A 130359-nucleotide genomic window follows, 5' to 3' on the forward strand; every position below is an offset into this window, starting at 1 on the left:
AAAGATTTGATAATGCTCATCACATTAACGTTGAGGACTGATTGAGATTCTCTTCCAGCCCAGGAATACCAACTACAGTACAGCTACTTATCAGCCTCCTATCAGTCTCCTTAGTCCTCAGTACTGTTTATAAAATAGTTCCACCTTTAGACTCTGAACATTTACTAAAATAATGTTACAAGAGTGAATAGACTTTATTCATTCATAGTTGTTTTCATGGAATTGATGAACCAACCTGAGTCAGAATGTATAGCCATCTTTTCTACCAAAGGTTAGTCATTCCTCCCTGAAGAGGTGGGTGTCCATTTTTCTAAAAAATCTATAAACCAAAAAAAAAAAAAAATCCACTTTATGTTCAGGTTGTGGTCAGAATAATAGAAATTCTTTATAAAATATGAAATCCTATTCAGCATCACTATAAACAACAGCCTCAAAAACTCCCATAGTATTGGCTTTACCCAGACGGTGTGTTGCGAGGTAATTGGACTGCATTTGATTGTTACTGTTACTGTATCCACCTCTTTGTAAATCATCTCTGCTCTGCTTGAGGTTTATGCCATAAATCAGCCCCTCACAGTTTGTACCAAGCTGTAACCTGGAACAAGTAGAATTACAGATGAGTTGCAACACAGCTTTAGTTAGTGCACAACATTAGACCACAAGGCTTATTTTTCTGCCAGGATAAGGATCAAAATTTATTTTTCAGAGAGAGACAGAGATTAATAAAAAATCAACACATTGGGACAAGATTTAGAAGCTGGAGTAATATTGACGGTTACTGTGGATTTGACCCATATGGCTTCAGAGGACTTTGTTTAATAGTCTCACCAGGTCTGACAGATGAAAAACTGCAGGGTGTAAACTTGTTGAACTCTAGTCTGTATGTTCAGAATGAAGTGCAGATAATGATTACCTCTCTGTCTGGACACCAACTGAAGCAGCACAGCCACTGAATTGGAAAAGGAGTAGCAAATGACACTGAATTTGAATGATCAAGGACTTTTTTTAAGTATTTTCTTTTAGAAAAATGGACACCCACCTCTTCAGGGAGGAAAGATGGCTATACATGTTGACTCAGGCCGGTTTATCACTGACATGGAAGACAACTATAAATGAATAAAGTAACATAATTTGAGTAAATGTTGAGTCTGAAGAAGGAGCTATTTCACGAGCAGCGTTGAGGTCAATGGAGACTGAAGTTCCTCCCCTGTCTGTGAGCGGCTGCAGCTCCATGCATGTTTACCTCCATGTTGCTCCTGTCAGCCCCGTCTTTAACCTCTGAGTTTGCCTTCAATAATGGCGATCAATAATATAATTTTTGATTTCATTTCATTCTCTAAAAAAGTGAAAAGTGTTACCGGAGAGCAGTCATGTGAGTTTTGTTTACCCTTGATCAGAGCAAGAGACAGTGAGAGCACCAGAAAACTAATGTTCCCACTTGACATGATATAATCATAGCCCACATTGGGTTTCTGCTTTGACTATATAGTACACATGTACACACGTTTTTTAATAACATGCAATTGCTAAAATTGTTAGAATTTGAACAGAATCTTTTCATATTTTTTGGTCAGTCCCAAATTTTTATATTTTCTAATCTGGATAATTTTCCTCCCAGATGAACATAGTGGTTGAATTCATAACTAGCCTTGTTCACCTTGATATAATAATAGAATTAAACCACAACAGAATTAGCGCCTGGTGGTTTGCGTGAACAGGATGGCCGCGGAGTCACATCACCGGCCTGAATTATCGTTTCAGTCCATCCCTCTTTTTTTGTATTTAAGTTGTTCAGGTTCAGATTTATTGTCATTTCCACATTTGACAAACTGTATATACAAGGAAATAAAATGTCTCTTCTTGGACCTCACTGCTGCAGTAAAGCAGACATACAAACACCAGTGAACAGTCTTACATTAGCAGCATCAAATTGGATTGAAACAGGGTCCAGTGTTTATTCACCTCTTGTAGAAGTTGAATGCATTTGAGTAATTGACGTCGCCAGTGACGATGAAAACTCTGCTGTTTGTTGATCACGGATTTTGCTGTAAAGCTCTAACAGGTAGACTGCTACAATAACAGCAGCGCTTAGCTCCCTTGGTAGATAATATGGCCAACACAGAACAATGTGGGACACAACCACAGCATTCCTGCAGGTCTTACTTACACACACAGTCCACTGCCACGAGTCCCACCAGACTGAAATGATCCCTTTACATTTCAGTAGCGACTTAGTTTGTCCAGCTCGACGGCCGGGTCTGGAAAGTTGCTGTATGGCCACGATTCCATGAAAACAAAGATGCACCAGATCTTCATTTCAAGCTGGATAGTCCATCGTACTCCCTCTGCCAATCTCCTGAAGGTCTCAGCTGCTGTCGCTGAGTTTTGCTGCATAAATGTTGCTCTTAAGAGTTAAAACGTCATAAAACGAAAAAATAAATATTTGGTCCATGAGAGGCAGCTGTATCCACCGTCAACATGGCAACCATTGCCATTCAGATTTCAGGTGATAGAATTAAGATAAAAAATAAAGACTTTATATAACTTTCCACTGCTTACTGGAAAAACTGAGTGACAGTCTATCACAACATGTATTCATCTCAGGTCCCATTCCAACTCTGGGGAAGAGACTCAAATCTTTTAGTAGATCTGACGTGGGCTTGCTTCACCCATGGGATACAGTTTATTGACAATTTCAATATCTTTTGGAACAGTAAAGACCACTTCAAACCTGATTGGGTTCATCCAAGCATCACTGGATCCAGATGACTCAGTGCCAACCTATGTCATGCCCTTGGGACATCATACCCAAACAAGAATGTGTGGATAAGCGTGAAGGACAGCGCACACAGGCAGACAGTCTGTATCTCTCCCCCCTCACCTGACCCTCTGCTCCACATCACCTGAGGCATTCAGAGGATGTCTCTGTCCAAATCAGGGACCCAACGACCCCCCCTCACCCCTCCACCACACTCACCAATCACGGAGTTAGTTAAAGCTGCCACGCTGAAGCTCAGTCAAATTGATGAACTGTTTAACAGCAAAAACCACAGGTGTGGTTATTACCAGGTCACTCAGGTGTCTACCAGAGATTAAAAGACCACATGCTGCTTCCTTAAACATCCCAGTGATCTTAAACAAGTGGTGGTGTGGTCAAACACAACAAAGTTCACAGCTTCTTTATCTAACTGAGTGCTGTGCTCCAGCCACAGACTGTGTCAGACAATGCTTGTAGTAAATTAAACTTAGCTGTATTAAATATCAGGCCTCTGGGAAGTCACTATTAATTAATGATTTTATTATCTAGAAAAACCTTGATTTTATGTTTTAACTGAAACTTGGTTCAATTAAAGCAGTACTGCAGCAGCCCTTATTTAATCAGCTCCACCAACCTATAATTTTATCAGTCACCCTAGAACACGTAGGACAGGGGTGGGGGGTGGAGTAGCCACTTTATTTAATAATGTCCGCTAATGCAAACAGTTGTCATTTTGAAACTTTGGCCATTTCTGATCATCACTGTGTTTTCTTTTAAAATGACCGTTGCTGCTGACACCAGCAGGACTAAAACAGAGGTAATCAGAAAGTGCTATATCAACGAAAACACCTGCACATTATTCACTCAGGCTTTTACGCCCACACCAGCTCTGCCTCCAGTTCCTCTCAGTGATCTTTTAGACAGTTTCAGTTCTAAAGTTATTGATGTTATTGATGTCATTGCCCCAATGAAGATCATAGCTGTCTCTGGTTAGAAAAAAGCTCCAGGGAGGAAAGCAACACTGGTAAAGCTCAAAAAGAGAGTGTAGACAGCTAGCGGAAAACCAAACTCCTGGTTCATTATGACATCTGTAAAGAAACTTTGCATCTATAACTTGGATCTAAAAAGGGCAAGGCAGAACTTTTTCTCTAAGATTAATAGAAATTATAAAAATGCACACACCTTATTCTGTCGTTGACAGACTGACAGACGCCTCAGCATCAGCATCAGCATCGGTCCCTCCTGAACTTTTCTACACCAAGTCATACAATGTATTTGCATCCTTTTTCACAGATAAAATGCTGAGGATAAGACAAACATTTTGTAACTCAATCTCAGCCAAAACGGTTGTGTTGCCTGTGCCTCCACCCTAGACTCCTCTAGTCAGTTTTGCACATTTTCACTCCCTAGATTATGCAGTCTTGACAGAAATTGTTCAACACCTTAGGCTTGCTACCTGCTGCCTTGACACTCTGCCTACGAGCTTCTTTAAAGATGTTTTTAACTGCACATGTAAAACAGAAAGTCAATAGTACTTCACTCAAGGATTTTTCCAAGGGCCCTGAATACTGCAGATATTAAACCTTTAAAAAAAAAAGTGTAATTTGAATGGCTCACTAATAAATAACTATCGGTCCATATTAACCAGGAAATATCATTGCAAAAGTTGTTCAGAAACTTCTTGGCACAAAACAATTTCATGTTTTTCCAGCTGGATTTTGACCACATCATGGGCATTGAGACTACAGTTAAAGCTTTGCATGATATTTATCTGAGCAGTGATGCATCAACAATTTCAGTTTCACTATTACTGAATTTCATAGCTGCATTCGACACTGTAGACTTTAAGATACTGCTCGACAGACTGGAAAAGTACTTTGGACTTTCTGGGACTAAATAGGTTCAAATCAGATTTACAAGAAAAGGAACGTTTTTTTTTCAGATGGTAATTATGAATCTGAGCGAACAAGAAACGTGGAGTTCCTCAAGGGTCCGTTCTCAGGCCTCTTCTATTCAACAACTACTGGCTCCCCCTTGCTGAGATGATTGAATATTGTAACATCTCTTACAATAATTATGCAGATGACACATAAGTCTTCAAAAGTCATAAGTCACCACATGACTATATTCCCTTACATTAACTGAATAAGTCCATTGAACAAATCAATCAGTGGATGTGAATTTTCAACAAATGAATGCAGAAAAAAGTGAAATAGTTGTTTTCTGTCCCAAAGAAAAAAAGATGAAAAGTCGGTGCTCACCTTGAATCCATAAAACCAACAAATGAAGCCAGACATATTGATGTAGTTATGGACAACCACACAAACACAGTCAGCCACCAGCCGTCTTAAAAACATAGCAAGAATAAAAGGACTATTGTGACTGTGTCTTCACAGATCTTAGTAAAAAATTAACCAGACAGCTGCACCTCATCCAGAAAGCTGCTGCCAGTCCTCGCACCAAGAAAGTGGAGCACATCACACCAGTCCTTAAACCACTGTATCGGTTTCCTGTGTGTCAAAGGATAGAATTTTTAATCCTACTCCTTGTCTATAAAGCACTAAATGGTCTACTACTACTAACTACTGCACGTCACAAAGCATCCAGTTTTACTCCATGTTCTGAGAATCAAAACCAAGCCAGGTGAAGCAGCTTTTAGTTTTACTGCTCCTCACCTGTGGAACAAGTTTCCTGAACACCTGAGATCTGTTGAAACAAAAAAAAAGTAAAGGTGTTAACTGTTAACCGACTCTTTTTATTGTCTTTTAAATGCATTCTTCTTAATGTCTTATTTTTAATGTTTTTTTTTATTAATCTATGCTTGTGTCAAGCACTTTGAATGGCCTTGTTTTTATTGTTTTTTAAATACATTTTAATGTCATCTTAATGTCTTACTTTTCAGTGTATTTCTGTGCCTCTGTGAAGCACTTTAAATTACCTTGTGTCTGAACGGTGCTATATAAATAAACCTCCCTTGCCTTACTGTCTGTGGGTGTGATATACTCCCATTGTGCTGTAGTTTGGATGATTAATTAGCTACAGGTTGACTGAATGTGTTGAATGTTATTGCCTATGGTATACAGAAAATATGCTTCATATGTTTGATTAACTAGTTCTCATCTACAAATTATTTGTTTTAAGTAAAAACTAAAAGAGATACAAATATAAAACCAAACGATCTAGTTCAAACTTACCGTCTGTTTCAGGACTGTGCAGGGCTCCAGAATAACTTCACATTGGTTGCACTGGTGCACCAGCACATGATTCTTCACCGTGACTTTTGGTGCTGCAATAATAAATTTAAACGTTACCTTTTCTTTGACGCTTGATCGTATCTGAGCCAGGGAAAATGGAGAAGCCATTCTTTGTCAAAGGTGGATATTTTGGGCTTTTTGTATGTTGTAGGCTCCGACTCTGACTCTGACTCAGAATAAGATGAAGCCTTCTCTGCCGAAGATGTTCTGTCAGGATTAAGCATCTTAGCGGGGGCAGCGAAGAGACAGGTGGTGTAGCGGTTACCCTGAGCTGGTCCTGACCTCCCTGGGGCCCTAAGCAAAATTCTATTAAGTGGCCTTCCTGCCTGACCCATGAGCCATGTAAACCATTTGCCATTACCACACATTCACACCTGACATCCCAGTGCTCCCACTACAGTCCTCTATCCTTTGCTCCATCTGTTGGTCTAAGAGTAGTTTTATCTATATGCAACAGAATCAAGTATTTGTACCAAATATTAACTGAATAATTTTCTGTCGAATCTTAAGAGAAGTGAATATTCTCATTAACAAAAGACCAGTTGTAATGGGCACCGCAGAATTTTTCTTGATGAAAAAACAATCAACACTTCTCTTCCTCTTGAATTACATTTGTTTTAAGGTTTTGATGTCGCCCCCCTGTATTCAGCAAAGAAGAATATCAGGGTCAGAGCCAATCGGAGGCAGAGTAGGGGCGGGTCTTTGCAAAATGTGTGTGGGGTAAAATAAATGAGGCGACACACATACACACAGAGACAGACCTGCTAAATGTCAGATGCATCAGTGTGATCAATAAAGATGTGTTGAGTGTGTTTTGGGTCACTTATTAGTTTTACCTTCATGAACTACATTGTTAGCAACACAAAGAAAGAAAGAAAGAAAGAAAGAGAGTTTAATGATAAAGACACTAATAATAGCAATCATCAGATAATTTATTCACACTTCAGCCAATATCTACAGCTAGCTAAGGCAATTAGTGGATGTAGTAATTATAAAAACACTGAACCAAATGAACGAGTCAACTCTGTCATAGGCAGTGAGGTCTATAGGAAACACTTTGTCTACTACTCTTTTACTGCATGCAACAGGATTTGGGTGACTGACAGTGATGCACACACACTGTGTTGTTGTTGTTGTTCTGTATCCAAATGGAAAAAACATATTATTGTTATTATCTCGTGTTTTATAAGTATTGTGTTCATTAAGTTGACTTTAATAATTTGAAAATGATAAACAGAAATTGATTTCCTGTTTTAGCCCTTGCCAAAATTTCTTTAGAGGGCTGAATCTGATTTTGAACATTATTAAAGTCATGGAAATGAGATCCCATTTTACCAAAATCTAATAATAAAAAATAACAACACAGCTAATATGGAGGCATTTTCATATGTCCTCTGAAGTCTCTCTCTGTGACGCCCATATATTCCACAGATTTTTAAAGTTTTATATGGAATAATATATCGCACTACATGGAACTTCCACTGTTATTTTGGATCTGGTGTCAAGACATGTCAAAATAGTTCATATTAAAAGCAGATCATTCAGGATAATAAATCTAAAATGAAAATGTAAGAAGGATAAAGATGTGCCATGGGACTTATGTAGTTAGCTCAAACACAGGAGCTGTTTGAAGCGACTGGGCTAAAACTGAACTTAAACGTGACCAAGCTAGATTACAAGGGAACTTACAGGCGTCAATAGCAAGCAGGTCTAATGATTAACTGTGTAACTCAGCTTCTACTAAACACGGGTAAATCCAGTGTCACTTCATGCCACTTAGTCTATATCCTAATACACTGGACACATACTAATCTAGTGAATGATTGGTCCAAAATATATCACTAAATCAAAAAAAAAGGGAGAAGATGAATCCCAATCTACTTTGTATTACTTTATGAGTGCTACCAAGCTGTTGTCTATTACTCTCATTTGGGTTGGACACGTATGAGCAAATATACACTGCTATCTGTTTTTCCCCATGATATACACTTTAAACTCTGTTTTTCATCCAGCCATTTTTTAGGCTCTGAAGATGTTCCCCAGTGAGAAATTAGCCAAGTGAATGATACTGTGCCCATATTAAAGCTCATAGCTAAGAGCTTAGAGAACTCTGTTATTTTCCTGCAATTACATCAACTAGAGCATAAAACTCCTGAAACCTTCCCACTGCTATTAGAGTGAGTTTGTAATCAGCTGAATGGTTTGGCACAATATGCAGTAAATAAAAAAATACTAGTTTGGAAAATGAGACAAAATAATTTGATCCACAATTCAATTAGTGGAGCCCCTGACTCAGGCTGCAAACCTAGATGAATGCTACCACTTGCTAACCCCTTCAAATCTATAGCATTTATTTAAGACTTTGTACATAATTTAATCTTTTTAAAAAGCACGACCAAAATGCTAAGTAGCTTAATTTGCTTCTCTCTCTCTTTCTCTCTCTCTCTCTGTCTCTTTCTCTCTCTCTCGCTCTCTCTCTCTGTCTCTTTCTCTCTCTCTCTTTTTCTTTTTCTCACTCACTCACTCACTCACCCTTCTTTATTTTTCTTTAGAGGGGGTAGGGTTAGCAGTTGAGCTGTGCAGCAGATGACTGCAGGAGTGTTCAAAGCCCACTGTTTCACTATCAGAAATGTTCTTGTTGCTGCTGTTTCATGCCTAACTGTCAGGATCATGTGAATATAATCCCAGCCCAGTGGCAAACATAAACAATGTGCAGGGAAAGTGAATGCAAACTACTGTAGCTTCTGGCATGGTTAAACACACTGCAACCCCACCAACACCCGACCTCACCCCACCCCCAACCCCTATAAGAGAAAAACCGACATCCAGCACTGCTACATAGAAGCTGAATAATGCACTGAATAAGATAAGGGGAGTATAAGACAGAGACGTGTTTACATGACAGTAACAGGATTACTCGCCCCTTCAGTGCAGTATACTCATCGCACACATTATTTATTTTAAAACTGTATTCACAGGCTTCTTGTTTGAAGTCCAGATTTGTGAACATGCAGGAACTGTTTCCAAAGCACCTTGTTTTCCCAAATTCAGATATTGCATTTCTACAGGAGGGAGGAGTGGAGCGGATCCTCCCACCTCTTAATACTCTCTGCTTGATAGAGAGCCCATTCTGTTAATTAAGCAAACCACATGGGGCCAAACATAAGTCCAAATGCTCTCTCTTGTTTTGATTTAAGTTCACTGTATATTCTCCCTGTGAGTAAGAGCTGGCGGCAGAGGCTGTTCATGAAATTTATATAGGCATACCTGTATGTGTGATGCTGTAAGGGGAGCTGGGGGTCAGACCTCACACAGGAGGAATTAATGTGCCAGTATAAGTATACACCATACCATAACATATGACCATTACCACCCATCTCCTCCTAATCATACTGGCATTGTCATATTATTGGTGATCTTATTCCTTTTTTTCATACATCAGTGCCTGTCTTACTGCTAAGCTCCCCACCTGTTTCACATACGATGTTGTTTGGAAAAGATGAATGAGTGTGTGTGGAGTGCAGTCGTAACTGAATTGACAGCTGCTGGTGAAAATATTAGCAGGTAAATTGTCCAACCTTTGTAACTGCCAATCAGAAACACTCGTACACCCACCAACACACAACACACACAGGGATGATGGTGAGCTGTTCATGTGCTGCTGACAGCTCTATAAACACACCTCTTAAATCTCTTCAAATGCCAGCGTGCCATTAGGAAATCAGTTGTCCATTAACACATTTCAGTCATTAGACTACAGCAGCCTTCAGACAACAATGGCTTGCCGTTTCTTTCATTATGTATTTCTTATTGACGTGAAAATCAACTGAACTGATCTGTGATATCATATGCAGAATTAATTTCCATCTACCTGACAACAAATTAAATAAAATGCGAGCACATGGAAGTAGAGGTGGGTGTTAGTTCAGGTGTGTGAGTCCATGCAGCTTGTATTATATTGGCATTAAGACTTCTACACTCATATATCAACATGTTCATTAAAAAGTGTTACAAATCTGAACCTGCTTTACTCCAATTATACTGTCCTCACCAGGCAGGGTTTAAAGTTTTATAAAGAATTGATGATACCAAAATAAAAATGTCTTATTTTGATTTCATGAAAGTATTTGTTCAGCTGAGGAAAAGATGGGACCATGTACAATTACATTATTAGGAAGTTCCATAAATTGTGCACCAGAATATGAAACAACAGCAGAAATTAGTCATGTAGGAAATTTTCCTAAAATTGTGCAGAGTAATAGGAGAGAGTTGCTTTTATGATTGAACTGTTACAGCTGATAGAATCTCAAGAAGTACTAATTAAATCTAGGAATTAAGACTGAGGAAGATGAATGGGTGTGAACCTCCCATTACTGAAGCGATGCCAACTAAAATCCTCACTTAAGTAGTGATGAAAACATTTTGTAAATCAGGTTAAAATCAGTATATTGAATTTTTTTCCTAAACTGATGACTCTGTACTGCTGGGCTTTGACTTGGTGCTGAACAGTTCAAGTATCATGAAGTTTCCTTTTCGCATCACTGCTCCTTCAATCCCTCGGTTGACCCGTCTGTAACTGCTCCTGCTCCACAAGTGGATGTGCTACAAATCTGAATGCAACATATTCTTTAAGTCAGTGTCTACCCAAGGAGAGAAAAGAAAATGTGAGGATGTTTCTCTCTGTAGCCGAGGATGAAATATCCCAGACTATTTTTATTGGTTTGACATTTAAAGAGTAAATCCACACCAAATCACATATGGCAGACGACTGCTGCTGCACTGATGCCTGCGGGCTTCAGTGTTGTTGCAAGTCTGGCCACAACCTATGATGTGACAGGAGGTGTTTTCAATCACCTGTCAAAGGCAAAAACATCTGCTGTGACATCACTGACTGGGGTGTGACCAGAGGAGCAGCATCCTTCAACATTTGTACCTCTGGAACAGTGCAGCACCAGACTTTAGCCTTTCTCCTTCAGTGTGGATTTATGTGTGTAGCTCCATTTGCATTATATACATGTATATGCGTGTGTGTATCTTTGCATCTGTCTGTTGTAGCGTCTGTGTTTGTCTTTTCCCTATATATACCTACTGTGAAAGTGCGTGTGTCTGTGTGTGTGTGTGTGTGTGTGTGGGGGGGTTGCTCCAGGTGTGGTATGTGATAAGAGAATAGATGTAAATGTATACAGATCACATTCACACGCTGTGTCGCCGTGTGCTGCAATAGTAAACAAACCGTGAGTTGTCTGACTGCAGAGTGTTCAAGCTGAGCTTCAAAGTTTTCAGCATCACTTGACGTAAACGACAGATTGGTCTCAAAAATTCATTTCTGGAGAAAAACTTGCCAAACGCTTAATTAATGAACGTTGAATGTGACTGAATCAGATTCGAACAAACTGAGACAGAGCATCAGAGTGAGGCTGCAATATTCAGGGAGGGGTCGCAGAAGGTTTGCTGGCCGGGTTCTACTGTACATGGTGGGCAGACTCATCTGGGGAATTTGGGAGAATTTGTTTCTGATGCACTGATTACCCTTGCCTTGTCCTTGTTTTACCTCTCTCATATTCAAATATGGCCACCAGGAACAGGTGAGTCAGAATCAAAAAGGCCTGCACTCTTTCAACTAACAAATAAAGACATCAAATGACGGAGTATTTCAGCCCACACTCAGTTACACCTGAAATGGACAATACCACTGTCTGTCTGTGTGTCTCTGTGGTTTGGTTTAAGAAATGCATGACTTTGGCACATGTACCCAGGTTAATTGTAATTATCTTGATACACTGATTTAAATTCCTGTTTTCCTTTTATGTGGTTAGTTACAAAAATAAAAAATATTCAGTTAAACTATGAAAGATCATCAAACTTCATTTCTTTTCACTGTCAGGATTATGAATTGAAATTGTTTGCAAACACATAATGCCTTATTCTAAATGAGCCTGTGAAACATTTGAAATGAAAAGTAATTATTCGACTCAGATGGCTGGTCACTCTCCACTGGAACACTGACTCACTCAGTTAGTTTCTTAATTATATAATTTTCTCTTTTATTGGTTCACACACGAGTCTTAACTGATGTTGCTGTAGCATTTTTCTACCTGCTCTCTCAGACAACTCATGGGCCACCTGTGAAAATACTTAAATGTTATTAGTATGGCTGCTGAAGAGCAGCATAGCATAGCAGTGCGTGGGCGGGAGCTCTAATATGATTGGCTCAGGGACACTGTGAGCCTGAGTGGCAGCCCTTAATGGGAGCCCTGGAGAGGTAACCCAACAGCTGTGTGTTTGCAGCTAATGAGAGATGGGGGAGGAGTAAAAGGATCACAGACTGGAAACACTCTGATAAACTCTTGCTTCAGAAAGGCTGGGGAAGATAGGAAATCAAGTTTTCTCCAGAGGACATTGCTTAAGGCTTTCCTTTGTGACAAAACCCGCATTTGACTCATTGTCCCCGGTCCATTGCTTATGCTTATGCAGTTATGATCACTGGCATCAGTGTTTGGGAAGAAAGGGAGAGAGTAACTGCGGTGTGGGATGAATTTCACTCCCCGCTGAGCCATGCTGATTTATAGCCCAGAGCAAAAGCATTGTTTTGTTTTTTTTGTTTTTTTAATTACACTGCTGCAGTTTTAATAGGAGATGTCAGACATAAGTAGTTTATTCCAATGTACACTAACAGCTTTGCCTTTTTTCCTGTGTAACTGATAGTCACTGTCTTCACTGGCAAGAAACTAACATTATACTGTGCATTACTCCAACATCAAGCAACGTTAACATTCAATTCCCCTAATTTCCTCAGCTAATGTGGAGGACTGTATCACTTCCCTTCTTTATTCTAACCGCCTGAGGGTGGCGCCAAATGAATAAATAGTGGCCAACCAGCTTCCATTTTAGGCCACTCATTTTGCTACATGGAATGCATATCAACAAGTAAACTGTCAGTGCAGCCTACCTGTTACATCAAATAGAGACAAGTGGGACCATCAGTGCGTTTCATATGAAGGGAAGCACCGATGGTTTGCACAGGAGTAAAAAGGAGGCCACAGTGACGGCGGGACACGCTTATTTAATGAGGTGAATTCTCCTGTTTGGGGTCTGACCCAGTTTGATTTGATCTTTTTAAACTGTAGGAATCGCACAATTTCCTGGTAGGCAGCCCGGGTATAATGTGATGTGGAGTGTGAAGTTGCTGTGTGCTGCGGTGGATGGGAGCCCCACCTCCTCCCACGCTCTGATGAGTAGAGAGAGAGAAAGAGAGAGCGAGAGAGGGGAGCAACTAACCTACCCACAGTATCTCGCCACTTGCTCTCTGGAAATGCTTCAGATGGGCTTCTCGTTCAGGAGCCGTTAGCTATCCCACGTTTCACGTTGCAAAAATGACATTTGCGTTGCCGCCGTTGAGACATCCAGTGCATCCTCCGAGTGCGCTCTAGGCGACTTACACCAGGGAAGAGCTGGAGAAACTTGGGACCAGAGGGATGCGCCAACGAGTGCATATCTCGGCAGGGATCAGTTATTGAGGATTGGAAATGGCACAGAGTGGGTTATCCTCATGGAGGAAGACTCTTCATTTTGCAGCTCTGTCATAAAATCTCACAAGACAAACCGCTCATAACTTCTAATAACCTCACGGACAGAAACCTACATCCCCCGCTCTACAAAGACCACCGGACGACGGACGCAGGATCCTGAATTTTGATGCGGAAAGTTGTGAATGCTGTGAATGGATTTCGCGGCTGTTGAAGTTATTTTGATGTGGGCGCTGTGACGGAGGTTTGAGGGTTAGACACCTGCCTCTGGGAGCACCGGTGGACACATCAGCCGCGGACGGAATTGGCAACGCGACAAGCGCTCACAGAGAAGTCTCCGGCTCAGGTAGCTGCAGGAATCACTGCGGAATGACACACAGAAAGTTGCTTTTATTGATATTGGTGTGGTTGAAGATGTGTGTTGCGATATGAGTGAAGTTTTATTTTGAAAAAAAAATATTTCTGACTTGTCCGAAGTGATGTGACAGGCCGGGGTCTAAATACACTGTTAATACAACAAGTTGTCCGCGGTGCACTTTATAATAGAGACGCCGATACGGCAGCTGCTCGGTGTTACAGGTTGATGAAGGATGCGGTGATAGAAAGGCAACAGTCGAAATATGTCACCCACAATGATGACGCGCTGCATGACTGATAAGACGATCCGCTGGAATTAAAACACATCCGAACAGACTTGAGCTCGAGCCTCCTCGAGTAATGGCATTAAGTCATTAAGTCTGCATATCATCGCACTTCAGCTACAATATGAGTCCGTGCACTTCCATCTGATCTGTACCGGCGATCGGCTAATTGCATTTTATTAAACCATTATGATTCTGTGAAGCAGAAAATGTGATCCATTTGTATCATCCGTCTCCTGCCATTTCTTTTCTACTGGCTGCAAACATCATACTAATTACCACTATCAGTGACTCTTTATTTGGAGCTGTTTACTCACGAGAAACCATATCTGCGCAAATAATTTGACGTATAGCCTGCCGTGTTAATAATTAATCGGCAGTTTTCCTACGGAGAGATTCCTGCTCAGGCCTGTAATTGGAGAGAAAAAAGAAATCTTTGATCAGCGCATCCGCACGGGTAATGGGCTCTGCTCTCCAGCAAGAGTCTGGGGTGTTGTTTCTCGCCACTCCACCGACCACCAGACACGTTTGAATAGTCTGCTCTACATAGTGATGTCGGAAGTTCGCACACATACTGTAGGCTACAAGGCCGTCAAAACAGAGCAGATCAAAACAGGCCTGTAACCCAGCTGTACCCCGTTTCTGACAGACCGTCTGTGAGACGGAACCCTGATGAAAGTGATGACCCAAGTCAGTCCATTATGCAGCAGTTGCGTGATGATGGGAGTTTGACACATTTCCCCTGGTCTCCACAGAATACTGTACAATAACATGCGACGTGTCCTGTAATGGAGTTGCTGAAGGAAGGCTAACTGTTTGCCATTTGGTAAATATCAAATCACAGTAAGTGCTGGAATGGGTTTTCTGACATGACTGCTCCAACAGACACTTGACAGAGTGAACCTTTTCAAAATAATACAAACACAGTGAAATATCCTGTCAGGAAACTCTGCTTCCAGTCACACACACAGACCAACAATGAATAGAAAGTGTATGACCTGTCATTATGTTCATATCTCCCTTTACACACTCTGGTAATGTCTGAATGCAGCCTCTTTGATCTCACTGTATTTAATGGGATTTTTGTGGTAGGAGTCACTCTCCATCAATGTTTTTGTGTGGAGCAGCCTACATGAATAGCTAAATTAAATACTCATGCCCCTAACAAGTGTTTCCAACCAAAGGCCACTGCTTTCTCACTACCAGTGTCCAGGGTTTACACTCACTAGAAGTGTGTAGGCTAACATTTAGCAGTAAATTCTAATGGTTGATCAGCTGTGAGGAGACCCATAGCTCTGATACTACCCGTCATAAATCATGCTGGTGGGAGGGTAATGGCTTTTACCTGTTATACTAGCTAAAGGCGCAGAGTCAGCCAATACATCAAATCACATCAGTTGAGAAAATCATTAAATCATTCGTTATCTCCCCACAACGTAGCAAAGCAGAGCAGAGAACATCCCACACTAGAGATTCATGAGCTTCATCTGTACCAGGTAACAGGTGAAAATCCTGTTTCTGCAGGGGAAGACGTCGCCTGATAGAGCGGCTGAATCATAATCCTCCCCGCAGTTACCACAGAAAACAAGTCATCTGTAGGAAATAAGCAATTCTATTCCTATACATGATTTTTTTTTTTTCTAGACCCAAACCCTAACCCTTTGACATATTAGTAATTTCACAATTACGCCTCAGCTTATTCTTTGCTTGACTCATCTCTGCTGGACCTGTGAAGCGAACAACTTAAAGAGCAAATGTCATCCAGTCAGTCACTGAGTTTACTCAGTCAGTAGATAGTCTGTCTCTATGGTAACCAGGGCAGGGGCACATGCTCAGCAGCACAATTATATTGTTCATTTTTTAAATACCTGATTTCTTTATGTATTATGACAGCAGTCACACGTGTGCAGATTCACATTCTTTCAAGTTTTCCTAATTCCTCTACTTTAAGCCGAAAGCTGCTACATCTTACACAAAAAATAACGATTTCTAAACTCCTTTAATACCTTTTAAGATAATTAACTGCAATTTCTTTTCCTTTACAAATAAAATGTAAAAAGTCCATGTACACACAGGAAATACACGATGATGATAGATGGATGATATTATTCACTCTGGTGATACATAACTGATGAAATACTTTGCTGTTTAGACTACCAATGTGTTTCTTTGGAAATCCCACAGCTACTATATTAAAAATCAATTAATATGGATGCTGTGTGCCCAATGATTTGTCCTCAAAATAAAAATCATGACTCTCTATTAAAAAGCACCAGTTAACCTTATATTTTTCATTCCTCCCATTTATAAAATGTCAACATTCCTGAAAACTGAAAACAGTTTGACAAATGCCTGTGGTGCAAAAGGCACATGCCGAAACACTCAGGGAGCAGTTCTAGGAGTCAGACTGAACGAACAGGGTCCTAATATCAGAGCCAAGGTGTCACAGAGATGTCTGCGTTGTGTGACTGGGCTCCACGCCCCTGGCATCATAAAAGCAGAGAATTGTATCTCTCTTGTGAATGAGGTCAATTGTGCACAGTTTGACACAAGATGGGACGTTGATTGTAGACATGTAAAAGTTAAAATGTTCTTGAACAATGGGGTCAGCTGGGTGGTGCACAGTGTGAGGGCTCCAGGAGAGACTCAATCAGACCTTGCAGTATGACTGATGTTTAGCTGCCACTGAAGTTTTTCACAGGCACAAGGTGGAATTTGGGAGTTCAGTCACTCAAAATGGTCTCAGAGGAAATGTGTAGATTAGTGAAGTAAGGGAGAGACCAGCCACAATGTGAGGATACATCTATCTATCTATCTATCTATCTATAGTAGAGCATAGAATAGTCATGTATTAATCAACACACTGCATCTCAGTGACAACACACTACTCGGTGACACATTGGGCAGGTGTGAGAACCTCTCTCTCTCTCTCTCTCTCTCTCTCTCTCTCTCAAAGCCACTCTTATCTATAGAGGTCATTGACAGGTGAAGGGGTATGCTTGGGTGAGCTTCTCCTGCAGCTTGTGAAGTCTGTGGACTGATGGCCATGCTGAGCTGGAGTCACGAAACACAGAGCCTCTGGTCCAGTCTTGCTCTTGTTGCTGCAGTTCTCCTCTCTGATGTTCTCAGAGTCTTTAACTCCATTGCCGAACAGTTTTGCCTTGTTGCGAAGTTAAACATTTTCACAGGAGGTGAAGCAAACAGTAGACCCATCAGGCAGTTTGAGACGGTCTTTGAAGGTCCACGTCCATACTGCGGTACAGGCTGCCTTCGGTTTTTCTCTGTGTTGGAACCATCTGGACCATTGCATGATCACAGCATGAGCCCATGTGCTGAATGCTGCTTCACTGGTAGAGTTTAAGTTCTCTCCTCAGTCTGACCGTAGATGCTTTGATTCTATTTGGAAACATATTTCTTATGAATATTTTTGCTGCAGAGCACCTCCATAAGTGTTTTGTGCTTGTTGTTTTTGTCTATTTGAGCAGGATGTTTTTTGCAGCATACAGTGCATGAGGGGTTTATAGTATGAGCTCTTTAGGCCGTGTAGAACCCCAACAGCTCCATTTAAAGGAAGTACAGTGTGTACTACACTCATACAACTTGTGGTACAGTAGGGGTCAGTCAAGAATTACCCAGGGCTAAGTTGTCCTGAGGTGTGGCTACCACAAAGTACAGTAGCAGCTCGAGTTAGTTATAGTAGCTCTAGTTATAAAGGGTAGACAGTGCACAAAGGTTTTTCAGTGATTCTCTCTGTTAAACACCACAGTGCTGCCACAGCACTTGGGTGTTATCAGGGTGAATTTTAATAGCCAAAAGGATTTCACTGTCTTACACTTCCTGAAGATTTGTGTTACGATTCTTGAACCTGTTGTAATATATGCCCTATTTGTTGCCATTCTCATTGTAGAATTCTGTGCTCACAGAAGCCAAAGCCTTAATCCTGGAAACGACAAAATAAACCATTTGATTTTAAACTGGTTGAGCAGGACTCTAATGTGACACAGCACTGAAAAACGTACCTCTTGTTCCTCCGTTTGATTTTATGCTGAGTTATCTATCGCAATCTCCCTGAATTAGCAGGTAGTCTTGTGGGTCCACCACACCATCTGGGATAGCAGATGATAACCAAGTTTTTCGGAGAAAAAGCGCTGAGATGCAGGAAATGTCACTCCTAGTTGTGTTCAGCAGTTCTAATTTATCCATTTTGCTGCTCAGGTAGTGAACTTGAGTGAGACGTGTAGCAGTCCAACAAGCCTCACATCCTCCAGTCGAGAAAAATCTCAGCACTAGTTCCCCTTCGTGACCACCTCAGAGTGCTTTGAGATGAGTGAAAAAAATGTACACTGTCAAGCTTTTGATAAAATATTTGTGAGATAGCTGAGAAATGTGAGATAAAAACCCAAAGGCCTGGTGTCAATAATATTCAGCTGATAAGAGATTCTCACTGAGTGATGGCAAAACCCATATTTCACGAACAACATGAATTTTAATGTAAACGTAAACAAAGAAAAAAGAACACCAATTCGCTGTGGCTGCCAGGCACAGAGCCATCTGGAAGACAGGCATTAGGCCAACTGGAAGACATTAAGTCATGAGTGTCATCAACCATAACAATCATGTCACTATCAAAGCATTCCTATTCATTCTAGAAGTGGCTCTAATGGCAGGGGGACATTTATAGCTAAAATAAAATTGAAAACTCAAACAGTGAATATTGTATATTGGTATAAGAAATGTGTCTCTGTGTTTATCCTCTGATCACCTTTTACTCCCCCCCCCCACCCCCCCTTGCACACATGAACACACACTCACCGTTCATGCCACAATGACTAGAGGCTCCCCTGCAAATGTAGAGAGGGACACATCAATAACTGAGCAATTAGTACATCAATAACCTGCACTTCCAATTTTAATGTATTCAAAAGGAATTGGATTTCTCATTGGATTTCTGTATATTTGTCTTTTTCTGTCTAGCTTAATACACATTTGCTTTGCTTCTCTCTGGAACATTGTTTTCATGTGAAGATAAGCAGAATGTTCTGATTTGAGCTCAAAATAACCCTGTCTGCTCGTCCTCATGTACATTTCTATCTTTCGCACAAACTAAGGATGCGCTGATCCCACTTGTGACCGATATTAGATCCAGCTCCTGTACTCTTCTTTATTTTTCAATGTAAATCTGTGTGGAGTTGATTGGAACCATTTTTCTATATGTAATGTGACATGATGCTCCAATTAAACATTTATATTAAACTGTGGCGTCGTACCACATTAATGTTATTTAAAAGCTTGTGCAAATTTTTCTTATGTGATTCAGGAAAGTTTAGAAAATACTATTGTCCCAGTTAAGACAGTGACTAAGAAACAGTATTTATTCTGGACGGGTCCAGTCTGGGCAGCAGTGAAAACATGCATAGGAATGAACACATCGATATTAGTGAGAAGACACTCACACAAAATGTTGCCACCACTAAGTTTTCCAGAGCACTGGACCCTGATACTTAACCTCAGTGTCTGCTCCCATTTCAATTACCAATAGAACACACACACACACACACACACACACACACACACACACACACACACACACACACAGGAAATAATTATAGTCTAAAATCATTGCAGCATGAAAAAAAGGCAGAATTCTTTAGCTGGAGGGAATACAGATCAAAGAAGACACTAAAATAATGGCTCGTAATTACAGAGTTGAAAGGTTCAGAATCAAACAATGATTGCAGTGTTTGAGCTAGCCAGTAGCAATGGAGTATGGGTGGAAATTTCTGCATTGTGCATTGTTGTAAGCTGCAGGAGATGATAATGACCAAGTTGCATAATCTGCATCAGAAGAAATGGACTCACTGCTTTATGACCCTTAGTATGAAAGCCCTTCGTCTCTGGTAATGAAATAGATCAAACATTTTAGCTCTGTCAATACACAACATCTTTGCAGGTTCGTAAAGATTTATTTTTGAGGATATCTTTATACTGTATGTTACTTTTGAGCTACTTTGCTTCACCACTCAATGTCTAGTAGCGTAATACTGAAATAATGAGTCTCTTAGGCTGTGTTGAATCTCAGAGATTTTGTATTTCATTCTTATTTGATTACACAGCTGAAGCAATCCACACTGGCCCTCAAGTTTGTTTTGTGTGTAAGCTCACAAGATATAGTTTCTTGTTCCAACATTAATTTCTACATGACATTTGTAAAGTTGAGGCATTTATTGAAGCTATTAAAGCTCTTGGACAGAAAAGAAACCATGCTGGGATATACTTATGATTATGAAAAAAAAATCCTTTGTTGTTGCTGTTGTCTCATTATTATATTGTGCTTGCAGGCCTGTTATAGGTGTTGGAACAACTTATTGAAAAAAATAACAGAACAAAGAATACTATACAATAATAACAATGCAATGTGTTTTCCCCCCCTACTGACTATAAGTGTGTCACCATGGTCATTATGAGTTGATCATATGGGTTCTGTGGTATTCTTGTCAAATTAAACTTAAGTTATTGCCTATATATCTTGTTTTATACCTAAATCTTCATATATGATTTCTAAGACGATATGTTGACACAGATTCTCTGTCATTTACAGGCAGATCTTCTGATGACCTAATGGAACTGAACTTACTTGTAGTGCTGTTTTGGGTCCTGGTGCTGCGCTGTGGCTCTGCTGAAGGCAGTATCCTGTACCGGGTCCAGGAGGAGCAGCCCCCCAACACTCTGATTGGTAGCCTGGCAGCAGACCAGGGACTGCCAGACTCGGGTCACCTCTACAAGCTGGAGGTGGGTGCCCCTTACCTCCGTGTCGATGGAAAGACGGGAGACATTTTCACAACGGAGATTCCCATAGACAGAGAGACCCTGAGGGACTGTCGATCCCTGGCTAAGGGTAAGCCCTGCTACCTGGAGTTTGAAGTGTCAGTGACAGATCTGATACAAAATCAGAGCCCACGTCTTATCGAAGGACGCATTGAGGTGCAGGACATCAATGACAACACCCCACAGTTTCCCTCTTCTGTGCTCACCATCTCTGTCCCAGAGAACACGATCATGGGGGCGCTATTCTCCATACCTTTAGCTACAGACAGGGACTCGGACAGGAATGGAGTTGCTGACTATGCACTGACCGCAGGCCCAGAAGCAGCAACCCTGTTTGGTTTACAAGTGGCTGATGACAGGGGTGGGAAACTCCCACAGCTGATTGTCCTAGGCAACCTAGATCGTGAGTTAAAGGATTCCTATGACCTCACCATCAAGGCAGTGGATGGAGGAAACCCTCAGCGCTACAGCAGTGCTTTGCTTAGAGTCGTAGTCACCGACGCCAATGATAACTCTCCCAAATTTGAAAAGTCCACGTACGAGGCCGAAGTTTCGGAAAATAGTCCAGTGGGCCACTCTGTGTTGCAGGTAAGATTGTAGTACTATTCTTCTGTTAAATTGTCTTTTTATTTTAAATCAAATTCCCATCTGCACCAATTGCAACCAAAATTGTTCTTTGCAGGTCGATATACTGTTTGGAATTTTATGTTCGGCAGCTAAGAAACACAGAAAGTATATTTATAAAGATGATTTAGAATAAAATATCTATATAAATATAAATATCTTGTGTGTATTCCCTAAATTCAGTCTTAATGTGTGAAACCAAATCAAAGATAGATATTTTTACTCTGGTTTTTCAGCTTTAAAATATTAAACATAGTGTTACAACTCTGAATGTTCAAAATTTAACCTAATACAGAATTCTTGGGGAACCAAGGCCAAGTTAGTTCATGTTGAATCACATATCTTCTCACATGTAAGATTTATTTACCCCTATTGCTCTAATGTGCATTTTTAAGTAATACTAGAAGTATTGAGCATGAGCACATTATGCTTGTACAGGTAATTAAGCTGCTTATTGCTTTTGTTGTGCTATTATACTTGCAGAAATAGAGTTAGAGATACACAATGCCGGAGTGTAGGAGTAAGATGCTCTGTGTAGGATTTTTTCCGCATACTGCTGTGAAATTGCACATGAGTGCCATGAAAGAAATAGCAGCCCTAATATTTTACCATATGTTTTCATGTGAATATTTTCTATAGCCTATTTTCTGGAATAAAAGAAGGGGGGGGGGGGGGGGGGATACAAGGGACACAACCATCGAAAGCAGAGAGAGGAAGGCAATCAGCAAATATGCCTAAATAAAGCCGTTCAGATGCTGTGCTTTTAAGTGATCGGACATCCATTGATTTAATTTATTCATTCATTCACTGACTAATGATTAGTAGAGAAACTCTTTGACTTGCTTCCTTTAATTCTAATACTAATTCATGCCTTTAACCATTTAATTTTTTTAATTGTAGGTCAAAGCAAATGACTCTGACATGGGCCCTAATGGAGAAATTGAGTACACCCTTCACCAAGCAGTGGACCCTGTGCCGAAACTCTTACGAATTGACCGGTCTACTGGTATTATCTATGTCAAAGGATCCCTGGACAGGGAGGAAATCAGCAGCCTGTCCTTCTATGTGATGGCAAAAGATAAAGGTCCTCAGCCTAAAAGCTCTAAGACATTTGTAACCATTGAGGTGACTGACCAAAATGACAATGCTCCAGCTGTGGAGATTCGTGGGATCGGTCTCGTGACACACAGTGAGGGAGTGGCTAACATTTCAGAGGACATGCCAGTGGGAACAGCTGTAGCTTTGGTGCAAGTGTCTGACAAGGATGAGGGAGAGAATGCTGTGGTGACCTGTGTGGTTGCAGGAGATGTGCCCTTCCAGCTACGCCCTGCCAGCGACTCATCCAGTGACAACAAGAGGAAGTATTTTCTACAGACCACCACTCCTCTCGACTACGAAAGGGTTAAGGAGTACCGAGTGGAGATTGTGGCTGTGGATTCTGGAAATCCAGCACTCTCTAGTACAAATTCATTGAAGGTTCAGGTGACTGATGTGAATGACAATTCTCCGATATTCTCCCCAACCTTGTTTGAGGTAGATTTTGCCGAAGAAAACCAACCAGGGGAGAAGGTTTTGGATGTTACAGCTTCGGATGCTGACAGTGGCACTAACGCAGAACTCCTTTATAGCATTGTGGCAGACTCATCTATCAAAGGTCTGTTTGAGATTGACCCAAATACAGGTGAAGTAAGAGCCCGAAGCCCGCTTGATCGTGAGCATAAAGAGCGTTATGAGTTCCGGGTCACAGCGGCAGATAAAGGGTCACCTGTTCATAAAGGAACAGCAACCGTTGTAGTAAAAGTCCTTGACCGCAATGACAATGACCCCAAGTTCATGCTTAGTGGCTACAGCTTTTCAGTGTTGGAAAACATGCCTCCCCTCAGTCCAGTTGGTATGGTAACAGTCCTTGATGTAGACAAAGGTGAGAATGCTCGTGTTCACCTCTCTGTCGAGCCTGATGGAGGGAAGTTTGTTGTTCAAAATGGAACGGGCACCATCCTCTCAAGCATCTCATTTGACAGGGAGAAAGAAAGCAGCTACACTTTCCGTCTGAAAGCAGTGGATAGAGGAGAGCCACCAAGGTCTTCATATGTGGGTGTTACTATCAATGTACTGGATGAAAATGACAATGACCCTGTGGTCACCAAGCCCTCCAATTCCTCCTTCAGGCACCTGTCACCTCTGGCTTCCCCAGACAGCCATGTGGAGGTAGTGGAAGCTGAAGATTTGGACAGTGGGCCTAATGCAGAGCTGGTCTTCAGTATTGCTGGTGGGAACCCTTACCAGTTATTTCGCATCTCCCCTTCCAGTGGGGAGATCACTTTAGCTAAGGAGATGACCCGAAAACACGGTGGACTACATCGCCTAGTGGTGCGAGTGAGTGATAGGGGTAAGCCTGCACGTCATGCCACTGCCCTGGTCCACATCTATGTCAATGAAACCATTTCAAATGTCAGCTTAGTGGAAGCCCTAGTTGGACACAGTCTTTACACTCCATTGGACAGAGACATTGCTGGTGATCCTGACAATGGTTTTGCTGCACAGCGTAGTAACATTTTGTTTGGAAGCCTTGCCGGTGTGGCAGGTGTCGTCATGTTAATCTTGGTGGTGGTATTCATTCGACACCGCATCCAGAGAGAAACTAAGAGTGGTTATCAGGCCGGCAAAAAGGAGACAAAGGACTTATACGCACCCAAACAGGCACCAAAGAATGCCAAAGGCAAACGAGGAAGGAAAGGCAAACCCCAGAAGTCCCCCAAACCCCTCGGGGAAGAGGAAGAGGTCAGCCTTCAAAAGAGTCTCAAATTCAACCTCGATGGAGTCAATGATAGCCCCAGGATACACCTGCCCTTAACCTATTCACCAGGAAGCCCTGATATAGGCAGGCACTACCGCTCCAACTCCCCCCTACCCTCCATCCAGCTGCAGGCTCAATCCCCTTCCGCCTCACAGAAGCATCAAGCCGTCCAGGACCTGCCTGCTGCCAACACCTTTGTAGGAACAGGAGGAGACGACAACTCTACCGGCTCAGACCAGTACTCAGATTACAGCTACAAGACTAGCCAACCGAAGTACAACAACAAACAGGTAAAGTCATGCCCTACAATATGTAACTACTGTCTACATGGTCTGTTAGAGGAGTGGATGGTTGGTGTGTCACATTTGAAGAGGGACAGTTCAATTTTAGAACTCATACTGAATATATTACTCGTATAACAGCTTTAAAACATCTTATAGAGTGAAAAGCTCTGGTGTAGCCAGCTACGCTAATATGTCACAATCTATTGAAAAGACAGTAACATGACACTAAATTTGAATAATTTGAATGGCTTTTGTTATCGTTGTGTCGTCAGTCTGGATTGTAAAAATGTAAAATGATACTTAAACATTTATTGCAGATATGTTACTGACACTTCTCTATTCACAATTCCATTCTCTGCTGAATGGCACATAATTTGTGATATGACAGATTAAAAAAGAGACAAAACGTTGACTCCCATTTGAAAGCCTACAACATGTTTAAACTGAATTCAAATTGTTTTCTCTTCATTTCTAGTTGCCACTAAAATTTTCTGTAGGTACAAGGACCACATTTATATGCTTTGGGAATAATGTAATTATGAAAACTAGAGTTTTCTGGACTCTAGTTATAGATATAATATAGTATCAGTTATTTCTCTTAATATTAACTGCAGTGACATGCTGTCTCACCATTTGTTTTGCTCCCATGTAACTTCTCTGGAGGGTGAAATTGGATACACAAAGAAAGATGCTGCAAAAATGATTAACTCCAAGTATGTGTTGATGTGTTGCACTACTAGAAAACTTGGATGGCCCTTCATATTTTGTTTCCTCACCTGTTTGGCCGTGGAGTCGAGCAGGGAAAGTCCATTTCTCAGCGACTTATTTTTGCTTTCTCCCTGACCTCTAGTGCTCTGATCTCTGCAGGTCACTTGCTCTTATCTTCCTGCTCCTTATGCTCTTATCTCCTCTTATCTCTACAACATTTGGCAAGGTTTGAATCGCCATGGAAACAGAAATATTAATAGACTCAGAGGGGATTACGAACAGAAAAATTGTAAAGTCTAGGGACAGGAAGCTAGTGTGTCTCTAGGTTTCTGTGTCATCTGCAAGTGTGTGAATGTGCGTCTTGGACTAAATAAGTGTCGATGTGTATTTGTGTCTGTGTGCAAGCGGATAAGACAGACTAACATAATCCTTGAATAGTCTAACATTCTGTATAGTACTGCAAAATGTCCAGATGTCATGATCCCAACACTTTATTAAGACAGATATACACAGGCTATTGTAATGCATCTCTTCTCTCTTTTCCAAATGCAGTAATTACTGCACTCAACTCTCATTCAGCATGAGAAAAAATACAAGGTATCAGTAGGAGGTAAAGACAGTATTACATAACTTCAAAGTACCTCCAAATCCAAAGACTGCCTGCTCCAGGGGCATTCCCTCTCAAACAAACGCAGTGCATCCACGATCAGCAACCTCACATGACTAATACCACTGAACTGTGACGGATATTTGTTAACCAAACAAATCATAACCAGCTCTCTGAATGCAATATCCGTGTTACTACAGTGACATTGAAAAGGTGGCTATTATTTTAATCAATGAAACTAAATGGTATACATTGACAGTAATGTATAAAAATGTATCTTCACTCAAGACGCGTTGACATGAGCTTTCAAGGAGCTTCCATATATTACATTGCAGTGTCATACATAGAAAGGAGTTTGACATTCTCCAAGGCTTTGCAGATAAGGTTTGCCACATTAAAATTAGCAAAAATAGAAGTGGAAAATATGCTGCTGAGTTCTGAACATGTGTAGGTGACACATTTTCTGTGGAGATATCTTCAGAGCCAGTCTCGCAGTTGGCTGGTCGGTACTTTCAGCAGATGCTAGCTGACAGCTTAGGTGATCACAAGCCTTTGTGGGTGGAGTCAGTTTAGAGAACAGTCACCACTGTCTCCTTGATGGACAACATAAGGGACCAAAATGACTGCAAGCCACGGGGTGTGTCTGGGTATTTGTGTGTAGTGCCAATCTCTGTGTATGTGTGTAGATTTGCTGCTTATTATAAGAGTGTTAATTGTAACTCGGGCACAGATGTAGACGCTCAGCTCTTGACAGTGTTTGTGGTTTCTCAATATGATAACATAGATGTGTATGAGACATGACTCCAGTGATTGACAGGCTTTGTAAAAACATGGACAGATGTTGAAGCTCATGTGACATACCTCAGCAGATGTTGTCTCATGTATGGCATCCCCTCTCACATCAGGAAGAACAGATTGACCAAAATATATAATTAAAGTAACTGCCAAGTGATGTGACAGATGTAGAGTGGTGCCCTTGCTTTAATTAACTGTGCTACTCTCAACAATGGCTTTTCAATGGGAATGTGGTCAGGTGTAGTGTTGGCACACGGATACTGGAAAGGTATCACAGTCCCCTGCTGTTAAAACAGTTCTAGACCCCACTTTATTGGTTCTGCTGCTTCAAGAATGACAGTGTTTTAACAAGTATTTCCAGTGAGTTGCGTCGATGTGCAACAGTGGGGCAGTGTGTGTGTGTGTCTGTGTGTGTGTGTGTGTGTGTGTGTGTGTGTGTGTCTGTGTGAGTGTGTGTGTGCGTGCATGTGTGTGTGTGTGTGTGTGTGTGTGTGTGTGTGTGTGTGTGCAGTGCTCTGCCTCCACTCCCTGCAGGAACGGTGGGCACGCCAAGCTTTTTTTTTTCTCATATTCACACTGCAGCTTTCATGGAGACAAAACAAGAGGCATGGCTGCAAATACAAGTGCTCTTGCTGGCCATCCACTGCTTGTCAACAAAGCACAAAGCGAAATATGGCATTATTTCACTAACATAGCCATCACTGAGGCCAAACACCACAAAGCCTGTCCGTCAAAGATGTTTTGAAACCTACGCAGAATAACGGGAGCCAACTTGGCAAAGCATCTCGTCGACAGACATGGCGACCTGTTCGAAGAATTCAGAGAGCGACAGGTTAGTGAATGTGATAGATAACATCATTACATCATGCTCATGCCCTCAAATAGAAGTCAAACGAGCATGATTTATTTTGTGACAAGTGAACTTTTTTCATCATTTTACAAGGCAGTTATAACAGTTTAATTTGGATTCATCTTTTTAGCTAACTTACCAATGTGACAAACGCAACGTTGTGTAACATTAACTCAACTACAACCTGCAAGCTGCTAAAAATCAGGCGTTCACATGTATGCAGATCAACAAACTAGTTATAAATGATCAATTTAAACTCAATCACTATTGGTAGTGATAATCATTGCATGTACATTTTTGTCAATAGTAATTTCTATTACTAGCTCAGTAGAGTGCAGACCTTTGACAAGGCTGGATCTCATTAGACACTTTAATAAATGGTGTCTGGTTGCAAAGAAATCACATAAACTCAAGTATGGCTGGAGTCAGATTACTGCACACCATGTAAAAGCTTTATTAACACTATGACCTTTATCACAATCATCCTGTTATTTAAATATTCTGATTCATTGTCAAAAACAAAAGGAAACAATCCACAGTACAAGTTTATTTGAGTATGAAGATAATAAATAACATTAACTGTAAGGCACTGGCACTTCATGGTGATGAAGCTCAAACTCACTATTATTAGCTTGCACACTAAAGTAGACTGAACACGAATGACTCAGTACACCTCCCTGCACTCTACTCAACGCATGTTCCAGTTTTCTGTTCAGTCAAATTCGATTTAAAAATGTAAGTGAATGAGAACAGGTTTGTGGTATCTACTGAGTGTCTGTATCAAGATATTTAGTCCAGAATCGTATCAAAGTCATACTGTTAGTATCGTGACATCACCGGTCAGGTGTTGAGGTTCGTACTACACTTCTTAATATTATGTCTGAAAGTTGCAGCTTCTGTGTAAATGGATAGTGAGCACATCAAATGTAATAAGCTTTTTTTTTTTTGTTGAAAAATTAAAATCAGATTTTTAAAAATTATGTTACAAACAGAATTTAGCTGTGTAACTGTCTCTAGCATTATCACTCCCTCGGGCTTGGATTAAAGGCAGGTCACTTATTAAAACAAATCTATTATTGGGTGAAGTCTGAGTCAGTACTTAACAAAGTAAAGCAGTGTGACGTGGAAACTGGAAAATGTACGTGTCTGTGCTCTTGACAAGTTTGAAAGTACCTTTATAACTGTCACAGACAGTTACAAAGGTAGTGGTAAGTTAGTTATGTATACAGATATTACTTTAACACAAATGTACATAGACTAATAATTGAGACGAGTGCTAGATATACGGTATTGTGTGTGTGTCCCACTGCCCAATTTTCCATAATTAAAATACAGTTTAAAGCTTTAATTTTACATGAGATTTTCCATATTTTTTCGGCTTTTTAATGTTTAATAAAGAATATTTACCCGGATAAAAACAATGAAATTACCTATAAATAAGGTCTAACATTGTCATAATACAAATAATAAGGCTTAAAATTGCAGAAAGGTACTGTTATTAATTGGTTTTTATTACATAATTTTACATAAAAAACTTCTATATTAATTCATATTTGATGTAATAAAATGATATACCACACATAAAAACATTTGATTTCTCTTTCAAAAAATGTCAAAAGCTGTTGAAAACCTCGGTAGGGGGTTTAAAATTGCAACAATCAACTGTTCATTTTTGGTTTTTACATGTAATTTTATATAGATTTCTTGTATATTTAACATACCTTTCATGTTAAAAAAGGATTTTATTACATTATATTATCTACCAACACCAACGCTGAGGTGAACTTTGTAGCTATTAAATGGGCCAAGCTCAATTTCCTAACACGTGAAAAAAGAAAAGTTTTAAACATTTATTTATTTATTCACAATGTAATCATCATTTACTTTTTCTAGAGTTGTATATCTTACCTAGAAAAGTAATAATGTCAAGGATTCAGCTGAGGACCACTCAACTTCAGGACTTCAGGACCACTGGACATATTTGGCTCAGCCTGCTGGACAGCACAACATAGGCATTTACTGACTGAACAGATGTTCCACAAAACATTATAATCATCAACAAACGAACAGTATAACTTAACTAATTTAACTATGACACTTTGGCCTGAAAAACAGTATGTCCTGACATGCAAAATCAGGCACCGCGTTTTTCTCAAAACACTCAACAGCCACTTCACAGGCGATGTCACTTCAAAGAGGAGAAAAAAGCGGGAGTCTGTAATAGCCGCAAGCATAACACTGACTTCCACGGCAAATTTCAACCTCTGCAGCAACTGTGGCCGCCAAATGTTGGAGAAAAAAAGATTGTCCACAGACCGGCTGATAATGTTACAGTCTATGAACCTAACAACGACAGAACCAGCTTTAAGTTACCTTGAGCTAACGTTAGCCTAACGGTAACGTATCTGGACACAGCTAAAATGCTTATCAATTTGCCCTTCACTGGCAACGTTAGCTAGTAGCAATTGAAAACACATAATCTACATAATTTCACATAAACAACATCATCTAAATAATTCCACTCATAAAAAATGTTTACCTTGTTAAACTTGATTCCACCTTTCCCTGGCAGCCGAAGACAGAAAGTTCTGGAGGAGCAAGTTAGCCCACTGACTTTTGGAGGAGAGCAGAGACCGTAGCGTAGCTCACACACACACAACTGTCCCGGAGCTCGAGGAGGCGGAGCCGAGTGCAATGCTCTGATTGGACGGCAAAGATTCAAACCTAATATTTGAATAAGGCTCCTTTCTGTCCAGGGTGTGTACTCAAATTTAAAATGCATATATTTATTACAACCCGTTTTCCAAACATTGATTTTACCTTAAAAGTATAATGGGGAAAAAATCTGAAACTATAATTATATTAACTATATTTTGACAGTTTTCCACTGCTTATACATGTTATACATTGACAAAAACACATTTATTCAACATTTTTATTGTGAAAACTTACGTAATTACACAAGATTTTTGTAAATTAACAAACAAATCTCAATAAAATTACAGAACAAATACTTCTTTTACTGTTAATTGTCATTAATTTTATCATTTTATAATCTTTTTATAGTATTAAACTTGAATTTAACAGTTTAATCTCTTAAATAACAAAGAAATACTTGTGAAATTACTATACACTTGCAAATATATTTTCACAGTATTTTTATGTGAAAAAAACGTAATTTTCTTTTAAAAAAATTGAAATTTTATGGTTATTCACAGATACGTTGTTTTCATGTTATTTAACATTTGACATGTAAAATCACAGTCTATTTTTGTAATTTTATTAATATTTTCATGTATTTTAAAAATACAGGAAAAGTCCGTAAAATATACAGTAAAAATTCTGTTAAATTACAGATTTTTTTTTTTTTACAGTGTACTATACGGCCTTGTTTGCTGCACTCACTTACGGTAACTCTATAGATTTATTTTGCAGACATCAATTGATTTGTCCAATTTCTCTTTTATCAGAGGATGTTTTTTATTTTATGGAAACATATACATCAATAAATGCTAGCCTTGAAAACAGCCTGAGGCTTGATAGTAGAATATTTGAGCACTTTATACTCAAGAATGGTTTGTTGAGGGTGCCAAAACCTGAGCAGATGTTTAAGATGTTCTAATTAGATCACAGTATTATCTAAGCATGTGCCATCTATATGTTCAAAGCCATATTTAGTTTGTTTTCTAGACTAGGAGATAGTACTGTTATCAATCCAGAAACGTTTTCATCATTTCCCAAGACTCAGTAGAGAATTTAGCAGCCCTCTAATTGCTTTAGATTAACCCACTTTGGCACAGAATTCCTGAAATGCAGTTTCTGGGATATCGTATATTACAGCAGACATACTGCCTCAAAATACGGTCAAATGCAGTTGGGCAAAAAATATCCATCACCTCACAGCAAAGTCAAAATAAATCCTTTTCCTAAAATTCCTCTTCCAAAAAAAGAAAGGAACCAGTAAATGCCAGAAATAGACTTAGACATCTGAAACCCTTAACCACAGTTGTAACCAACGGTTGTCATGTAATGTATGTGTCACGACTCATGAAATTCAGAACCATGGACAGTGCTTTTTGCTGCCAACTGTTCCACAGCCGCTGTGCAGATGGAGTACCGTCGCAGCACAGTAGTGAGAAAGATGATAGGCCCGTGTGTGGCTGGTATAGATGGACTCCTGTTTTCTGTGGTCCTTAGTTAACACACTTTAGAATTTTAACACACACTAATTTGAATGTGTGAAATGCTAAATAAAAAAAACAGCCATATTTTACCAGTAGGTGGTGAAAGCCCACCAACAGCTAGAAAATCAAAAAAGAAATGAACCATTTTTCCCACAATTTCAGATAAAAAGATCTATTTTCTGGCAAGAAAAAGTCTTAACAAGTGCAAATTCACCATCAAACAACACAAAATGTTCTATAATAGCTTTAAAAAAAGCTTTTTGCATGATATTGTGCTGTAGCTTCCATGCACTCAATAGAGGCCCCTACAATTTTTTTCATACAACTTGCACCTGTTTGGGTAATATTGTAATTAAAGTGGGGACATTGGGAATTTTCCTCAGGGTCTTGGCAAGTTGAAGTATTCTCAGGTGTATGTCACATATTTGTCATTGAGCCTGGGTAGGCATTTACATACAGTAAAATGTGCTTATTTCATAGGAATAATTAACAGTGTGACAATATCATGTACTGTTAAAATGCATGATGTGCAGCATCTGAGTAGACATCACAGATGTTGGTCCTGAATTACATTTGAAAAAACTGATTTCATCAATTAGATTTTAATTGTTATTAACATTATAATATTTTAATATAAATTAACACACATTTATTCATTCAAATTGTGTGGTGTGGAACTGCTAAAGTATTGCATGTTGGAACCTATGAGTGATTTGTTAAATCAAATCATATTTACAGTATTATACAGACATAATTGAAGATTATTAACTCACACTGCCTCTGCACAGTGATGTCCACAAATTACATTAACATTTACTCATTCGGCAGAAACACGGTAAGCTTTACATTGGAGGTCTGTGCACCATTACATCAGCTGTCTTTGTAGCTTTAACTTCCCCCTTGTCACCTCTGAATGTGTGATATTGCGTGATGGTTACTGGAGAAACCAGTAACTCACATTAGTCATAAGAGCTGATAATTAGCCCTGTTGGGTCCAAGAGCTGCCACCTTTTTTCACACCTCACTTCATGAGAATCCTCCTGAACAAAACACTATGTGAGTGGTATTGAACACTAAGAATCCCTGTTACACAGTAATCATGGCTGCTTGAAAAGCTGTAAATTCATTCTTTATGTACATTCATGCTAGTAAAATGCTTTATTTACAGAAAATGGATGAGTGTTGTCTCCCTGTGGGCTACTCATTTATCTCCTTTCCTGTCCAGTTACCTAAAACCAACCCAGTGGATTCTCAGAACAGGAAAGTGGGTAGAGTGAGTCAGTCTTAATTAACCTGCTTCTTTGTTAAGCAGAGCCCACACTTTGTGAACTTTAGGCATCCCTTTGAGCTGGGATTAGCCCAATTTAGCCCAATTCTGCTGTTTGAACCCAGCAGAGGTGTATTATAGACGAGGCCAGAGGCAAAATTTCCACTTGTTCTACAAGACTGTGACACAATATTCTCTCACACTTGTGCTCAAGACTATTGAAACCTAGAAATCATAGAAAATATGTCATCTGCATTCCAGTGAATAGTTGAGAAGGCAGGGAATGCAGCTGACTTATTCTCCCTATCTTCTCCTATCTCAGTTTCCAATCTGCCTTCCAGTATTTTTCAAACAGGCACGACACACACAGACACCCACACACACACGGCTCTTTGTGCACCACATATTTGCCCTGGCTGATTACCCAGAAAAAGAAGGCTGGAAGGAAAGTGAGGTGAAAAGCATTGTAAATGCTGGAATAATTTACTTTGCCTGTACTGCATGTTTTTGCTTACTGTTTTATGGCATAAAAGCATGATTCAATACAATGTGTTGGATCGTACACAGCATTTTACTAAAAATACTATGTAGTGTTCAGTCACCAATACTGCTGCCATTTCACACTGCATTGCCAAATCTACTTAGATAAACGATATTGACCTTTATTCTTAATACAATATAAATAGTACTCAATGCATCCTATAAGTACAACATATTAGCTGTGAGAAATGTTGCTAGTACAGTTACAACTTGCTAGAAAACACATACTATTTTCCATATATATATATGGAAAAGTGAAGCCAAAACATCTTGATCGCCCCCTGAAACTAACAAATCAATGTACATGTCAAACATTTTTCTGTCATTTTAGGAAGCTCTTATCACACGGATGTACAGTAGTGTGATTTGCATTAATTATTTGATGCTATAAAATGGGAGTATAATGTCATGATATACTCACAATTGGGTCAAACGGGTTTAGGGGCGGGACTTTAGTACACAACTGCGTAGACTCTGGCTCCAAATGACATCACCAGTGCAAGTTGGCAGCGCTCGTGTCTGGGATATTTTGGCTTCATTTTTGTTCAATGGCAGGAAGTGGAGACGTGCCATACATCTTTATATACAGTCATTGTTTTTTGCTGCCATTACGTACTATTATCAATTTCTTAAAGCCACAGTGCCTAGGTTTTTCCAAATTTCCAAATTTTAAGATGTAATATGCTTCAGAACATATCTTAATGTAAACAGGCTCACAACTGTCGCACTGCGGCTTAAAACTAGTGTTATCTGCTCTAAGACGTCACTATGGCTGACTTGCAGACTAGCAAGTGCCCGATTCCTGCATTAGCTGAGACAGTGAACACAACAGGGATATAGGCAAAGAGCTGGGCGTAGCGTAGCAGAGCAGAGTGGTTTTCTTTAAAATCTCAAGCTAGTGCTAGCTTCATTTCCAGAACTTGCATGTTGTAGCTTTTAAGTTTTTGAGGAGGATCTAAACATTTCGTATACCAATTTATGTAATGTTATAATAAAGTAATTATATGCTTGGTTGCACTAGTGCAGTCATAGTACCCTAATTAAGTTTAAAACACCAACCTGGAAATATGTCGGAAGAAAATGATCACTGTTGGCTGAGATAAAGTGACATTTCTGACACGCAAACAAACAGTGAAAGACTGCTTTAAGAGCAGAAGCTAGTAATGAATCAATGGGACTTTGATCCAGCCCTGATGGAGCCAAGACATGGTAGGATCAAACAAAGTCATAAAGATGACAAGAGCAGATTCTCAGGAGGTTTGAGTAAATTTTAATTGGAAATCTTGCACCATCGGAGAAAGCACATACCATGAGGGTACAAAATCATGTGCAGTGGTCTTGTTTGTCATAACCCTTCATACTTCATCTGCCTTTTTCCCTCTTCCACTGTAAATACTGGGTCTGCTAGGACTTCAGTCTGGCCAGATCATACTGTCACGTTCAGGTAATCGAAGGTTGGACTCAAAAGTAAGTTATTTTAGGCTTATAGCTCAAAACACAGTAGAACTGACAGACAGGCAGGATATGAACAACTGGTAGTCAGGCAAGGTATTGGGCAAATCATGAAGATTTCAGGCAGGTACTGACAAACATGTAACAAGAGGAATGGCTGGGATGCTGAAGCAGAAGGGTAACATAACCTGGCAGTGAGCAAGCCTCTAAGAAATACTACCTCTAATTGTGGATGAGTAGTAGCTTGGTAGACAGGTGATAGGACCAGGTCAGTGTTTCCCCTATATGCATTTTTGCAAGCGTCCTGCTGCTGAAAAATTATTGCTACCGCTGCAATATCATGGAGTTGCAATTGCATGACTCTGCAGAGGGCTTTTAATTTGAAACTGGAGACACAGGGAAACCCCTGACCGAGGCGAGAGGGAGAAAAAAGATAAAAAAGAAACAGAAGAGACAGAAAGGTAGATTAAGTGAGATAGATTTTTTATGACCTATTGATATTCATTTTGACTGCCGGCGTACTATGTGCATGTATCACACAGGTACAACAAAACCCTTCACAGCTGGACTGCCCATCGCGTATACTGGCACAAATTCCGGTAGGCCGGTCACAAAATCAATAAAGTTTTTACCAGCCCAGTCAGTCTCTTTACTGGCCCTCTCTATGTGCCTGTCATTCGGGGTGCACCTCATCCCCTCACCTTATGCCCCCCCAGACCGCACTGCTGGGAAAAAATACCAGAGGGGAAACACTGCAGGTGATCTATATGGAGGCAAACACAGGAGGAATGACAAAAACAGGAAAATTCTTGAAAACACTGAGATTAGAGAAAAAAGATACTATTGTGTCTGTATATGAAGACAAACGTGTCTATGAAGAGGAAAGAGAGGGAGACCATAAAGAAGGCTAATTTCATGTGGTTTAGGATGGCTGCACAGGAAGACTGAACTGGCAACTTCCTTTCCCTTCCTTGGGACACTAATTAAATTAAAGTATAATGAAGCATTCCCATCCTCAAAATATTCAGGTTATTCTACCCGGAGAAATATTATCAGGACGTTTTACGCAAGATAGATACATAAAAATTGTATTCTATCAAAGTTTATCAAAAGATTAGAATCTTAAAAGTGACTGCTTTCCTCTGACAAGCTACTGTCTCTTGGTGTTGTTCATTATGACAACTAACTGCTACTAAATTTGGACATTATTGACAGACTACAAACATTCCTAATCATCAGTAATCAGACAAAAGGTGAATATTTATTAAAAATGGCCACATGCAGGTAGTTAATGGCACCTATGTTATTTGCAAGGCTTTCAAAATGATGAATCTGTCCTTTATTCAGATATCTCAAGTCCTGCTGGATATTGAGGAAAAAGAAGAAAATGTGTTGACAAGCAACTATGCTTTGATTGGATGTCAATCTGTCAACATCAACTAATCCAGCAGTGTCAGCTACAAGAAGCAGAAGCATAAAGGGAAAGACAAAGAAACCCTGAAAGAGAGCAAAGTAATAGAATAATGTCACGTCTAATTTTCTTCATTGTCTGCCTTAAAATATCACCTGGGCTGACATCGGAAAAGATTTTTTTAATCAAAATCAGTTGGTAACAAAGTCTTAATTTTGATTTTTAATAATATATTTTATTTTTTGTGGCAGTGGTCTTTGGGTGTTTGTTGGATACATACTGTATCCTTAAGAAACACTTGAGTCACTTTTTGCTCATTAGCCCAGTTGGTAAGACACACAACTTACACTGATCTACAACATTTATTAAGGATGACAAAGAAATTTCTGTTTTTCATATTTTTTTTTCTTCAGTTGCTTCACCCTAAAGTATAAAAGGGTTTGTCCCCGACCTGCCTGTTGGAGCTGCTGCCGTAGCTGCGGTAGTCAAACGTGCAGCTGCATTACAGACAGGCAGGCACCTATGACATTTAGCTCATTGACAGAAGTAGCTAGCTAACATAACAACACCAGGACAAATGTAAGAACGAATTTCATAAGAACGAAGATGTATTGATTGTTTTTGCAAACACACCACTGCCTTCGACAGTGAAGACAACACCACAGACAAGAAGGGACCCATGTCTCAGACAATGACCAAATTCAAATTAAAATCCTTACATTCCACCCCTTCATATCTTCTTTGGTGTGTCTGCTCATTGCTATTAAAAACTGCGCTAGGCAGGTGGAGATAAAGAGGCCAAAAATATTCACATAACATCCCTAGACATCCTTTGAAGTGTCTTGCCAGGGTAGAGAGGATGTGTGTTACCTTGAGTTACAGTAGACGGAGACGGATGTCAGCTGTACGATCTGGCGCTGCACAATATAAAAGATGGCACAGCTCAATAATCAAGGCTTATGCGGAAACGCTGGATGCTCAGACCGGCTGCTATACTCAGCACATTTACAATGTCCTGGCACTCTCCATGGAGCCCTCTGATGCTGTCTTGTTTCATGTTCACTGGACTGCAGTCTGGAGCGCCTAAATCTCAGGATACATCCTAATTATTCAGAGGCCAATCAACTGTTGAAACGCAGTTTCATTAAGTCCTTGTGACTTAGCAAGTCAAATCCTATTTGATGTATGTGATGCTCATTAATATGAAGATTTCTGGCTTTACAACAGCAGACCAACGGAGGTGCCAGACTTATTGGCGGCTTCCAGATAGCTGAGGAGAGAAGATTAAAAATTGACTGAACCGAAGGTCAGAATCTATGGCTCACAACGTGAAGGTGGACACGCCTGAGTTTACATATTCAGCACCTCATCTGGTGGACACTGCTTACCCTGGGGCTTCAGTTAAAAGTGTAAATTGGGCTTGTCCTAAAAAATGTTTCCAATTAATACATAAATTACAAATTGCTGATATTAGAATTACAGTTGGAATAACATTTTATGTCACTAATTGATAAAATTCACTTCGCTGGGAAGTAAACTATAGTTACTTTTAAGTATTTTTTTAATATAGTCATTTAAATATACAGTACCTCGCACCTTGTTACCCAACTTCTCTTAATCTGTTTAACTCTTTGTCTTTTAGGAGGGTTTGTATTTGGGAATGTGTGATGGGATTCCTAGACTATGTCTTTCTTACTTTATTAAGAAAGTATAATTAACTTCAATTGGAAAACACGTATTATCAAGAGAAAAAATAGTTGGACATGAGAAATTATTTGCCAGCACTTTTGTGAGCAGATAATATTTAGATGTTTCCCACTACTCTAGGTAACAGAGAAGGTATTGATTCAAAATGCCCCAATAAAAAAGCCTTTAACTAGAGGGATGATCAACATGAGGAGGGCAACGGAGACAGCTGAGAGGCAAATGACTTCAATTAGCAGGCTCGCCCTAATGAGAGAACCATTCTTTGAACTAGGACATAGGCATCGATTTCATTTGCACCCCACTCTCAGGCTGAATGATCAGAGTTGGCCCACTGAGATTGCTTGGTCCGTAGTCTCGGTGTGACAGGACTTAAAGGTGTTGGTAAGAGCCTAAGACCGTGAGCAGGAAAGCGTAGTACATTTTCAGTGTATAAAGTACAATTAACATACTTGTCTGTTTCTATCTGTAAATTCTATTTTAGCCAGTTACCTGTAAAAAGCTGAAACCTGTTCCTTAACACATTATTCTCTGCAGAGGCAAGTGATGATATTCTTTCCTTTTTTTGGCATGACATTACAAAACAAAAAAAGTACCAACGATGTGTGATACCACTGGGCTTATGCTGCTGATTTCAGTGCTTGAAAGTACTAACATAGTGTCAAACTGTAACTTCCTCCTCAGCTCTTTTTTTTTTTTAAACAGATTTAATGAGATCGCATGCCAGGTCGGGTGCGACATGGCAAGGTGAATAACATTTCAGCAGCAGGCTTCAACCAAGGTTTTTAACAGTTACTGGCACTTTCATGAATATTGCTTCACGCATCAAGTCAGTTTTAATGTAATAATTATGCATTAAACATATTTAATAATGTGGCAATGTATTGATTTAATGGCCAAAGGACCCGTGACAAAAGTCTTCCTGATGAATGGCAAGAACTTTGAGTGTAGCTAGCACTGACTGCCAGCCATGAACCCTCTTGATGTCATCAAAATGCCCAGCAATGCTGACTTGCTCTTTGATGTAGAGGGAAAATAATTAAAGTGTTGCTAGTGATCTATATTCGTATTAAAAAGTGATGGTCTCCCCCTATCGATCAAGTCTGATGAAATGTCTGATGAAAAGCCAGTGGTTCACAGTGATCTGCTCTCATTTTTCCCCAGGCTTATATGTATGCTTTTGGCACATGGTCAGATTCCGTCTTTTATGTAAAAAATAAAATAAAATGAGTAACTCCTTAAGGTAAAGCTGTGTGGAGGCTCAGCTCCCTGATGGCATTGCCTTTAGCTGAGATATTATATCACCACACATCCCAGCCTTCTTACCTTCTGCCAGGCAGATTAGTGCTTTTATCAATAAGCAGCTTAGCACCAAAGTGTCCCTCAATAATATGCCATGGTATTTTTTTTTTCTCCCGCTGCTTTAACTCCTGGGCTCTTTTCGTGTCTTTTGCTCTTACACATTCTCATAACCTCACATTTCCCTCTTTTCAACCCCCAAAATTCTCCACTTTCTTTTGCTATATTAACCTCTGACTTAGAGAAACAGTGATACATTATGCATTCTTCTCTTCCGGTCACATTAGGAACCTAGACAGGGCCCAGGAGGGCCAGAGAGCAGCATCCCCATCAGACATACTACCCCATTAGAAGCCTGCAGTGCACCATAAAACCCATAAAAGTCCATTAGGGAAGTGCTCCGGCCCACAGACACCTTTAAGACCAGTCAGCCACAAAGGTGCACAGTTACAGATGGGGTAAAACTTATTTGATTCGTCACTGAATTGCCATGTTGTCCTTAGGATATGTATTCAGAGCTACGTGTCAGATGTTGTTGTTGGACAAAAAAGAATTGGTTCGTGTGTGTCAAGTGTTTCTACGTGGTTGCAACACAGTTTCAGAAATGTCATCGCAGTAGTCAGATATCAGTGAGTCTTGATCATCCCTGCATTCAGCGATGGTTGGTGAAAACTGCACAGTTATACAGTTATCCATTTATTTTTTAGTTAGCAGACCACCACATAATGATCATCATCCCAATAAATAGAATTTAGCTGAAACGTTATTGAGCTAAAACAGACCCAAGCTGAGATTTTGTAACATGCTCCTCAGCCAGTGACAGCTCTTTCACCCTCCTTCGATCGGAACAATCGCATACAGCTGTGAGGTTTCAGCATACTGCCTCTCATGTGATTAGAGTGCTGCTTATTACGTTTGATGAGCCTGACCCAAATCTTCCAGAGGCAGACACATTTTTCATAGCGAGTCTGAAATTCTAAATCCTAGATCAAGTCAAAGGTGAATCCCTGACTTGGCCATAAATTGCTATTTCTGGTGTATTTCTGTGGGAAACTCTACCATCAGGTCTTCTGGGAGATTTTCATGGCATTTAATAAACATTATGAAAACATCTCTAAATATGTATACAAATTTTTAAAGCAGTATGATGTGTCGCAGCTGCATACTTTTGGAGCTGCTTAATGAATGGCGTTTAATTAGCTCTGAGGAAACATTTCATTGTGACAAACTGATGTGGGGCTATGATTAATTTCATGTCTTCAGTGCTTCTTTTTTTTTTCGGACTTAACAGCAGCACGAGAGAAACTCATGAATTCAATTTTTTCTACAACCTTCACTCACAAGTACATTTGTTTTTGTTTTTGTCGTATTGCTGTAATTTAATTATTTTAAAAGAGCTGGTGATGAATGAACACATGAAAATGAAATGCATCATTTGAATTGTATTTATGTTCTTTACACACATTATACAAGACTGTATAACTACTTCTTGTGAATTGTAAATGTAATGTGCCTCTATTGCTTTCATTTTCCATTGCATGACTGCTGCTCTGAATAGAGTCATGAATTAGTCCTGTAGGATTATGTTCTGTGTGCTGTGGGGGACCAACATATTTTATATTTTGCAAATTTTGCCCCTAAAGGGTAACATGGCTCAAAGATCCATTCATAATCCAATAACAGAAAAAAAATTTAGTCTTAAGTATCCAACTGAATGGATTCAGTCTCCAAATGCATTCGGGTATTTATATCAGCATGATTATTTCTAAAACAATGTTAGAAAATTGAGAAGAACTTTGGAAGAAGGGAAGCCACTTGCAGCACATCGCCTTGAGCGGTCCACAGTGCAATTTTCTCTTTTACATTGCAAGTGGTTAATCGTCCCTCATTCCTCTGGTATTTTCTAGTCTAATATCACTCTCTCCTCTTTGCAGTCATTTACAGACAGATATTAAGAAGTAGTTAACCTTTTAATTGCATGAATATTTCAGTCAGAGGAATTTATGTAAATTCTGACTATTATGAATTTGCAATCTTGCATATCTGGCATACACAAATACCTTTTTTGTGTGTCTTGTAACTGGTCCTGGCCCAAGTAGGTGAAAAGATGAGGACATGTTCTGTTAACAGGGGGATGACAGGTGTGACTTTATATCAGCATCTAATCCAGAAATAGGAATATTTTAGTGCTATCAATAAACTGTTGAAATGCATTGTAAGCTAGTGAAAGCCAGATGAAAGACTATTGTAATGTGACCATGTCATTTACATTTATGATCACAGACCTCACTGTTCATATGCTTTTCAACTAAAGGGAAAGAAGTCAGAAGAAGAAAAAGAAAATTGCCAAAAGAAAATAATCTCATTAATTTTGATGTGCTTGACATTTTAAATGTTACATCAGAAAAGTTACATTAAAATTTCTCACAAAGGTTTTACTTTATTAGTGGAACTGCCAAGATTTTCATTAAGATTTGTGACATAGTAAGACTTTTCCGATTATGACAAATTTTCATTTAGCTGCAGAATGTTGTGACACATCCAACTCTTAAGAAAGCTATTAAGCAATTAGATTCAGTTCATTTTACATTTAGATATAACTGCAATCTCCCTGAGTAAATCATTACTTTTTAACTTGAGAGAACTGCCAGAGCGGCTCCCGTTAACACGATAACTTCCCACCTGCAAAAACCTTAAAGGAATATGGATTTTAGGGTTTAGATTTTTCTGTTTTTCAAAGAGTTAGTGCCACATTTATGCGTTCATGACAGAAGAAGCCTAGCCGACCTTTCGATGCAATGGTGACTGGCTTGCTTGACAGCTAACAAGATACAACATGTTAATAAGATATTTTTAGTCTTGGAAAGACTTTTCTTTTCTTTTTCTCTCTTGACAGGAGCTAGGTGTTTCCTCCTGCTCCAGTCTTTGTGCTAAGCTAGGCTTAGCATGTCACAGAGATACTTTTTACTCAGTATAACATTAGGCTATTAAGGGCAATTTCAACACAGTCTACCTTCCAACTAACTCACCTGCTCCCTCGGAGCCTGGACCTGTGTGCTGCAATTACAGATGTAAGGATATTCATATCCGTCCCCTCTGAGTGCGTTTCGATTCCATTGCCTGGGGGGCGATAGGTTTGGCTCCACTGTAGCCGCAGGACTCTTTGTGGGGGTGATAGTATTCGGCTGGCTTGTAGACCTCCTCTGCCAGGGCTGCCACTTCTTCTCTTGATGTTGGCAGTTCATGTCCCCTTGCATGGAACTGTTCACCCTTTTGGGATTTTCTTGGCATGAGAACTCAACACCTCCACTGTTGCCCTCCTGGCGACTCCAAGATGTGTCGCATCAGTATCTAATAACAAGTCAGGCCTGCTCCCCTGGTGTGAAGTCAGTTCTGCCCCTCCAGTCTTCTTTACCTGCACACACCTGTCTCATTCACCAAACCTGGAGGCTGTGTCCGAACCATGCCCCGTTTCCTTTTACTGTACAGGCCAATACCTTTTACCTTCTACCGATTTATTTGAGTGTGAAATTTTAAAGTTAAATAGTTCCTTCAAAATTCCAACAATGGATTGAAAAAACTCTTTTCTGCTAATAATAACACAATGCAATTTATAGATACATAAATTACCATTGTGCTCCTCTACAGCGATGATGCAAAATGACAAAACCTTAATTTACTGCTCTGCTATTTAATATGTTACCACAGACATGGACTTTGGGATGGTTCCACTGTATATAGCTGCAGTAATCTCGACAGTCATTTGGTCCATTCAGGAGTGTTAAAATATACATGGAAGTACATGGAGTATAAAATAAAAGATAAAGAGAGATGAATGAACCATCAATCATATTAACGTAACTATGTGGATGAATGATAAAAAGGAATTAATGTAACAAATAAAGGAAATGGGAAGATAATATGCAGCAGGAAAAAAAAAAGGAATGAACAATCCAGCTGTCATAAGGCAGAGACGCCCGGCAGGAAAAGAGTTCCAGTAAAAGAAGAGAAAGACTCTTAAGAAATAGTGTCTTTATAGAAACAGTCACGACCGTGGTTATCATTCGGAAACCAAATTGCTTGTTAGATAACTGCATGAGCAGCAGAAAACATCTCGTAGTTAGGTGCAGTAATTGCAAACTTACCTACACACCACAGACAATTTAGGTTAATTACACCTGGTGATGGATCCGTAGACACATTACCCACCGGGGACTGAACATGCAATATGACTGCCAACTACCGCACGCTTCCTGAGCCAAAGAAAGTGTTTTTTAACCTCCAACTGATAGATTTTTAGTGAGGAAGTACCACCACAGTGCTCATCACAGGGCCCAGGTTGGGGTAGACGCTCAGCCAATAAAAGTTTGTGGAATTCTGCCTGTGATGCATCCAGGAGTGCAGTATCAGCATGCTGCCTCTGCTTCTTTGCAGGAGGTACATATATAGAGAAGAAAGAGGGGCCGTAGTCAGACTGAGCTATAAGCAGCTGCTTTGTATTTTTATAATATTTAGTTAAAATCAAACATTCATCTTCTATTTAAAACGTGAGCAATGTAAAAGACTACGACTGCATGGATATGCCTCGTTACGTATTAATTTATCTGCCGAAAGAAATGTTAATATCATTCAGACATGCCTTTGGAAAGATGATTTTACTCCAGGCTATAGGCTACTACTGTTACTGGGACATACATTGGATTAAGCTCAGTGAGCATGTCCATGCAGGCAGACAAAATTGTGTGTGTACAGAGTGCACTGTAGCATGGTTGCATCCTCATCTCCAGCGATAGGAGAGAGGGCAGGTGCTGGCAGAGGTTGGAGGATAGATGGTGATGGGAGGTTGGCTTAAGAACGGGGAGGATCGGGGCTGGGTTGTGGGCCAGAGCTCGTCCTCGCAGTTACGAAGGAGAAACAAACTGATCTGACAGTGACAAATGAACCATCTCCTCTTCCCCAACTGCCAGTTTTATGCCTCTCAAACTCCTTTCTCACCCTCTGTCTCCTCCCTACCCCCCCCCACCACCATTTTCTTCTTGAGCGCCCTCAACCCCTATCTTCTTCATTCTCACCTACCAAGCTCTTTTTCAGCCTCAGTTTCCCCTGTCCTACATTTTTTTCCCTTGTCTTTTGTTCTCCCCGTGATGCTCTTTCACTTCTCTGCCTCCCACTGTTAGCTTCCCCTATTCTCTTTTTTGCTCTGCTGCTTCAGAAGTATTGGTGGTTTTTGCATCTGAAGAGGTCCTGCTGCATTTTATTATGTAGTAATTTCACTGGATTATTTAGTCCATTTAATAGATAGACTGATTCTAGCACACAATAATTACTTCTCCACTTCTGTTTCATGTCGGCGATGTGACTAACATGGCATTTAAACACTATAAATTGACTTGCATGTATCAAAATTTTATTGCGTTTGAGTGGAATTGTCATAGCCGGCTGCCATTAAGCAGGAGACATTGAAGTAGCACAGAGGATGAAGGCATAGCTCAGCAGTGATTATTGTTGAGGTTTAATGACTGTCTTGCTCCTGTAATAGACCTTCTGGGGTGCTGAAATGAGATGCCAAGCAGAGAAGACAATTAATTGCTTGGCTTCCTTTTGTCCCCGCCCCTATCCCCCTGTGCATTGGACTGAAACCTGATAAGATAAAGGCTTAGGGCCACCCTAATACCTTAAGAAACTCCTCTGACTATCTCGCATTTATTGTGGGTGCATTGTCTGAGTTAAGTTACCTTGTGTTGGTATCTGACATACAGGAGGGAACTTCTCTTGCTTTGCAGGTTTTATTGATAACAAGCAGACAATGACATTGGATAGTGAATACATATATATATATATATATATATATATATATATATATATATACATGGAATACATGGAATCCTGATCTCCACAAATCTTTTGTTGAGCCACATTACCAAATGCTGTTTAGACAGACAGAATGACTTACTGAATGGAAGGAGCAGCGTATTGTGAGTTTGCACAGCACTGTAACAATACAGCTATGATGTGACTGGTTGGTTTGTGTGTTTTTGGAGCTTTTCTTTTCAGTGGCATGAATTTGATTTTATGTGTATTGACGTAGGACGCCGCACGCACGATGATGGCAGGAGAAAAGTATCATGCATGTTCTGTTCTCTGTGCAGTCTTTGGAAATGTACTTTAGTGACAGGTTATTAATGTGTGGATAATCAAATGGCAAACAGAGCACCCCCTTTGGGCCGATCTGTCTACATCTAAAAATACTCAAATGCTGTACTGGCATGCATCATCTCCCCAAGTTCAGTAAAAATTCAGTCAGTGATATGTGAGATATTGTGTGTGATGCTTGGAGGAATGAATGGATACTGCAGTGCCGCCCTTCAGCTAATCAGTGTAATTTTAAAAACGCCAAAATCCAGCAATGACATGAATAATTCCCTGAAGTTTTGTCAAAAGCTGATCGGTATCAAAAAATCAGGTCTCCTACACCATGATAAGAGACACACTATTAATTAAAAATTTCTCTCAGAGCCAAGCTTACAGTCTCGCAGTTGCTCTAATGGCTATGACCAAAGCCAGTGTAATTTTAAAGCGGCAGCTGACCACAGAGGCGCAGATTCTAGTTAAACGTCCGTCTTTGTGTTTCTGCTGAGACACATTCTCATCATGATTAGTCTCATGCAGAAGCAAGAGCAGCTTCATACCAAGGAGCTGCCACGAATGTCACGACCATATACACAGTTAAATGGTGGAGTAAACATATTCTGTTAAAAAAAAAAAGCTACAGTACACACTCTAGTTTATGAGCATTAAAAATGCATTGGTCTTCTAAATCATTATAATGCAAATTCTGAGTCTGTTAAGCAGCAGTACACTGCACACATTAGATGAGTGCAAATCCATCAGGCAGAGCTAAAAAATACCGTGTACCAAATGTAATTGGAATAACAAATAGCAGGCTATATTATTCAACATATGGTCAATACCATACAGATTGGAGTCAGAGTAAAAAAAGCAAAATGTGCATGTTTGCCACACCATTTCCTTTGAGCAGGCACAATATGCAGTGCCATTAAGAGAACAGCTCGCCACGGGTAATGGAAAGTGTGATGAATAATACAAGCTCAAATAAATACTGTCAATCAGTTAGAGGTAAAGATTAATAGCAAACAAGGCAGCCCTTAATGCCTTCATACAATTTCAATATTTTGTTTACATATTAATCTAATATTTGCATATTTTACTCAAGAAAATAGTGCAAACAACATTGATTTAAAAATGTGATATCTCTCTCTCCTCCTGCTTTCTGATAAGTGTCAGTACAAACAAAGCACTTCGAGTGAAGACTAAAGCATTGCAGTGTGGAATTTCAGCTCTCAATATAATGACTCTCAGAGGCTGCAGCAGCTCATATGGGGAAGGATTGTTTCTGGTTTGCAGTCATATGAAATGTCATCTGGAATTTGACAAGATATGAAGAAGAAATCCCCTTTGAGAGCTCCACTGAACCGCACATTTTCTTATATTGTTCTCTTGTTATAATCAAGCCCTTATGGGTGACCCATGTCATTGTGCGATAAAACTAATTATTTGCCACAAGAATTATTGTGGGCTCTGCTGTCTCGAGGTCAGAATAACTGGCAGCCTTCTTCTACTATTAAACTGATTATACTGTGTCACTGGCCAAGAATTTGCACACTCTTGTAACAGAGTTTATATCACTTAGCCAAGCTTGTTTTTTATATTAGCTCTACATTGTCATGGTAAGATATTAACAAACATTTCAATGTGTTTTTGTGTAATTCTCCTCTGGTGTGATTATTAATGTACACTGCCAACAAAGCATTCATAAGATTATTATAAGATCTTTCCAAAAAAAAAACCCCAAAAAAACACATAGCACAAATTAAAAACCCTTCACAGTTTCCTGGTTACATTAATTTCAGCTACAATATTCTGGAGTCAGTTTGTCAACCTCCTTTCAACAGAGAAGAGATCCGTATCTTTTACTACGTCTGACTTTATTATTTCCTTTCTTAGCAGCGGTTAGCTGTAGTTCAATCTAATTAGAGTTCTCAACCAACCGGGAAGGTGAAACACTCCCTTTTCCCTTTGAAGTCCTGCTCACAGTTGCACTTTACATTTGAGCATGAACAAAGTGTCTGATCAGATAATATCATTACTTCCGGTTTTGTCTGATAAATGCACCTGTAGCGTTCTCTTAGACTGAAGATCATAGTGGTCAGTTTTTTAAAACCGTCTTCCTTTGTTTGTTTGGTTGATATAAATATAAAATTTGTAATTCATGAAACCACAGAAACTGTCTTGACTCTACTTGCACCTCACTTAAATCTTGTACAGCCGCGAATTGGTCATGCATCCGGCCTGAGCTGTGGGTTCCAGCTGTTGAGAGGTTCGGTGGCACAGCTGGAGTGGGTTTGCATCTGAGGCTTTCTTTTGCTCAGCACATTGATATTTCCATGGCTGCACAGTTTGAGCTCCAGGGCATCCTACAGTAGGACAATTGTCCAGCTTCCACTTCAGTTCAAACAATATGCATCCACTGCAGCTGCATTCACTGTGGCGTACTGAAAGATTCGCTCGTGAATAGTTCCAGTATAATCAGAGAAATATGCATCTCATATTGTCAAATTGAGATTCTCTTCACATTTCAAGCCTGTGTTTATTGTGACTGCTCGTGTGTGTGTGTGTGTGTTAGTATGTGTGTGTGTGTGTGTTTGTGTGTGCGCGCGTGTGTGTCAAGTGTTTAACACGATAAGCACACTGTTACTGTTTTTAGCTTCAGAACTCAAGTGAAACGTATTCAGGATCACAAGGCATCCTACATTCCCCAAATTCGAGTTAAATGGAGATTCACCCAGAAAGAGAAATTGTACCACAAACAGGTTGCTACAGCAGCAGTTTTCTGCCTCTTTCTTAACATGATGCAGAAAAGTCACTTTCAGCCCCCTTCATTCATGAAGTGCTTACCACATTTTCATAAATTTTTAAAACCTAATATAGAGACTCGTGTGAAATGCATCTACTTCAATTTAGGTTAAATTTGCTAATTACTTTACCATTGTCACATTTACACTTTATATCCAGACTTGTCCAGTGGTAAATTACAGACTTTGTTGACTGACAGTACTTTTAAAAAAAAGACATATTTTGCTGTAAATGTTGCCAGAATAAAACATGCACATTATTGTTAAGTTTACTTCTCTTTCCCATCTGTTGCAGCACCCTTATGGGGCTGTCTCTCCCTGAACTCTGACGCACCTACTTCCTGTTTTGCATTAAAGTTGCCCCAGAGCCCTTAAAGACACAATAGATGTCAGGTGATAGGAAGATACTAGATACTGTTTTTTCTTAAATATGCATAAACCTGGAACCTTGACAGATGTAATGTATACACATTCTCAACTGACTGCTGTCCAATAAATGATAACTTGTTGAAAAAATGCTCTGTCATTTTCAGTGACATTCCCGAGGCATTGTACTGAAGCAAGAACAAGTTACAAATGAATTAACGAACCCATTGATCAAAATGAAAAGAAACAGGAAATAGCCCCTGAATGCCATATCCCATTTTCCTAGCTGTAACATTAGCATACAGGAGCTAAAGTAGGGTAATACATTAGCTCGTACGGTGGCCCTGAGAGCTAAAACACATGCAAATAGACAAAACACAAACAAATTCAGAAAACATCTGAAGAGCACATACCATGAATTTGCATGAATTTGTGTATTTCTTTGTGTTGTGAGTATTTGCAGCACACGTGTTGTCAAATTGATGAAGATGTTTTCTGAATTTTTTTGTGTTTTGTCTATCTGCATGTGTTTTCTTCAGCTGAAGTACACTGGGCTCTCAGGGCCACCGTACCCTTGACATGACACTGGAATTTGCCAATAAACCTCTATATGTACGAGCAAGGGCTGCGCCACAGCGTTTACGATTTGAGACAGGAAACTAGTCAAATGTCTTTAATGGATCGCAAATCTTTACTATTATTATGATTTCACCTATTTGAACTTCTTAGTTTCAGACTTTCTAGACAGTCGGTCAAAAGGAGACGCTCATTTTGAGGAAACATGTTGTAGAATGCCGTGTGTGCAGTGGGAGTGGTGACACAATTTGGGTATTTTTGTGGCTTGGAGCATGAAGCGCTCCTGGGTACACAGAGAAGTCGGGCTGGATTAGGGCAAATCAATTTTCATACATAATAGGTATGTGAGTAAGGGTCGTTTAGGGGCTGTGTCCACAACTGTGGCCAATCATATTGGCTCCTTTATGCCCTTTAAAAGCAGTGACAGCGGCGGAGAGTGGGAAGCATCTTTGCCTATTGTTCTCATACAAAATGTGCAGAGTTCAAAGTGCACACACACTGCAGTCAGAATAAGCTGCCAAGGGCAGATGATGTGTCTTTACAAGATGCATTCACATTTCTGGATTGAATGCTTGTATTCAGCATGGTGTTCATGCGTAATGAGTCCCTTGAATGTGGGCTGACGGTAACTGTGATGGTAGAGCAGGTCATCACCTTGAATGGAAGCTCCAGCACCATTGCAGCACCGTGTATGTGTTTGAATATAATATAAAGCAAAGCACTATGGGTCACTCAGTTTTAAGGTACTACATGTGTACGTAATGTTAGTATATTAGTATATTGTAAATGGGGTATTTATTATATTTGTAGACAGTCCAGTGTTTCTCAAATGTTTCACTTTTTTAAAGCTAATCCTTAATCAGACGTACTGAGTCACTGCCCCAGTTTAAAACACTCCTCTAAAAGACGTCTTCTGTCTGCTCTATTGATCTCATTGTTTTAACACACATATTTGTAAATCTCCCTGTTATACTTGCCTTGCTATTTGACACGTTGCTTCTCTTCTCTGTGTCTTTTGTTTTGATTCGTTTGTACAGCACTGAAAAGTGCTATATAAATAAAATTATCATTATTATTATTATCAGTTTTTTTTTTAAGTAATCACATTTTGCCTCGTCTAAAAAGGTCAGACAGCTTTTGCTTGTTTGCAAAAAAAAGATATTTCCCATTTTTAAACTATTTTAATTTAGCCAACACAGTTAAATGAATATCCATGATTCATGTTGCTCGTACCTGCTACAGGTCAAGGTTCCACTGAAACGTGACACCAGAAATCAAGGAGGGAAAAGCCTCACTCCACCTTAGAAAAATAACACTTCACCATTGTTCCTACACAGAGATGACAGAGACTCCTAAAAATGACCAGATTGAACAATGAGGCACGACATGCACAATTTAGGAAGCACAAACTAATATGTTAGAGCGCAGCCAGATCCGCATTCTCTGATCCTACAGCTGTGATCATTCACGTTGGCTGCGCTTACACTGAGCGCTGGAGGGTATCTCCAGGTGTTCAGTTGCAGTGCCCCACCAGGGGCAGTTTCAGCATATTGATGATTACAAAAAGTTATTGAAGGGTCCCATCACCTCCAGGAGAAAACACAAGCAGCTATTGCCGGTCCACAAATCTTTCCCGAGGATATGAAGTAAGTAATCTGCTTCTTAACTTGTGGTCAAAAAAAAGAAAAACAGATCCATGGTTACTTGATTTACACAGGCGATGCCCTTTGTGAGGAATACACACCCACCACAGTATATTGGGTATCTGACAGAAGCTCCTTATATTCTCTTTCAGTTGTGTGCTTCCTTTTCCACCTTGTTAACTGAGTAACAGACAGTCTGCAGAGATGGATAAGCTCAAATACAATATATCACAAACCTGAACATTTCAGAGCCTGTTTGCGAAAGCCGCAACCCGAGAATATGTTAGAAAGAGTCAATGCATTTAATAATGTTTCTGTATGTACTTGATAAGCATATGTCTTACATGAATATGCTGCGAGTGTGTGATAAGCCTTACGTTTCACTATAGGCCTCCGGAACGCCGCGCCTTTGATCTTGTGGTCTCTGTGTATTTAACATTATTTTTTGATCCTAACTCTGTGTAAATTTTTTAAGCTTATAGATTGTTTGCAGCAGAGAACTGAGTGTCTCTGGTTTCATGACTTTTATTCGCTGAGCAGAGACTCGGTTGCATTTGGACCGTGCAGCTGTGCCTGTTTTCTCCGTCTCTGACCAAAAATTAGAAATGTTAGTTTGTATGTATGTAATGTAAGTTTTCTCACTTGAGCCAATGCTCTCAGCTCAGCATTGTAAACTCTGTATTTTATTATCTCAAGAAAGAAGCTTAACATTAATATTATAATAATAACTGTTTTTCACGTATTTATATCTGGTTTCAAGCCAAAATGTCAACTTGATTCACAGGTGAGCAAGATGTCTGGTTGTGATAATGTTGTCTGGATTATTTCATTTGGTTTATGGGTTTGATAAGAATCTATCTGATAACGCAGAGAGAGAGAGATAGCAGGAGCTCACCGTCACAGTACTGTATGTATTTGATGATAGCCATTTGTAATTTGCTTGATTCTGTGAATTTGTGCATGTATCGCTCCAGCTGGAAGCTTGTTTGTGTCTTTCAGCCTGTCTGCCTCACTGTCAGAAACAGTCATTGAATCAGAAACAATTACCCTTATGACTTGAGTATAATTCAATTAATTTCCATCATTTCACAAGTAATAATGCAGAAAACAGAGTTTGGTTTTCTCCGTTCCTATAAAAGACGTAGAGTTTCCACAGGAGAATACCGCTGCTGCTGTTGGCTCCTATTTTTCTGCTTTCTTGGAGACACGGCTTCATAAAAGTCTTTAATCTTCTCCTCTCATTTGGGATGATTTATGAGTTTGTAGTGAGACCTTACTTTGTTTATCAAATTGTCCGGTGGACGGCAGGATGACAAAATAAGCACACTCTGGATCTTTTTGTGTGTTCATCTTGTTCTCGCTTCTCCTCCTTAAGAGTGTTTTTCTCCTGCCAGTCACAATAGTGATGATTGAATAGGTTGGGAAAGGAAAAGTGCCTCACACGTTTACTTTAAATTTGACATGTATTTAATAAATGCCACAACCCCACTGCAGACGTCTTGACGCCTCTAATCTACATCTTGATGACATTTGCTGTTATGTCAAGAATCCCGTACCTACAGAATATTTTCCAAGAGCTGGGCTTTGATGAAATGCAAAAATTTCATTGGCACAATCCTTTGCCTCTGAAGTCTTTCTCTTCTTTTCAAATGGTCCTTTGGTGTGTTATTTTCTCCAGGATAAGATGAAAGGTTAGATGATGTCAGTGTGATGCCCCCCAGTTTTTACAGTGATGGTAATAAGTGTTTCCTTATTGCAAAGAATCCTGCAAAGTCTTAATTGTTCTTCAGCCTTGAGCATTTCAAGACTGATTCCAGGCCTTCGTTGGGCTTTTTCTCTGATAATTAAGGGTTCCTGTAATATTATCAGCTGTTGGGTCAAAGCTTATACCCAGAGCTTCAGGAGATAGAAGGATCTCACAGAAACTAATGGATGAAGAAAGAATTAACCTGAGAAGTGATCTCCCTTTTCCTTTGGCTGTAGAACAGTATGTGGCAGCAACGCATTAAACGTGTTTGACATTTGGAAACACGAATGTGCAAAATCCACTTAGAAGCATTGTAGCAATGTATAAATAATGAAAACATAAACATGCATAATTACCATAATATATTTATATATAAGATACAACATGTAGAGCCTGGGCTGTGGCGTCGAAAGTAAAGCCACGTTAGCTGCTTGTTAGCTTTTGAGATCAGACCAGTGAGGTCGCCAATTACCAACCGCAGCTTCCTTTGTACATGTCAATGACCACTGCATTTAAGTCGTACACAAACACATCAAACTACATATAAACAACAGCTGAAGGCAGTGTCAGTGTGTGTTTGTGTCATTAGGACTAATGAGTAAATGACACAGCTCATTTTTTTCTGTCTGGCCTGACTCTCGCTCAGTTTGGAAGTGTGGACGTAGCTTCTCCTTCCTGGATCTGGTTTCACTGAGAGACTGTTGCATCAACGATCTCTGTACAGTCAAACTAACTCTCCTTTAAGTCTCAAATCTGTATAAATGCTTTTCGGTTTAAACATGTCTCAGTTAAAGTTTTCATCCGTGCGTATTGATAAGGACATAGGACACAGAAATATAGGTTTTATTGTTTTTTGTTGCTCACCCATGTGACGTGAAATATCTGATTATATATTAGAGCTGTAAAAACAACTTTTTGGAAGGAAGGCTGCTACATGGCTGGCTATAGGTACAGCAGGTAAGAATGTAATTAAATAATGTGTATTCAACATATCAGTATTCACACATGTTGGCAGCAGAGTGGTCTTGAGTGGCTCTGTAATAAGCAGCTTGTTGAAAAGGTTAAATGAATAACGAAGGGCAAACATATTATCTGTTCACTAAGAGAAGACAATAATTCCATCAAGAATTAGGAGCAGTGACACGTCACTTATAATTCATAATTTACAACAAATACTTTAGAGATTTTAACCCATGAGCATAATCCGTATACCAGTTTTTACTGCATGGCAAAATCCATTTACCGTAGCACCAGAGTGACTCAGCTACCACTGAAACTTCTTCATCAAGTTGTTTAATCATCTCGATGTTCAGACAGATCATTCATAACTTTGCCCTATACCTTCACCTTTTTTTATGAATCCTTTCAGTTTGTCTGTCATTTCCACAGCACATAAAATAGATTCTCTCTTGAACTCTTGTCCAATCAATGGGGACATTCTCCCATAAACATCATCTGATTTAAAGAGAGGATGGACATCGCCTCTGAAGTATGAAAGGAAGAAATGCATTTTTAACGTAGGGATGTCACAAAATGGAAGTTCACTTCAATGAAACGCCAGTGTGGCAGATGCAGAGCCGCGCGCCGCGCCGCGCCGCGTCACGCCGCGCCGCGTGTGTCAGAGTGGACACAACATGTAAACCTGCCACCGTACAGTTTATGTATAGAACACAGAGAAGTGCCAGAGCACTGAGGTTTGTGTTTAGTATTTTATGTGTGTCTCTACAGAAAAAAGCCACAACAATGAGTGGGTTGGGGTGAAGGTGAAGAAAAAGTCTGGTAGGAGATGGGAGGTAGCTGCTCACCCGGGGATTGGGTCAGGTGCAGAGAGCAGAGACACAGGGCAGGGAGAAGTATGTGGGCTTGCCGAGTAGGAGGATGTGTGAATGCTACTGTATCGTTTGAAATGGAGGGGGGTTGCTAGGATACGAGGGAAAGAGATCAGATGCTCTTGGAGAGCACACACAAAAATGTCCACTGGATTTGGCATCAAGTAAATTAGAGCCAATGATTATTACTTGTTTAAGAAAACTACCACGCGTAAGCAATTCTATAATCTCAAGACCCAGTGCAAGATCAGCAGTTTACCACCCAAAAACACGCACTGTATATCACAAAGCCTTGCAAATTTGGCCGGCCTCACACTTTTCACAAAGAAAAACCTCCTCTCGTTGTTGCCGACAACTTTTAGAATCCAGCACTTGTGGATAAAGGCTGGAGTCGTCAAATGCGACAGTGAAACCCAAGGCCTGCCTTTATGTAAATGAAACAAATATGTAGTCTTCTCCCTTGCTGAAGAAGCAAGTCTGACACAGCAGAACACTCACCAACGTGTCAAAAGGAGAAATCACTACACACAACCTTATCAGCTCCGTGTATGCATAATTTAAAGGGGAGATGTTCAGTAATTGGCAAGGTTTAAATATCTTGAGCTATGGTAATTGAATAGTCTCCCCACTAATGGAAATGTGTCAGACGTGCTCTTACACCCAGCAGACCGCAGACAGTGAGTGACAGAGCACCAGGGCAAGAGAGTGAGACATGGAAAGAAGAAGAAAGGAAATTCTGTCTTATTATTTGCTTGGCTGTAGAGAAGAAGATGTCATGATGAGAAAGAGTGGCTGGGTCATGTTGTTCTGCTGCCATCGAGCTTCTTGGAATTATTCCATCTCTTTCTTCTAATATTTATCTTATGATAAACCCACTGTTACCTCCAGGGCTCTCCGAGTCCTGTTGGTTTTGTTCCCATCATAACCCTCCTGGCTGTTTAGTTAGGTCTGACTGCAGACTGAGGAAAGCCGTTCTACTCTTTCCAGTGGGAGTTATCTTTCAAAAATAGAAAAGATTTTTTTAAAGACACTTGGCTAATCTGACATTCATTTTAGCAGAGCTACAGCAGTTTCACGTCAGTCCATATCTGAGGCTGTTGGGAATGAGGTCGGTGCCAAATTCACTGTCATGAAGTCAAAAGCTTTGACTTGACCCCAGTTAGACTGATGATTGCATTCATGTGTTCAGCGGCAGAGACTTGCGTATATGTTAAAAAACTAGCAAAAATAAACTCACTGTTGTGTTAAATAACAACATACAGTATATGGCGGTCTTGTGTGCCACAGTCATGCTGTAAGATAGCTACTAACCACCAGTCACAATCATCACATCCATTCAAAGAAATAAAGGTTTGACAGTGACACTTGTGTCTTATAGTCTCCATGTCCAGTCTGTTTGTTTACTGCAGGTGAGCCAGGCGCAGCCTTTCTTCCTGTGTTTTCACAGTGAAAATTAAACCTGTCCCATCAAATCCTTCTGTGTGATGAAGAAATAATCACAAGGTCAAGTGGTCAAGTCACAGTGCTGTTGTTGTTGAAAAATGTATTTACGTCATGTGAGCACCTAGCACCCTGGCAAAATGGTGTGAAATAGCGACGGGCAATGGGCCTTTTTATATTCCATTTTCACCCTGATAACATAAGAAGAGAGGCACATGCTAATGTGTTGTTTTGGAGTGTTGTTAGCTCCAGCTTCCCCTAAGCCAGAAGCTTATCTTGTAATATTAACAGTGCCAAAGAGGTGTATCAGAAAGCTTGAATACTCCTTTCCATAACTGAGTTTCATTCTTAAATAATTTAATAATTTTTTTTCAAGAAATTTCTGACATTGTATGAAATGATATTGTGAAGCTGAGGTGAACAGCCTTGATCTGCTGAAATTTGAGACAGACTCATGATATTTCATGCTCCTGAGTCAAAATAACAAGATTTGAGAACGACTGCTGAACTATGAGGGAACTATGAGAGAACAGATTATACTACAAAATAGGATTACAGTGTAAAGCATGTGTACAGATCTGCATCTGTTTTCTCACAGATCAAAGCTGCACTGTGGCACAAAATGGCTTTTGTGGGTGCGGATGGAGCTTCTCTGCAGTTCCTCTGTACAGCCCTTAGTAATTGCTAAGTTCAATACATCTTGTTCTTTATAAATCAAATTACCACATTGATCAGCCAGGAAGCGATCTAATAACAACACCGAGGGGGTCCAGCAGAAAATAGTGCCATCAGTCTTCTGAGGTCTGCAGCACTTGCTTCTTTTATACTTTAATTAATGCAAATACATTTTTGACCCTTTAGAAATCTTTTGTGCTGGTTGCTCTCATTGTGTGAGACAGAGTAGCATACTGTGATACCTGTGTGTATGGCTGTAGCTAAATGCAGGGCAAAGTACCTGAAGTAACCACCATGTTGTACCACTGTGTATGGCAGGCATTGTATTGGACATTGACATCGTACTTTCCAAAATAGGTTGAAATTCCCTTTATTCTCAGCAGAGCCCTCGTCATTTTTGTTTCTGAATATCATGAGCTGCCTTCATGCGAGCCGGTGATAAAGACATTCTAGCTGGAGGTCTTTGTTGAACAATTTGTCTTTGGTGAGGTGAAATGCAAAATGTCAGCAATCTCTCCTGTCAGACAGCAGGAGTTGCTTCAGAATCAATGTCGTGAGGACGGTTCAAACTATTTCTGTCGTGATTGACTGGCATGTCAGCAGTTAAGCAACCATCAACAGCTGCAGAAATAACCCCACATGGGGTTAGAGCTGTTTGTTTTATGGTTTGATTTTTGTGGGTCAGGATGCAGAAGGAACATTACTTAGAAAGGAATATTAAACAATCTGCCAAAAAGTGAATATCTGGGGACACATACTGTTGAAACCAGGACATATTCATCTATTTCAAAGATTCCTCTGGACACCTACTGTGTCACTAAAACTAGAGACACAAGCTACATTTCAAGTGAACTGTCTAACAGTTCCAACTGTGACAGGATGTGGCAAGATTTGCATCATTTAAGCCAATCAAATGAGTGGGCATTCCCCATTTGATCACCAGGACAAGAAGAAATTGCCCAGATCCTGCCATAGCCAGGACACAATTGAACTTAGCTAGAGTAGCACTGCCAGATATACGGTTTCATTCACTCCTCGAATCTCTGATTTTATCACCTGGCAGGATAATAGGCCCACTGCTCTTTCTGCTCGGGTCCACTATGCAAGTAATATAACCCTGTATGTGCTTAAAAACAAGCCAGAATTTGACTGGTGGTGTCTAAAGCATAACCTCCAACAACAACATAATATATACTACAGTATATCAGAGGGTTGCTCCATGGTAATATTCAGACCATTTGTCAGGCAGTGGACAAATAATTGTGCTTCACACTATTAAACTAAGAAATGGGAAAGTCATTGTAGATAGAGAGCAAGGGAGAGATGGATTTGATGGGGGTTGGGAATAACAGTCTGACACGAAAGAAATTAATCCTCAATATCCACTGTTCCCAATGCACCTCCACAATTGCAGGCTCCGTCTGTCTAGTCCATTCATGAATCACCGGGCCTAGGAGAGACGCAGGAGAAAACCACCAGCTCTCATAAATAAAGCAGGAACCTACTACTGTAGTGCCAATGAGTCACCGAGGTCTGTTCTTATTCAGTTTTGGAAAGGGGAAAAGCATGACAAACTATTTCCAACACTGGTGAAAACCTGCCATCGCTGTATTTACTCTAAAAGTTAACCTCCCTGCCACCGCTTCCATCAGCCGCGGAGCAGCCACCATCACAATGTGAAAACACACACTAGTGCGAGACGAGAGAAAGCTTATGAAGATTAGATAAAGAACACGTTTAATTTTGTTTTATTGATTCAGGGTGGTCATCTGGACTTTGGCTTTAGCGATCGATCAGAGACAGATGATACACGGTGGTTATAAAGCACAGAAGATTTTTTATTTGAACATATATAGTAGATTTCTGCCCAACTCTCCAGAGACGTTTCGCATCATAATGTCACTAAAATGCCAACAGGGAAATAGAGCTATTTTTTCTCACATGCCTCTAATGTCTGATGGAAGAAAACAGCTGAATTCCTAGAGTGGTTGTTCATTATCTCCATCAAATAACACGGTTATCAACCCAGGCCTATCTGATGATCCACAGTCTTTGAATTTCAGTGGCAGCAAATCAGTTCAGATTTAAACTGTAAACTGCGGCTTTACTGTCAGACAAACTGAAGATTTCTATAATTAGCAGAAGTATCATGTTTTGCTCCATTGTAGCAGTTTTTGAAATCTATGGCAGCATGATTCAAAAACCCCTGATTAACACTTAACATCAAGAACTGACGCAGTCTTTAGATTTTAAAGAACAATCTGCAAAACAGGTTTCTAAAGTAAAATATCTCACTCTGTGCTGTTAATGAAGAAAAGTGCAGAAATGGTTAACAAGATTGCAAATGATAAATTATAGACCTGCTAATTATAGAAATCTTCAGTTTGTCTGACAGTATAGCTGCAGTTTGCAAACTTACATAGTAACAGTGAGTAACACACATCAGTTGTTAATGTGTGTGAAGGTGGGAAAGTCCGTTCTTTTAAGCTCCTTCTACAATCATCCAAACTAGTAAGACTGGTATATGAGCAGCAGTCAGCAGGTCTTGTGCGCTAAAGATTATGGATGGCGAGTCAATAAGACCTCATTATTCATACGTTCTCAAGACATTAAGCACGACAACTTTCATTGACTGCGCCACGCTAAACTCACTGTATCTATAAATGTTTTTATAACTGCTCCTTGCGCTCGGTGACACGGTGAAACCTCTCAGGGTTTCTGGCTCAGTTACTCTGGGCATTTTCTCCATTCAGGGGATCAATATGTGGAACTCCTTACTACTGAGCTCAAAAAGCCTCATGCCATTTTAAAGCTAACGCAGAACTGTTACTGAATCACGGTTACGCAGCTCTCCTTTAAAATATGCTCTGGTACTTTGATTGTAATTTGTACTGTCTGTTTATAGTGTGTGTTGTGCACAGTGTAAAATGTATTTTTCATTCAGTGTATATTCATTTTTCCCTTATAAAAGTCCATCGAGGGACTAGAGTTGCAAACTGTCGCTAAATGCTACAGTGTGTCACATTACTCTGTTTATTTGCCGCATAAAAAAAATAAATAAACATGAGACGTCAGCTCATGTATGATGTTTTCCCATCCAGTTTAATTATTTAATTCCCACCTGACAAGCTCATGTCAGCCTCTGTGATGAGACCTGTAACTGAGTGTGTTTTATGGAAAGACAAACAAAGTGTGTCCTGTATTCAGGTCAATCAACTTTATTTTGAAAATCATGGCATGCATAATTTCCTGCTGTTTTGTCAAAATCAGATCAATTAATGTGCATGATGAAGGAGTAGACGGACAGTTAGGAACCAGTCTGCATTCTTTCTTCTCGTTAGATTGTGGGGACAATAAAATACGTCCAATTAATGGCACTTCAAGGCTGATAGAACACAAACTCGCCCTTAGAAACGACTTCCACATCCACTCAGTAAATTCATTACAGACTTGAGTATTGTCTCTCCGAGAAAACAGAGCTAAAAATTAATAAACAGTTATAGAGAAACACCTCTGCAAGGATAAATATCAATACACATAAACTATTATCTTCTGCTAGATATTACTGAATAGCAGGTTTCCTTCTGTATAAAGACACAGCTAATCTATACAGTTGTTCCCTTGATTGTATTTTTAACTAAAAAGCCCATAATGACGCATTGATCGAATAGAGATCTCAGGTTTCATATCTCCTTAGGAATGTGTTAGAAACGTACGGTGGGTTATTGGTTTCTGCAACAACAATATGCCCGTGGCTAGAACTGCACGATCCACGCTCCTGCTGCCATCGGATTCCTGTAATCTTGTGAACTTAATTCCTTTCAGGTAGTACTGAAAATGTCTAGCAGATGGCGATCAGTATTGACATTTAAGGTTGTTGTTGAATGTTATGAGGGAACAAATATGGCACGCTGGCTTTTAGGAGGCCGATCGATCAGTGTGACACACAACATATTTCACGGCAGACTCTGCATTCTGGCTTTTTCAGACCCAAGTCTGAGAGTTAAAATCAAGAGCATGTTTTAATGGACCAAACAAAAGGTCAAATAACTGAGCAAAACTCTGGACAATTCAGAAGTCATAGTTGACTTGCCCCCAGTTGCTCCCTGGGTCTCACAAACTGGTGCTTATTTAAGTTTATCGAAGTGTAGCCCTCTATCTGTTAGTGACAAAGGTTGGTTTGTGACTCTGTAGTGTGGAAGCCATGAGGCTTTCAATGCGCTGATGGACAGGGTCAAATACCATGATCTGTATTTATCAGCGGGATGCTGCTCTTGTGCTGTAAATGTGATTTTAAAGCTTCTTTATCCTCTTTTTGAGGATTTGCAGTATAGCAGATCACATGTGAGTCCCCCTGCACTTAAGCTACACTATCAGCAGCTCAGTAGGCTTCCCATAACACACACAACCTCTTTTCATTTGGTTTTCTTGTGTTTATTTTGGATCTATAATCATTGGATACCATTCAAAACCATGAAACAATCTGCTAAGTGCCCTAATGTTACTACTTTAAGCCAATGAAAGTATTGTGGAAAAATAACAGTGCTGCATATGTCTTTGCTGCCTGAGAAGCTTGTTCATAAATCACTTGTTCACTCTAAAATCAGATTAGATACCCAAAGATACCACAGCATTTTACAGATAACAGCATGGTGTAGTTTGAATCGGAATAAGGTAAATATTGGGCTTTAAACAGCATATCTTTTCTCAGATACTTTAGAACTGCTATAGTGTTTTTTTATACACGGTGAAATGAAAACAGATGGAGACTGAAGGGAACAGCAGGTTTATTCATTTGATGTTGAAAGCATCACAAAAAATTGACAGTTTGTCAATAGAATTAAGGGAGAAATACTAAAACCAAAACTTCCTTTGTGCCTAAGTTTCATCACAGGAGGGACAGAGATTCCTGCTCAGACAAAGCTCTGATCTCTAAAATCAAGTTCAGATCAATATCCTGCTGAAAGCACCATAAAATCAAATGGAGATTATATGCAGGATTGCATTGTAAGGTAACAGGCCTCTCATGGTAATTACAAAGCACTTTATGCTAAAGATATACTAATGAATGTTCATTTTATTAGCCATGATCCAATAAGCCACCTGCTCTCTTCTTTCACTGAGGATTCACTGATGGTACAAAAGTGACTCCTGGATATTCATGGTTATAAATATCTGCTGATGTCACAAGAATATGGAAATCTTATAAAAGAAAGAGTTTGTTGATCAGGGCTTGTGGTTATTATTGTTGCATCTCCCAGGCCTCTAAAGCTCCAGCAGTGTCATCTTATTGTAGAGATGGCTTTCTAACATGACATTATACAAGCTTACAAAAAGCAAAGGTAATACGTAAGTGAATCTATTTTGGCAGCATGTTCTGTAACCACCCAAACAGACTTCATAGGGAATAAAGAAAGTGGGGAAGCTGGAGGGGGAGGCAGCCAGCGAGGAATCATGGGCTGTCAGAACCGTGTCTGTCTAAGCTTCAGGAATCCAGGAAGCTAATGCTGTTTGATGTATTAACCATGATGGAGGGGGCAGTCTCTGTGTGCTCATGAGCAGTCCTGTAAGGATTTGGGTACATTGTGTCTGTGTGTGCGTGGGGGTATATGCACTTGTGTGTGTGTGTGTGTGTGTGTGTGTGTTTGTCTGTATACTGTGGGTGTGTGTGCGTGTGTGTTCTCATTGACAAGTGGAAGAGGAAAGAGAATTGATGTTGTTTGATGTATTAATCATGCATATGTGGGACTGAGAGGAGCTGTGATGGGTTGCTTGGGCACTGATTCTATCTTCAATCAGAGGCTCATTTGTGTCCCTTTGTGTAAATGCTTAACATTGTTTAGCAGAAAATAAGCAGTCTGCTTATAAAACACTTTATTTGTATGTGTGTGTGTGGCATTTCAGACAGAGATGAGACGAATGGGGGGGGGGGGGGGGTGCTTCTAAGATTTTTCATCTTCATCTTCATCCAAGCGTATTAGAAGCACTGTTTTCCCTGATCCCATTTTTGATATGCTTTTTAGCTGCTGGAGTCCAAATACAATCAGGAAATGTGTTTTCAAACAGCAGCTCTGCGTATGAGTTGATCAATAATTCAGAGGAAAGAGGTATGACACTGATCTATATGCTATCATGATTTATCAGCTCCTCGTCCACCCTCGTGATATTTCATAGCCTCCAGCCGGTGGCCGGTGACTAACTGCATCCGTGTAGACAGTCCATTTTAAAACTACACAGTTAATTAGTTGTGCTTATTTTGTGCTCATTCAGCCGTCCGTATTCAGGTGCGAGCCAGTGTTCTGCAAGTTATTAAGGCGCAGAAAATTATTTGCCTTTTTCCAATTCACATCGCCCACCTTAGCTATTGAAATCTTGTCCAAGAGGCACTCCTACTGTCTAAAATTTAATCCATGTTGCCTTTGGATTACAAATGTATTTCGTTTGACACTTTAATTCACTGCAGCACTCTAGTTCGGTTGCCAGGCAACTCTGTTAAGGTGCACACAAAGGATCATTATAGATTTCTTGGGTGCAACTTTTAACTTCTTTAAAAAGATATTGTACCACTCTCTATCCAGATAAGGCTCCTGTTTGTTGTATTTTCCTATGCTTCCAGTATCTCTGTTCCTCATGCATTCCATTCAATATAAAGCAGTCACTTTTTTTTATTCAAATAAATAGGCCTCCTTGCAAAATCATTGCTGCCAGTAAATTCGCCAACTCTGGGCTCCAGCTCCTCCGCAGCACTATGAAAGAATCAAGTTGAGTGCCTCTTCTTATGCATCTATCAGACATATGTTACTAACAGGAGGTGACAGCATGGCCCACAGTATTTAAATGGTTCATGGTGCTTGTACTCTGATGGCCACGATATGACATGATGAGCCATAAATATGTCAGATATGACTCAAATGAGCTCTGAAAGGATATGGCAATAGAGTATTCATACTAGATGTTCTGCTTTGGGGCTCTGTCTAAAGCCCATTGTGGAGCACTCCACCAAAATTTCATCAGTGGACTAATCAAATCTGTCATCAATATCATACCATATCTGTATCAACTGTGTCTAGTGTATTCACCCACAGTATTACCAAAGCTGCAGAGCGACCGTGACAAACACAAGTCTGCTCATACTCTTTGAGAAGTCCCTGTGTTATTGAAGTCAAGGCAGTTTGATTAGATATCTTAATAGATCTCTTTTCAGTGGTATATATGGTATTTATAATGTGTTGCCGCAAATACATGAATGTACCTTGAGTGTGTGGGATCGACCATGCGTTCCCCATTGCCTGGAAATGGCAGATCAGTACGTAGTGGTTTTATCAGCAGGGTATCTTTTTTTTTCTGGAAGGGAGTTGTAAGTCATCTTTTGTTTGAAGCCCGCAGGAAGATCATTGCTCAGTTGCAGACTGCTGTTGCAGAAGAGAGAGAGAGAGAGAGAGAGAGAGAGGGGTAGCAGGATGCACAAGGAGATGCAACTGATGGTAGAGTCTGGGAATGAGGAATGCAGCAGGATTACATGTGCATGTTTGGCAAATGGGTGACGAGACAGAGGGCAGGACTTGATAGTTGTGTGTGTGAGTATGTTTGCACTATGATTGAGATACAGTAGGTGGATTACAGAGCTCTTCTCACAAAAACACACCAACTCCTGAAGGCCTCAACACACAGAGCAGCTCACTCAATCAGAGTAATCTCTTCATCTGATGATTTTTGATGTGTTGTTTTTCTGCCTCGTTTCACTGCGCCGGGCTCTTCTCAATCCCCGGGTCTGCAGAAAGATCAATGTTGAGAACACATCCTGCTTCGGCACTGACTGGGCGCTTGTAGCTAGAGATGAAAAAGGTCACTATGAATCTAATTAAGCATGATTTTTCAGTTCCTTGATAAGATGGAGGAGCATGAGATCTCCCCTTCCAGTTACATTGGAAGGATTACTCTGGGTGCAAGAACGAGAGCCAGACACACTTCCCAAATTGTCCAGCTCTTGGAATGTATTGCCAATCGGGACATCTCGCCTGCATGGGTAACAAATGGAGACAAGCAAGACCATGAGAGATGCTATTAATAGCAATGCATACATGTGCAAGCACACGCACACTGAAACACAGAATCGCACACTCTCATGCACATAGAGGATGGGCAGGAAAAAAAAGAAGTTTTAAGTAGGGTTGAAGGCTTTTTCATCCCTCTTCCCAATCCAATTATGTTCCAGTTCAAACAAATGGAAGTATATGCATGCTTCTCAGCTAGATGCTGCTGCAATAAAGATATTAACTCTGAAGATGGGAAGTTTGAGAGGCAATAAGGTACACAGCAGGGAGTGGATATTGAGGATTAATTTCTCTGATGTCTGATTCTTCACTTCCCCCGTCAGCCCATCTTCTTCCATGTCTATCTCTCCCTTCTAGTGTTATTGAGTCCTCATCTGTCTTTCAGGGGGACAGTTTGGAAGATGCTTATTTTACAGTATATTATAGGAAATGGAGAGAGAAGATACGTGGAGGAGGCTAACTGACAATCTGCAATGAGTATACACTTGAGGAAGCATCACAACATCTAAGTGTGTACTTGATGTAAACCTTGTCCAATTGAGCTTACTATTCTTTGCTGACACGAGTACACTGGCAAAGTGTACACTGGCCCACAGACAGCTATTACTGTGTGGTGACTGTGCAACTTCTGCTCTGGGCTTAAAAACAGTAAATATTGATTGGTTTCACAGAACCTGAAGCAACTGCTTGCAAGCCAAAACAACTAGAAAATGTATTGTAAACTGCAAATATCAGCCATAATCCATGTCAGACATGGTTGTGAATTGATACCAAAAAAGTTCTTCCTTGGGGTAAAGAATGATATTTATTTCAGCTGGATGCAGCGCAGCTCTCCAGACAAGTGTGTTACTGTGACCTCTTTCTCCTTACCATCAGCATGGTGGGGAATCGCTCCTTTTCATGTATTTCCTTTAAATTCGTGTTGCCTTGAAATTCAGCTTGTCTTTAATTCAGTTTTGTTTAGCACCACAGCTCTTGGAGATTGAATTGGAAACTTGCCCATGGGACATTATTTAGATAAAATATATGAAGCTGCAGTTGACCATGAGAGGGCTTTGAACCCATATGCCAAACACACACAGATATCACAATTTGCAAAGCTGCCAAAGCATCTGCTCAGCAACATTATAGAGCATGACCAGATGTGATCTGACAAACTTTGGGGCCAATTCCAGATATTTATGTAAAATTTGATTTCTCTTGCCTTTGGCATGGAAAATCAGAGACTCTTCAAGAGCAGATTCTGGCTTAAGTTAAGAGCATTAGATCATTTGGGTTTGAGCAAAAAGAGTTTTTTTTTTACCTGCAGCACAATAACAGAGGCCTGATTAAGATAAATTACATATCATAGTTGTCGTGCGGGCCGCCCTCTATCACGGCCAATAAAATCAGCTCCTCCTGGTGAAAGCAGTTTACTCTCCTCCAGTACAGCACAGATTTTCTCTCTCACAGAGGAACTTCACCAAAAAGGGAGTGATGTTCTTGTTTCAGAGGTGCAGAGTCACACAGTGCAAATATGTGCCACCTAAAATATCCTGCTGAGGTCAGACGTGGCAGCTTTTAAGTTGAAGCCAGATTTCTGGGAGTATTAGACTCACTGTCACCATGTTTTCATGTGTGACGATGTGAAACCACAGTTCCAGTGGGAGACAATGATTCTCAATAACACATGATATAAAGATAAGTGCTGCGATGACTGCAGTGCGTCCTGTTGTGCAGGCAGTTTGCAGATTGTTTTCCATTATTAGTGATCATGAAGACTAGATCGTTTGCAGTATATGTAGTGTATATAAAAGTGAAACAAGCAAATATACCATGCATAACGACTTGACTGTAATCTTCTATACAGAACCGCAGTTAAGCCCTCACTGTAACGCAAACACAGATTAGCCTTTCTACAGTAAATAATGCAGGGTTATAATCATTTATCTGCTTCCTGGAGCCTCCCTGCCTCTCACCTTCCTTTCAGCCTCCGGGCCTGCATCCAAGGTACAATGTAGTCCCTCTGATTCACAACAGTTCCCTTCTCAATGCAACTCCTGTTGTGGCTGTTGGAAATTATTTAGGCTGCAAATGTGCTTTGGCCTTCAAGGAAGTGTTAATGTTGGGTCAGAAGATCAACTAAAAGAAAGGGAGTTTCGTAGATTTGAATCACTCAAAGAGAAACAGAAGAAACTTTAAATCTGAATTGGTCAGGCAGAACATGGATCTTCTCCTTTACACATGGAAAATTATTTTACAATTATTAAGATATAACACAACAATATTTCAATAAATGTCATGAGATATTTAAAGCTCAATTAACTGTTAAAAGACTGATGATGATGATGATGATGATGATGATGATGACTGGATCCAAATTCAAAAGCTGTTTAGTGTTTAAAACCCAATTTTGCTCTCCTGCAGTTTTCAGTTATTTTTGTGGGCATCTCCACAACATCATTCTTCTTTGGTAAAATCTTCTCTAACCTCAGAACATCTTTTCTAGCAAACAGCAGTTTCTCTCTCTCTGTGTCTCTATTGTTTCCTCTCCTTATGTTCTCCAGTCTACTTACCTCTTGTTTCCTCTGTTCGCGGCACTGATTCCTTTCCAGAGTGTGTGTTCGCACTTTGCTTGCAAAACCCCCATCTCTAAAAATTGTGTTCGTTCTTTAAGATTTCTTTTGGCCCTCTGAGCTAATTCATATTAGCATATTTAGTCCCCACAGTTTAAAACAATGAGAGTGTCGGTAGAAAGACATCACTATCTAAACCCTAAACCAATCAAAATTTTAATCCTGTGCCCTTCCCAATTAAGTTTTACCACTGATCCTTTCTCTGGCTTCTCCAAAGCTCATCCCTCCTCTCCAAATCTCTCTTGACACCAAAGAATATTACATTTGTGTTTCCCCATTCCATCATCTTATTTCATTATGTCAGAAAAATACCAATTAACTAGGGGTGTAACGGTACTGGTATTCGTCCGGGACCGTCACAGCACGGACGTTACAGTTCGGCTCATGCAGTCGTACGGACGTTACACGGCAGCACATGTGTGAAGATGAATGAACTTAATGTGGAACCAAATTTCATACCCGCAAACCTTAAGCTGTAAGCTGTTAGCAAGTTAGCAACACACCATGAGTCAGTCACACTTTGGCAAATAGTGCTCACACAGGAACTTCGATACCTGCCTGCTTCTCTCACATCAGTCGTGTGGGAAGATTTTGGGTTCCTAGTGAACGAGAGAGCAGGAGAGAGTGAGTGGTGGATGGGACGCGGACGGCGTGGTTTGACAGGTGTAAGGTATGTGTGCGAAAACACATTGAACATGCTAACGCATATTCATTGACATCACTCAGATGTGCCAGTCACATTTTACTGCTTAAGTCACTACAGGCTGTTCCAGCCACCACAGGGGGGAACATATAACACAAGGTGGAACAAACTGTAACTTCCACTGCTGTTCAGAATAAATAAAGAGACCCAGCCTCATGCGCTCGTCGTCCCGAACTTCTTGTGATGTGAACTGAACCGTCTACCGTTACAACCCTTCAATCAAAATATATTGTGTATTATTCATCTAATGTGTACAGCATATTAACTTCACACCCATGCAATGAAAAGTTTTTTAACTGATGAATCCATTGTAATTAAATTGAAAAACACACGAAATGATTATTTGATTATTAGATAATGAGCAAACACTGTCTGAGAAGAAGAGAAGTCTGTGCAGTCGCTGCGCTGACAGCAGCAGCAGCAGTCGAGATTCGATTTTTTAGGATTTTGTGGGTTTGTCTGTTTTCCTGTCCATGTGCGCCTTCGCTAACTGATTCAATTGAAATAGCACAGAACATCTGCACACGTGGCCTGTGAGGCACAGAGGCACAAACATAATTTTTGATAAGAATTCAACAGTTTCTGCTGCATAGACACAACTCTGCACTGACTGCCTGTGTCAGAACAAATGAAGCCGTGGCATAACCCAGTGTTACCAGACAGGTACAGGCAGGAGGGACACCTCTGTTCGCACAAGTTTTTATCCTTCACAAGAAGAGTTGACGTAGACGTTTCCCGCTTTGTTTTGAGCGTATTTTATGCCCTCATCAGACACTAAGTGAATCTAATTTAGTTCAAACCAGCTCAGTGAAGGTGGGAGGTTTTTGTGTGGCAGCTGTGGCAGTGGGACAGGATCATTGCTGGATGATGCCCAGCAGCTGACAGCAGGGGACCGACCAGAATCACTTCCATACACTCACTTCTTGTAATGGAAAAAAAACGACATCCATAGCTCATTGTGGGACAGAGGGGCTGACGGAGAGCTTTTTGTCGGAGGGTGATGCATTCACACCAGCACTCCCACATCCTGTCATATGGAATGGCGTGAACAGTCAGATTTGTCATTAGATGTGGCAGCTATATTCACACATGGTGGGTCCTGCTGCAGTAATACTTGGTTTTACTGTGACAACATTATGGTATTTCAAGGCCAGTGCTCCCATTGAAATGATATTCTCTGTGCAGAAAAACTCAGCAATACTTCGGCAGCACAGACAGTGAAGAATGCGAATTCAGTCTTGCCTATCAAGACCATTAAGGTCTATGTGATTGTTTTTTAATGCATTCACTCCAGTCTTTCTTTCTCTCCATTTACAGTACGTGAACAAAGGGACTCCTGGTCTTTATCCACCCCTCAACCCCCACCCCTCCCCTGTCTGATCGCTTCATCCTCCACCAAAACCCGTGCTGACTCCTCTGCACTCTTTCCCCCTCCCCGCCTCTCGCTTATGTTCTTCCCTCCCCCTCTCCAGCGTGTCCCCTAGTTTTCTGGTAGCTGTGTCTCTTTGATAATCCAAGACTCTTTGAAGACTCCAATTCCACGCTGCTTGCCTTGGAGCTATTGCACCTACAAAAACAACTGCGTGTGTGGGTGTGTGTGTGTGTGTGTGTGTGTGTGTGTGTGTGTGTGTGCGCGTGTAGAGACAGAAAAAGAGGGAGAAGAGAGAGAGAGAGAACAGTAGATGGGATGAGAATGGAGGACATAATGGTGGAATGGAAAATAAAAACAGTTCCATATGCATTTCCTTTTCAACTGCTTTAGTCTTTATGGCTTTCTGCTTGCTGCATCCACTGAGAGGTGCACTTCTTCATTGTCATATTTGTTGGTGCAGCTCATTTTTTCTGTGCCTTTAGAGGCAGCAGCTCATTGATTCCTACATACACGCCCAAAAAGCCAGAGCCAGGATGTAAACTCGCAAACGCTCTAACTAAATGGAAATTCCTGGTCCCGCACTGGGGGGGACTCTCGCAGGCTGTCAGACATGCACATTTTGTAACTAATGCTACACATTGAATAACAAAAGATGCATATACTATAGATTCACTTTGCCATACACCAGTGTACCAGGCTGAACACCACTTCACTGAAGCTAGCAGCTTGTCCTGTTAGATCTCAACAAAAATGGTTTTCTCTGCCTCTGTCAGACGCTGCAGCCAAGTAATTAGAGAATATTAGTTGGCTATACTTAAAATGTCGCTGTGATCAAAATTAATCATTACTAAATGTTTTTCTTCTACCCACTTCCCCTCCACTTTGTATCGCTGTCTCCTCCTCTTACCTTTCAGTACATCTGGCTGCTCTCTGTGACTCTTTCTCTACTTCTCCATTGTTTCAGTCTCAATCTTTAGTCCCTCTTCTTCCATCTTAGTCTTCAGCCCTCCCTTTTTGTCTCCGTCATTCTACTGCTCTTTGGCAGAGGAGCTTGCCATCGGGATTTAGAAGAAATTGAATTGAATTATGAAGGAATTTCTCTGCAGTACGATTGGCATCATTTCCTCCACACAATAGAACATCATTCTCATATCTCTCAGTGTGGGGGAATGAAAATAGGCCGTGCACCATTCTTTCTCTCATCCTTTTAAATTGAATTTTTCATATCACAGGGGCACTGAGACATCAGCCGTTTCCTTTAACATGGGCAGAAAACCCATTTCATAATATCTGAGAGACACATAACTGTGATTCAATAGGAAAAGTCTGGCTCCCAGCTCCAGAACACATACGATATACCTGAGCTCAGGATTGATAAACAGGGCCACATAGGTTTCCCGCTGCTTCAAAAGTTGAGGGCATTCCAGTAGAGTATACCAGAGCTGTTCGGCTTTCCAACCGGTTAAAGACACTCCATTGTAAACTAAATGAAATGCAGCTCGCGTTCATATCCGTATAGATTCCTTTCTCTCCACTCATCTGTGTCAGACATACAGACTGCATCCTTTACCTGCCGAAGCCTCCCATTTTACCAGTTTACTTTTATCAGAAGAAAAGTGGGCAATCTAACTGAACCCGAGTTTCCACTTGCAAATTGCACCCGCTGCTACGCAACGCAGCAGTGATTGTGTTTAGCTGCTTATTATCCCCATTCATGTGTCTTCAAAGTTGTGACACTCAGGCTCTTGTTGTGCTTTGCTCCTCCAACAGAAATTTTGAATATTCAGCATGTTTCTCTGGCCACAGTGACTCACCATAAACAATACCTCTGTGTAATAAAAAATTTAAAGGAAAACATCTGGCAACAAACTAACTGTGACAAATTGCTTGTTACCCACCAGACATGGGAAACAACAATAAATTTCACTTATATTCAGTGGTGGGGTACGTGCTGTGTTGTTGATTATTTCAGATTTTGGAAAAACAACATTTTCACATAACAATGACATTTTCAGTGCATTCACAAAGTATTCAGACCCCTTCCACTTTCTATCATTTTGATATGTTGCAGCCTCATGCGAAAATGGTTTAGATACACTTTTCTGTCATCAGTCTACACCCAGAGCGACAAAGTGAGTACACATTAAAAAAAAGAGAAACTGAAATATCACGTTGACATAAGTATTCAGACTCTTTGCTTTGACACCTGAAATTTAGGTCAGGTTCCTCCATTTCTCTTGATCATCTCTGAGATGTTTCCACACCTTGACTGGAGTCCACCTGTGGTACATTCAATGGCTAGGACATGATGTGGAAAGGTACACACCTGTCTATATGAGGTCTCACAGCTGACAATGCAGATCAGAGCAGAAACCGAGGCATGAGGAGGAAGGAACTGCCTGCAGAGCGCAGAGACTGGATTGTGTTGATGCTCAGATCTGGAGAAGGCTACAACAAATATCTGCTGCATAAAACTGCAACATGACAAAATCAGTAGCATGTAGCATCTATTTTTACTACTCTACACCAATCTAGCACATGTGATTATTTGTCAGTGGAAGAAAATGGATAACTGGTTTGATTAAAAAAGGATTATAAAATAAAAAAAGGAAAGGAAAAAATAAAAAGGATTATTTTAATTCATAAAAACTGTGCAACTTGACTTTGATCCAGATATTTTTTAGCAAGCAGTCAGACAAGAATAATGGAGATGCAATCAGAATGGCATAAATGGGGTACCATCCACTTTGGCTTAAAATTCAGAGATAGATATTAAAGTATTAAGATTAATATCAAATGGAGGTACTTTAATGGAAGAATCTCCAGAGTACTGTTCTGCTATAATAATAATTATTGTTATAAAATCATCTTTGAGTTAAAGTTATCACATGTATTTTATTATTCAGTGAACATTCAGTCAGACGCTGCTGCCTCTACATTATATGAACTGTATGTAGTTTCCACCATACGTACAATCAAGCACTAAGCTGCCACTTGTTGTGAATTACAGTTCACCAAGGAATAATTTCTACAAGGTAGTTCAAGTACAGACATGGCCGTGACTAGCTTGATCACCAAATGTTCACCCGAAGATCAGTGAAAACACAAAGACGAACTTGGAGGCATGAGGCAGAGATTCAAGCGCTGAATCTCACTCACCTGCAACTCTGCTGGATGTCTGCTCAAAAACAGGCAGAGAAGATGGAAAAGCTCTCCCATCTGCATAAGTACCAGCAGCCCTGTGCACTGGCAATCAGTGAGGCTTGGCTGGATGACAGGGCACCTGACGGCAGAATGGTGTCAGGTAGCTCCAGGGCATTCACAATGGACCCAGAACTCTGTGCTATGGGAGGAGCACAACAGCAGTGGGGTCTGCTGTCCCATCAGAAATCAGTGGTGCAAATCAGCAGTGGCAATAGAGATGCTCCACAGTCACCAAAATGCTGTCCTCGCCCCAGGATTCCCTTCTTCTTCCTTCATCCAGGCTGCAGGCAAATGCATTATTTTTTATTTCAAATCCAATCTTTAGGACAGACTGTCCAAACTGTTATTTGGAAGTGATTAGATATAAGTGTTAACGATAACCCATCTGTGTCGGTTGCTGTGGAAACGACACACACGTATTTTTTCAATGCAGACACAAAATGGCAAGCCGCGGGCCGGGTGAATAATGGAGATGTATCCTCTTCCTCTTCACACCATAGCAATATCTAGTCTCCGCGCAGAAGTCCTCCATCACACCAGACAACATTAGTGACAGAGGTGGTTGATACATGTTTTTCTGTAGCAGTCGCAGCCAGCTAACAGGGCTAACAGCGCTCTGGGCATGACGTCACCATTACGGTATGTGTCAGATGTGAAGTGATGAAAAGGGCAGGTTGAGAGCCAAGTTTTAAATCAGAAATCAAACCACCCATGTATGTTGTTTAAATCTGATTTGATGAATGAAATATTCATTCTGATGCTTCAGTGTGCCATAAATCTGATACAGGCTGTCAGTCTCCACATAACCTAATACGCATCCCTAAGTTCAGACCAGCAGGCTTCTCTGTTTCCTTAAGCCTCAAACTCATAATTTAATTCACATAGATCGTCTTTTATAATTATCTGCTCATCACTACAGTCATAACCAGTTGTTGTTTGAAGATACGCCATGTCATATTATGTTCTTCTAATATGACATATATATGACAACTGAGGTGTGGTCTTTATAATTCACCCTGCTGGATGTATACTGTGTGCATGCGCCTATACTTTCTGCTGGCTTGTAGAGATCAGTTGAAGGATGAGAGGGAGAGGGAAGGTGAAGCTCACATGAAATCAAATGTCTTTTCTTATAGATGTTTTTATATTACATCGATAGTTCAGTAAATTAACAAAGACTACTCTCTTACATAACAGCCTGAAATACCAGCACTTGATGTGCTGGTATTTAAAGGCTTTTAATATAACTTTCTTCCTCCTCGCTGCACCTTAGAGCACCTAAAGATTTTTTCTTTTTTCTGTGACACCTACAAATGTAGAAAAGGCTGCCCCCCCCAGCCCCCCCAACCACCCGAGTTCGAATGCAATATAGAAGACTAATTGTAGACTATTACAATTTGCAGTATCCACATCAAGAATGAAATTTCAATCATAAGCAACAGCTTTGGTAACTAATTTCCATAAATTATCAAAGCTTTAACTCTTTATAAAAAAGATGTAATGGTGGTGAGATAGAGACATTTTAATTTGGTCTGTTAAGAAATTAATCTCCCGTCTTTCTATTGTCAACCTTATGCCCCCGTCAGTCGGCAGACAGGAAACAAAGGCACAGGTTGCCGTTCAGTGCAGGTGTACAGTGTGCTTTTTTTTTTCAAGTGTATTATGCTGAAGGTATCAGCTGGAAGGGGATGGAGTATTCAGGCTAGATAAGTGGATGTCATTATTCTGTATTTTTATTAAAAGCTGGTTAGCCATTGTATGAACGAGACCCGATTGGCCCAGTTTATATAACAGTGTAGTTAATTACTTTTCATTTTACACTTGACCACAGGAAACTCGTCATGACCTGCCTACTGAATCAAAGAAATAACTGCATTATTATCTGACTGGTCCCTTCTTTTTATATCTGTTTGGAACAATCTAACCACGTGGGGCTTCAAAGTGTTCAGGCAGTCGGGTGGATTTTATATTTCTGGGAGTTCCACAAAAAAAAAGAAGAAAAAAAAAACATGGCTCCAAAGGGCTGCTGGAGCTCTAGGTAGGCAGTGGATGATTACTGTTTATGACTACATTAAAATGTGTCTTGGTCCCCTTGTAAGGACAGAATCTGCTCTATCTTTCCATCTGCTTTGGGGTCGTAATATAATGCTTATAAACGAGGCCATTTTAACCCAAACTAAATGGTGTTATGAATTCAGATGTCATCATAATTGTCCCCTCGTTCATTCTCAGCCCCATAGCTTCTTACTCCTACCACAATGCCCAAACAATCCCGCGCTCCCGCCTCCAGTCTCCCAGAATCTAATCCTTCTGCTTGTCCCCTCCAGCCAAAGCGCCGTCCGTGTCTGCCTGACCAACTCCCCACTCCTGCTCAGCCTCCCCTTCCATCCTTCCGTCTTGCCGCATCCCTGCAGCCCCCAAGGCCTGGCAAAGGATTTGTGCTCTGACTAAAAGGAGAATCTATTTCCCATCTCTGCAGCCCTAGCTAGTTATCATACCCAGGAAACATGCTGACTCTCTGGAGTGATGCCTTGAGGAGAAGTTTAAGCAAGAATCCATATTTAAACAACTAAATGCCCCCTCACATTTAAATAGTCGTGGAGTCTCAGAGGCCTCCAATCATATTTAAGAATGCACCATTGAAATATCCAGCCGCATGAGTCAACAGCAAGTTTAATGAAATAAAACAGAAGCAATAGTACAATCGTCTGGTGTGATGGAGGAGTTTTGTTAAGTTCGGCTTATTTTCATAACTTCAAATTAGATCAATCAGTGTAATTTAAATTCCACTTGAATGAATTATAAATGGTGTGTTCTGCCTTTGTATTTTCGCTCCAACACATACTGATAAACACATTTCCACAGTTAAAAATGTTACTGAGTGTAGATGCACCAGCCAAAGAGCATCTTTAATAGAAAAAAAGAAAAAAACAATCTCAAATTTTTATCCACCAAAACCTCCCATTTCCCTTATTTTCTCATTTCTCACTATCACAAACAAAAACATAAAAAAGTCTTTGTTTGGATATTTTTCAAGAATCTTTCGCTCGTGCTTTAAAATTTATCTTAAGTTCCAGTAAATGTTACAGGTCTCTGAGAAGTCCGAGACCGTTTTGTGACTGTGTATGATTTATTGATGAAGTGATGCAGACGTACTGCTGGGAGAAAAAACATGATGGACCCCAGGCCTCAAGTAATCATTATTTAGATGAAAGACCAAGAAGTGCACCTGTGCAGTGGGAGAAATATGACTGTGATGGGGAGATGAACAGGGTTCTGGAAACATTTTGAAGCCCACTAATGGTATTAACAACACAGTGTTGCTAGCTCTTACCTAAGCCCTAAAAGCATTTCTCAATATCTGGTGTGTACGTACTAAAAGGCTGATGGTTTGAATGATTACTAGCATGGATTTGTTTGCCAGAAAAGTGGTGGAATGGTAGAAAGCACAGTCCCGAGGTATCGATCTGAGCTGACTCGTGCAGCAGACGCTGGCCTGTTCTGCTGTATCAGTGCTTTCCTGACTTTTACAAGGGGTGCTCATGTGTGGGGGTTGGGGGAAGAATGCAATTGCATGTGCACTGTGAGGAGTCATCTTTCTGTTGTGGATCGGTGGTAAGTGGCCATTAGTAAACTGATCTTTGGAAGAGGAAATTTAATGGTCTCCTAACTGTATTTACAAGCCATTCAATTTGATAAAGGGTGTGATCTTGAATGATTTATTATAATGCCGCTCTGCTCCTCTTCAAGCTATCAGATTCAGGATTTCATCAGTGTTTTTTATTCATTCATTTACTCTCTCATTCTTTCATCACATCTCATCAGTGTGTAACAGCGAAAACAGATCTAATAATTTATTCTAATGCTGGCAAAATAGTGACTGTCACAAACTATATTTCCAGCACTCTGTTTTTTTCTTTTCGTTAGCCTTATTTCGATCTCCTAGGGACTCGTTTTTAGTTAAATTGCAGAAATATTGTCTAGCTTTCTGCTCGGTTAAACATCAAAAGCTGAGGAAAAGGGAAATATTAAAATATGGAGATAGGAAGTAGCTCACTGGGGCTACTGATTAGTGTACCAATCATTGTCATCAGAATTCATTTGGCAGTGGCAGATTTAGAAAATGAAACTTTTGTCTGACTAATAATGATAATAACAGCAATAATGGTGCTTTTTAAATTCCCAGTCTCCATGACACCCTCTAATGTTTGCCTTCATGTCCGCACAAATACACAGACATTGTCTCCATACACAGGAATCTCTTTATACATCTACTAAATAAAGAGTCTGCCTCCCTCCAAGTAAATGTTCTGAGTGTAATTATTGAAATCACTGACAATAGTGCGCATGGCACACGTCCACTGTTACTTTTCAATACGTACTGTATGTCACTTCCATCTGGAGCTGGACATGAATAACATAAACACACATCTTCACTTCCTGTATCTACACCTGCTGATGTCACATACAGTATCAATGGGCCAGGATTCTGTCTGTAAATATATATGTGGTATTTTTGTAGACACATAAATATAAACACAAAGTTCTTGAACATATTGTACGTCTTCTTATTTATTATACACTGCGTACAAATAGATCTGAATCATTCGTTATATATACAGAACAGTATCATAGAGAATATTTGAACACATGCCCCATATTGAGATATTTAAATTTTATGATAAAGAGATATTTTTAATAGTGTACGTGTTTTTTTGTCTCAATTTATTCAATTTCTGCTGCTGCTAATTTGCACACTCTTATTATTGGAGTCCATAACCTCACTGTGTTCGTATATATTTCTACCTTATATAATCTTCAGAATAATAGTAGTGCAAAAGGCTTTTTAATATTTAAGAGTGTTTAATATTTAATACTATTTTCTGACTTTTGAAGAGTGAACATTAGGAGGCCAGCAAAATTCAGACAGTGGTCCTGAGCTGTAGCTGTTACAATCCGGGTCGAGCCAGCAAACCAAGAAAAGACAGTGTAGCTGAAAAATACTTTCCTTGTTTTGAAGGAATTCATTTGTTGTCTCTCTGTTTTTTAGCATCCCCATCGGCGAGTGACCTTCTCCACCACTAACCCTGTGCAGGACCTGCAGGATGCCTCTCAGCACAGCTACTATGACAGCGGTTTGGAGGAATCTGAGACTCCCAGCAGCAAGTCATCGTCTGGTCCTCGCATCGGACCCCTGACCCTGCCTGAGGACCACTATGAGAGAACCACTCCAGATGGCAGCATTGGAGAGACCGAACACCCGGAAAACGGTACGGTGACAATCCCCTCCTCTCTGTCGCGCTCGCCATGAATATGTATTTAAATGTAAATGGCTTTAATAGGCTGTCGTGGTGTGGGCGCTGTTGTTGCCAATGGAGACATTTCTGGGAGATGTGTTTGTGCTCTGTGGCCGTTTTACAGTGGAAATGTTGTGGCACCCGTGACGCTGACTCGCTGTGTTTGTCGATGACTGTGTGAAATGTTATTGGTTTTTAAGCAGATCTGTGTTTGTGTGGGTGTGTGCGTGGGCGTGTGTGTGTGTGTGTGTGTGTGGTATCAGGGCCGGAGTTAGCAGTGTTTCCATCCTCCTCATCAGCAGGTCCTCTGTCAGACATCCTTAATGACCCTCTCTCACAAGTGCGCTAATTAAAAAGCCCAACTAATGGAGCATTTGCCCTCTAAATAAATCTGAACCATGACATCTGTGCAGACAACACTATGTTTACTCGAAGCACCTTTTTGCCTCCAGTTGGACCCAAGTTGCACTGCGGCTTAGGTGTGCACAGGCCATAATTTCTAGGCACAGTAATCAATCCACAGGGTGACCACTGTTGGTCTCAGCACAGGTCCTTATTAGAAAAAAAGTCCCAGCCAACGCTGTACCTGCCGTGCAGCTGCCAACTGTTTTGCTGCCTTACGCTGCCAAACATAATTCATTACATGTCTTGCAACACACTTTGATAAGTGATTCACATGCTTCACATTTTCAGACATTATGGTAAATTTGCATCGCACCGCTCTCTGGATCAGACACTTTTACATGAGGATATTTTGTTGCTCACCTTGAACGTCTCGCTTTTCTTCCAATATTTGTAAATCATTAGTTTGTGGTATTAAAGTGAGGTTTTATCTCTGCATTTCGTGCTTGGGGTGCGAGTTTGAGGTGAGTAATGAGGCTTTTTCTGCCCTGTGCAGCGTGGGGCATGTATCAGCCAGGACTTGCTAGAACAGTTACTTTGTCACGGTCGAAGTGAAAAATACACAGATGTTTCTTTTGTCAATGGGACTGTATTTTCCACGTGCGGAGACATTTCTGGATTTTTTTTTTTTTTTTAAGTGTGGAGGGAAAAAAAGCCTTTTTCAGTCTCAAGCATTCCCAGCAGCAGAACCTCACAGTATCACAGGCTAAAATGTGTCATCGTCACGCCAAAACAGCAGATGACAATGTTCTGTTATTAGTACAATGTCTTGCATTGTGATGCATTGCCTCTTTACTAGACACTTGTGTTGGATCTCATTAGCTTGCTTATTCATCTCTATTGCAAATGTTTATTTGTTTACATCAATTAGTGACACCATATTTCAAGAGCAAGAAGAGGGTGGTGGGTGTGTAGGAGAGGATAAGCTCTGCCAATATGGCATTTCCCTCTGGCCACATAGAGGTCAGAAATTGCTTAACATCGCATTTAATAAATAGTTTTATTCGCCCCGTATAAAGGCTAGCTGTTGAGTATTTCCATTTGCTCACTTTCCTATGTGTGAAATATGCATTTCCTTTTTTCTTTTTTCTATTGTTGTACCTGTTTATTGTGTTTTTCACATCTGCAGAACACAGGTTTTTGTCAGACAGGGTGCTCTTTGTTGTCAGCAGCGGGAGAGCAAGATTGGGAGAAGAGATGGAGCAGTTAAAGAATGAAAAGATGGCACAAGATGGGGGAGATGTTAGATTGTGACAGGGAGCGGGGACTAAGAGTCTCTGACAAGTAAGCAAAGCCCATAGGATGAGCCCCGAGGACAGGGAGATGCAAAGATGAACCGCTAACTGAGGATAGACCTAATTAAAATGTGATTCCCACTTCAGGGAGATAACCGAGAGCCCACATAAAATGAAGCATTAGACAGAAAAATCAAACCAGACAGAGGAATTCCTCCCCAGCTCCACCTGAACAGTGACGTGAAGCCTTTTTTTTAAGCATTTGAGTGACAGAGTGACAGGTTGTACTGGTGCGGAGCTTTATTCATTGCAGTGGAGATGAGTGACAGCCAAAAAATGGGGAGGTGAGCATGATGTGTCATTCCATTTAAGTTGGATAAAACACAGTATATGAACCCCAGACTGTCAGGTTTGCATCACTGGGCCCAGGAACCATCGACATGGATGTGTTTTGTTATACAAGTTGAACTTTGGCAGTGCTGAATCTACATTTTGAGAGAGTGTCAGTGTCCCACGGCGGAGAGTGGTGTATAGTTCATGATCCATTTTAGTTTAGCTGTTGTTGAAATTATGGTCGCACTCAGACCTTAACTGTATTAGACTGGAATTAGGTCAGCTGCTGGAGTCTCAGTGTGGACACATCCCAGGCTGTGCAATTCCTTTCTTCAAGACATGCTAATATTAAGTATATTAATGCCTGGGGTTGTCATGTATTGTATTATTGTATCATTATAATCAATTCATTTATATCATCTGATGTTCTCTTTCTTTTGAGGAGTCCTGCAGACTGAAGAATCACGGCAGAGAGCAAAGAGTCTGTGCGGTCTCTAACAGTCTCTCTGGTTCACTGAAGTAGACATCAACATATTCCCTCATGGTGCTTGGCTTTGGAATTAAGAGTAGTTTCAAACTACAGTAATAGAATTTGTGATATATGACATGCATGCTGCCTGATCTGCAGCAATTAATTTCTGGAGTTCCTTTTTTCGTATGCCTGAGCAGCTGCTCCCTCCTCCCACTTTTTTCTAATTCTTATCTTCAGACCGTGTTAGAGTGCACTCCATTTCACTTCCCCCTTGTGTATTTTTCACTCTTATGTTCACACATTGCTCTTCTGTTGGTTAATCTCATCAGAAATGTTTATCCATCAGATGCACGTGTGTCTGCGTGTGCATGCACCTGCATGCATGCATGTATTTCTTCACATTTGTGTGTGTTGCGTCACACCCCGAATCCCTAAATCATTTTGATTACGGTGCTATTTTACTTTAATAGACTCTCATCATAATCACTGAGCTCTGTAATTCTCTTTAAATTGATTGCTGTAGACAGCATGAAAACTGCTTATCTTGTATGTCTGGTTGCTGTCAAGATGCATGATTTGTCCTCCACAGTGAAATCAGATGAAGGCTGCTTTGCCCCATCTGTCCATCTCTCTGTATCTCAGACACTGCTGATCAGATTTTGAACAGTGGTCGTATCAAAGTCATTTACACTGTTTGTTACTGGTTCATGGTAGTTTTGATTTCAGAAGTGGGCCGGGGGCGGGAACACAAACCGAAAGCAAAGCAAACAAAACAGTTACATGTGATTGCATTTGTATATGTATACAAATCAAGCAAATAACACATTATAGAATTGGACATTGGGCTTTCCGATTGAATTGTAGTCTGATAAAACCAATAAAAAATTCATGTAAATTGTGGCATCCTTAATACACTAACCTCTGAAAAGTTTTTATCAGTAGAAATCAGAAGCTCACGACAGATAAATATTGTATTTGCTCCTTTACTATAAAGCACACTGTGCTGCCTTATCCTGGACTCATATTGAAACATATATGTTCAGGAGAATACTGACTATATATCATTACAGGGTTTTGTAGTGTTTTTGCAGCTGCAGGCTGCAGGTCAGGGTAGAGGGGGTGTTGCCTGAGAGGATTGAAGTTTGAACAACTATTATTTATATAAGAAATCAGTTACACAAGATGATCTGTCAAATTTTGTTATCTATAATCTCTGCGTTGACTTGGTTTGATTTTTTTGTCTTTTAGTTAATTCCATTAATTTGATTTCATGACAAAGACAACTGATGAAACAAACTGACTTGAAAATGATTATTTTTGCTACCCTGAGCCAGTGAGTCCCAGCACACACAAATAGTTTAACCTCGTGCCGCCCCAGAGCACGAGGTATGAGTCATCCGGGACCTATGATGGGCCTCCTCTCTCTGCTCGGGACACAAGTTTGACCGGCAATCCCGTCATGTCCAGTCCAACCCAGACAATAATCACTCTTCTGGGGATCAGCGGTTAGGCATCTTGGCTGTGATACGAAGGCTCACACCAATAGGACACAGGTGGATTGAAGACAGGTACCAGTGTGCACGCACACACACAGACACACACACACACATGCACAAACACATACACACACACTCAACTGACCACAGATGGAGGAATTTTGATGTGGCCAGTTGCCCAGTGTGAGGTCTCCCTGTGTCTTCCTCTGTGCGGACTCTCTGCCATATGGGCTGTTGAGAAGGGTGAGATAAAATGGTATAAATGCCGTTTGCATGATAATGAAGTTCTTTAGTGATGCTGTCTGATTTTCCTGCCTTAGATCTCTCAGATGACGCATGTACCGTCGTATATTTGTTCTTTTTGAACTCCTGTCAGGGATTTTCCTCTGCTTTCAGCGCTTGCCATATCAAGGGTACAACCATTTTAGCCATTACTGCTTTTGACATCATGAGTTCCCCGTGTATATCTGGTCTGTGTGTACAAAGTATGAGACACATTTTAAACAAAGGAAAGATGTGGAGAAAGCCGTCGTGCAGACTGAGAGTCAGAACATCAGACTAATGGGGCTTGTTTGGCCTATGAGTGCCAGATTGGGCCCCTGCCCGGGCACCAATATAGTGTACTGATGCGAGGGTGTAGATTTCCTCAAGCAGATGTCAATGTGCTTTGTCAGAGTCCCCACTTTTGAGTGGAGGAGACCATGCCAGCCTGTACCAGCACAGAGGCCTATGCCAGCCACTGCTGGAATTGCTGCCACCCGAGAAGGGACAGGTCATGGGACTGGCAGTTTTGTGGAGGCTTCTGTGGAAAAAAGTCCTTACAAGTGGTCCCCTGAGGCAAGTTGTCATGAGTAATACGCCTATAATCCCGAGCTCATTCTAGCACATGCATTATGCTCAGCTCACATCAGCAGCGGCTGTTTGCCCCCCCCCCCCCCTAAATTGTTTGTAATTTTTTTTCAGAGCAAATAGGTCACTGGAAGAGCCTAACTGGAGCAGAATTAAACTCTCTAACCTGGATTAGGCCGTGACACTGTGGACAATGGTTTACAATAGCAATGACTTTATGGGACAATGCAGCTGAATCCAAAATGGAGCCGACGATGTGTCAACTCATCACAGTTTTGAATGCGTCTTGATTTCCCTTCGCCCAATTTGAATCTGAAAATGTGCTCTCGCCTCTGTGATCACTAACAATACGACCTCCACGCTCATCCCCAACTCAGGCTGCACACATTACAGTGTTTGTCAAATGACTTCAGATAGGCCAGACCTTTGAACAGGGCTATGTGAGAGAAAAGACATGGTGTCAGAGCTCAGACCATTAACAGCAGCAAAGTATGGAATCGGTTTATTGTCTTTTAGAGTGAACTGACTTCTCACTGTGTAGCAGAGATTGCAGCTACATGTGAAATTTAGATGGAACTACAATAGAAGTCCCATTATCTCAATAAATCTACCCCTTGCATTCAATTTGGTATTACCTCATTCGACACATAAAAGTGATTTCTCTGTAGTTTCATCATGATGTCCAGCTGACTGAAAGACTACACTGATAAAAGCATGTTTTTGAAATTTATTTGGGTTTGTGTACACCGTATATTTTGTGTTGTGGTATTATATATAAACATGACATAGTGTGTATGTTCTAGAAAGAAGAGGAAAAATTCCAAAAGAAAACGGAGAAAATGATGTTTAAATAATAAAACATGAGTATAAATGTTGTCTAAATAATGAAAAAAGAGGAAAGCAGAAATCATAAGAGATTTAGTAGAAGATTTCTGGAACATTTTCTAGGGACAGATTCCCAGTCCTCTTCATTTTAATTGAGGTCTACACAAGCTACTCAGCTCTATCTGCATGTATATAACATGGATGAAAACCCAGATGAGTGTTCTGAATTATGCACAGAAAGAAAAGTACACACATATAAGCACACATTAGGTTCCATAAATAGTGCTTTTAACGCCATTGCTGCCACAATGTCCGGTTTTAGCACTAAGCTTGTAAAATGAATGAGTGAGCCAGTATGCCTAAGCCAGGATCCCTAAGCTTTAGATGTGCTCATGTATTACTCTAACAAAAGTGGATGGCTCTCTGTACTTAGGCAAAAATTGGATAGTACATTGCCTACTCTTGCCACGCCATCGAGTCTGGGCAACAGCATGCTGAAGCAGCAGGTTTGGAGGTGGAAATGTGTGAAACACAGGCTTGAGAGTACAAGTTTATAAAGACACATGGAGAAAAATTTCATAATTACCCCAGTGTCACTCAAAGCTATAAAAGACACTCCTTTTAGCGGTGTCCGCTGGCAGGTCCATGGGATCTCGAGTCGAAACTTTAAGGATAATTATGGAGGCAGAAATAGAAAGCGGTGGTACTGCTCTGCTGCTCTCAGTGGGTCTTACCCAGTCTCACCCCAGATGTGATTCGCAGAGCAGGTAGAGCGATGTGCATTGGGGAGGGGATGCTGGCTAGGGGCCAGATCCACTTCAACCTCAGTTGGTCAGGCAGCTCAAGCCGGCATCAGAGAAAGGCCCCGGGGGTCATCTCTCCATCATAGTGTGATGGGGACCGAGAGCCGCTGAACCTCCCTCTAACTAGTGTTCTGCCCTTCAATGATGGATGGCACTTGAGGGACTGGAATTGTACTGTATGGGTCTGACATGCATTTCCTTATTTCCAGTGAGTCACAGAGGAATGAAGCCGCTCTAGCTTTAAGGCTTTCTCACAGTCAGTTGAGGATATCTTAGGATTCAGTGCAGTTAAGGGACCTTAAAAACTGAGTGAGGACTACACCCTGTGAAACTGAACATGTCCTCTCTGCTCTATGTCGAGAGCAGCGGCACATTTTTTTTTGTTTTGCTCATTTGTTTGTTTACAAATGGAAATATGGTCCTGGTGACAGGATCGATTCTTAATTTGCAGTTTTGTGTTAACATCATGCAGTCAATATCCTACATGCCCTAAGCTAAGTAAAATGACTTGTCTTGCTCATGGCCAAGCATGTTGCAGTGCTATTCATTTTAGGTGATAGATAGATAGACATTTTACTTCCCTATTACATAAAATCATCTACATATTTTTACAGTGGCTTGACAGGGTTTTTGATCAATACCACATCTAAGTGATTACTTCACCAGTTCTGGAAATTTATGCATTTCAAAACTGACTTTAAAACTCACTTTCTGATGTGAGGCATCCCTGAAGGGCCCTTGTTCTCAAGCCAAAAGTAGAGTAATTCTGAGAGAATATTGCATGACGATGTAGCCTGTTTCCACCATGAATTTCTGCTCTAATTACACGGCATGCTTGACTTCATTGAGAAATTGTGACCAGTTTTTGTTACTCCTAAATTACAGTGTTGTAACATTGACAATCACAATGCAATTCCTTGTTCGCCATCAGAGGTCCATCTTACTTAATGCTATTTTATGGATTTTTTCACTTTACCTTTGGGTAACTCCATCTCAGATGGTCATGTTGCAAGGCCCCAACACTTGTCACTCATCCTGATGAAGTGTCTACTTTGAAGCAGTATCTAGCCTGGAGATGAGGTACCCATCAAACATGCAGCCGCCACAGGCACTGAAAAAACAGATGGTGAGAGCAGCCACTGTCATAAAAAAAAAAAAAAAAAAGTGACAGCAATGTTTACTCTTGTTGTGCATTTGCTGTATTTTTTTCCCACCTCTTACTGCTTTTTCCCACTTTGTTGTTGCTGTTGCTACGGCTCCCTTGCACTTGATTGCCCCAATGTAGCTCACGACTAGCCACATTTACACGGCACAAAAAGCTCTGTGAATTTACCCAATTTATTAAAAACAATATCCCTGAAAAGTCTCTACATTTATGCTGAACGTCGAGATTGAACGACGCACATCCAGGGTCACAGACAGACCCAGACTACTGCACTGTGTCTGTGACCTCATTTACCCATCCTTTCATTAAATTTTCATTTTATTATCTCATAATGCAGTGTATGTCCCGTCCATTGATGTTATTTTAAAGTGATAAAACATTTATATTGCTCTTTTATGCCCCTTTAATACACAAGACAGCACTAAAGTGCAGGTGTAGCCCTCATTCAATTAACTAAAATACGTTGCATCCCAGATATGCCCAAGTGCTCCTGACCCACACCCCAGCCCCCACCCTCCATTTATTCCGTATCTCACCAAATATTAAGGTCAAGGGTGTTATTGTGCTCAAGGATCATTCCAGTTGGAGGGTTTCAACAGCTTCAAAGAACCTGGATGTTGACCCTTCTTTGCCATGCCAAAGCTTATAAAAGTCAATCAGACACAAGCAGCAGAAAGCAATGAATTAGTAAAGAACAACAGGGGAGGCTGGAATCACGCTGGCCTCAGAAGCCAAGATGATGACCCCCTGCCGCCTTCTGTGTTTTGCGTTTCTCCTGAACTCGATATTTAAAGACTGAAATTTGCAGGTTTCCATAATAATTATATATTCAATCATCCTTTTGATTCCATGTGATATTTTCTCCCCTTCCCTTAATCAAAGCCTTGTCAGAAAAGCTATCGTCTGGCAGAGGGTACAGAAGGCTAGAGCAGCACTGGGATATTGCTGCGGTTCTTTTCCTGTTGACTCTCTCTGCTACACAAAAGGCAATTTTCATAATTCATCATGTTGTAAATTTGAATTGTCCTGCTCCAAATGCATGGCTGTATTGTTCAGAGCATTGTGGGCTTTCCGTCTGACTGCGTTAGTATGCTGACTTTCCCAGTGAATTGTCAGTCATGCAGCAACTCTCTATCTACACACAACATTCAAATAAAGCTTGGCCTCTCCAGGGTCATTATTTAGCCGCTGTATGGACCGCTTACATGATTCTAAAGATCAGATTTTGTGAGATTATGTTGAATATTTGTCTATACTTGGCATGAAAATGATGCATCTCCTGTGACTGTATTATTTAAATCTCTGGGTATTAACTTTTACCACAGATATCTCTTTATATCACATGTCCTGATATATATATGAACGCATCCAGACTACACAGTACTCTGCTCTTCAGTCTGAGCCTGACCACTTTGTTTGTGGTTGGAGGATATGATGTACGATCAAATGATAGAAGTTGTCCTGAAACAACCAAGACCACAGGCAAGGTTATGTATCCCACACAACATGGAAGCATGGTGAGGATATGTCAACATTTCTCTCTTCTATTCATATGTCTGTGCAAGTGAAGGCTAATTAGCAGCTAATGTTACGTCTCCCAAGCTAACCATGTCTCACTCTGCAGACCGTGGAGATCAAAGGCAGAATTAGCAAAGAGATAAGATCTTGATCGAAAGGGGAAGAACAACAAATAGATCATGGAAGACATCCGTTCTACGTGTCAATAAGATCAATGAGTGAAAGATAGTGAGCATGAAAGTGCTACATTGGAATTAACTCCACGGGGGAAATCCTAAGAGAAGAATAATTCCTTCTTTGATAGTTAGAGCTGTAGATCACACGTAAAGGAGACTTTCATTTTGTTGTCAGTGAAAATAAAATTAGTGATGAGTTATACTCAAATTATTTGGCCACTAATATCCAGTTTGTATATTTAGTTCTTCATTTCTTTCACCCCTCCAATAAGAAACACATTTTATATTTAAATCAAGAAGTTAATTCTGTGCTGGGTTAAACGGAGGCAGCTTAGTGTGTGGCCCACAAATAAAGACACTAGTAGTAACATATTTCCACCTGAGTAGAAAAGCGCATTGTGTCAGGGGTTGTACATACAGGACCCAAATGCAGCCAACACAAGGGAGTTGGTGGAAAAAGAGGTTTTAATAAGAAAAAAAGTCACTAACGACAAATCCAAAAATAATCCAAAAACTAGGAACTAAACAGGCAAAACAGAAAAGCCAAACACAGGGCGGCACAGGTGATTGAACACAGGTGAAACACATAAGGGTGGGGCACACAATCACCAAAGAGGGAAACAGGACAAAGACAGGAAGTAAAATAACCAACAGAGAGCCAACAGAAAGAGTCCTGTCAGGACAAACCATGACACATTACTGGAAGTGTTCCTCTGTAAATTCACTTTGAGGAAATTAGCAGCTTAAATACAACAGACATTCACAATAGGGCCGACTGTTTCTTCTTCTGCTCCTACAAAAAGAAACATCTTGTAGCTGCTGGTACGAGGCCATGGAGGTAGAAAGAGCCACACACTGCAGATGTTAAAGCCTGAAGCAAGAGAAAAGATTCAAAGGCAGGGAGCAAGAAAGAGAAGCGACGCTGGAGAAAGAAGGTTTGAGTGTGTATTTTTGGTGTTAATTTTACTCTGCTCCATCCATCTTCACTTCCAATCTCACAGCTGTCACCAGTTGTTAAGCGAAAAACAAAGCATGTTTTTTATTGGCTAAACAGTCAGAAACAGTCTTCTGCTGCTTGTTGACAGACACGTCCACTGAAAGCAGAACTTAGCAAACGTTAGGCAGTCAGGATGTATTCTTAACATTTTCCAACTGAGTTTGTTTCAAGCTGATGAACACCCTGTCTCCTTATTTTACCTGTGTGGAATCTGTAATGGAGTTGCTCTTAATGGCCAAAAGTAAAAAAAAAAAAAAAAAAAAAAATCATCAGACTATTGAGTGTCCAGTCACAACCTCACACCACAGGGTTTTAGTCTACACACTTTGAGCTTTTCTAATTAAATTACACTCAAAACTGAAGGGGATAAGAAAATCAGTTTTTTTGGCCAAGTATGTTTGTGCATACCAGAAATCTGACTCCAGTTCTCAGTGGCTGTGCGTGTACCTGCACACAGCGCACAGAACCAGTATCAGTGTGCAGGGAGGTAGACATGGATGTACAGCAGAATCCAGGATAACAGAGCTGAGCAAAGATGGAAAAAATGCAGTCCAGACAATAATGGACACGATATATATAATAAAGAGACATATAATGTCCATATACAACACAGCAGAGATACATGATACAAGTCAACCAGGAGGAAACAGCAGGGCGTGGGAAGAATGCAAGAAGTGCTGAACTGAATATTGGGTAGTGGAATAAGTTACTCATTCATGCAGCAGGTGATTCTGTCCAGTATGTGCATGTTTACATATCTACCTACAGTATATACATGTATTGATATTTACACAGTATGAGTTTAAACCTAATATAAACATAATTTGTAGGTAAGTGGATGTTCTTAGCATCACAGTGATTGTTTCTGATATCACATGACTGATTGATCGTTCATCAGAGTGATGGTACGTGTTTGCGCGTGCAGTGTTCATGCAGCTTGTGTCCAGGGTGTGATGGGACTGCGGTGGTGTTTCCTGTCCGCTTCCTGAGTCCTGATTGGTGGGCAGGTTGGCACCAATGATCATTCCTTCCTGACTGTCCACTGTAGCCTGTAATTGTCTTGTTTAGTGGCCAAGACTGTAATGGAAGTGCAGAGAGGCGACTCGATGATTGCAGTGTAGAACAGGATCAGCAGTTCCTGAGGCAGGTTGAACTGATCAGGAGCTTTCAGGTGCTTGGAGATGGGGGCAGTGGATGGGGGGGGTCTTCCTGAAGTCCACAGTTATCTCCACAGTCTTTGTCCACATGTTCAGCTCGAAGTTGTTGTGATCGCACCTGCAGACCAGCTGCCCCCCCCCCCCCGTCTGTGTGCAGACTCATCACTGTCTCGATGAGGCCGATGTTGTGTCGTCTGAGTTTAACAGATGGGTCTCCTGAGGTGTAGTTGTTTGTGTAGAGTGGGAAGAGCAATGGGAAGAGCTCACATCCCTGGGGGGCGCCCGTGCTTACTGTCCGGGTGCTGCGTGTGATTTTCCCCAGCCCCACCTGCTGCTTCTGGTCTGTCAGGAACCAGGTGGAGATGGGAGGATCTGTGGGATGACAGTGGCCGAGCTGAAGTCCACAAACAGGGTCTTTGCATATGTCCCCGGGGAGTTGAGGTGTTGCAGGAAGAGGTGCAGTCCAATGATGACTGCAACATCCACTGACTTATTTGTAGGTGAACTGCAGGGAGTCCAGCAGGGGGGCCTGCGATGTCCTCTCTCAAAGGACTTCATGAGCACAGACGTGAGGGCAGCAGACCTGCAGTACTGAGTCCTGTGATGGAGGATTTCTTGGGGACTGGGATGGTTGTGGAGCCTTTGAAACAGGAGGGGACTTAACACAGCGCCAGAGATCTGTTGAAGATACGAGTGAAGATGGGGGTCAGCTGGTCAGTGCAGACTTTCAGACAGGAAGGTAAACACACCGTCTGGACCTGGTGCCTTCCTGAGGGGGAGCAGAGAAGAACAGAGTCCTTTAATATGGAATAGCAGAGCAGTGGTGTTTTTACCCTTAACGGGGCATTTAACATGTTGTCTGTATTTCTGGTAGTTTGTGGCTGAGGTTTGCTCGGTTAAAGTCACCTAAAATAATCAGGAGGGAGTCTGGCTGTTTATGTTCCATGCTGATTATCTGCTCAGTCAGGTGTTGCATCACCTCACTAACACAGGCCTGAGGTGGGCGGTAAACGCTGACCAGAATAAAAGAGTGAAACTCAGGCTGAGAAGAAAAAGGTTTGCGGTTCATGGATGAGAGTTTCTATGTTTGGACTGCACATTTTATTTTTCTCAATGTGTGGCATCTATACACCAACCTTGATTAATATAAAAGCAGATTCCACCTCCCCTTGTTTTCCCCAATTGCTCCGTTATGCACTCCGCTCGCTGGAGATGAGAACCAGGCAGCTGTAATGAGCTGTCCGGGATGGATTCCCCGCCAGCTTTCAGTGAAGCACAAGGCAGCCGAGCGTGAAAAGTCAGAGTTTGTCCTGTTGATGAGTGGTAGTTCATTCTTTTTTGTTGGCTTGAGAACAGAGATTCGCCAGGTGAATGGACGGGAGCGGCGTTTCAAGTCCCTGCTGTCTTAACTTCACCGCCGCATTTTCCCCGCCTGTGTCTCTTCCACGCCCCACAGAGAGTTGATGCTCCACCGACCAAAACCTCCACAAAACTTTCTGCATTCTAAGATGAACATGGGTGAAAAATTGTGTGGAGTGGACTGTCAGATGTTGAGCGCCTCAGAAATATCAAATGCATGGTTTTGTATTTCAGGAGTGAGACAAAGAAGGAAAGAAGGAAAGTGGGTCTAAATGTAATTATACAACCAGGTTATCACGTGGCTCCCAGAAATATACGATTACTAAAACAGTAAATCTGTGTGGTTTATGTGGCAGTAAATTTCCTCATTATTCAATTAATTATATCAATTACATGTTGTTAAAATACAAATTATGATTGTATTTTCATGGATCATGACAAATGAATAATATTATACATATACTTTCTGTACATGATCATATGGGACACATATACATATATATGAACTACTAATTGTGAACTAACTGTACTAATACGATGTTTTAATCCAAGTCAGCATCTGTGTGTGAAGTATTACATCCTACATCAACTGTGGCGTGGCCAACAGTAAAGATTTAAATGAACAGCATTAATAAAATAAAATACCTGCATTGGCCCAAGGAACAAATGCAAATTTCTATATTTAGGCACTGATGTCTAACTAATGCGTTTCAACCTCAACATGCACATTTTACTCCGAGTCCCTGAAGCGCTCTCTGTATGAATACGAGATTGAACACAGCGTATAGAGTAACGCTGTTTATTATCCAAGCCGACTGCTCCAATGAGAGATTTAGGTAAATTTAACTTCAACAGCAGATCTATGGTCAAGACATGCTATACTATGGGCTGGATGGATATGTAATTTATCCATCTGCATTATTATTAATTAATTATTATATAATCATTGATTTTTATTTACATATCTAATGTATTTTGTGTTTTCCCTGCAGATGCCATTTATTAAGTAGAAACACAAAGCGGGGCCAACCCTATAATCACAAGTGTTCCTGAGTGACTGACTGACTGAGTGGAGTGATCCACCATTGGTCGGCCTAATGCCATGTGACTTAGTTGGAGTGTCGTCATTGGCCGTTGCTCTTTCAAACTGAATTGGTGCAAACAGGTTCTGTTGGGGGGCGTTTACAGTCTGCAGTGTTTTCTTTTTTAAAAACCTTGGCTACTTAGAGGAGAGTAAAGCCCCTCCCTCCCTCTCTCTCTCTCTTCTCCCTCTCTTCTCCCTCTCTCTGTCTCTCTCCCTCTCTCTCTCTCTCTCTCTCTCTCTCTCTCTATCGCTGTGTGTCTAGTGGCAGAGAGGTGGAGCAGCAGTTTGTTACCCAGACGGAGGCTGTGCTCTGTTTGAGACTAAATAAGAAAGATATTCTGGTGTTTTTAGCTTCCTCTCTGAGTCATTATTTTACAGTAAATACAGCTGAAATCACAGCTCAGTCTTTGTCTTTTAATTTATGTGTTTGGTGATTTTGTCAGACGACGTCGTGGCTATAAAATCAGGATTTTAACCGAAGCAGCTTGGAAATGTCTTAGAAGTTAACATGTAGTCTTAATGGACTGTGTCCCAGTCACTATTTCAAACTTGTTCCATTATCTGTCAACAGAAACAGAAAAACATGTAAATGAGAACAGCTTTATTGTGAATTCAGCTGTATTAAAGTACTGTATATGTGAGTACAGAGAGGAGGAGAGAAGCAAACAAATAAAGGGCTGGAACCAGCTGATACTAGGCAGAATGTAAATAGGACGTGACGATGTCAACTCTTTTCAGCGGTTCCTCAATTTCACACATGGACTGTACGTGCTCCAGCCATATACTGGGGTTTGACCAAGTGTAAATCAATCAAGGAACAGTCTTGAAACTGGACTTGGATGGTAATCATAAACCTGAATCTCTTATGTTCATGAGAAATAATTTCTTGTTTTTTTTGCATTGGCAGCTGCTGCAGATCAATATTCTGTTGTTAAAGTTCAGAATGCAATTTCCAGTCAGTAATTGACCAGCAAGCCTGACATATTGTTGTGGGCAGAGGCATGAAGCTGTTCTCTACACAAGCATTTCACAAACACCTCTGTGTGCCAACAAACGATTATATTACTTACAAAAGCAGCTATATTATGATTTAGTCCTGTTTCCTCACATTCCTCCACCAGTGTTTTGAATCTATTTTATCCGACGATGCCTTGTGTGTGTCACAGTTTGACAAAGCCTTAGTATTGGTTGACATATCACACCACATATCAACTTCTCAATTGGAGGAGCTGGTGCATAGCGTGATCTGTCAGCAGGTGCTAAGGCTTTGTCAAATGCAGTGATACAAAAGGCAGTCTTCAAATAGAGGAACTCTGAGACAAAATGGTGGATGGCGAGAGAACTGACAGGAGGTGTACCATCACCCACTGAACCATCTACAGCGCTTTTCCTGACAGGCCTCTGGCCGACATGTCCACTCATCAGCCTTTGTCAGCAAGAGGCTCGCCTGCTCAAGAAGCTGAGAATTCAGACCTTACTGAGACTTTGACATGCGTGCCCTGAAACTTTGCAACCAAATTCTCACCCTGGCATCATATTTTTTCATCATCTTAATTAACCTGTTTCCACAACATTTACACCCAGAAACCAAACAGAGCCTGAGTTATCTCCTTATAAAGGGATGTATTCATATATTTTCATTTTGTCAACTGAAACAAAAGACATGAAATCAATTAACAATACATTTATAATAGGTTTTAAAAATAAACGTATCCAACAAGGCTGTGTAAGAGGCATGTGATGCTGTGTGCGTGAAGTATCCTGCACAACGCATGGAATTAATTGGCATGCCAATTACCTGCAGAATAACACCACAGCTCTGCCACTAAATGGTTAACTGCAGCTTTATCTCACATCTCACTTTCTGTAAAGGCAAGGTGACAAAGCCTTCAAGCCTACACATTGTAATTTTGCTCCTGAGATGTGAAAGTGCACGTCTAAGGTTTGTATTCCATTACACTGAGCAAGGAAAAACGTACATGTCAACACTATGTTTGTGTGCTTGTAGCAAGTTTTCCTCTCTTAAAAATGCACCTCTGGAGGAAAAAAGGATTGTTTTTGGTAGCTTCTGCTTACTGTGAGGAAGTGTTCTGAGCACTTGAATAACAAGACTTGACATGTCATAGCTAAAGAAATACAAAACCCTGGGTTCTTTTTGTTTTTTTTCACGGAGGATGACAACCACAGAATACATTCACACACAGTTATTATACTGATAGCCAGCACCAGACACTAATATCTGCTCACGTGGGATATTTCTTCTTTTTCCTTTTGTTTCTTGGAACTTTTTAGTCATTTACCACATAAACTGTTTGCAGGGACCACAAATATACCATTAATATCACTCACACACTCCCAAACGATAGTGGCTGTTTTTCCCCGTTATCCCTCCATGAGGTGTGGGTCGCTCATATTTGTTCGCCATCGATCATAGCAGTGTGGCGCACACGCTGGAAAGCAGCCGGTGGGGAGAGGCTGCAATCAAACAGAGAGGAGCAGTGTGAAATCTCAGGAAGAGGCAGCTTCCCCCATGCCCGTGGGCAGGGGATCAGACGATGAGGAAGCCTGCCTCAGACACTCAACACCTCCCACTGGCACACTGATGCAAGCTGCATGCAAACCCACCCCTCACATGTATCTGTCAGCCGGGGGGTTAAGCTCTGTGTGTACCCCCACTCTGTAACTGCACTGTGGAGTGCATGTTATGCTACTGCATTGGAGGTGCTTTTAGAAGCTTCGTTAAGCTTCAGTGTGATGTGCTACTGAAGGTGGTGGAAGGTGGAAATTACTGTCTTGTTTTTTTTCATGATATTGCTTTAAGCGGGAATATTGGACTGACCCAATATAAAAAAAAGGAGGAAGCTGCAGGTGCAATCTATCCCCAAGACTAGAGGAAAAGAGCTCTGCTCTGCAGAGAGGAAGAAATGTCATTGAGTCACTGCTCTTCAAAACCAAATCACAAGCTCTCTAAATCCAGTCAGCCTGTTCCAGCCACTGGCATAATAGTGCTGTGGTTTGCCCATCTGTTCTCCATTGTCCACCTTGGCTCTCCATCCATGACATACAAGACTATAAACTCTAAAGGGTTTGTTCCAGACTGTGAGCAGATTTATTTCAGGTATAGGTACAGCAGAAAACAGGTTTGAGTGGGTGAGAAAATACCAATTTTCCCAGTGTGCCTTTGGCTGCTCCTTCACCTCGTGGTTGACTCATTTGCTTTATCATGTCCAGCAAATATTCAAACAGTGATTGTTGCAGCTCAGAGTGGGAGTGTGCTTTTGATGTGCAGAGCAGACAGTACAGTACTCTGCCACACTGTAAGTGGGTACTACAGCTACAGATGGCTAATGGCCACAGCAAAAGGCAGACACAAAAGTATAATTATCAGTATTGATTTTTTTGTGGAGATGGATTCGAGTGTGACAGAAAGGTCAGTGCAAGCAAATGTTCAAACTTGTGCTTTCACAAATGATACACCCTATCATAACATGCTGTCGTAACAACAATAAACTATTTATTATTATTACATGTTGAATAACTGTTGTGAACTGACCTGTGTGACTGGAAATTATCTGCACTATAGAACACTAATGACAGCATGTAGAAACAATTACTCCAATGTGACAGGCTGCAGTTGAACATAGAGCTCTCGTTTGTTAAATTGTCTGGTAAGAACAGACAATGTGTCAAACCTACTTTATAAATAAAACCATATAAAATTTAGATGAAACACTAACAGACAAGGTAATGGCCTACTAAAATAGCTGGCATTAGAGCATCTATGTTTTCTCTTGATGACGTGCGATATGTGCTTTGGCACCGTTGGAAGAAAATGGCAGACTTTGGCAAGTTAGACGCTGTATTTAGCTGTCATTGCTGATTTTCTGGCCCTTGATGATGATGAGCACGGTTCAGTATGTGCTTTAATTCCTGTCACCGGTGCATGGTATCATTTTACATTACATGTTTTCTTTTATCTGGCATTCCATTAAATAAGTCCAAATTATATTTTCTCAAAACACAGTCGACCTAAAGTAAAGTGCCAACGTCAGTGTGGAAATCAGTGTTAATCTTTACGTCTTTTATCTTTTCTTTAAAGAGGCTGAATGAGTTAAAAGAGAAATTCGTCATTTAATAGGCAAATATGAATATTTGTGCCTCAATGTGAATTAGCTGTACGTGTGTTCATACCAAACATTGTCACACACACACACACACACACACATACAGGCAATTTCTAATTCATAAAATAATAAATATGCCCAATTGTGACATGTGAAGTGTTTTAGAAAACCTGTGTAAATGTACATCTTTTGTCCGTACACTGATTTGCAGTTGTGGATCTAATTTTACACGAGGCCGCTTGGTGTGGCATAAACCTCCTGGAAGCTGTGGAGAGGTTTTAATCAAGTGTGAAATCCTTTTGGAGTAGATGCCTACACGACTGTGCTTGTGCTTAGAAGCGTACTCCTCAACCCTCTCCCCAAGTCTCTTCCCGTGAACATCTTTTGTAGCAAGAGTCCATTTCACTGCAGTGATGCATACAGACAACGCTCTTAGCGGAGCTGAGAAAATGAAACTCCAATCATCATGCATCAGGCAGTGTGTGCACACACACACTCATGCCTGGGTTGCCTGTCTTTTCCGAAAGCTCCAAATTCAGTTTCTTCTCTCCTAATCAAGCATTAAAATGTGGTTCATTCATTTGAAAAGAATCTTAGTTCACTGGCACTGGCCTCATAAACAGAGAGGAGAGTTTGCCACTTAAGCATAATGATATAATTAAGCATGAGTAAGGCAGAACATTGCTCAATTGTGAAGTAAATGTATTAAAAAGCCTAAACATCTAGCTATTTAGGATTACAGGAACAACGAGATTAACCGCAACAATAGATCAAGCTATGCATTCTTCTTGTCCAATTTTTATTATTTTAATAAACATTGGGACAATTGTATGTGGATTATCCATGAGAAATGAATATTTTAGACATAAATAAGGGAAACGAAATGAGAACAAATAACTTCCATACATTTATTTGAAGGAATTTCAGATTTGAAGTCATGCTGTCTCACTCTGGCTTGTGATTGATTGAAGCCTTGGTGGGGCAGATGCAGTTTTTCCAGCCTCAGAGGTCTGACATTTTGTGGGATAATTATCTTGCCAGTGGTCATGAGTACAATACTGATGCTATGTCTCATAGGCTTACTGTCAAGCTGGCATTTTCTGTATTAGCTGTGAACTCTCGCCACCACCTCTAATACGTCATCTCTTGTGGTTGCATCATTCACATGCAGCAACATCTTTCTGCCTGTTGTGTGTGCAGCGCCGAACCTCTCCGCTTTCCCTGTGAATACATTTGCTCTCTTTTTTCACACACTGTCCCACTGTTGCCACAAAACAAGTCCGAGGATCCGTGATGGACGTGTTCTTCCACGGCGGGAACAACACTGTGGCACTACAGTAATGCATTTATCACAGCAATCAAAACTTTACATGCAGGGGACATCACAGACTCGCCAATCTTAGTTGTCTGTTCCTCTCTTCACAGACATTGATTTGGCTGTCCTAGTCCTAGACTGAAGGGATAACAAAGATAAATTGAGTGGTATTTCCATTTAATCTTGGCTGTATGTTTAGCTTGTCAACAGGTGGGCTGCTTAACAAGTCTATTGTTTGCCAGCTGCACTTTTCTGGTAAACAAATCCATGGGTTCCTGAGTGCAGTTTTACTTTCAGAGACTGTGCGAGCCTCTTGACTGATAGCTGAGGCAAACTTATTTTGGAGCTTTGACAGATTGTACATTAAAACGAGGTCACTGGGTCATGGACCCATTTATTTAATTAGGAGCAGTTGAATAAAAAATGGATGATAATCAGGGGCAGGGAACTCATTTCAGCACTGTCAATCAATAACTCAGTCAGCAGTGGTTTTGCCCAAAGGGACGGAGCCATTCCCTTTGTAACCAAATTCTGCGTCTGCAGTGTGTGTGTCTGTAGTATTTTGTCCATCCCTGTAGTGCTTTCTCCATGGTGACACATATCTGGAGCAGCATTCACAGCCCTCGAATAGAGATCAATATGTTGCTTCTGATCGTGTTAACAATACGATGATGTACTGTATTACAGATATACCAGACAAACTGCTGTTGGATACTTCTAAATGACATAGACACAGCATGCTGTCTCCTGAATGTATCACATCGGCTTGTGGACTACACACACACACAGTAGCGCTCATTACACAGTGCATAGCAACAGCTACATAGCAACTGCTGCTGACTGCTTAGCAACAGCTGCAAAGACCTCAAGGAGGGGGGTGGGTTTCATGGGGTGTTTCAGATGACACCATTTCTATTCACAAATGCCTTTTTATGACTTTTATTTATTTCTTTTATGAATGTTGCTCCGATGTTTATGTCACTATGCAGCTCTCTCTGATGGCGGCGTTTTCTCTCTCCTGCCCACAGATATCCGCTCCCTCCCTGATGTGGCAATGACCGGAAACTGTACGACAGAGTGCAGCGAATTGGGCCACTCAGACGCCTGCTGGATGCCCGGGCATCCCTCCCCTGTACGCAAGACCAGGAACCCCCCGAAACTCTCCACCTTCGTGCCTTACCAGGAGAGAGGGAGCCTGGGACGCCTGGCAAACGGGAGCGTCAGGCTGGGTGGTGAGGAGCACCGATCGCGCCTTCCGCCCTCCCGCAGTGCCTATTCCAGCAGTGGTCACGACGCCAGTCAGGACTGCCCCTTAGAGGAGATGCCCCTGAGCGTGGCCTCTGAGTTCCCACCCACCTCCCCCTCTGCCCACACTCCAAAAAGAGAAATTTACCTGTGAGAATTATCATCATCTGATTGGTGCACAAATGAGGAAAGATACACCCACATGGGGAGGAGAAACAGGCTGTCCACACACTAAAGCCAATGCCCGTTTTGTAGGTAACAATAGGCTGTGACTCATTCAATCACTGGCATGAACACTTGTTTTTGTCATTTGCTCCTTAAATTATTAAGTTATTAGCATATTTATTAAGAATTCCACACAGTTAATTGATGCACTCACTGATTTATTTATACTAAATCTTGAAGGATACAATTCAAACAGATCAAAAGGAAATACAGATGGAAATTGCTACTTTAGTAGGAAGTGATTATTGTTGTAGTTAGCCACGTCCCATTCTGTGAAGTGATCTCTTGAATTTGAAAGTTGTGATCAGTGCTCTTGTGCCATTTTAGATATAATTTCCTAGACAGCCAGTCAGGCCCTATCAAAAGGCGAGTTTAGACTTTTGACTAACAATCAAATGAAACGGTCTATCTTAATGTACAGTGCTGTAAATACAATTGAATGGTGTGTTCTACATATATTTTTGTCTGGCATAAGCTGAAAAAAAAAATTGCCTCAGAATTTTAGCATATTTAAGCTTTTCTTTGCTGCTGCTGTTTAAACTTGATTGAAACCATCTCCAGAAGTGGAGCTCGATATTGTGGAAGGCATTTATCCGCTCCACGCAATCACACACACCTTCGACCCCTAATCATGGTAGAATGGCCTTTACCTCTGCTCCCTGTAGAGCGCTGCCACTGGTGGAGAAAGCTGTGTGGCAACATTTAAACTGACATTATGTTCCACTGACTCTGAGCACTGTGACCTATCGTTCATCATGAAAACGGTTGACTTGGCCACAGTAACCCCGGAGTCGCAATGACCAAACGCAGAGTACTCACCCGACATATTATGATTGGCTTTTCTTATGAAACCTTGTGACTCACCCTGTTGATGAAATCATGCCAGTGTCTCAGTTTAAAACACTTCTCTCTATTGTGACAATCAGACGGGCTCAACGCTTTCCTCTGAAGCTCATCGTCCTCTCCCCTCATGGTCTATAAGAACTTCAGTAGATCTGATGAATGCGCGAGTTATTTACATGAAAGGGCACTTCAGTGTTGAGAGCCACTGGAGAGATGGAGCACTTTTGGAAGTTGGTATCAAGCTGATGTAAACTACATGAGTGCTCCACATTCACAGCTCTTTCTTTGTTTTTCAAAATATCAGCTCTCACTAGATACATACTTCTTCAGAGGTGAATTCAATGCACAAAGCACTCACAGAGACTACCTATTAAATAGATAGGTTTGAATAAATCTCCAGAGTTATTGTCAATAACGTGAGTAAATATTTGCTGCGGTATCAGTAATTGATATCTGAAAATGCAGAAAACTGTTGAGTCTAAACACAGGTCTGCAGAGCAGCAGTCAGGCACGATTTACTGCAGCTCCACTTGATGATGATTTTCTTTGTATTGAGGACAACATGCTTAATAAGTTATTAGGCGTTTTTCCTCCTCTGGCTATTGAACAGAGAATAAAAAATAGGGCATGCCCGTGGGCTTCCTTTATCTTTACAAAGATTTTCCGAGCGAATCTGAAGGATATGTCTGAAGGACACTAATACATTAGTGAGTAATTGGATGTTAATGATGACTACACTAGCCTGCCTTACAACATCATAGAGCTGGCCAGTGTCTTTGATTTAAACATTGATTTGTAGATACCTTTCACCTCTGCAGAGTATTTCCATAGTGAGATTGTGTCTCTGAGTAAGGGTGGAAGAGCCAAAAATGGACATTTCCTAATTAGGGTGAGTAATGAGTCCTGAGCTAGGGCATGTGTGAGCACACCCCCAGGACAAGGCACCCACCAGATAATGCAAATCCACCCGCAGAGCTACAATCAGTTAAAGGGGGTATTTTTATCAGCACTTACCTCATCGTGCTGCCATTGAAAACTGCATTTCGAATAATTAAACTGAAAACATATGGAAATTACTGGACATGGCCATGATTAAATAAGGTGGGCGATTATCCTGCCTTGAGGGGGAGAAAGCACATTATGCCGTTTTCAAAGCCATTTAGCGACTGAAATAAAATTCAAACAACAGCCATGATACACTGTGATTAAACCCCCACGGCTCCCCCGAGCGCCCCTCTCAGAGCTGTGGATAGCCGCTTCACGAACTGAAAGCAGCGGGTAAGATCACTGACCTGGAATTAATGACAAGTGAGAAAGATAGCACTGAGTGATAAAACCAATGTCACATAGCCTCAATCATAACTTTATCTATTTAAATGCTTTGACTTAATTCTGATTCACAACTGCTTCGCATCCAGATTTATCTCTGGGGTTAAATCTCAACCTGATTCCAGCCTGAGTACTCTTATCACGTCAGTGAATCTGGAACGTATCTTCAGATTTGTCTCTTTGATCACCACTACATTAATTAAATGGGGCTAACTCTTAGCAGATAAGTGGTAATCGTCGGTTGTTGCACCAAATGGGATGACAGGAGTTTGATTGGAGTCCTCTACAAAAACAAAAACAAGGCTGAGCTTAATTCCCCCCTCCCCTCTCGAAATGAGTCGGACTCTCTCACTCCAGCCGATAATGACCTCCTGCTACTCTCCCCTGGAACAATATATCACCAGGTTTGACCTTTCTTTTGAACTCATGCTGAATGAACTTCTCTCTCAAACACAGAACGGTTCTTCTTGATCCAAGTAAGAGGACATCATGAAGCACCTAAATACACTCAAAAGTATGTTGAATAATGTTTAATTTGTACTTAACATTGATTTAATGTTGAATTCACTAGTATCTTTTGCCTCTCTGTAGTGTGTATCGTATGGTGATCATTTATGTGGACAGATGGACAAATTACTGTACTGAAATTGGCAAGGGATTTTTTTTTTCTTACTGATCGAAGACTCTTAGCAAAGTGGTTGTGTGAAAAAATAAAGAAATCTGTTGGTGGTGTAGTGTACATAGATCTCCACAACCGTGTCTGCTGTCAGGCAGCCTATGATTTTAGCATGAATTCCAAAGATAATTGGTAGAAACTGTTTACTCTTTTTCCTTTTATTTTACTTTATGAAATGTCAGTGCTGGTTCATATTCAAAAGGCCCTCTCCCAAACGAACTGAAATTAACTGAACATTTCATCTTTTTCACAGTTCATCTAGAACAAAGACAATTGCCTTGAAAATATGTCTTTGCAAGAGAGAATCTAGTTGTTATCCTAATTGTTGGTATATTTATATAGGATAAAATGCTTGTGATGCCATGTTTTTGTACAGTTTTATGTACATACAAGTGAAGCTTTCTAAAAGTTCTGAGAAAAGCCGATGGCATATAAAAATTGTAACATGTTTTCTTGAGATGTGCACATCTTGCCTTGGTTGGATTGACCTTTGCTGAGTCAGTGTGAATGTGGCCGTTCTATGCCTGCACTGTAGTCATTCACCGGCTCCCACCTCCTGAGGACTTAATCAGTTTTTATGTTTATCGTGAACAGTGGATTGTCTTATCTTACCAGTTTGTTAAACTCCTGTGTTCTGCTTTGTTCTGTTTTCGCATGTTGACAAATTCTCTTGTAATACTGTAAGTCCTCATGAACTTTGTAATAAAATCACTGCAGGGAAAAAATGAATGCTGTCACTGTTTTCTTTGTTTTCTATTATTATTATTCATCGCTTTTGAGTGTTAAACAAGGTTTTGGTTGTTACATTTTTATAAGAGGCTTTGCAGCCTTGGAGCTACATTGTGTAAAATGTGTTTCACTCTAGGACCAAGACTCATTAAGAAGAACTAGTATTCTTGTCATGTGGGGAACAGAGCTTCATTTCTAAGTCAGGAGGCTCCAGAATGCTGAGAGGGAGGCGTTCAGGGCTTGAAGTAGCAGAGTCCCAGGACCTGTGCTCGCCACTTCAACTAGAAAACAATGTGCCAGAAGTACTCAGTCCCCACACTGCACTAAAGCTGATACGGAACATTTCTTCAAAGCGCTGATGAGCTGCCCGTTGCTACACATTTAGTGCACACTGCAGCTGACAGGAAGTTGGTCTCGTGAGGTTAATTTGGAGACGTCTAAGTGCCTTTTCTTAAAGTCGGAGGGAAATATTCACTTTAACGGACAGTGAGCCTGGATGGAAAGCCTTCAGTGAAAGGGGAACTGTCTCTATGTCTGGATGTTCACACTCTGTGCATCTATACTGTGTTTGATCATTAGCGCATTAGCTGTGATCTTAAGTGACTTAAATCATTGTTGCACAGATACCATATTATTTAATCATCTGTGAACTACAGTTACATGAGCAGGATGAATTTCCGGCCTGTTTCACAAACATTATCCGAGTCACTCATTACTAATGTGGTTCTGCTCCACCTTTTACTCTTCAGAGGACATTTAAGACAGCACTCATTTTAATTCACTTGGAGTATAGATATGTCCTCCATAATCATTATAATAGCGCACAATGCATATTTTTTTAACACAACAAGATGTATCAGTCAAGGTCAGGTCACTTCCAAAATCCGGACAGAGATTTACTGATGGAAAGATCAGCTAAAAGCTACGGAGAGTCAGTAGCCCTGCGAGCAGCGCTGAGGATGCAACACTCATTGGAAAGAAAACTGATACAATCAGATATAAAAGGTCCAAAAGTCGTTTTTGATCTTAAACAACCGTGGTGAAAGTAGTACATGGCTTGAATATGGTGTCAGAATAAAAGTCTTTAGCAACCTACAGTATATCAGGAGGGTTTATTAGCACAGGCGGGGCCAACGGGGTGGTTTAGACTCTCATTGGCCGCCCCAAGTTTTTTTTGTTTATATAACAGTGCTTAAATATTGGTCAAATTATTATATTTAATTTTATGCATGCCACCTGTGTTCAGATCATCCCTCTGATTGTTGCGGTCGTGGAGCACGTGACTTTAAAGGCTGCTGGGGAGGAACCACTGTCCCAGCAACGTGTTGATAGGGAGTAAACAAGGACGCACTCAAAGCCGGCAAGGCAGTCAAATACATTCATGAAGGCGGTTGGCAAGGCTGGATTTATCTAGACAATTCTGCTGTTACAAGAAAGCAAAAGTCATCGGTAAGTAAACTGAAGTTTGTGCAGTGTTTGTGACTGTGACTGTTCGTTACTCTGGAGAACTTCTAGGGCAGCTAACGCTAGCAGCAGCTAGCTAACAAGCCAGGCTGGCTAGTTGAGAGAATTATTAATATACAGTATAAAGTCGCCCATAAAGTTGGAATAATTTTGTTTTCAGACACAATCTTCTGTTTATTCCTATTTAAATGCATCTGTAATCACTTTTGACCAGGTGCAATGATTACGTTATGTGTCCCAATTACCCAGGTGAAATGAATTCATGCATAACATTTGTTTGGCGCTAAAAAAATATTATAAAAAAGGTTTTATTCCAACTTTATGAGCAACAGTGTATATACTTTCTTCAATGCAACTTCGCCAACACACCGTCCCTGACAGCATGTCAGTAAAGAGAGATTTCTGTGTCATCTTCAAACAAGACTAGGTCAGAGTCTGGTATAGGTCTGGGCCGCCATGGTCAAATCCTGATTTTATAACTACGACGTGTCTGACAAAATCACCAAACACATAAATTAAAGACAAAGACTGAGCTGTGATTTCAGCTGTATTTACTGTAACATGATCACTCAGAGAGAAAGTTAGAAGAGACAGATTATCTTCATTATTTAGTGTCTGACACAGAGCACAGCCTCCGTCTGGATCCACAATAGTAGCTTTATTTACTTCAACTCCAGAATGTCATGAGTTTTAATAGAGGCAGGTCTTTATGTCTAACTCCCTCTGTTTCAGATGTAGAGTCGGTCACATTATAGTAAGAAGCCTCATTTTCAGTCACTCCACATTACTGCATTACAAACTCAACACTAACTGTAGGCGTTTCAAATTAAAAGCCCTGTAGCGTTTCAATGGGCAGAAACCTTTTATTTTTACATATATAACAGGGCTTTTATTGCTATGCTGCAGTAAGCGTATTGTCTCATTTCCAGTTGCAGGTGTTTCTGTTGTTTACATGCTATTCACATCTGCTAATTTCTTTAGCTGTTACCAATGACTTCTCTCTCCCCCCTGCTCTCTCTTGTTTGGTAATTTTCTCACATTCAGCTAAGCTCCAACTCCGACCGATCTGACCAATGGTAGAAATGTGGTCAGTCAGGGACACTCCATATTATACAACTGACAGTCCAGTTACAGGTACAATGTAACGAACTGGCCAAGATATTCAATCATAAAGAGCATTGTCCTGCCAATTACTGACTTTGCTAACATGTCTGTTTGAGATGCTTTATATTGTAAATGTATAATTTATAATATGACCAAATGTAATATCTGTGTCAAGATAATAGGCACAAAGGTCCAGTTTTAAGAAAGACATAATTTTGTGACTTGATGAAGTAACTCAAGAATGTGTATTGCTATTTTTTCAGGGACAGACGGTAAATGGGGAAAGAGCAACAACAGGACCAATGAAAAGGTCTCAAAATATTGAGAATTTCTTCAGTGTAAACCTACAGAAGCAGGAAGCAGTGAAGCAGCAGGGTGTATCAGGGATGGGCAGCAGAATGATCAGCCTTCATCTCTGTCCAATGACAATGCAAATCAAGGTATGTGTATCAGTGCTTGCCCCCCTGCCCCTGTTTATCATGTTGTGAGCACGTAAGTGTGAAGAAATGTGCACGGTGTGTGAGTTTGTCTGAAGAATGTGTGAGCAGAAAGGTTCATGTTAATCATGCTAAGTCACTCATGAGATCTTTTTTTCTGTTATCTAGTTTAAGCAAAGTTGCAAAACATGAGCTACACATATTTAACAAGTAAGTTGTTTTTTCCCATAACATTTAGGTATCAAATATGTATGTGTGTATATATATATATATATATATATATATGGTAGTGGTTGACACTTCTCTACAGTTCAAACATTAGTGTTTTCACCAATGTGTAAGATTGTAAGACTGTTGCTAATTGGCACAAAGTAGAACTGAGGATGATGGGAAAGTCATAGACTTTGAAGGTATTTTGTCACAAACCAACTTATTGGTCAAATATAAATTTAAATTTACAGAAGGCGCTATTTCAAAACATTGCACATTGTGAATATCTTTACACAACTGCATGGTAATCCGTTCAGTACTTACTTGTGAATCAGCCATGCCAACCTGCTGGTGACACATGAGGAGACGTCAGGGCATCACCAGCGTGATGAAGATTTATCCTCTGGACGCCATAAACCTCATATTATATTTCAGTGTGGACCAAAGCAGTGACACTAGCAAGGCTAAAAACAGATGTAGTGCAGGAGAGTCAGCACTTTGACTTTTGTAATTGCCTTTCACTGCAGTGTAACAGTGGACCAGCCTACTGTACCTATATTATATTTGCTTCAAAGATCAAACATGTGCTATGGGCACCCTGGGACTGCTGAGCAACTGCACAGGCCAACAGAACTGGAGGTATTAACTCTTCTGGAAATAGATAAAAGGCAACAATCTCCCTTGTATAAGCCTGTTAATCTACACTCATTAGCCACATCGTCCTCAGTCATAGCTGGCAGTGAGCATTATGGCTTAGGCTTCAGTCAATGTATGACATTGTTATATTAAGATTTTTGTGTAGTCAATAATCATATGCTTGCTTTTCACACATTATCTCAGTGAACACTGGCAGAAAGTGACTCTGAGCATAAATTGGCTTCACAAAAATGTCCCATCACATTTAATTGTATCTTTCAGGTGTTATATTCTACATAAAACAAGTCTATGCCAGATACAAGATCACATTCGGTTTGACAATAGATTCATGGATGAGCAGAAGCAGACGACTGTACGAATCATGCTCTCATCAATTCTCACCTACGTAGTTTTTACGTCCAAGGTTAGCTCCCTTTTGTGTTGAGTGTTTGTCTGTCAGGATGTAAATGTGCTGCCGAACTGTAGGTTGTCAGATTAGTTACCATCACAGCAAACACACAGCCTCTGCCAGGGCTTGAAAGACTTCAATACTCATCCATACACACAGGCGGTCACATGTCCAGGTCTCTCGAGAATGCAATGTATGTTCATGGATAAGAGAATTGCGCATGGCCTCTTGCTCCTGCCAGTTGTCAGAAAAAGGCTGATGCAGAGGAACGTTCACTGATGAGAGCAATGCAGACTGGAACATGGGGGCAACGGACAGACTAATGGAGAACAGCTCACCACTCATAGGTCACAAAAAAATAGACCTTTAGAGAGACCCTGACTCACCGAAAATATAGACCACCACCTCTTCCATATAGGCTTATAAAATGCAAACACACAGCCCCTATGACAGGACAGCACACAAAGCTCCTGTGCGCCGTAGTGCACCTGTTGGACATGCCATGGTAGTTACAGGGCATTATTTCACAGTGTGTTTTTCTCCCTGAGAGATGGAGGATGAAAAGCTTCCAAATGTTTGTGCTGGACCTGAGATAACTCTTCATGCTTTTTGGTGCAAAGGATGCTTGTTCCTCAGCATGGCACAGCTCCGGTCCAGTCTGATGAGTTTTTTGACTTTGATGGTCCCCTCTCACCTTCTTAACTGATGTTAAGGCAAGAAGAGGCCATGTCTGAATAGATAACAGCGAAGGACTCAGTTGACGGGCTCTGAAGACTCCTCATTGTGAGCGTCTTGAGGACCATTGTACAGGGAGGCAACAACAGTATGTCCATTTAATAATGATAATAATAATGATAACTCAGATTTTTATAGCGCCTTTCAAGGTACCCAAGGCCGCTTTAAAGGGAAAGAAACACAAAATAACAAGAACAAATAAATATAAAGAAGACGAGACAGAATAGGGATGGCAGAGATTGGAGGAGATTGGAGGAGATGAGGCAGCTAGAGGCCATAGGCCTTGGTGAACAGGTGGGTTTTCAGCAGTTTTTTGAAAATGTCCAGAGATGAGGCTGTGCAGGTCTCTTCCAGGAGAGAGTTCCAGAGGGTGGGGGCTGCCACACTGAATGCGCTGTCACCGATAGATCGCAGGTTGGTGTAGGGGGTGGAGAGCAGACCAGTGTCTGAGGACCGTAGGTCACGGGACGGGGTATAGGGGTGTAGGATGTCAGACAGGTACTGGGGTGCGAGATCATGGATGGATTTGAAGGTGAGGGAGAGGATTTTGTATTGGATGCGGGCTTTGAACGGAAGCCAGTGAGAGAAGAGAAGAGTCACTTCTAATGTCGGGACTAATATTCTGGATCAGACTGCACGGCTGTACGTAATAAACTGATTCCTCGCGTTTCCTGTATAACTCACACAAATGCAATTTTAATTTGAAAAGCCAAAAAAACCCAAAACTTAAATTCTGCCTGTCAATTCGTTTCTGTGTCTCTCGGTCCAAGCAGCAGGATGGAGGAGCTGCAGCAGCTTGAGGAGACACAACTGTCGGCCTTCAGGCTCTCGTCCAACTCTCTCAAAGGGAACTTGCATGAGTAACTTTACTGACTTCATCTGCTGTGATGCCACGCTTAACCTGCTGCTAATTTTAGCCTACGCTGCTTCCTAGCGAGCGAGAGGAAGCCAATATTATCAATAACGTGTAACCTTAAAGGTGGACATGGGGCAGCTACCTCGCTGTGCACAGAGCGCCAGCTACTGCAGTGATAGAAGCAGAAAAACAAGTGGATAGACAATAGACTGGGGAGGCTGTTCTCTGACTTCTACAAACACAGAGTGTTGAACTACTTGCTCAAAAACTAACCTGTTACAGTAACTACATTTTTGAGGCTTTCAACTGAGCCATTCAAAGATATTTTGTGATCTTACTAACACTGGTTAAATTGTTACTGAGGTATTACAGCATTCCTGGTCTCCACTGAATTTTAACTCAGGGTAAGGGGCTCTATTTTGTAATTTATTAGTCTATTAGATTTGCTCGGCATTTCAATTCACTGTTGTAGTGAAAGATGACATAACTGGCACCTTCAAGACCTATTTGCTGCTGGAAATTTCTCCTGTGGCAGGCACTGGCCTTCTCAGAATTGCCATGTACTGCTGGCTTTCTATCTATCAATTATTAATGTGTCTATGTTCTGCTGGATACCCTCTTACTTGAGGGATGTGCTGTCTCAGTATTATGGTTATTATCTGCTTTTTGACTCATGGAAGTGTTTTGCTATTCAGGGGGAGTCACCTAGAATTGGAAGAGAGAGAGACCCAAGACCATGTGGTAATTGACAGCGCAATAAAGATGAGGCTGGGAAGATGATAAATTGAAGATGTTAAATTGAGTCAATAACACCATACATATCTCATGAGCAGCCTGACTTATAATTCAGTTACAGAGATCATATTCTTTTTTACACTGTGGCAGTCTGGCATCAACCGCTGTACCATGTAAGCTTGCTTTAAAGTTATAAAAGCGTGAATATCAAACTGAGGCATTTCAATAAATCTAAAAAGAAAATCAGGATAGAGGTTTGAACCAAAATAAAACTGAGCCCATGTATGCATGAGTTTAAACCTGAACCGGCTGAATTTAAAGGAATATCTCCAATAACTAATCTGGGAACGACCAAAATATACCTCGTGCCAAGACACATCAAGTAGCTTATATAAGCTAAGCTAGATAATTACCAATTCCGCTTGCAATATGTCACATGTACAATGAAAATAAAACAAATTGCAGCTGGCTGTGACACATGACAGCACATGAAACTATAATATCTCATAATAATAGACCATCTGCCTTCACATATAGCTCCTTTCCAGATAAAGAGAAGCACTGATTATTTGTTCCAACAGCATTTAGAAGCCAAAGTTTATGTTCAGTGGCAAAGCAGAAAGAAACATGATGCTGAGCACAGCAGAAAGTGCAACCCTGTCTCTTAACCTCTGATCATATATATATATATATATATATAACTAAACTGCAACCGCAAATTTGTTTTGTACGTTTCAGATGAACATGATGAGGATATGTTTTTAATATATGTAATTCGTAACTCACAAATATGTTGATACTGAACATAAGATGTTCAGACATGTTTGTTTTCCATCAAAATATCCAGTCACTTCAAACTCATGTTTATTTACATTCAGGGGTGGACAGCAGTGAAGTACTTCTGCTTGAGTACCACACTTAAGTATATTTTTCACGTATCTGTACTTTACTTGAGTTTGTTGGTTTTTTTTGGAAACTTATGACTTTTACTCAACTACACTTAAAAGACAAATATTATACTTTTGACTTTTGACTATTGAAGGACTCTTACTTTGAAGTAGAGCGTTTAATCAATGAAATGAATTTTATTTTATTTTGAAAATGTGATGGACCTTACACTGTGTTCATCACAGGAGAAAAACCTGTCAGTGTCCTTGCGATGGCGACATTAGATAACGAGGTGGCAGAAGAGTCTTCACCAGAGACCTGATCTGAGGTCTGTGTTTGAAGGTTTAGAAATAAAGAAAGACTCATTTAGTTTGAAATATTTGCTGTGTTTACCACGACCACGCTTCATAGAATATTTTACAAACCTTTTATTCTACAGGTTCTACAAAAATAACTTGGTGTATTCAGCAGGTTCACCTCTGTTTACATTTAACCAAAACCACCATCTTTCTTTAATCTTAACCAAAGTGAAACAACCTTTGTTTCATGACAAAAAAACACCATTACAACTAGATAAAAAATAAAACACTAAAAACGAGAACTATGGTGAAATGCATAAAACGTTTCATCAATAAATAAAAATGAAACTGAAAAATTTTAAAAATAAACAAATTTCTGTTTTAATGCAACGTCAAAATCAGTATCACATGCTGTTGTGTGATCAGTAAAACAGAATCCTCCATGGCGCCCCGGTAGTTCACCTGGGAGAGCATGTACCATGTCTGTACTTCAGCAGCCCAGGTTTAAGTCCAGCCCAGGCCCTCTGCTGCATGTCATACTCTCTCTCTCCCCTCTCTCTCTCTCTCTCTCTCTCTCTCTCTCTCCTGACTTTCCTGTTGCCATAAAAAATAAAGCAGAAATGCCAAAAAAAATCATCTTTAAAACAGAATCCTCCACCGCCTATATCTCTTGCTCATACGTTGACAGCCACTTGAGGTGGAAACAAAACGAGGCTAAACTGTCTTTAGCGAATGTTGTCTAATGCGACACTAAAACTCACAAACCTCTATCTAAAACTAACTTTTATTAAATCAATGAGACTAAAACTAAATAAATAGGTGTCCAAATGAATTGTGCCTTTTAATAATAGTAAATAATTTAATGATAGAATCCTCGGTTTCACAGTTTACAGGAACACACTGACATACCAGCAGTTATGACTTAGGTCTGAGAACTTGTTAGTCCATATCAAACTCTTGCTAATTGCCTTTTCCCAATACTGAGCAATACTGTTTAAACTCTGAGCGTTGTTCCAAGCTAAACTTGACAGTTCTATTTACACGTACAATCTTGTACAATACAAGATCATAAAGTTTTTACGGTGAAGAGTCCTTCCGTGAATCACTGGGGGTTTTGAGACTCTCCCTTTAGCAAGTTTTTTTTGCTTTATTGCATCCATTACTGAGCGTTAGGCTAATGCAGCACATCGGCTGTGCTCTGCCTGTCTTTCTTTTTTCCTTCCGGACATAATGTATCCTACTTGAGACACACGACACATGCATGGATGCAGACCACTGGCAAAAAGAAAAAAGCAACTTCTTCATTAATGATTTGAAAATAACCAAACCTGAACTCGACCTGAGGCTGAAATGCACCAACCCCACAGACCTCATATCCCATACTTTTCCGGGGCCATGGGGCTCGAGACGGTTTGCAGGCCTGCACTGCAGGGGTAATGATGATCCACTGTGGGCATCAGTGGTTGAAATGGTGCAAATGGACACTTTTGGCTTCCGAAGAAACGGCAGTGATATATACTTGTAACAATACAGAGCAAAAAAAAAAAAGACTCATTCCTTGAAGACAGAAAGCTTTCAAAGCTCTCTCCCTGGTGGACTGGTGCACTATTGTACTTCAGTAGTGGCCTAAACAAGTCTTATCCTGAGGTTTGGAGGAAACTGTTCCTCTGGTGGATTGTAGAGACCTCACTCTACAGGTTTGCATGTAATTTTCAGCATTTCCACGAATATATATCTCTGACTGTATAGATATTCATTTTAGAGCTGCAAGAAGCACTGCAGGGAAACACTGCTCTCTTGTAGCCTTTTTCCTCAAGATGAAAACACTACTCGGCTACTGCTGCTGTTGCCTAGGAAACCTGGTCACTCTCACTCTTTTACCCACACTCTTCACCACTCGCTTCATTAAGTGCGTTGCTGCTGGCAATTAGAATAAAACCAGCGGCAGGGCTGGCTGTCTTGAAATGCAGTCTCCAATTAAATACTTTCAAATAGCAATGCTTCTTCAAGCTACATCTGCTCACTATATAACAAACCATGCACCTGGGAGCAATGCCTCTAAAAGCCTGCACTATGGTTGCTATACTGATGAATGACTTCAAAAATCCATGTCTTTTAGTACCTTGAATACAAATGTAACACGGATCAGACGCTGTCTTGTTACTAGTGATGCTTTTTCAAGCCTCTGCGCTCAAATAAGCAAAAACAATGTTCCAGACATTGTCACGGTTTGTTCACAGGAGGAAAAAAAAGATGACCGAGTGATCAATTTAAATCTGCATCCTTGTGTGAGCACCACTGCTTCAAGTACTTGAGAGACACACAGAGCATTTTTTGTGCTTGTCCGTTCAAGGCCGTTTCTATATAGATGATTGATAACAGAGATATAGGTGGAACAAATGACAGTCACAAGTCTTTGAGTCTGATCACACTCAGCACTTTCTGTTACTGCCCGGCATTTTCACTTTGATTAACTGAGGATGTTATTGCTGAATAAAACTGATGAAGTAAATTTAAGTGAATCATCATCACACTACATTTACTTTGAGTGAATAACCACTCTTGAGGGGTGCACTTAGCATGTTTCATGTACAGCATCAGCACTAATTGAATCTTGCCTCCTCAGTTCCTCTCACACATAGTAAATAGAGAAACATAGAGAAAAAACACATGTACTGTATGTGTATCAGCTGCCGCTTAAAGCAGCCGGAGCCACCTCTCCCTCGTCAGCTGAGCCTGTGAAGCTTTGCATCACTCATTTAACACTCTATTACCTCCCACCTGAGCACACTCACAGTCATTACTGAATTACCTACAAGCTATCCATTTGCATTGACAGACCTTTTGTAATCGAGCGACAAGCCCTCAAACAGACTCAACATCTATCTTAAAGACAGTTCATTCAACAAATCTTTTGGTTGTTTCTATCATGTGACGACTCTGAGCAACTGTAGCTATAGATAAACTAAATCAATCAATCACAAAACAGGAGGCGGAGATATCATTTACTTCACAAATGTAAACCCCGTAACGGTCCACAGCATCGTCGCTGATCTGTCACTCTCACTTCCTCAATGAAAACACCACAACATAAATTTTCCGGCTAATATCTTCACTTCACTACATCTTTGTCTAAATGGAGCCACTTGCTGAGAGTGTTTCAGAATTAATTCAAACGATGAGGCACGCTGCCATCAAGATCGAGGACCTGATGGTGACACAACACTTTGAATTTTAGTTTGTTGTAATGATTTGTTTTAAAGGGCAAGTCAAATGACTGTGAGGTTAAAGCAGAGAGGGTTTACTTTAATCAAGGACATTGATGTAAAAAAAGCATAGCTCCTCAGTACACAGCGGCTACATTTAATCATGTCAAAAATAACTAGTCAGATAACAGGTCAGAAGGCTTCTTGTGTAATTACTTAACTGTGAAACTGAACATCTTATTTTTTTCTCAGGTGCGCTGCCTCTCAAAGAATCCCAGTGGGAGTTGATCTTTGACTCCAAGTTAGTTGAAAGTGGTGTGTGATATAGGAGAGGAGACTGCTCATCTTGGAGAGTTTCTGCTCACAAAACGGTCCCAATATGATGCTAATGCTTCCTGATGATATACAACCATCATCTTCTCAGCTTATAAGTGCAAATGTATGAAAGCTGTGCAATTAGTTTGTTACAAATCAAAAATCTCAAAGTTTTCTAATCAAGTGAAATACTAAACATCTATTAATGAAATATTTGCTGCAGTGACAGGGTGAAACTTCAATGGACTAAGTGGCTCCATTGTTCAATACAAATCTCCAGCTTCCATGTGAAGACAACATGACTACAGTACATTAATAAAACAGCTGTTCATTCCTTTGACACGAGCCAAGCCTTGTCCACAGATACCGGTGAGCTCCTGCCCCTCTCCCTCATGCACCTGCTGGCTTTCAGGTCGCGACAGACGAGTTAATGCGGCTCAGGTGTTGTAATTGAAGATTGCCACCAGCTGGTTGTGGTGTAGCTTGGCAGGGCAGAGCAGAGCGGAGTTGGCTGTGGGGCTGAACAGGTGAGCGGTGCTTCAGCGCTGCTGGCCTCTGTTCACAACAAGCCCCTTGTTCATGGAGAGGCACTTGTGTCTCCAGGCACCACATTCACATAATGGCTCTAACAGTGAAATAAAAAGGAAAGAACACGCGCTTCATTGAATATTAATTTGAATCTGAAGATACTCTAAAATTAAAACCAACTAACCTTATTAGCATCATCTCGTTGAACAGCTGAAGTAGACAGAGAACCGTGCCATGATATCAAACACTATTTCATTGTCCAAATACTTTCTGGGCTGACTGTAGCAGCAAATATTCATTTAGTTTAATGTAAACCACCCACATTCTCAAAGGCTTGTGGGCCAGTAACAGTAAGAGTGTATTGGATTAAATTTGGTTCCAAACTCAACACGAGCTGTGTGGTAGCCAGGGAGAGCTCACTTCCTACCGTTTGCTGTCCTTAAAGGATACATTTAATGCTCTCCATTTACATCTCTGAACCTGATAAACATGACATTTAAGCAGTAATCTAATAAGCAGCCACTACAGGTCCAAATGGATTAACACAGCTCGCATTTGCCTAAGATGTATTCAGCATATATATATATATATATATATATATATATATATAGATGTCTTGAGATGTCTGAACTACATTAACAGTTTCTCCCTGCTCTCATTTCCATTAGAATGCAGTGCATTTACAATATCTCCTGCTCTCTGCAGTAACTAATAAAGACTCTCAACCTCAGAGGTCAAGGGGACATTTTCCTTTTGTTCAGTTAGATATACTGTGAGAACTCCAGCCAAATCTATCACAAACATGCATAAGTGGTTAAATGTGAGCAAGTGAAAACTACCCCAAAAACAATAATAAGCATATCAATCAGTAGTCTGGACTAATCTGGAGAAGGCAAGCACACAAGAGTTGATACTGCATATGCTTGCAAACACAAATACCCATTTTCTTCATGTTGTTACTAAGGTTTTTTAGCTGCTGCTGCCAGTGGGACGTAGACTGTGTGAGCAAATAGCATCTCGCCCAGTGCAATGCTGCAGGAGAGGAGTTTAGACTCTGTGGTTATGGGACAGTTTGTGTAAGCACTGACACTCCTCGCAGCTCTCAAGAAACTTGAAATTAATCATTGCATTTACACACTGTGGCACCCGGGTGGGGGTGGGTGCAAGCCAGCCCCTTATGCCTTTCAAAAAACTACAGTGGCACTGAGCCACGAGGTGCTGCACCACTCTGTGGAAAGACAAGTCATGCAATTACAGGGAGAGACATCTCTGAGACTGATGCTACCCAGTTCAATCCAGGTAGCGATTGGAATGGAAAGTAAACTCAAATGATCGGAGAATGGATTGGAAGAGGTGCAGTATATGTGGCACTTAATACCCTGAGTAATACGAGCTGCTGTGAAGAAAAAGAGCCAGAGAAAGGGTTCTTCACAAAAGCAGAGGGTGAATGAAGACAGGGGCAGACAGGGGCCAAATATGCATGTTTGTCCTGGAGTAGAAGAGTTATGAACAAGGTACAAACAAGAATCAAGTCTCAGAATAGGTGAATAAAAAATGTTATCTATATAATATACCAAAGAATCAAAAGCACCAGTCTCATTGCTTAAACAAAACACACATAGGTCACAGGATCAGAATGTGTTTATTCATTAAGATTCAAGATTTACCGGCAAGTAAAATAGCATGACACATCCAGAACCATCTGTAAGAAGAGAGGAAATCCCTCAGCAAATGAAATGTTAAACAAGAGCTATGTGTAGAACACAGTTATGCCTGAGGACATTACAGTCTGTTGTTGGAGGATAGTCTTGGCTTATTATATTTTGTAATTAAATATTAAGTCTAATTAGCAGAATCTTTCTTGGTGAGTAATTCATAGCGTCAGAGTAGAACTGTAGAGTTCCAATTCAGATCTCGTGTAGAAATCTCACATTTCTATATATATATACGTGTGTGTGTGTGTGTGTGTGTGTGTGTGTGTGTGTGTGTGTGTGTGTGTGTGTGTGTGTGTGTATAATAAAAATGCAGAAGTAGTTGTCACTTGTAAGTTATTCTCTGCGTACCCATCATGCCTGGTGCATCGACTGCACTGTGAAAGGGTTTCTAGTATTTGACAAAGAAAGCCGTTTCAACATTTGAAGTGTTTCATTATGTTTAGCTAAAAAAGTCAGAAAGCTTGTTAGAGGGGTTTTTAAGTAATATTAGCTTTCCTTCCATTAGTTCTTGTAACAGTTCTTTAAGTGCAGAGTTCACATCCCAATCATCTGACACTTAAAACTAATCACCTGCCTCATACAATTCGTCAACCTTTTACAGAGGCCTTTGGGTGATGGAATAATTGGTTGTGGTTCACTTTCTTGTGGGAGGGAGATGCTGTAGTTCCTCTTTTGTTTTACATCTCTTCTTTTCTCTGAGGGTGTTTAGGTTTAAGGAATCTCATGCAAAACGGAGGCACCTAGTGACATTTTGCAGGCGGTGGATTAACTTTGCTGAGCAGTGAGCGCCAACTGTCACTCTAGCACATGCAAATAATTGATTGGCTCATTATCCTAACGACATATTTTCTCTGTGTAGGGCTTTACATCGCTTGGTTTGCAGCAACCTATTATTTCACCGGGGGCTTTATTGCTGAATTAGTTTGCGAGTGCTCACCAATCTCATAACTAACTAACATACTGCATTGTTTAAACACTGCTGAGTTTCCTCATAATCCAGTGAGTTTGAAAGTGTCTGGTATAATACGAGTCCAATATTTAACATTAAACAGTGATTATTTCGGGTTGTATAAACTGTCCAGGAGGGTTTGGATTTGACTGTTTCTGAACATTTCACCGATCCAACATTTATTGACTGGCACTATCTGTGCTGAGCTGCTCTTTCAGTCAGGATCAATATTAGATACTTGCAAAGTGTATCTTATCAGTTTATTCAGAACCTTTCAGATGCTATTTGCATACTCACTGTAGTTCACTTTTACCCTAAGAAAAGTATTGATGTCATTCCATAATGTGTAAAAAGAAAAATCATTATTAGTACTGTTACATGTCCCTATACAAAGTCTTTATTGGTCCATCACTCTCTCCACACACACACACCTACTGTACAGTAATTACCAGCTGATTGTAATCCTCACAAACAGCTGACCCTCTTCCCTGAAGTGACAGAATGTAACCTTTTGGAGGAACTGACCCATCTCCTCTGGGACAGTCATTGTAGACAGCAAATGCACAGTGACCAAGTCTTTTAAGAGGCAGCTGAAAGGGCACCGGCTTGTTGAGGGGGTGGTGGGTTTGGGGGAGGGGGGGGGGGGGGGGGGTGGCGCACACAGCTCACGGATGTCAAACCCTTGGAGCTTTGCCTGTTCACCGCTTGATAATTGGTCATCCATCTACTCTCCTGTGATCACCAGTTTAGTTCCAGCTCTGTGGGTCGGTCATTTATTTCTGGTCTCATTGCTGCCTGTTTGTTTCCAGTTGTGTAGTCAGCTGTTTACTTCTGGTCTTATGATCAGAAATTTATTTCTGGTGCTGCAGTCAGAGGTTTACGACTGGTTTCAAGGACATTGCGGTGGATTTGCTGTGCTGCAGCCATTTTCTGCCCTTTTTTTAAATTAATTGGCTTTGGACTATTTTAATGCGATGGAAACATCACGTTTTAGTCATAAATACGAAACGCAGTGTGAAAACAGTGTTTGTGCTATATACTCTAGTGTGTAAATGAACGACTGTGTTTCATTTCATGCCAAAAAATGTGGATGTGTGTCGTCCCTTAAAAGAGTGAGGCCCTTCATGTGGCTGAGCAGCTGAGACTCTGAAATGTAAATAGAAAAGTCGACGGAGAAGTTTTGCTGCAGTGAGTGAGCTGTGGTTGTAAAATGAGGTTGAGTCCGACACCCTTGTGCAATTATTGAATGGAGCCATGGGAGCAGAGTGGGATCATGGCGGGATGAGTCAGCTCTGTAACTGCAGAGAGAGAAGTAAATAGTTGCTTACTTATTGATTGGAGATGGGGAGTCTCTGGTGGAGAAGATATGAAATGTATATGGCGGCGGTACCTTGAGGGCCTCTGTCAAGAACACAAACTGCTGGTCAACAAGTGATGACAGTATCTCTACATTTCCAAATTTGAATACATATGAGGTAAACGTTGCACCTACATGAGAAAAAAAATATTGATCAGCTGATACCTAGATATTACTCTCTTTTAGTAAGCAAGAAACTGCTTCAAAATCACCATGAGGAGAGATTTCAATATTTCACTTACAGATAATTATTGGTTCAACTTATAAGAATTCCAAAATGGTTTCAAGGGAGATAAGGACGACGTTCACTCACTTTAAAATCACTAACCAGTTCTGTTAGACTCCTTCAGCTCTATTTAGACTCAACTTGAGAGTGAATCCAAAGTTAGGAGGGCACTTTGGGCTATTCTCCATGTGATAGATTGAAGATTTGAGAGGATTGTAGGTGAAAAATATCCACACTCAGCCAGTTTCTATGTGCTACATAACCCAACCTGTCAATACTTTACCTTCACATGAGACAGTGCAGGTCAGGCTGCACTTATGGTCAGCTGGATCGTACTTAAATGTGGCTATAATCAATACTTCTATAATAACAATAGATCAAATGACAGTGTAATGTCAAAGGGGTCGCTCGTGATGATGAAGCCAGAGGGGACTATCACCAGACCGTTGCGCCCCTCAGCGTTATAAAGCTTTTTAGCACCTTTCATTGTTTTGGTTGTTTTCTGTACCACACCTTTGCTGATGTGTTTCACTCTCACTTCTCCCATAGTTGTTGCTTTTGTTTTAGTGAGAAAGCTCAAAGACTCAAAGACTCACTGTGCACAATGTGCACAGCACCAAAGAGCAGACGGACAATGTTAACATCTAGTTCGTGAACATAATGGAGCATTTAACAGCTAAAGAGCCTGATTCTTCCCTCAGGAGTTGGTGGAGACATAAAAACAGAGCTGAAAAGTAGGGTGAATGTTGGATTTATAATCATGAGGTGGCTAGAATTAATAATAAATGAGAATAATGTTGCTCCGTGGTCCAAAACATCAGTTACTGCAGGTTTAAGGAGGTTTATATCAGCCCAAGTGCATGGCATCAACTTTAGAGTGCAGTGGCCTTAGTTCAGACTTTAGATGCTGAATAAACATCTGTCCTAAGATAAATGGTGTCTCACTTTTTTACAAAATTATTTATGGTTTTAGTTATGATAATAACTAATGATAATTAGTTACTCACAAAGACTTTATAATAATTATATTAACATTTAATAAAATGATTAAATAGAGCTATTGTATGTGTTAAATAGGTTTAGAGTTGGTGTTGGTTATGTTGCGTATTGTGAGTCTCATTGTGAGTATGGATGATATGGATGTGTATTGATGTATCTGTCGTCATTGAAGAATTGTTTATGAATTTAAGGAGCGTCCAGGAAGAGCAGCCGTCGTTACAACACGGTGATTAATGGGGATCTCGCAAGATACCAGACCTGATGCTGCACCGAACTACTGAGTCAGTCCTCCGGCAGTAAATGAGGTCTTCAGCCCTTTATATGCAATCAAGACTTTCACCAGAACAGGTGTGTGTGTGTGTTTTAAATTAAAGTAATATCCATATTTTCGATTTCTGATAATGATGGAGATCAAGACAACATATTCAGGAGAAATGAGTTTTACAGTTTATTTTTTAGCAGTTTAGGAGTAGAGAAAAGTCAAACCTGTATGTGATCACTGAGTGATGATACCACCTGTTCGGAGAATCTCTACAGACATAGGTGAGGAGTTCATGTTGATTCTCAGATGTCTGTGTTGTACAATTCTCTGCTGAGGCTATTGAAACAGCACAAAATGGTAGCCATTGTGCCGAGACGTCTGACAGCAGTGGACAACATAATATTCAAAGCCAAATTGCCTGATTTGTACTGACGTTTCCTTTCAGTGTGCTCCCCTTCATATTTTGTTGCCAATGTCGTGGGGAGCCATGGACATTACCAAAGGGGTGCAGGCAGGAAAATACCTGTTTGTGCACAATGAGACTGTCACTTTACAAGGTCATTGAGTCTGATCTGCTCTGGTACAAAATTACCCCCCGCCCCCTCCGCCCCCCTGCTTCATGCAAACTAAATTGATAGGAAATTCATTTGCTAATGAAACAGACAAAATAACTAATCACTCGTTACCTAAAATGTCGCCCACAGTGATTCAAAATACACCGTCCATCTCTTTCTCTGCTTCTTTTCAGCTTTAATGAAGTCTCTCGTTCAGTCGAGTGATCTCACTTTCAACCGTCTTTTCTTTTCTTTTTTCAAACGTACATAATTAGACTTCACATCCTCTCACTGTCGGTCTTGTCTAATTAAAGGTCTCTCATTCTTCCCCTCACCTCCTGTGTCTAGTACTCGTCAAATAAAGGTCTCACTCTCTCCCTTTTCTTTCTGCTCCCGCCTAAATAAACTCACTTCCCCTTCTTTTCCTCTGCATTCATCTCTACAGTGAATTAGAAAATCACTAACTGAATATCACTGTGTCCCTCCCTAAGCTTTCAGCGCGCTGTAAGCTCCTTCAACAACCTCTCACCTCGGTTCCCAGCCAATAAGGCTTCCTTGCTTGTTTACTTCCTTCCTGCTGCTCTGAAGCTCTTTTTGGAATTTTGCCTATTCCTTCAGATGTTTAAGATCTCAACATCTCGTCTGTTTCCTGCTTCACGGCTCTGGTTCCTCTCAGGAGGACTCTCTTTTGTTGCCCTACACATATGGGACACAAATCTGTTCAGTGAGAGAAGCTCAAACATAACTGCTTATCTTCTCCATGGTTTTCTTTTCATTATATAGCCTGCACAACAATAGATACAGGTATTTTTCTTTCAGCATTACACAACCTGAAATTACAGTTACCTATAACTGTAAATATGTCTTGAGAGAGAATGGCATTGGAGTTATTTATACACATAGTTTCTCATAAATGTTGCTTCAGTAAAGTCTCCACTGGATTTGGGTTTGCATGCCCATAGAATATGAAGAAACAGAACAACATTCATTTTCATTTTTCTTATGCTTCATTTTCCATTAACTATATGGAATATAATGGAAAAACATACGTATTTCGCTAATATACAAATACATGAGGAAAGCTCATAATTCAACTTTCATATGTCTTACTTTTTACTTTATTACAATTTGGACGTACAGGAGGGGCTGTGGCTCAGGTGTTGGAGCCGGCGGTTCGATCAAGAAGCGCGTCCAGCATAGAAACTACGAGGATGGTGTTCCACTGTGGCGACCCCTAACAGGAGCGGCCGAGAGACAACAGCAACACATTGGACGGACAGAACGAAGGAGGTCGATTATAACCTCTTGTCTTATAGACGAAGGCTGAAGCTGTTGTCAGGCGACAATCACCACCTGCTCCCTGCAAGAAACCATTACTGCGGCAGAGAAAACTTACAAACATCCCCTTTAAGGTAACAAAATATATATATCAAATATTAATGGGCAGTATTTGCATTATTAAATTATTATTAAATCACATACTCAGAGAGTTGCTGCTCCTGTAACTGCAGCACCACTGTTGAACTATTGCAGTTAAAGCTTTGTGTGCATGTTGTGCACAAATGTTCTGAAAGCATACTCATGGTTTTTCATCTTTATGTTTATATACAGTATATATACATACATACATACTAATAGAAGAAAAGTCATATTTTAAGTGGCACTGTAAATTCATGCACACAGCCTCAAATCCAATATGAATTTGTTCACTTTTGCCATTGAATTTACTTTTGGCTGTTTATTTGGGAGATGGCATCAGTCCCTTGGGGTTTGGCTCCTGGTGTTATGCAGGTGTAGAGGGCGTGGTAGGGGGTAGAGGAGTCAGGATGTAATGCTAGGCTGCAGAGCCTGCTCACATCCTCTAGCCTCGCTGTTTATCTCCTACTGTGCAGCAAGCATCTCTGGGAAGTGATGTCGTCTGTCTGGCTGCCAAGTAAAAAAATGTAACTTCACTTTTCCTCCCACAGGATTTATTAAAGATTGAAGATGGCTTTATTTTGTGCCGCCTAATGAGCCTGACTTAAGTTCCTGCTTGCTATGTATTCGTGTGGCCTGTTTCACAAAGGATAGCTTTCTGTCATGGAACTTTTGCAAAAACAAAAAAAAAACAGTTGGAGTCTTCATGGTATGACTGAAGACAAATTCACAAGGACGTGATTTTGAAATACAGCTCTGAAAGTTGAACAGTTGGGGACACCACTTGCCAAACACTGAATGGCAGCAGCTAATCAGTTTTGTGAAAATCAGGACTCAGTTGATTACAAATATCTCTGTAAATGCAGACCAGAATTTTGAAGTTGTGTGTGCTTGGCAACAGTGCAGACAGTGATGATAACTCATTACACAGTATTTATGGAAATCTCAAAACAGTGATGAAATGTGAGTTTAGTTAAAGAGATTTCAGCACAATACCTGGTGTTGTTTGCTGGGATTACGGCTTGTTGTTTGGATTCACTTGTCTCCTTATCCAGACTGAAAACTTGTGAAATGAGCAAAATGCCTTTAAATGCAAACACATGCTGTGTGCACAGGAAATGAGACAAAGATGTTTTCCCACACAAAGATGATACAATACTTGTGAATCAGCCAGTTCAGATCTGGTGATTGTCAGGCTTGATCCATAAGTACTGGGAATTGTATTTTACTATTGTTATAATTTTTTACATCTATTATGATATGGAGCGATTTCTGCTGAAGTTGCATTTTTATTTATTTTTTTTGTATGCGTTTCTCACACGACTCTTTATTGGCAGCGACTCCAGTATTTCTGGATGTGTTTCAGCTGATATGTATTAAACATGCCAGAACTCATTAGAGCTCTTTAGAAAGAACGTGGTGTTTCACACACCAACACTTCTGTATGTACAGCATGCTACAGTATGTAGGCCGTGTGTGTGTGTGTGTGTGTGTGTGTGTGTGTGTGTGTGTGTGTGTGTGTGTGTGTGTGTGTGTGTGTGTGTGTTGGCCTGTTTGCCTGTTTGATACATTTGTGGTGTTTCTGCACTGCACCTCTATGAAATCTATTAAAACATTTAACTTTTGTGTTTTGTCATTTAATGTTGCTTTCCAATTTAGGGAATACGTTTCCTATTTCTGTGCAGGTTATTTTTCCAGTTGCTTCTTATTATTTTCCATTTTAAAACCTTTCTTAGGTAAAAACAAATGAATGTAACCCACTGCGTCTATCTATCCACAGAGAGATCACATGTGTGATCTTACCTCAGACCAGTGCTTACACACCACATGAAACACTGCCAGAGGAAACTTTTTATCAACTGCAAATGTTGATGGATACGTGGTGATTCATGTAGCGGTTGTGTGTTACTAAAACATGACTTTTTATGTGACAGGAGATGATTATCAAGAGCAACAGCGATGAATGACGATGTCACCATGGTGACAATGAATATAGAAAATCTTTAATCTGTCATCAGCTGAAGGATTGTTGTATTACATTATGTGTGATGGAGAGTTACAGGATGAGTGAGATGCACAGTCTGATGTCCAATTCTTCTCACATCCCATAATTAGTGGTCCTGAAACTTCACAACTGATTAACAAAGTAGTGAATTGAAAAACTGAATTTTAAGGACGTCCGTTTGGTAGCTGCCAATATAAAATATTTCACTTTCATAATGAGATGTTCTTTCACACTTGACCAAACCGTTATCCCCCCCCCCCCCCCCGCTCTTAGGAGATAGAGGCCATTTTTGCCTCTCAGGCCACAGTAACAGTCAAGAAGATTTGACAAGCATGGCAGGTTTCTCCTTCTCAGCCCAGAAATGGAGGACAAGAAAGCTGCAACTTCTGAAGCCAATTACTTAAGTTTTGCCTGTTTTCCTTCATCTTCCTCTCACGAGGAAGGATTGAATGAAAGCTTCCTACAGTCCTCTTATCATATGGCATGGCATGTTTTTATGTGCCAAGTCATCTTCACATCACTTATTCTCTTTATTTCACACCACATTTTAATCTCTCCTCTTAGAATGAAGAAACTTACAAGGTCTTTTTTGCAGAATAGCAAGTTTCTGTGCTGCTGAAATGTGCCAACGGGGAACATTTACTCAAAGATTCTTTGCAGTGTTTAAATAAGACTTTAGATGCTGGTGACAAATCAAATGCATGTCTGTGGGAGTGTGAGAGGACGGCAATACAGCCAATCATGCAAAGCTGCGCTGCCTCTCTGCCAAAATGAGATTCACATCGGGAGTGAATAGCTGCTTTCTGAAAAAGAAGCTCTGAATAGTACAAAAATATCCAGTAAAATTTTAAAGAACACATAGTCAAGCCAAATAACTGTGGTCAATAAGAGAAAAGAAATAAGAAAGAAATGATCCACTTGTCTGGGAAAATGACACCTACTCCTGCGGCACCCACTGCTTCATTTAACACTGTTAAATAAAGAAATAAGTGTTGGACAAGGTATAAATTTGTAGGTGTAGTGAGTAACTTGCAGCATAGATAATACATTTTACTATTATATTTTAGTGGAGATGATTTAATACAGTGCACAGCAGAGCAACACGAATGTGGTTTTGTGTGCAGAATAGTTTCATTTATCTATTTTAAATCTGTACTTGTAGTTTGAAGTAGAGAAACGATGTTTGTGGCTTCAGAAATGAAATCTTCTACAGTAAGATCTGTGACTCTGTCAGAGGGCTAAAGTTAAAATGGCCCATTTCCCATTCTTGTGTGTTGGCATGTTGTGTGAGTAGCCAGAGGGGATGCAGTGGAAGAATGGAGGAGGCAGAGCAGGTTGCATATCATCTGTCTGTGTCTTCCAGCATCGTAACAAACAGTCTCTCATGGTTCTGTGAGTAGTTAAGAAAATTATAGTTGTGCCTCAAACAAATTACTTATGTCAAAATACTCCTAAAATAAAAGTGTGTTCAGAAATAGTGTTCTGAAGTACATGATGATGATAAGAACAGAGATATTCGCAGAATGGAGCTGAGATCAGAGCATTTTGTTGATGGATCATGTTGGTCAAGCGGCCAAGTGGCAAACAAACACGGAAATTATGATTTATACAAATATATTTTATAATGTATGAAAATATTTTGATTGTACTTCTTTAAATATGACATTTCAAAGTGTGTACATTCAGTTTATGTGAGACATGTTCAGTATCTTGTGTCAGAGATCTGTCAAAAATATAAACTAAACTGCCTATTTACCGTCTTCACAAGACTGAAGCTTGGATCCCGCTCGTGTAGATGATGCTGCTGCTGCACGTTTAACATAATGCGGTTGCCTTCAACTTTAGATATACAGTATATATATATATATATATATACACAGATATAGATAAAGAGATAGATATATTTACAAAAGGGGGTGGTAACAAGTCTCAATGGGACTGACCTCACTGAACGAAAAGAAAATGGTACAGATGCTTTAACAGAAAAAAAATCAATAGAACACACAACGGAAAATAAACAGAACACAATCACAACCTAAACCACATGTCAAATGTGTTGCAATATTTGCAACTTTTATTATATCACCTCCTTTTTTTTCTCTGTGATTTCGTTCTTTGTCTTCTGATTTTCCTTTTGTCCTCCATTCTCTGCACTGAGTGTCCTCTCATCATAAACTGTAATTATAAGTAACAGATGGGCTCTTTATGTCCTCAGACAAGCCAGTTGACATGCATCAGACATAATAGCCCACAGAACACAGTCTTTGTTCATGTTTTAGTCCATAACAATCACACTTGACAATTCCTTGATGGCCAACCATATGAAGGAACATCCTCACTTAGACCAACAATGTCCAGCAATTATAATGTCTGTCATTATATTTTCTATATACCATATTTATAAGGGTTTGTGTGGTTCTCTTTCACTTTCTGTTTTGGTGCACATTACATAACTGAAACACATGAGCAGAACATAAGCCAGAATCATTTCATAAACTATTGAGCGGCTGCAAACAAATGAATGTGCAAAGACACATGTAAATGACAGAAAACCCACAGGGTGTGAAGCACAATAGTTCAGACATAAGCTCGCCACACGTTCGTAGGCTCGATGCAAGTGTTGGTGAAACCCCCCCCCCCCCCCCCACTGTGTTGATGTGTCGTCAGGTCTTCAGACCATATGCAAAGCTCTGCCATTATACAACAGGGCACAGGTGCAGCACGTCATGAGATGCATGTTTAATATATATATATATATATATATATATATATATATATGACAGACTCGCTCACACTGTGTATTTACACACCATTGATGTTCACCACTGTATGGCACATAAGATATTGCTACAAAAACGATTACATTTTCGATTTAACTGTCATGTACTAATATATTTTTACTAACATGAAAATTTGCCTCAGTCAGTAAGTTGTTGAGGCACAACGAGACACTCACCCACTAATTCTATATATTAACTGGTATATGAAGAGGTAGAGTAAAATGGCAAAATGGAAACACCAGAATAACATTGCGATAAATGTGTTAATGTTAACAGTGGACACCAAAGATGTTATTTCATTTAATTAACTACCATATTCAGACCACGACCCATGTGGATGCTTTAATAATGTTCCCACATTCAATAAGGGGGAACAACAAGTCACCAGAGATCATATGTCATGTGTTCAGGTTTGATTACCACCATCAGTTCTGAATTCGCCCCCTTTTTCCCGCAGCACGGGTCCCTTCATCAGTGAACCCATGAAATACTCTGATGACACAGATCCTGTTGATGAGAAAGTCCAGCTGCATGCAGACCAATGAGTCTGATCAATCATCAAACTAAGACCATGATGTCTCTTCTCTCATAAAGACGTCTATAAAACTTTGCTCAGATTGATTGATGGGTGGCACTAATAAAGTTTTCAATCAGACTGTCACACAACTTGTCACCTTTTGATTCTCCCCACTGGCCTGTCAAAGTTATGATGCTGCAGCAAAGTCCTCCTAGACCGTAATGAAGGTGATCACAATTGTTCACTCTGGTAAGTGCATTTTAACATGGGTTCGGCTCAGCAGGTCTTTGCCTCTTGAGATCAAGATCATTTTTTTCCAAGAAGGAAAATCAAAGCCCAGAACTGAACCGAACCAAACTATTAATGCATATAGTAAATGTATGAAATTTGTCCAACAGTAACCTGTGTGAATGGATGAAAGGATGAATAAGTGAAACAGGTTGTCATGGAGAGTGACTTTAAATACACATTCAGACTCTATGCTATATGCTACTAAGTTTGTTTTTACATGAAGATCATATTTTTTCTCATGACCCAAATGATCTGAGTGGTGAGTCAGTTTACATTTTAACTCCAGAATAATAGTTGTTTGAATCTGAAAGAGTGAAAGTCGTCTTGTCAAGTCATCTGCTATTTTTTCCCAGACTTGTTTAGTGACTCATACATCTTTGTTCACCTGCTGTTTGTATAAGAAAAACATTCTGTTCGTTTCTTTCTGCTTCGTCTCTTTAATTATGTTGTGGCTGTGTTTGTTTCTATCTGTTTTAAATTCTCACAGACGCTGTTATTCTGTGTATTTATAACTTTACTGACACCCCAGACCACAGGAGACAAACGTGTATGTACTGTCAACTTAATGTAAAGGATCAATAATATTGATAATAGAAAAAGAAACTGTACCGTTGCAGAAATACTGTACTGTATATCTCTTGCCTCTTTGAGATGTCTCCAGACGGTCCAGTTATCTTGTTAGAGACTGACAGTGAGTAACTGCTCTGACACCGTCCCTAACCTTTTGTTCAACATTTAGCTTGTAGACCCAAATCATGGTTTTGACCTTTTCCTCATTTCACACATTCTGACAGTCGCTGTCAATATTTAGTTTAATTTGCATGGTTTTATGTCTGTCTTTGTAAATTAGTCCACACAAAGCCCTTCTCCCTGCACTGTATTATCATATCTGTATTAATTCAATAAAACTGTCTGCTTTTTGCTGTTTGATTTTCCTACTATTTTTGTGTTTGATACTTCTCATTGTACATCCACTGCCCTTCTAGTCTGATTGCATAGACCTGACTGTGATCAATCATTTGAAAACAAAAGCGGTGGAAATGTGAGAGCTGTTACTGAAATAATACATTGTAGTCAGACAGCAGACACCTTGGAAAAAAATAAAAACAGACACCTCTTCCTGTCTGTCAGGCAAACCTGTGAGATGATTGTTGAACCTCATCACGGAAAACATTTGTTTACACAAATAAATGCTTCCAAACATACTCGGCGCGCAGGCAGCCTCAAGGCGGAGTTGTGGCATTGTGTCTGAGATGAAAGGGGCAAACTCTTTTGCCGCAAGAGATTCAAACTTGGCCCTCAGTGGGCTGTTCCACTGTAATTAATTCACTTCTATGTGTCAGTTTTTTGGAAAATTCTCCGCATCAACTGCAAATGGATTTGTAAAACTTTCAAAACTTTATTTATGAGCATCAAGGTTCGTAAAGCTCCTTCCTAAATTTGTACTTTTTCCAGCTCTCCCGGTGAATGCAGTTTTGTCTGAATTGCCTTTTACGGCACATGCATATTCATGAGCGCCTGGTTTGTGTCCTTCCAGTTTCACATTCAGCCGTTCGGGGCACTGAAAAACTCTACTCTACTCTACATCACACAGAAAAGACAAGTCGCCTCGGTTTTCATCCGCAGGCGTCACAGCAACATTTCTCTTGCCGGCCATGAAAATGCTTATTTCCTCACACATCTCACAGAATCTGGGCTTTGCTTCTCACAGCAAATAAGACTTCTCCATGCTCTCTTATATACACGTCTCATGCACCTTTCCATTTATAAATCCACTCTTTTTTTTACTTTGTTTACATGAGACATACAGCTCTATTTCTTACTTAATGGTCTCCTACCATTGCACATCAAGGCTTTAAGAGAGTGCTGTGTGAACAGGTGGCACGGAGGCAACACCCCTGCAGAAACCCAGGCTCAGTCCCCACTCCTGGCGCCTGTGGTTTGGTTGTGCGAATCAAACAAACAGACACAGTTAGCCGTGTTCACGGGTGGGAAGCCAATGAGGGATTGTGTCTTTGTTGTTTTCGAAAGCCACACCTTCTCATTGGTCAATGGGTGCGATCTTGGGGGATCATATTACCTCTAAGGCATGTTACAGCTGCTCGCCGGAAGGTGCAAAAAGTGACACTGAGTATATCGGAGGACATGTGGCCGTGTCCACCCTCTGGAGGCCGGCAGTGCAGGAGAGCAGAGACAAGCACTGCTGGGAAGTGTCCATACCAAACTGTGAAGCAAAAACAGGGGGGGGGGGGGGGTTAATAAAGTGTGTTGGACGGTATGACAGCTCTGTCTGCTTTGTTTGCACTGTGCAGTTATGTACTATGTGTGGCAAGTGGGACAAGTGCTGGAGCTAGATGGGCGAGAATGAACTGACAAAACAGATTCATGCCAAATCTAAAATTTGAGGTGGGCTGGATTCCACCTGTGCTTCCAGTACAACAATGCTCAGTCAAGCGGGACAGTGACGGTCACTATGCAAGTGAAAATAAAAAAATATATATATACAGTATATCAATTTCAATATCAAGGTAATAATAATACAATGCTTGAAAGTCAGAGTATTCTGATTTTGAGTATGATTTTTTTTATCATTAAAAAATAAGGCTGTCACTATGTTAGTGCCGTGGACTAATGTGAGCGAGATGCTGGGGTAATCTAATGCAAATGTGTATGTCTTGTTGGCAGGCGAGCAGCCTCCTTTAATAGTCCTGCAGTGTTGATTTTGGCACAGCGGCTCTACAAACATGTTGCTGCGGAAGAGGCTACTTCCACTGTAATGTATTTACTGTGTAATTTGTGTCTCAGTGAGAGACCATATATCCTGTTTAGGGAGTGACACCTCTCCTCCTCCACTTTATGGAGCGGTGCAGGCATTTGATGGGGACTTGAACATGCTGCGCTGATGGATGAGCTTGTCACGGCAGCCCCATGATGCTCTGCTCCCCACAGAACGCACAGGGCTGGAGAAACTCAATCATATAGAAAGGCGTCACTTGAAACATAGTTAATAACTCATTCATAACACCTGAAAATAATCTTCTTAGCAGTATATGCTTCACTTGTGAGGAAGGGTTTACAGTTTATGGTGGGTTAGGGTGTCAGCTTTTATACCATAGTTAAAAACATGAC

The 130359-nt window shown here is 40.5% G+C and overlaps 1 protein-coding gene and 1 long non-coding RNA gene across 2 annotated transcripts; both read left to right on the forward strand.

Annotated features, from left to right (window-relative positions):
* The first annotated feature begins 12960 nt into the window (after window positions 1-12960).
* Window positions 12961-102337, forward strand: pcdh1a (protocadherin 1a). Its single transcript, XM_056397969.1, has 5 exons — window positions 12961-13884; window positions 20778-21592; window positions 22529-24715; window positions 77734-77953; window positions 98319-102337. The coding sequence occupies exons 2-5, from the start codon at window positions 20798-20800 to the stop codon at window positions 98687-98689; spliced, it is 3573 nt and encodes a 1190-aa protein (XP_056253944.1). The 5' UTR covers window positions 12961-13884; window positions 20778-20797; the 3' UTR covers window positions 98690-102337.
* Window positions 102338-103677: 1340 nt separating this feature from the next.
* Window positions 103678-121628, forward strand: LOC130182743 (uncharacterized). Its single transcript, XR_008829748.1, has 4 exons — window positions 103678-103786; window positions 105169-105345; window positions 119597-119753; window positions 121362-121628. It is a non-coding gene; the product is annotated as an uncharacterized LOC130182743 (long non-coding RNA).
* Window positions 121629-130359: the final 8731 nt, after the last annotated feature.

Source organism: Seriola aureovittata, chromosome 15, assembly GCF_021018895.1.
Source record: "Seriola aureovittata isolate HTS-2021-v1 ecotype China chromosome 15, ASM2101889v1, whole genome shotgun sequence".
NCBI classification, from domain to species: domain Eukaryota; kingdom Metazoa; phylum Chordata; class Actinopteri; order Carangiformes; family Carangidae; genus Seriola; species Seriola aureovittata.

Excerpts from the sequence above, each read along its gene's own strand:
- pcdh1a (XM_056397969.1), top strand. The coding sequence starts at position 20,798 with ATGGAACTGAACTTACTTGTAGTGCTGTTTTGGGTCCTGGTGCTGCGC. Across the intron at positions 24,716-77,733 it reads CGAAGTACAACAACAAACAG|CATCCCCATCGGCGAGTGAC; the intron begins GTAAAGTCATGC and ends TCTGTTTTTTAG. Across the intron at positions 77,954-98,318 it reads GACCGAACACCCGGAAAACG|ATATCCGCTCCCTCCCTGAT; the intron begins GTACGGTGACAA and ends TCCTGCCCACAG.